Genomic DNA, 144,179 nt, shown 5'->3' on the forward strand with positions numbered 1-144,179 from the left:
TATGCTTACAAGGTAGTACACATATCAAAAGCATGATGAAATTATGAAGAAATTAAGATTAGATCACTTGTAAGTGATTAATAAGTAGTTATGAAGTGGGTTTTAGATGATGTAATGTAAATTGATGATTTACTTATGTTAACAATGTTTGGAATCATACATGTGTGTGAGTGTTTAAAGAAATTGGATAAGAAACGGTGAATTGTTGTTAGATGAAGTGGACAAAATGTGATGATAATATGTATGATGTTTAATTTTAAATACCACATGTTGATTAGTAGAAGGATTTGATGAACTATGTATGAATTTAGAAGGTTGTGCATGAATTAGTTGTACGTTATGCTTAAAAGATGGTACGCACCCCAATCGTATGATAAAATGTATGTATTGTCGTCCGTATAGTCGATTATGATGTTGCGGGTATATAATGATAAGTCGAAAGTTAAACTAAATGAACCGTTGACTTCTAAAAGTCAACCGTGTATAAGAAGGATGGTTAGGCGGGTTGTCCTAATTGTAAGATTAAGGTAAGTTATATGGAGCGCGTTTGACGAATGTGTGTTTAATGCGATGACATGATGGTTTACATGAGTTTGAAATGATATGAATTTGGTCACATGTATTATGCTTGCTAGAAGTAACTAATGAAAGTCAAATAGGAATTATGCGATCGATATGATCGTTAACATGTACAATTATGTATGCTAATAAGAATGTGATTTCGATGACATGGAAGTATAGGAATCATGTCGAGACGGAATCAAGCACGGAAGGCTAACGGGTCAAAAGTGGCGAGGAAACGAGTATGAACATGGACGCACGAGGTAAGTGATTTCTTTGTAATCACTTCTTAGTTGTTTATGGAAAGTTATGTGCGATTTAATTAAGTATGATGATCGAGGTCAAGTAGGAAAGAATTGTATGAGACCGATGAAGTATTAAACGGATCTCCGAGCGAGGTATATGTGATTAAGAACTGTAGCTAAGTAGTAGGATTGGTTACTTATGCAAGGGAGTCCTTTGTTGTTAAGGATAGAGCAAAGTTGACAAAAACGCCCTTGATGGGTAAAACGAGCAAATGGTCTTAAAAGTTGATTACAAACAAGCTATTTGATTAAATGAATGTTTTGAAAAAGCAAGAAAGCGAGAAGTATGGTTGTCGTAAGCTAAAGACCTTAAAATGCGCAAATACCCTTAACGGGTCAAAATAAGCTCTTGAGCGAAAATGGGTCAAGAGGATGCAAGGCATCCGATAACTTAATCTTGTATGATATACAATGTGGACATTATTAGGTACATAAGAAGTCTTGGTCAAACAAACTAGCTTTGTGGATGAAGGCATGAACGGGTCGAATAAATCATAAATTAATAATAAGGCGATAGCGTGTAAGATAAGAATTTCCTTAATCCGGATACGGGATTTTAAGTTTATATGATAGAATGTGAATTTACAAGCATGTAGGAAGAAACGGGAGGTCAAACGGGTAAACGGTTCAAAAGTTACGTGCGTTTTAGTGCGTACGGACGACGAAACGAACCTGCAGAAAACTGCAAAAAAAAAAAACTAGAGGGCGTCGCCGACGGGTAGGGAACCTAAAGGTGGGATCCTAAAGAATATGTAGTAATATGGTACCTAAAGGTGGGATCCTAAAGAATATGTAGTAATATGGTACCTAAAGGTGGGATCCTAAAGAATATGTAGTAATATGGTACCTAAAGGTGGGATCCTAAAGAATATGTAGTAATAAGGTACCTAAAGGTGGGATCCTAAAGAATATGTAGTAATATGGTACCTAAAGGTGGGATCCTAAAGAATATGTAGTAATAAGGTACCTAAAGGTGGGATCCTAAAGAATATGTAGTAATATGGTACCTAAAGGTGGGATCCTAAAGAATATGTAGTAATATGGTACCTAAATGTGGGATTCTAAGTTAAGAATTTCCTTTATGTATGTAGAAGCGTATTTATGTATATATGAAGATACGTATGATAGTATGTATATATGTGAAGGCGTAGATATGTATGTATGTATGCAAATGTGTATTTGTGTATGTATGCGAGTACGTGTGATCGTAGGCATGAAGGTAGAGACGTATAAATGTAGGTACATATGCAGAAGTGTATTTATGAATATATGAAGATACGTATGGGTGTAGGCATGTATGTATTGAGATATGGATGTATGCACGAGTATATGAAGTATGATTTTGGATACGTTAAGTGTTAATGATATTAATTATGTACCTGGAAAACGAAGATTTATGCAGGTACATTATTGAAGACTCACAAGGGAATGGATACGCTAATGATATGCTTAAAGTTAGAGAGAAAGCTGAATGGAAAGTGTACATGTATTGAGTCTTGTTTATGTATTGTATACTAATTTGATGGATTTATGTGGAAGAGTTATGTTAAAGTTAATTTTTAAGTAAGTCAAGGTAATTATAAGGAAAGAAATTTTATGGTACGTGTTTCCGCTGCGACTTTAGTCAATTACAAAATTAGGGTGTTACAAGTTGGTATCAGAGCCCTGGTTTGAGGGAATCAAGTACGAGAAGGTAAGTACTTGAACTCAAACTTGTGTGCTCTTGAGATAAGAAATCCGTACAATCCAAGACTCGATCAAGATCCAAAGGTAAAGGGTTGATGAAAGTATGCATTTATGTATACGTATAACAAAACTGACGGTTTTGTATGTGCAAGGTAAGCATAAGTGTTGGAAGAGGATGATCCGTGAATGCAGCCTAGAATGAATACTAAGGTAGGCAAAGAGGTAATAAGACAAGTAGGCAAATGAACCCAGGTATGTGAATTTAATGTAAGGATGTAAGCAATGGTAAAGTTCATTAAAGGAAGGAAAAGTTTTAAATGAAAGACAAGGATTGTATGTAATGAGGTACTGAAAGTGATACACGCGCCGAAACCTAAGTCTACGGACATAAGGTGACAATTACATGAAGGCACGAAACTACTATGTGGATTGCGTACCTGGCCAGTACACGAGAAACGTATGACGTTCGTGAGATTATGATAATTGTTACAGGTATGTCCGGTAGAGTTGGGTAGCAGGCGGGCGTGTGGGGGAAATGGGAATTAAGACTCTCGGGAAGTTGAGAGTACTATGTAGGAATGAAAAGTATGAGTGGTAAAAAAAAATGAAGAATGTTGAATCCGTAAGAAGGTACGGATCAACAAGATATGAATGCAATGTATGAATGAAATGTTTGAATAAGGAATGCAATGTATGAATGAAATGATTTGAATCCATGAGACGGATTCAAGGAAGGAAAGATATGAATAATATGTCTGAATCCGGGAGATGGATTCAAGGAATGAAAGTTATGAATGCAATGTTTGAATCCGTGAGACGGATTCAAGGTATGAAATGCATGAAGAGAATGTTCGAAACCGCTAGACGGATTCAAAACATAGAAATAATGAAAGGTATGGATGCTATGATTGCGTCCGAAGGACGAGTTAAAATATAGAAATGATGAAAATAGCCCACATCGCGATGTGTCAATAGTTTGACCGTGGTTGTGTCAAACGAATCATGTGAGTAAGTGTAAGGTAACTGGATGAAAGAATGATTAGGATTGGCATGCAAACCCAAATTTTTAATTTTAAAATGAAAGAAAGAAGTTTTGAAACCGGGATGAGTTAGATGTGTTAGTAATCGACTCGTGGGAGTCATAATGTAAGGCGAGCTACCACCCGGACAATAAGTTAAGTATGAATAAGAAGGGTAAGCTTGGTCACGAGTACCAGAATAATGTAATGAATGTCTTTTCAAGTAAGTATGAATGGAAAGAAGCACGAACGTGTACCTCGATGCATCTATGATAAGTAAGAGGTGTCAGTGGGACTTGAAGGGTCAAACCGCAAGGGTGACGAAATAAGTAACTAGAGTAAAAGAATTGTATGTAAGGAATGAAGTATGGAATGTGTTATAGCATGTACGTAGGAAAATTGTAGAAGAGTTATAGATGGGTAATCACCTAGTGTAATGAATGATTGAATGATATATGCTAACCGCTGATGTTGTTGGTGATAATGTTGGATTAGTGATGTGATGAAACCAATCGTATTGGTGAAAGGACGTGCACGAGCGGAAGCTCATTACACGAAGGAATGAAAGTTGGCCTAAACGGTTAGTACTCGAGGAGAAGATGATCGATCTGGGTTGCAGATCGTGGTTTAGGAAATGAAAAAGAGGTTAGTGAAATGTTTAACTCATGATTGGAGAGATATGAACTATTTATATACGTGAACTAAGTAATGCATGAAGAGAAAGTAATAGTAATGTAAAATGAACGAAATGATTTAAAGACAATATAAAAGTATGCAAGGTATACGTACTGTTGAAAACGTAGAGTAAGATTAACGTTAGAGTTAAGCACGTAGTTGTGACTATGAAATAGTAAGTTTTGTGGTGGTAACAAAACAAAAGTTGAATGTTATACAGAGTATGTAGAGAATGTAAATTTTTAGAGGTGAGATGGAGTAATTAGATCCATTAAGAATGGATCATATTAAAGGATGGAAGAGTATGTGTAATGACCAGTTATTGACAGGTCAAGTAAATGAAAATGCAAATGAAATAGGAAAGAATGATCAGGCAAGTATGGGCTAGTGGTCGTATGGATGGACTGGAAGAAAAGATAATGTGTGTTCGATGAAAGTGAGAAAGGTTTCGGGGACGAAACCTTGTTTAAGGGTGGTAGACTTGTAACGACCCAAAATCTGAATGTTAATGTTTGTTGTATGTTATTATGTGACACGTCAGGAAATAAATAACTAGGCTATTTAACCTAGTTAAGGGTATGGTCAAAAGTCTTAAATGATAAAGGTAATGTCATTTATGTTTTAAAAGTAAACCAAGGGGCTAAAATGGAACAAATGAAAGTTAAGTTATAAAATATCTAACACACACAAACACACACATACGTGTGTTCGAGAGAGAGAGAGCAGGAGGCTCCCATGGAGCCTCAAACCCTAGTTCCATCTTTATGCTCAAATCGGAAGGCAAGATGAAGCTCAAATCCATAACCGAGCATGGATTAATGATCTCCAACACGAGGGGATCATAAGGTATGTCGAAAATCTAAGATTGGTGATCATGTGTAAAATGGGTTATGTTCTAATCCGTGAGTTCAAGTGAAATTGAGCATTGGTATGTGTTATAATCATCATATAGAACATGGATTATGCATGGTTTAGGTTAATTTGATGTTTAAGGGTGAAACCCGTTTGTTATGGTGAAGATGATGACATGGATAAATCATCTATGTCTAAATTCTTGCTTAAAATTGATGTATTTTGATTTGTAAGATGGATTCTTATGAGGGGAATTGAAAGAAATGTGATACTAGTATGTTTGATGTTTATGCATGTATGATTCATGTTGATTAGAAGGAAGAAATTGATGAATTATGTATGAGATTAGAAGGATATTATGCATGAACTAGTTGTACACTATGCTTACAAGGTAGTACACATATCAAAAGCATGATGAAATTATGAAGAAATTAAGATTAGATCACTTGTAAGTGATTAATAAGTAGTTATGATGTGGGTTTTAGATGATGTAATGTAAATTGATGATTTACTTATGTTAACAATGTTTGGAATCATACATGTGTGTGAGTGTTTAAAGAAATTGGATAAGAAACGGTGAATTGTTGTTAGATGAAGTGGACAAAATGTGATGATAATATGTATGATGTTTAATTTTAAATACCACATGTTGATTAGTAGAAGGATTTGATGAACTATGTATGAATTTAGAAGGTTGTGCATGAATTAGTTGTACGTTATGCTTAAAAGATGGTACGCACCCCAATCGTATGATAAAATGTATGTATTGTCGTCCGTATAGTCGATTATGATGTTGCGGGTATATAATGATAAGTCGAAAGTTAAACTAAATGAACCGTTGACTTCTAAAAGTCAACCGTGTATAAGAAGGATGGTTAGGCGGGTTGTCCTAATTGTAAGATTAAGGTAAGTTATATGGAGCGCGTTTGACGAATGTGTGTTTAATGCGATGACATGATGGTTTACATGAGTTTGAAATGATATGAATTTGGTCACATGTATTATGCTTGCTAGAAGTAACTAATGAAAGTCAAATAGGAATTATGCGATCGATATGATCGTTAACATGTACAATTATGTATGCTAATAAGAATGTGATTTCGATGACATGGAAGTATAGGAATCATGTCGAGACGGAATCAAGCACGGAAGGCTAACGGGTCAAAAGTGGCGAGGAAACGAGTATGAACATGGACGCACGAGGTAAGTGATTTCTTTGTAATCACTTCTTAGTTGTTTATGGAAAGTTATGTGCGATTTAATTAAGTATGATGATCGAGGTCAAGTAGGAAAGAATTGTATGAGACCGATGAAGTATTAAACGGATCTCCGAGCGAGGTATATGTGATTAAGAACTGTAGCTAAGTAGTAGGATTGGTTACTTATGCAAGGGAGTCCTTTGTTGTTAAGGATAGAGCAAAGTTGACAAAAACGCCCTTGATGGGTAAAACGAGCAAATGGTCTTAAAAGTTGATTACAAACAAGCTATTTGATTAAATGAATGTTTTGAAAAAGCAAGAAAGCGAGAAGTATGGTTGTCGTAAGCTAAAGACCTTAAAATGCGCAAATACCCTTAACGGGTCAAAATAAGCTCTTGAGCGAAAATGGGTCAAGAGGATGCAAGGCATCCGATAACTTAATCTTGTATGATATACAATGTGGACATTATTAGGTACATAAGAAGTCTTGGTCAAACAAACTAGCTTTGTGGATGAAGGCATGAACGGGTCGAATAAATCATAAATTAATAATAAGGCGATAGCGTGTAAGATAAGAATTTCCTTAATCCGGATACGGGATTTTAAGTTTATATGATAGAATGTGAATTTACAAGCATGTAGGAAGAAACGGGAGGTCAAACGGGTAAACGGTTCAAAAGTTACGTGCGTTTTAGTGCGTACGGACGACGAAACGAACCTGCAGAAAACTGCAAAAAAAAAAAAAAAACTAGAGGGCGTCGCCGACGGGTAGGGAACCTAAAGGTGGGATCCTAAAGAATATGTAGTAATATGGTACCTAAAGGTGGGATCCTAAAGAATATGTAGTAATATGGTACCTAAAGGTGGGATCCTAAAGAATATGTAGTAATATGGTACCTAAAGGTGGGATCCTAAAGAATATGTAGTAATAAGGTACCTAAAGGTGGGATCCTAAAGAATATGTAGTAATATGGTACCTAAAGGTGGGATCCTAAAGAATATGTAGTAATAAGGTACCTAAAGGTGGGATCCTAAAGAATATGTAGTAATATGGTACCTAAAGGTGGGATCCTAAAGAATATGTAGTAATATGGTACCTAAATGTGGGATTCTAAGTTAAGAATTTCCTTTATGTATGTAGAAGCGTATTTATGTATATATGAAGATACGTATGATAGTATGTATATATGTGAAGGCGTAGATATGTATGTATGTATGCAAATGTGTATTTGTGTATGTATGCGAGTACGTGTGATCGTAGGCATGAAGGTAGAGACGTATAAATGTAGGTACATATGCAGAAGTGTATTTATGAATATATGAAGATACGTATGGGTGTAGGCATGTATGTATTGAGATATGGATGTATGCACGAGTATATGAAGTATGATTTTGGATACGTTAAGTGTTAATGATATTAATTATGTACCTGGAAAACGAAGATTTATGCAGGTACATTATTGAAGACTCACAAGGGAATGGATACGCTAATGATATGCTTAAAGTTAGAGAGAAAGCTGAATGGAAAGTGTACATGTATTGAGTCTTGTTTATGTATTGTATACTAATTTGATGGATTTATGTGGAAGAGTTATGTTAAAGTTAATTTTTAAGTAAGTCAAGGTAATTATAAGGAAAGAAATTTTATGGTACGTGTTTCCGCTGCGACTTTAGTCAATTACAAAATTAGGGTGTTACAAGTTGGTATCAGAGCCCTGGTTTGAGGGAATCAAGTACGAGAAGGTAAGTACTTGAACTCAAACTTGTGTGCTCTTGAGATAAGAAATCCGTACAATCCAAGACTCGATCAAGATCCAAAGGTAAAGGGTTGATGAAAGTATGCATTTATGTATACGTATAACAAAACTGACGGTTTTGTATGTGCAAGGTAAGCATAAGTGTTGGAAGAGGATGATCCGTGAATGCAGCCTAGAATGAATACTAAGGTAGGCAAAGAGGTAATAAGACAAGTAGGCAAATGAACCCAGGTATGTGAATTTAATGTAAGGATGTAAGCAATGGTAAAGTTCATTAAAGGAAGGAAAAGTTTTAAATGAAAGACAAGGATTGTATGTAATGAGGTACTGAAAGTGATACACGCGCCGAAACCTAAGTCTACGGACATAAGGTGACAATTACATGAAGGCACGAAACTACTATGTGGATTGCGTACCTGGCCAGTACACGAGAAACGTATGACGTTCGTGAGATTATGATAATTGTTACAGGTATGTCCGGTAGAGTTGGGTAGCAGGCGGGCGTGTGGGGGAAATGGGAATTAAGACTCTCGGGAAGTTGAGAGTACTATGTAGGAATGAAAAGTATGAGTGGTAAAAAAAAATGAAGAATGTTGAATCCGTAAGAAGGTACGGATCAACAAGATATGAATGCAATGTATGAATGAAATGTTTGAATAAGGAATGCAATGTATGAATGAAATGATTTGAATCCATGAGACGGATTCAAGGAAGGAAAGATATGAATAATATGTCTGAATCCGGGAGATGGATTCAAGGAATGAAAGTTATGAATGCAATGTTTGAATCCGTGAGACGGATTCAAGGTATGAAATGCATGAAGAGAATGTTCGAAACCGCTAGACGGATTCAAAACATAGAAATAATGAAAGGTATGGATGCTATGATTGCGTCCGAAGGACGAGTTAAAATATAGAAATGATGAAAATAGCCCACATCGCGATGTGTCAATAGTTTGACCGTGGTTGTGTCAAACGAATCATGTGAGTAAGTGTAAGGTAACTGGATGAAAGAATGATTAGGATTGGCATGCAAACCCAAATTTTTAATTTTAAAATGAAAGAAAGAAGTTTTGAAACCGGGATGAGTTAGATGTGTTAGTAATCGACTCGTGGGAGTCATAATGTAAGGCGAGCTACCACCCGGACAATAAGTTAAGTATGAATAAGAAGGGTAAGCTTGGTCACGAGTACCAGAATAATGTAATGAATGTCTTTTCAAGTAAGTATGAATGGAAAGAAGCACGAACGTGTACCTCGATGCATCTATGATAAGTAAGAGGTGTCAGTGGGACTTGAAGGGTCAAACCGCAAGGGTGACGAAATAAGTAACTAGAGTAAAAGAATTGTATGTAAGGAATGAAGTATGGAATGTGTTATAGCATGTACGTAGGAAAATTGTAGAAGAGTTATAGATGGGTAATCACCTAGTGTAATGAATGATTGAATGATATATGCTAACCGCTGATGTTGTTGGTGATAATGTTGGATTAGTGATGTGATGAAACCAATCGTATTGGTGAAAGGACGTGCACGAGCGGAAGCTCATTACACGAAGGAATGAAAGTTGGCCTAAACGGTTAGTACTCGAGGAGAAGATGATCGATCTGGGTTGCAGATCGTGGTTTAGGAAATGAAAAAGAGGTTAGTGAAATGTTTAACTCATGATTGGAGAGATATGAACTATTTATATACGTGAACTAAGTAATGCATGAAGAGAAAGTAATAGTAATGTAAAATGAACGAAATGATTTAAAGACAATATAAAAGTATGCAAGGTATACGTACTGTTGAAAACGTAGAGTAAGATTAACGTTAGAGTTAAGCACGTAGTTGTGACTATGAAATAGTAAGTTTTGTGGTGGTAACAAAACAAAAGTTGAATGTTATACAGAGTATGTAGAGAATGTAAATTTTTAGAGGTGAGATGGAGTAATTAGATCCATTAAGAATGGATCATATTAAAGGATGGAAGAGTATGTGTAATGACCAGTTATTGACAGGTCAAGTAAATGAAAATGCAAATGAAATAGGAAAGAATGATCAGGCAAGTATGGGCTAGTGGTCGTATGGATGGACTGGAAGAAAAGATAATGTGTGTTCGATGAAAGTGAGAAAGGTTTCGGGGACGAAACCTTGTTTAAGGGTGGTAGACTTGTAACGACCCAAAATCTGAATGTTAATGTTTGTTGTATGTTATTATGTGACACGTCAGGAAATAAATAACTAGGCTATTTAACCTAGTTAAGGGTATGGTCAAAAGTCTTAAATGATAAAGGTAATGTCATTTATGTTTTAAAAGTAAACCAAGGGGCTAAAATGGAACAAATGAAAGTTAAGTTATAAAATATCTAACACACACAAACACACACATACGTGTGTTCGAGAGAGAGAGAGCAGGAGGCTCCCATGGAGCCTCAAACCCTAGTTCCATCTTTATGCTCAAATCGGAAGGCAAGATGAAGCTCAAATCCATAACCGAGCATGGATTAATGATCTCCAACACGAGGGGATCATAAGGTATGTCGAAAATCTAAGATTGGTGATCATGTGTAAAATGGGTTATGTTCTAATCCGTGAGTTCAAGTGAAATTGAGCATTGGTATGTGTTATAATCATCATATAGAACATGGATTATGCATGGTTTAGGTTAATTTGATGTTTAAGGGTGAAACCCGTTTGTTATGGTGAAGATGATGACATGGATAAATCATCTATGTCTAAATTCTTGCTTAAAATTGATGTATTTTGATTTGTAAGATGGATTCTTATGAGGGGAATTGAAAGAAATGTGATACTAGTATGTTTGATGTTTATGCATGTATGATTCATGTTGATTAGAAGGAAGAAATTGATGAATTATGTATGAGATTAGAAGGATATTATGCATGAACTAGTTGTACACTATGCTTACAAGGTAGTACACATATCAAAAGCATGATGAAATTATGAAGAAATTAAGATTAGATCACTTGTAAGTGATTAATAAGTAGTTATGATGTGGGTTTTAGATGATGTAATGTAAATTGATGATTTACTTATGTTAACAATGTTTGGAATCATACATGTGTGTGAGTGTTTAAAGAAATTGGATAAGAAACGGTGAATTGTTGTTAGATGAAGTGGACAAAATGTGATGATAATATGTATGATGTTTAATTTTAAATACCACATGTTGATTAGTAGAAGGATTTGATGAACTATGTATGAATTTAGAAGGTTGTGCATGAATTAGTTGTACGTTATGCTTAAAAGATGGTACGCACCCCAATCGTATGATAAAATGTATGTATTGTCGTCCGTATAGTCGATTATGATGTTGCGGGTATATAATGATAAGTCGAAAGTTAAACTAAATGAACCGTTGACTTCTAAAAGTCAACCGTGTATAAGAAGGATGGTTAGGCGGGTTGTCCTAATTGTAAGATTAAGGTAAGTTATATGGAGCGCGTTTGACGAATGTGTGTTTAATGCGATGACATGATGGTTTACATGAGTTTGAAATGATATGAATTTGGTCACATGTATTATGCTTGCTAGAAGTAACTAATGAAAGTCAAATAGGAATTATGCGATCGATATGATCGTTAACATGTACAATTATGTATGCTAATAAGAATGTGATTTCGATGACATGGAAGTATAGGAATCATGTCGAGACGGAATCAAGCACGGAAGGCTAACGGGTCAAAAGTGGCGAGGAAACGAGTATGAACATGGACGCACGAGGTAAGTGATTTCTTTGTAATCACTTCTTAGTTGTTTATGGAAAGTTATGTGCGATTTAATTAAGTATGATGATCGAGGTCAAGTAGGAAAGAATTGTATGAGACCGATGAAGTATTAAACGGATCTCCGAGCGAGGTATATGTGATTAAGAACTGTAGCTAAGTAGTAGGATTGGTTACTTATGCAAGGGAGTCCTTTGTTGTTAAGGATAGAGCAAAGTTGACAAAAACGCCCTTGATGGGTAAAACGAGCAAATGGTCTTAAAAGTTGATTACAAACAAGCTATTTGATTAAATGAATGTTTTGAAAAAGCAAGAAAGCGAGAAGTATGGTTGTCGTAAGCTAAAGACCTTAAAATGCGCAAATACCCTTAACGGGTCAAAATAAGCTCTTGAGCGAAAATGGGTCAAGAGGATGCAAGGCATCCGATAACTTAATCTTGTATGATATACAATGTGGACATTATTAGGTACATAAGAAGTCTTGGTCAAACAAACTAGCTTTGTGGATGAAGGCATGAACGGGTCGAATAAATCATAAATTAATAATAAGGCGATAGCGTGTAAGATAAGAATTTCCTTAATCCGGATACGGGATTTTAAGTTTATATGATAGAATGTGAATTTACAAGCATGTAGGAAGAAACGGGAGGTCAAACGGGTAAACGGTTCAAAAGTTACGTGCGTTTTAGTGCGTACGGACGACGAAACGAACCTGCAGAAAACTGCAAAAAAAAAAAAAAAACTAGAGGGCGTCGCCGACGGGTAGGGAACCTAAAGGTGGGATCCTAAAGAATATGTAGTAATATGGTACCTAAAGGTGGGATCCTAAAGAATATGTAGTAATATGGTACCTAAAGGTGGGATCCTAAAGAATATGTAGTAATATGGTACCTAAAGGTGGGATCCTAAAGAATATGTAGTAATAAGGTACCTAAAGGTGGGATCCTAAAGAATATGTAGTAATATGGTACCTAAAGGTGGGATCCTAAAGAATATGTAGTAATAAGGTACCTAAAGGTGGGATCCTAAAGAATATGTAGTAATATGGTACCTAAAGGTGGGATCCTAAAGAATATGTAGTAATATGGTACCTAAATGTGGGATTCTAAGTTAAGAATTTCCTTTATGTATGTAGAAGCGTATTTATGTATATATGAAGATACGTATGATAGTATGTATATATGTGAAGGCGTAGATATGTATGTATGTATGCAAATGTGTATTTGTGTATGTATGCGAGTACGTGTGATCGTAGGCATGAAGGTAGAGACGTATAAATGTAGGTACATATGCAGAAGTGTATTTATGAATATATGAAGATACGTATGGGTGTAGGCATGTATGTATTGAGATATGGATGTATGCACGAGTATATGAAGTATGATTTTGGATACGTTAAGTGTTAATGATATTAATTATGTACCTGGAAAACGAAGATTTATGCAGGTACATTATTGAAGACTCACAAGGGAATGGATACGCTAATGATATGCTTAAAGTTAGAGAGAAAGCTGAATGGAAAGTGTACATGTATTGAGTCTTGTTTATGTATTGTATACTAATTTGATGGATTTATGTGGAAGAGTTATGTTAAAGTTAATTTTTAAGTAAGTCAAGGTAATTATAAGGAAAGAAATTTTATGGTACGTGTTTCCGCTGCGACTTTAGTCAATTACAAAATTAGGGTGTTACAAGTTGGTATCAGAGCCCTGGTTTGAGGGAATCAAGTACGAGAAGGTAAGTACTTGAACTCAAACTTGTGTGCTCTTGAGATAAGAAATCCGTACAATCCAAGACTCGATCAAGATCCAAAGGTAAAGGGTTGATGAAAGTATGCATTTATGTATACGTATAACAAAACTGACGGTTTTGTATGTGCAAGGTAAGCATAAGTGTTGGAAGAGGATGATCCGTGAATGCAGCCTAGAATGAATACTAAGGTAGGCAAAGAGGTAATAAGACAAGTAGGCAAATGAACCCAGGTATGTGAATTTAATGTAAGGATGTAAGCAATGGTAAAGTTCATTAAAGGAAGGAAAAGTTTTAAATGAAAGACAAGGATTGTATGTAATGAGGTACTGAAAGTGATACACGCGCCGAAACCTAAGTCTACGGACATAAGGTGACAATTACATGAAGGCACGAAACTACTATGTGGATTGCGTACCTGGCCAGTACACGAGAAACGTATGACGTTCGTGAGATTATGATAATTGTTACAGGTATGTCCGGTAGAGTTGGGTAGCAGGCGGGCGTGTGGGGGAAATGGGAATTAAGACTCTCGGGAAGTTGAGAGTACTATGTAGGAATGAAAAGTATGAGTGGTAAAAAAAATGAAGAATGTTGAATCCGTAAGAAGGTACGGATCAACAAGATATGAATGCAATGTATGAATGAAATGTTTGAATAAGGAATGCAATGTATGAATGAAATGATTTGAATCCATGAGACGGATTCAAGGAAGGAAAGATATGAATAATATGTCTGAATCCGGGAGATGGATTCAAGGAATGAAAGTTATGAATGCAATGTTTGAATCCGTGAGACGGATTCAAGGTATGAAATGCATGAAGAGAATGTTCGAAACCGCTAGACGGATTCAAAACATAGAAATAATGAAAGGTATGGATGCTATGATTGCGTCCGAAGGACGAGTTAAAATATAGAAATGATGAAAATAGCCCACATCGCGATGTGTCAATAGTTTGACCGTGGTTGTGTCAAACGAATCATGTGAGTAAGTGTAAGGTAACTGGATGAAAGAATGATTAGGATTGGCATGCAAACCCAAATTTTTAATTTTAAAATGAAAGAAAGAAGTTTTGAAACCGGGATGAGTTAGATGTGTTAGTAATCGACTCGTGGGAGTCATAATGTAAGGCGAGCTACCACCCGGACAATAAGTTAAGTATGAATAAGAAGGGTAAGCTTGGTCACGAGTACCAGAATAATGTAATGAATGTCTTTTCAAGTAAGTATGAATGGAAAGAAGCACGAACGTGTACCTCGATGCATCTATGATAAGTAAGAGGTGTCAGTGGGACTTGAAGGGTCAAACCGCAAGGGTGACGAAATAAGTAACTAGAGTAAAAGAATTGTATGTAAGGAATGAAGTATGGAATGTGTTATAGCATGTACGTAGGAAAATTGTAGAAGAGTTATAGATGGGTAATCACCTAGTGTAATGAATGATTGAATGATATATGCTAACCGCTGATGTTGTTGGTGATAATGTTGGATTAGTGATGTGATGAAACCAATCGTATTGGTGAAAGGACGTGCACGAGCGGAAGCTCATTACACGAAGGAATGAAAGTTGGCCTAAACGGTTAGTACTCGAGGAGAAGATGATCGATCTGGGTTGCAGATCGTGGTTTAGGAAATGAAAAAGAGGTTAGTGAAATGTTTAACTCATGATTGGAGAGATATGAACTATTTATATACGTGAACTAAGTAATGCATGAAGAGAAAGTAATAGTAATGTAAAATGAACGAAATGATTTAAAGACAATATAAAAGTATGCAAGGTATACGTAACTGTTGAAAACGTAGAGTAAGATTAACGTTAGAGTTAAGCACGTAGTTGTGACTATGAAATAGTAAGTTTTGTGGTGGTAACAAAACAAAAGTTGAATGTTATACAGACTATGTAGAGAATGTAAATTTTTAGAGGTGAGATGGAGTAATTAGATCCATTAAGAATGGATCATATTAAAGGATGGAAGAGTATGTGTAATGACCAGTTATTGACAGGTCAAGTAAATGAAAATGCAAATGAAATAGGAAAGAATGATCAGGCAAGTATGGGCTAGTGGTCGTATGGATGGACTGGAAGAAAAGATAATGTGTGTTCGATGAAAGTGAGAAAGGTTTCGGGGACGAAACCTTGTTTAAGGGTGGTAGACTTGTAACGACCCAAAATCTGAATGTTAATGTTTGTTGTATGTTATTATGTGACACGTCAGGAAATAAATAACTAGGCTATTTAACCTAGTTAAGGGTATGGTCAAAAGTCTTAAATGATAAAGGTAATGTCATTTATGTTTTAAAAGTAAACCAAGGGGCTAAAATGGAACAAATGAAAGTTAAGTTATAAAATATCTAACACACACAAACACACACATACGTGTGTTCGAGAGAGAGAGAGCAGGAGGCTCCCATGGAGCCTCAAACCCTAGTTCCATCTTTATGCTCAAATCGGAAGGCAAGATGAAGCTCAAATCCATAACCGAGCATGGATTAATGATCTCCAACACGAGGGGATCATAAGGTATGTCGAAAATCTAAGATTGGTGATCATGTGTAAAATGGGTTATGTTCTAATCCGTGAGTTCAAGTGAAATTGAGCATTGGTATGTGTTATAATCATCATATAGAACATGGATTATGCATGGTTTAGGTTAATTTGATGTTTAAGGGTGAAACCCGTTTGTTATGGTGAAGATGATGACATGGATAAATCATCTATGTCTAAATTCTTGCTTAAAATTGATGTATTTTGATTTGTAAGATGGATTCTTATGAGGGGAATTGAAAGAAATGTGATACTAGTATGTTTGATGTTTATGCATGTATGATTCATGTTGATTAGAAGGAAGAAATTGATGAATTATGTATGAGATTAGAAGGATATTATGCATGAACTAGTTGTACACTATGCTTACAAGGTAGTACACATATCAAAAGCATGATGAAATTATGAAGAAATTAAGATTAGATCACTTGTAAGTGATTAATAAGTAGTTATGATGTGGGTTTTAGATGATGTAATGTAAATTGATGATTTACTTATGTTAACAATGTTTGGAATCATACATGTGTGTGAGTGTTTAAAGAAATTGGATAAGAAACGGTGAATTGTTGTTAGATGAAGTGGACAAAATGTGATGATAATATATATGATGTTTAATTTTAAATACCACATGTTGATTAGTAGAAGGATTTGATGAACTATGTATGAATTTAGAAGGTTGTGCATGAATTAGTTGTACGTTATGCTTAAAAGATGGTACGCACCCCAATCGTATGATAAAATGTATGTATTGTCGTCCGTATAGTCGATTATGATGTTGCGGGTATATAATGATAAGTCGAAAGTTAAACTAAATGAACCGTTGACTTCTAAAAGTCAACCGTGTATAAGAAGGATGGTTAGGCGGGTTGTCCTAATTGTAAGATTAAGGTAAGTTATATGGAGCGCGTTTGACGAATGTGTGTTTAATGCGATGACATGATGGTTTACATGAGTTTGAAATGATATGAATTTGGTCACATGTATTATGCTTGCTAGAAGTAACTAATGAAAGTCAAATAGGAATTATGCGATCGATATGATCGTTAACATGTACAATTATGTATGCTAATAAGAATGTGATTTCGATGACATGGAAGTATAGGAATCATGTCGAGACGGAATCAAGCACGGAAGGCTAACGGGTCAAAAGTGGCGAGGAAACGAGTATGAACATGGACGCACGAGGTAAGTGATTTCTTTGTAATCACTTCTTAGTTGTTTATGGAAAGTTATGTGCGATTTAATTAAGTATGATGATCGAGGTCAAGTAGGAAAGAATTGTATGAGACCGATGAAGTATTAAACGGATCTCCGAGCGAGGTATATGTGATTAAGAACTGTAGCTAAGTAGTAGGATTGGTTACTTATGCAAGGGAGTCCTTTGTTGTTAAGGATAGAGCAAAGTTGACAAAAACGCCCTTGATGGGTAAAACGAGCAAATGGTCTTAAAAGTTGATTACAAACAAGCTATTTGATTAAATGAATGTTTTGAAAAAGCAAGAAAGCGAGAAGTATGGTTGTCGTAAGCTAAAGACCTTAAAATGCGCAAATACCCTTAACGGGTCAAAATAAGCTCTTGAGCGAAAATGGGTCAAGAGGATGCAAGGCATCCGATAACTTAATCTTGTATGATATACAATGTGGACATTATTAGGTTCATAAGAAGTCTTGGTCAAACAAACTAGTTTTGTGGATGAAGGCATGAACGGGTCGAATAAATCATAAATTAATAATAAGGCGATAGCGTGTAAGATAAGAATTTCCTTAATCCGGATATGGGATTTTAAGTTTATATGATAGAATGTGAATTTACAAGCATGTAGGAAGAAACGGGAGGTCAAACGGGTAAACGGTTCAAAAGTTACGTGCGTTTTAGTGCGTACGGACGACGAAACGAACCTGCAGAAAACTGCAAAAAAAAAACTAGAGGGCGTCGCCGACGGGTAGGGAACCTAAAGGTGGGATCCTAAAGAATATGTAGTAATATGGTACCTAAAGGTGGGATCCTAAAGAATATGTAGTAATATGGTACCTAAAGGTGGGATCCTAAAGAATATGTAGTAATATGGTACCTAAAGGTGGGATCCTAAAGAATATGTAGTAATATGGTACCTAAAGGTGGGATCCTAAAGAATATGTAGTAATAAGGTACCTAAAGGTGGGATCCTAAAGAATATGTAGTAATATGGTACCTAAAGGTGGGATCCTAAAGAATATGTAGTAATAAGGTACCTAAAGGTGGGATCCTAAAGAATATGTAGTAATATGGTACCTAAAGGTGGGATCCTAAAGAATATGTAGTAATATGGTACCTAAATGTGGGATTCTAAGTTAAGAATTTCCTTTATGTATGTAGAAGCGTATTTATGTATATATGAAGATACGTATGATAGTATGTATATATGTGAAGGCGTAGATATGTATGTATGTATGCAAATGTGTATTTGTGTATGTATGCGAGTATGTGTGATCGTAGGCATGAAGGTAGAGACGTATAAATGTAGGTACATATGCAGAAGTGTATTTATGAATATATGAAGATACGTATGGGTGTAGGCATGTATGTATTGAGATATGGATGTATGCACGAGTATATGAAGTATGATTTTGGATACGTTAAGTGTTAATGATATTAATTATGTACCTGGAAAACGAAGATTTATGCAGGTACATTATTGAAGACTCACAAGGGAATGGATACGCTAATGATATGCTTAAAGTTAGAGAGAAAGCTGAATGGAAAGTGTACATGTATTGAGTCTTGTTTATGTATTGTATACTAATTTGATGGATTTATGTGGAAGAGTTATGTTAAAGTTAATTTTTAAGTAAGTCAAGGTAATTATAAGGAAAGAAATTTTATGGTACGTGTTTCCGCTGCGACTTTAGTCAATTACAAAATTAGGGTGTTACAAGAAGGTTCAAAAAAGAAAGATTACCAGAAGGGGCAATCTTGATGCTTTCATTGCGAAACCTCCTCCAAGTGAGCATCTTCTTTGTTTCCTTTCTATGCGCATTATATGTTTTGTAATACGTATTTTGTTTCTGTAGAAAAACCAACTTCTCCTGTGCATGCGGAACCAGCATCCGCGGTTAATGAGGATCTTCCGCCTTCACCCTCTCGCGCCCCGATCAGCGAGCAACTTGAAAGTACTCAAGCCGTTGGTAAGGATGAGGCGGAGAAGACTACTGGGGCAGGAAACCCTGAGTTTGAAAAACCTGTTGAGTTTGTGGTGGAAACGGGGAAAGTTGTGGTTTCGAAGACTGCGGAAGTTGAGTCTGCTCGTATTAAGTCTCCTGAAGTAATGGCACGTGATGCGGAGAAAGGGAAATTTGTTCCTGAAGACCCGGTAATTACAATCCCTGTCTCTGCTCCCACTCTGGCGCCGGTGAATGTTGAAAAGAACCCAACTGGAGATCAGGGTGCTTCTTCTTATGATGAAGAGAATGATCCCCTTCGCCCAGATGAAACTTTGGGGGATCATTACTACAGAACTTATACGGAGAGAAAGGCATTTGAAATCCATACTCTAGTTTGGAATTTGAAGAAAGGGGATACCTTCTCAAACTGGAGGGTTTGTCATGACTGTTGTGATGTGTGTAAAATGCAACATATAAATCACATCAATTAAGGCATAAAAATAACCCTTTTTAAGTACTAATGTTGGAAAAAGAGTGTTTTTGTCTTCCTTTTGTATTTTCAGGATGAAATGAGCTCAAAATCACAAAAGAAGCAAAAAGACAACTAATTCTACCATAAATACAAGAAAAGGAACAAAAGTGGACTGCCCGGACCCTCAACGGCACCTCCCAAGGCAAAGGAGAAGAAACAGAGTCTGAACACGCCCCGTGTCCAGCGAACACGGGGGCGTGCCCAGGAAGCAGCAGAAAAGACAAACCAGTAGAAGCTTCCATTGCCCACCACGGGGCCGTGTCCAGCGGGCACGGGGGCGTGGTGAAAGTACAGCAGGCGCATTAATTGTAATTCGCAATTACAATTAATGAAGTGAGAGAATGTCAGACGGGCACGGGGCCGTGTCCAGTGGACACGGGGCCGTGTCCAGCCTTCTGTTCAGCCTATAAATAGAGGAGCTTGGCTTCATTCTCTCTGATCCCTTGGCACACCACCTCTCTCACACTTCATCCACCACCCACCACCACCATAACACCATCATCCACCACCATCATCCATTGTCCATCGTAGAGTGTGTGAGTCGTCTCGGGATCCAAGATTGATCGTAAGAGTTCTTGACAATCAAGGCCATGTTTGCCTAAGTCTCTTACATCACTTGGTGAAGACAAGTGTTTAGTATAATACTTTTTATTTTTAATCTTTTGCACTTTTTATTTGGTTTTGTATTAATGACTTTAATAACTAGTTACTTATGTTGAAGGTGATCTTTCCTTATCGTTTGTCCGTGGTGTCTTGGCATTATTTTACTGTCTATATAAAATAAAAGATTTTCACCATTCATATCTCCACGGTCTATATGGAGGTATGTTGGCTACCTGGTCGGGGGTTAAGGGAACGGTTTGGTAAGGGTCTTGCCCTTGTTCAGCGTTTAGAGGTCCTGCTTGGGACCTGGGTCAAATTTAGTAGGATCTCCTTCAATGCCCATAGGTATTGGATGGCGGGGATCCAAACTCTTTGACCCCCTCATAAGTTAACTACTATTAATACTATAACCCGGCTATTTAGGACTGTATCCCTGCTGACTCAGACTACTTAGCTGAGGGTAACGTCACCGCCAAAAGCGGGGCCTACCACAATTTGCATTAATAACTTAATTCATTATCTTTCAATAATCCGACCCTTTAGGATTGTATCCTTGCTGACTCAAACTACTGGGTTGAGGGTAACGTCGCCTTCAAAAGAGGGGCCTACTACAATAACTAAGATAATCTCTTAAACAAGTGCAAAAGTGCGAAAATAATCAAAGGTTATACTAATACACGTGTCGGATCCAAGTGATTCATCTTGTCTATCTGTTTTTATTTTATTTTTATTTTCAGCATTTAGTTAGTTTTTATTTTTCTTAGTTTAAAACATTTTTCTCACTTTTTGATTTGATTAGACGTTGAGGATAAACCGGTATTAAAAGCTCTTGTGTCCTTGGACGACCTCGGTATCTTACCAACACTATACTACGTCAACGATGGGTGCACTTGCCCATATGTGTGTTTAGTGTTAGTGAATATCGTGTTTTATAAATTTAAAACTTGGCTAAAAGTGTAAAAAGGGGCTTAAATACTCATCAAAAATATAACACACTTCAGGCACATCAAGTTTTTGGCGCCGTTGCCGGGGACACAATGATTTTAAGAAAGTTAGGAATCAACGGCCTAATCATATTTTTATTTTTCTTTAATTTTTTAGGATTTTTTCTTAGATTTTCAGCTTCTGCAGAGCTCAGCACGGGGCCGTGCCTGGTCGGACACGGGCCGTGCTCAGCATCGTTACTGGCAGTTTTTGTTTTTCAAGTTACAGAAGGCTGACCACGGGGCCGTGCCGGTGCAACACGGGGCCGTGTCCAACTTCCAGTAACTGGGATCTGAAAAACAATCACTGTAATTCCGACCACGGGGCCGTGTTCGCTCAACACGGGGCCGTGGTGAACCTTCTGACCAACATTCTTTTCTGTTTTTATTGCAGGACTTGGAACCCGACGCCATCCTCACGTAGTGTATGAGCTCCAGTTCCAATAAAGACATAAAGGAACCGCTAGAAGAACCCGAACGCTTTCTCAGAAAAAGGTTAAAAGCCAAAAACCAAGAGAAGGTTTCGGGTGATCCACCCCCAATGGCGGACCAACGTACCCTTATGGATTATCTACGGCCCACCGTAGGTAATCTAGGCGCCGCTATCAATGCTCCGAATGTCGAAGCCAATAACTTCGAACTTCGACCACATTTGATTCAAATGCTCCAAAACTCCGCAACCTTCCACGGGCTTGCGGACGAGGATCCTCATCTACATATAACTAATTTCCTAGAAATATGTGATACCTTTCGGATCAATGGAGCATCAAATGACGCCATCCGCCTCCGTATGTTTCCATTCTCACTAAAAGACCGAGCGAAAGCTTGGCTCAACACCCTCCCAGCTGGATCGGTAAACACCTGGGATGAACTAGCCCAAAAATTTCTATATAAGTATTTCCCTCCTGCTAAAACTGCTAAATTAATGGCTGAAATTAATACATACTCACAAGAGGACGGGGAATCCTTATATGAAACTTGGGAAAGGTTCAAGGAGCTATTACGCAAGTGTCCCCATCACGGCCTCGCAATATGGCAACAAGTATCCACTTTCTACAATGGATTGTTGCCACACACTAGGCAGACACTTGATTCTAGCTCCGGGGGACTTTTAGGTAATCGACGCCCACACGAAATATATAATCAGATTGAGGAAATTGCTCAAACCAATTTTCAATGGCACACTCCCCGGGGAAATAAGTCTATCGCCCCCGGCGCCCATGAGGTCGACGAAAGCACTTCTTTACAAGCCCAAATCGAGGCCCTTTCTTCAAAAATAAAAAAATTAGAAATGACAAAAACAGTCTCGGTTATGGCTTGTGAAGGGTGTGGTGGGTCACATGAAAATTGGAGTTGCATGAAAGAAACGGACGATCAACAAGAAATGGTAAACTACATTGACAATAGACCTAGGCCGTCGGGTCCTCCAACGGGAACTTACAAGCAAGGATGGCGAAACCACCCAAACCTTGGTTGGAGGGAAACCGGCAATGGTAGTAACCAACAAACCCAACGAACAAACTTTCAGCAATCAAGAAATGAGTCACAAAATTTCACTCAACAACAAGGTGGACGAGAAAGGCTCGAAGATACTATATCTCGCCTCGTCTCTGACACTGATAAGAAAAACTCGGAAAGATTTCTACAATTAGAATCTAATTTTAGGAATCAACAAGCTAGCATTCAAAACATAGAAAAACAAATAAATCAACTAGCACAAAACTTTTCCGAGAGACCGCAAGGCGCATTACCTAGCAATACCGAAACAAACCCAAAGGCGCAAGTTCACCTCATCACACTACGAAACCACACCGTAGGGCCTGCAGAAGTACCTCCACCTGCGGAAGAAACAATGCCAACACATCTGCAGGAAAAGAACTCTCCCCCATCACCAGAGCCTACCAAGGCTCCTCGAGTTCCGTACCCCGGTAGGTTAATTCGTCAAAAGACCAATGAGCAGTTCGCAAAATTCGAAAGTCTGTTAAAACAATTGCATGTCAATATTCCTTTTATCGAAGTCCTAACCCAAATGCCCAAATACTCTAAATCTATGAGGGACTTCCTTACACATAAAAAGAAAATTGAAAATTTGCAATTAGTTAATTTAGGCGAAGAATGCTCTGCCCTCGTACTCAATAAACTACCCCAAAAGAAAATCGATCCCGGAAGTTTCACGATTCCATGCTCAATAGGGGAATCACCCGTTCGCAATGCCTTGGCCGACTTAGGGGCTAGCATTAACCTCATGCCCTCATCGATGTTCAAAAGGCTTGGCTTGGGAACCACGAGCCCTACAAAAATAAGCATACAACTCGCTGATCGATCAGTCAAGTTCCCACAAGGTGTCATCGAGAATGTCTTGGTAAGGGTAAGCAGATTCGTTTATCCAGTTGACTTTTTCATACTCGACATGGAGGAAGACACCGAGGTCCCCCTTATACTAGGGAGACCCTTCCTTGCCACAGCACAACCAGTGGTAGACATGAATGACGGGACACTGACTTTGAGGTATGGGGATGATGAGGTGAAGTTCGGAGTTGGGAAGAGAATAGAGGACGACGACCCAGTCAATTACATGAAGGTTATTGATTCAAGCTTGGATGCCGCTCTCCGACGGTGTAACTTGGGAAGCAAGGCACTCCACTCAGAAGATATATAACCTGGAATCGGGTCTAGCCAAGGACCCTTATAAACGTGGCGCACCACGGAGGCATTCCGCGGATCTATCCTTAGTTTAGTTTAATCTTTTAGTTTTTGCAGAATAAAACACACTCATGGTGGTAATGGATGAAAAAAGGAACGAGAAAAATGGAACCATGCACGAAGAACAGGGCAACCCGACAAAAATCTCCATCACAGAAGGCTCAACACGGGCCGTGCCCAACCAACACGGCCCCGTGCTGAGCCCCTGCAGAAAATCACCCAGTTCAGGTAACTGGACACGGGCCGTGTTCAGCGGACACGCCCCCGTGTCCAGGCTTCTGTTTCAATTCTGTAATTTTTGTTACTGGCACTTGACCACGGGGCCGTGCCCGGTCAACACGGGGCCGTGTCCAGGATGCCAGTAACATAAATCTTTGCTTTTTAACCCATTTTTACACATTCTAATCAACCAAAAACTTTATTTTTGGACACATTGAGGACAATGTGTAATTTAAGTGTGGGGGGGTTGCTAAAACCTTGAAATTTTGCAAAATCCTAAACACAAGCCTTACACAAAACTCTATTGGAACCGCTAAACACCCCAAATTTTTTCAAAAACTTTTTCATTTTTTACTTGTCTTAGTTTAAGTTGGGAATAACAAGTTCTAAAAAGGTTATATTTTTACAAGTTTACAACCGATAGCGTCGTGATAAAAAAAGAACCAACATAAGAAAATTATGAAACGGTATAACAAGTCTAGTCAAAAATTCGATTATATATACTTGGTCACATTAAAAACCCATTCCCACAAAAGTGAGTTTTGAGCCTTTATTGAGCATAAAAATACACATATTTAGATTAAATGCTCATTTTTCGTTTCTTGTGTGAATAGCCGCTCGGTTCTTACAAATCTAGAACTTGCCACGACGATACATTCCCGGTCCTTACCAACTTAAACCCAAGTAAGTAAATGATGGAGGCATTAGGACTAACCATTTTTCTTTCAAAACCATTATTTTTCATTTTTTTTACCTACCCAAAATCCCCCTAGATAGCCCCTTTGAGCCTAAACCTTTCATTTCATTACCCCAAAACCCTTTTTACCCACCAAAAACCTTTTTATTTTTTTCACCCTTTATTTTAGTAACAAGCTCGCTTTTTCGTAAACTCACCTTTTTATGTGACGATCAAAAAAAAAAATGATGATGAAGTCAAAAACAAACAAAAGCTATAAAAGCTTGTTTGGAGAAATACTTCAAAATAAAAAGTCACTAAAAACAACGTACTTCACGAAAACCAACGCTTGTTACGATTTTCGCCCTTTTTTACTAACCACTAACCAACCACCCACCTTTAACCCAAGCCTAACCCTTCACCCCAAAAGTCCTCTTGATTTTTACAAAGGTAAAAAGTTAAAAAGGAGGAGGATTGATTGCTTGGCAAGCCTATGGAAGGCGTAAGTTCCGTGCCGCTCTCGAGTGATTCACTAAAATATACACCTTCGGCCGAGTGTTGAGTGATCTCCCGTGAGGTATGTGAACTTGTATATAAATGGAATTTTAATAAGGCATGCTATGCCCAAATAAGTAATTTATCTTATGAAACGTTCAAAATAAATCATAACGAATAGGATTGTAAATAAATAAAAATAAAACTTACAAAGACCTTGGATTCCCGACACTCTATGACAAGCCAAAAAACTTTCTCTTCTACCTATTCCATTTGGGAGTGTAAGCCACATTTAAAGAGTTTTGCTTGAGGACAAGCAAAAGTTCAAGTGTGGGGGTATTTGATGTGTGTAAAATGCAACATATAAATCACATCAATTAAGGCATAAAAATAACCCTTTTTAAGTACTAATGTTGGAAAAAGAGTGTTTTTGTCTTCCTTTTGTATTTTCAGGATGAAATGAGCTCAAAATCACAAAAGAAGCAAAAAGACAACTAATTCTACCATAAATACAAGAAAAGGAACAAAAGTGGACTGCCCGGACCCTCAACGGCACCTCCCAAGGCAAAGGAGAAGAAACAGAGTCTGAACACGCCCCGTGTCCAGCGAACACGGGGGCGTGCCCAGGAAGTAGCAGAAAAGACAAACCAGTAGAAGCTTCCATTGCCCACCACGGGGCCGTGTCCAGCGGGCACGGGGCGTGGTGAAAGTACAGCAGGCGCATTAATTGTAATTCGCAATTACAATTAATGAAGTGAGAGAATGTCAGACGGGCACGGGGCCGTGTCCAGCGGACACGGGGCCGTGTCCAGCCTTCTGTTCAGCCTATAAATATAGGAGCTTGGCTTCATTCTCTCTGATCCCTTGGCACACCACCTCTCTCACACTTCATCCACCACCCACCACCACCATAACACCATCATCCACCACCATCATCCATTGTCCATCGTAGAGTGTGTGAGTCGTCTCGGGATCCAAGATTGATCGTAAGAGTTCTTGACAATCAAGGCCATGTTTGCCTAAGTCTCTTACATCACTTGGTGAAGACAAGTGTTTAGTATAATACTTTTTATTTTTAATCTTTTGCACTTTTTATTTGGTTTTGTATTAATGACTTTAATAACTAGTTACTTATGTTGAAGGTGATCTTTCCTTATCGTTTGTCCGTGGTGTCTTGGCATTATTTTACTGTCTATATAAAATAAAAGATTTTCACCATTCATATCTCCACGGTCTATATGGAGGTATGTTGGCTACCTGGTCGGGGGTTAAGGGAACGGTTTGGTAAGGGTCTTGCCCTTGTTCAGCGTTTAGAGGTCCTGCTTGGGACCTGGGTCAAATTTAGTAGGATCTCCTTCAATGCCCATAGGTATTGGATGGCGGGCATCCAAACTCTTTGACCCCCTCATAAGTTAACTACTATTAATACTATAACCCGGCTATTTAGGACTGTATCCCTGCTGACTCAGACTACTTAGCCGAGGGTAACGTCACCGCCAAAAGCGGGGCCTACCACAATTTGCATTAATAACTTAATTCATTATCTTTCAATAATCCGACCCTTTAGGATTGTATCCTTGCTGACTCAAACTACTGGGTTGAGGGTAATGTCGCCTTCAAAAGAGGGGCCTACTACAATAACTAAGATAATCTCTTAAACAAGTGCAAAAGTGCGAAAATAATCAAAGGTTATACTAATACACGTGTCGGATCCAAGTGATTCATCTTGTCTATCTGTTTTTATTTTATTTTTATTTTCAGTATTTAGTTAGTTTTTATTTTTCTTAGTTTAAAACATTTTTCTCACTTTTTGATTTGATTAGACGTTGAGGATAAACCGGTATTAAAAGCTCTTGTGTCCTTGGACGACCTCGGTATCTTACCAACACTATACTACGTCAACGATGGGTGCACTTGCCCATATGTGTGTTTAGTGTTAGTGAATATCGTGTTTTATAAATTTAAAACTTTGCTAAAAGTGTAAAAAGGGGCTTAAATACTCATCAAAAATATAACACACTTTACGCACATCAGTTGCAAGGTACCTTTCCTCCTGCAGAGATTAAGTTTCAAGAAGATCGTGCTCAAGAACAAGCTTACCATGCTTACCTTGAGGAAGCTGTTAGGTATACGTCTACTACGCATCGTATAGTACGTGAGTGGCGTAGTATGTGCAAAGAATAGGCTGCCTTTGAGGCGTCCAAGAAAAAAATTTCTAAAGATGAGGCCCGGGTAACCTAGATGAAGGCTACGTTGGAAGCTGACCGAGCCAAGTTTGGAAGTGATCTGAAAACGGAAGAATGGTCCGTTGCTGGGTGGAGAAGAAAGGCAGAGGCTGAAGCTGCTCTCCTGTCATACCCCAACCAATGGCGGAATCATTGGGGCATGGCATTGAGCGAAACAGATTGTCCAGAAGTTTCCATAACAACCTTCATTACTATTCAGTTTAAATGATACGTCCCATACCGTATCCCAAACAATAAAACAAGTTATTACAGACAAGCATCTAGTCAAATATTCTGTTCCGACAACTCAGATTTTAAATAAAATAGAAATATTGTTCAAATGCTTCTAGAGACTCGATCTGCAAGATCTACAGACAACTATGCTCTAGACGCTTATTCCTAGCTCGCCTTCTTAGCAGATAAGCATCCTAATTGCCTGTCACATACGTTAAAATAAAGTCAACACATATAATGTAAAGGTGAGCATACAAGTTTGATAATAGCATATAGAGTTCAAAATAGTTTACGCATAACCAGCACGTATACAGAGGAAACGGAGCATGTTAATTATCGACATGGACCTATCGATACCAATGACTGCGGGTTGACCGTCCGAGACGGTTCGCAATACATGATTACCACCTTAATCCATGCAAGTAATTGTCCTTAACAACCCCCGTGTGAACGGGTGCTGAGTCCAAACTATAGTACTACGTCGTTAAGGCAGGTAGACAGCATTCCACGTGTAAACACAATCAACAAGCATTCATTTAGTCACGTAATACATGCAATTCGGTTAGCGTTCAAACAATTGAGTAGGGTGTTCGATAGTGGTTTTGATAAGTAACGTATGTAACACCCAAAAGTGCTAAAAGCAAAAAGGGATCGAGTATACTCACAACGAAAGATTGATGGATTGAAGGGAGCGCTTGGGAGTAGGGTTAGCCTGAACAGTTCGATAGCATAACGATGAATAACACGTAGAACGGAAACAAGTGTAAGTGGGTTGGACAGCCTGGTCGATCGAACAGTTGGTTCGATCAAGTGGGTTGTTCGTTCGGCTGAACAATCTGTTCGGATAGCCTGTTCGATCGGCCGGCAGGCTCGATTGGTTGGGCTATTCGAGTGGATTGTTTCTTCCTTTGTGAAGGATGTGTTTGTGTATGATGGTTTGTCCGTTTGAAGTTTTTGTTGTAGCATTTGAGAACACATAAATGCCCTTACCTTTCAGGTCGATCGATCGAATGATCCGTTCGATCGGTCGGCATAACCGATCGGTTAGGAACTCCAGTAGTAGTCCTCATCAGGATGTCACTCGATCGAACAACCTGCTCGATCGAATAGCATGCTCGATCGGGTGGCATTCCTATACGATAAACGAATTGAAAATCGACTAAGTGTTAAAGCATAGTATCTCATGATCCGAGGAGTAATGTTGACGAACAGCTGTTCGATCGAACAGTACCTCGTTCAATACCATACTTCATGAAATTGTTAAGTTGTGGAGCCATATGCTAGTCGATTGGCTGGCCCGGTCGATCGACTGGCATGTCCGATCGGTTGGGCTGTTCATTCGAGCAACCTAACCGTTCGGCCAGCATCCTGACCTGGTCGGCCTGTCCGTCTAACATTTGATTGTTCTGATTATTTGATGTTATATTGAGGTAGTTTGACAACGAGCTTAACCAGGGAACCTTCGTTCTTACTTGTTTCTCCTGCTCGGACAGGAATCACCCAAATCTGGTCAGTGAACGGTTCGGAATGGCGGTTTGACGTTAAACCCGAAGTCGGTGAACCTCGTGGGTAGGATCCGAATCTTGAACAACTGATCCACTAGAATGATTGGTGAGTTGTCTCAAGTTCCGTTTCTACCGGTTCGAAGGCATTGAGTGTAAAAGAGTTGAAAGGAAGTTGGAGTTCCTTCTTTCAATCCTTCACATCGTGTAAATGTTTAGATCTTCGGTAGATCTTAGCTTGTTTATGTGGAAATCGGTTAGATCCGAGCTATTCATGGTGGATTGAAGCCCAAACATGGTGTTCTTGAAGAACACCATGATGACATCACCCAAGAATGCCTAGATCTTGGTGATTTCACGGTTAGAAATCAAAAATTGAAAGATAGAAAGGTGTAGGAGCATGTTTTGATCAAGAAAGTACAAGATTTAGGATGGAAACTTACCGGAATCGGAAGAAATCTGAGAAAAGAAGAGGGTGCACGAGCTGGTCGGTCAGAGCTTTCCAAAAGTGGTAAAGAGTGACAATGACAGCTCTATTTATAGGCTCCAAAAGAGGAAAGGGCTGGTCGATCGGCTGGCATCCCGATCGGACAGCCTGCTCGATCAAACAGTCTGATGCTAGTCGATCGGCTGGATTGTTCGATCGGCTGACACCCTGATCGATTAGCAGCCTGGTTCTAGTGTTCGGTGCGACGATTTTCGATATTTCGATTTCGATTGAAGACGGTACGAGTACGATAGAGTTTCCTATTCAAATTACTTTCAGTCCCAACTACTATATCTAACATACAATCATCTATATTTCTCCCTATCCTTATGTTACCACTTGTCGTAATTCGATTTCGATTGCATTCAGTTTGAGTTTCGAGTTTTGATTCGAGTTTCGATTGATCACCACACAAAGCACAAAACATAAAGTAAACACGCACAGGTAACACATATGGCACACACACACGTATAACAACAACCAAAGTTCACGTAATTCGAGATTCGAGTTCGATGATAGTTAGATGGGTTTGATTACTGATTAGTTAACTTTATCGCATTGTTACTTCCTACTATTCACAGTCGTACATCGGTTCGCGTTAAAACATTCGATTACTTCGATTAATCCTGATTAACAACACTTACTCCACATAATACAAATAAACATAAAATAGACTAATTACAGTCAAAGAAAGTCAAAGTTGACTTGGACTTTGACTTTGTCATTCGAAAACACGGGGTGTTACAGCCTCCCCTTGTTTAGGGAATTTCATCCCGAAATTAGGCTCGAAGCTGCATAGCACCGTGAATTACCAATTTGACGCTTCAGACCTTCATTTAAACAACTGCGGGTACTTGGCCTTCATGTCGCTTTCGAGTTCCCAAGTGAACTCCGCGCCTCGTTTGCCTTCCCATCGGACTTTCCCGATAGGGATGCGTGAGCGTCTGAGTTGCTTGGTTTGGCGATCCATGATTTCGACAGGCTTTTCCACGAAGTGTAGTGTTTCGTTGACTTGAAGATCGTCGAGAGGTACAATCAAATCATGGTCAGCTAGGCATTTTCGGAGGTTCGACACATGGAAAGTCGGGTGGACGTTACTGAGTTTCTCCGGTAGTTCGAGTTCGACTTAAAAGGTCCAACATATCGAGGTGCTAGCTTCTCTTTCTTGCCGAATCTGACTACACCCTTCCAAGGTGATACCTTTAGGAGTACGTAGTCGCCAACGTCAAATTCAAAGGGCTTGCGTCTTCTATCGGCGTAACTTTTCTGTCTATCCCTGGCCTTTGCCAAGTTGTCGTGAATCTGGAGGATTTTGTCAGTCTCTTGTAGTAACTCGGGACCGGTTAGTTGCGAATGACCAATCTCGTGCCATACAATAGGCGATCGACATCTTCTTCCATATAAAGCCTCGAATGGTGCCATTTGTATGCTGGCATGATAGCTGTTGTTGTACAAGAATTCGACTAGCGGTAGGTATTTGTTCCAACTACCACCGAAGTCTATGACACACGCGCGGAGCATGTCTTTAAGAGTACGGATTGTTCTTTCAGTCTGTCCGTCGGTTTGGGGATGGAATGCAGTACTCAGGTTAAGCGACGTACCAAGGGCCGCTTGAAACGTTTCCCACAATCGCGAGGTAAACCGAGCGTCACGGTCTGAAATGATGTCACGAGGCGTACCATGATTACAAATAATCTCGTCGGTGTAGATTCGGGCTAGTCGTTCTACCTTGTAGTCTTCCCGTATTGGCAAAAAGTGGGTTGTTTTGGTCAGATGATCTACTATAACACAAATGCTGTCGTGACCTGATGGCGTGGGTGGAAGTTTGGTTATGAAATCCATAGCTATACTCTCCCACTTCCATATGGGAATTGGAGGTTGTTCGAGTAAGCCAGAAGGTCGTTGATGTTTAGCCTTGACTCTTGCACAAGTCAGGCAACTTCCAACATAGAGGGCGATATCCAGTTTCATACCCGGCCACCAGTACTTGTAACGAAGATCCTGGTACATTTTATCAGCACCGGGATGAATAGAGTAACGGGACTTGTGGGCTTCGTTCATTATAATCTTTCGCAAATCGGTCCGCTTAGGGATCCAAATTCGGTCCAGATAATAGAAAATCCCATCTGCTTTGCTTACAAGCTGAGCTCCATCGTGATAGATTCTCTCCTTCTTCAAGGTACGTTCGTTAAAACAGGCATGTTGGGCTTCGCGGATGAGAGCTTCGAGGTAGTGCTGGGCTTGGGTATTGCGAATACTGAGCAAATAACTCCGTCTGCTGAGTGCGTCGGCAACAACTTTTGCCTTGCCTGGGTGATAACGAATCTCAAAGTCGTAATCGTTAAGAAGTTCTACCCATCGGCGTTGACGCATGTTAAGTTCTTTCTGATTAAAGATGTGTTGTAAACTCCTATGATCGGTGAAGATCGTACACTTGGTACCATACAGGTAGTGTCGCCAAATCTTCAATGCAAAAACAACTGCGCCTAGCTCGAGATCATGGGTTGTATAGTTCTTCTCGTGGATTTTGAGCTGACGAGATGCGTAAGCTATAACCTTGTCTCGTTGCATGAGAACACAGCCAAGACCAAGGTTGGAGGCATCACAGTAGGCAATGAAATCGTCGTTTCCGTCCGGCAACGTGAGAATGGGAGCATTGCAAAGATTGCTCTTAAGGGTTTGAAAAGCAGACTCTTGTTCGGTTCCCCAAACAAAAGACCTGTCTTTATGGGTAAGAGCGGTAAGCGACACAGCGATCTTAGAGAACCCTTCGATAAATCGTCGATAATAACCCGCTAATCCAAGAAATGATCGGACTTCAGACGGGTTCTTAGGCGTAATCCAGCTTTGACTACTTCAATCTTCGCGGGATCGACATGAATACTGTAACACCCACCCCGTAACCCGGGTGATTGTGCACAATTGATACACTTACAGCGGAAACAAACTAAACTTTCATTAAAACTTATAATAGTCTGAGTATAACACTTTATTTATTTACAAACTTTTGACAACTAAGAACTCCTTGATCTTCTAAAACTCCACAACTGTCAAGTAGTTCCTACAGCTTTCCTCATGACTCACCTGAGATAAGTATACCCAAAACGACGTCAGATATACTGATGAGCTCATACTATACAATTTTTATAAAGACAGACCACAGTTTACATTATATGCATACACAATATGGGCATGTGACCACATTATAGTCAGGTTGGGCCTCATTGAACCTTATAGGTCACATTTGACTTGTCACAAACCACCGTACAAGAGACATACTGGTCCTCCAGCTGTGTCCCCCTACGGCCGTCACATAGGTATGAGTGTGTGTCGCTGGACCTTATAAGCACGAAGTGCCTGTGGGTACAACACCTTATTACCCCTCCCAGAGTGACACACCTCATTAAGCATAATAGGATCCCATATACCCCTACTGATACATGCATACTGCAGCATTCTCATTATTACCAGTTTTGGACGAGTATACTATCACAGTTTAAAAGACAAGTATGATGACTCACTTGATTAGCAATTGCTTAACAGCCGCTAGTAATACTGGGTTATGTCTCAAGGTCCTGACACAATTACATAATCCTAGGTTAGGTAATGGTACACCTAACTAGTCATTATCATGGTTGGATATTGGTTAACCCTACCTTGTTTAAGCATGGGTGATCAGTCCATGCCTAACTAAGGCTAGGCTACCCAATACCCGCCCCTGACAATAACCCTAGTACCTAAAAATAATACTAACACTACTACTACTAATATATTATTACTAATAATAAAACTAATATTAACTACTAAAAATAAATAATAAATAACTAAACATAAACTTAAACGAGAGTATACCTCAAAACTATCTACGGCACGTTGATGTAGAGTTTCCCTACTCCTGCTCCTACTCGCGCTCCAAAAACGACTATTAACAACACCCAACGGGGTATCGTATACTCAGGATTCTCTATACTAGAGCATTCCCGTTAAAAAAACTGGTACCTAAACAAACTACTGAGACTCTTATTTAAAGCAAGCAAGCAGGCACCTCAAATCCTTTTCTGGTGGATGTGGGATTCAATTGACGTGCCTACCTACCTGCTTGACCTGCTAGCTTGCTTGCTTACATATATTAATTCAGCTGCTTAACTTGTTTTTCTTGTATAACTTTTAAAATATGACGTTTTATAAAACGACGAATATGTCATTAGAACGAGCATATTTTTATCTACGTTTTAACCTAAGTTTCATTAAAAACGGAGTAAGGTAAATAAAATAATATATTTAATTATTAATATTAACGGTCTCCTATATTAGCCAAGGTTTGTCAAGATATTTCACCTTTCAGACAATCATCTTACTCGTTTAACAATATATGAAATATAAATCACATATTTCACACGTTTATAACCAGCACATTAAGATTCAGGGTATTACATCCTTCCCTCTTTACAAAAAATTCGTCCTCGAAATTTGTCATTACTTAAAAAGATGAGGGTACTTATCTTTCATTATGTTTTCTAGTTCCCATGTAAAGTTGGGTCCATGACGTGCGTTCCACTTGACTTTGACTAACGGGATTTCCTTCTTGCGTAACTTTTTAACCTTCCTATCTTCGATTTGTAGTGGTTCTTCAATGAAGTTGAGTTTTTCGTCAACCTGTACGTCTTCCAGGGGTATTTGTTGGGCTTCGTCCACTAGGCACTTCCTTAAATTTGATACATGGAAAGTATTATGTATTCCTGCCAGCTGTTCAGGAAGTTTTAGTCGATAAGCCACTGGTCCTACTTTGCTTGTTACTTCAAACGGCCTAATGTATCGGGGTTTCAACTTTCCCTTCCTTCCAAACGGAATCACTCCTTTCAGAAGTGATACCTTAAGCATTACTTTATCCCCTAGTTGGAACTCTAGGGGTTTACGCCTCTGATCTGCAAAACTCTTTTGTCGATCTTGAGCACTTTTCATCCTTTCTTTGATTTGCTGGATCTTTTCTGTGGTCTCCACAATGATTTTTGGTCCTGATAGTTGACTTTCCCCTACTTCCGTCCAACAGATAGGAGTTCGGCACCTTCTTTCGTATAAAGCTTCATAAGGTGCAGCTTTGATGCTGGTGTGATAGCTATTATTGTAGGCGAATTCGATGAGTGGTAGATGAGTGTCCCAACTTCCACCAAAATCAATTACACAAGCCCGAAGCATATCTTCTAATGTCTGAATAGTCCGTTCACTCTGCCCATCCGTTTGAGGATGATACGCAGTGCTTAGATTACGCTTGGTTCCCAACTCTTGTACGTCAGATACCACGAGTACAGATGACGTGATTTTCAGCCGTTCGCCCTACCAGACATCGGAGTTGAGGTTCAGCCTACTGATGGCATTCCTGCTGGGGATCTACCTCTTGGGTTGATCCTCGCTCCCGTTCCATTTGTTGCTTTCCCCGTGGCGGATGTGCCATTCGATGTCGTGTCTGATGACGACATTGATCTATTCGAGGAGGGTCCCCCTGAGGACGACTGTGAGGGCGGGGCCCCGATTGATGCTGATGCTATCCTTCCTATTGCTGAGGCCCCTGTAGAGGAGGTTCCTCTTGGTTCACCTATACCAGACTTGTTGGAGTCTGTGGCATCCGCGTCTTTGCACGACTAGGGTGTGCAGCATCACTCTCCTGACGCTGACCCCGACGTAGCGATGTCAGCTGCACCTGGTCCGTCACACGAGTTTGAGTTTGACCATGAGGTCGATGATGATTTTGATCCAGTTTTTCCTCCTGATTTCGATCCTGATCATGATATCGAGTTTATTCATATGGACCAGTCCTTAGAGGCGCCAGTGGCTCCTATTGATCTATTGTTTGACATCCCTGCCGACTTTGATATGGACCTTGTTGACCCTGAGCCTGTCATGGTTCCAGAGCCTGTTGTTGCTCCTGATCCTGCACCTAGGGCTGTAAACGAACCGAACGTTCAGCGAACCGTTCGTGAACCGTTCGGCGGGAAGTTCATTTATGTTCGTTTGTTTAATAAATGAACGAACACGAACAAGAAATTTCATTCGATTAGTTAAATGAATGAACATGAACAAAGGTCTCGTTCGTTCAATTGTGTTCGTGAACGTTCGGTAATGTGTTCGTGAACATACGTTCATGTTCGTTTGTTTACATTGTTCATGAGTTTTTTTGTATTTTTACTATTTTATCTAAAATTTTTATATTTTTTAACTTTTATTTATTTTATCATCCTAAAAATTTAAATAGAAAACCCGATTCCCTTCGTGCTTATGCATCGTTCCTCTATCTTTTCTCAATATTCACATTGACGAACACTATCATCCTCCGTTCTACTATTATTGCTTCAAGTTCCGGTATTCATTCATCCACCATCCACCTGCTAGACTATGTCGCTTTCATCGATTTATTTGTGTTCTGTTCGTGAACCGTTCGCGAACACGTTCATTTTCTTAATGAACGAACACGAACATAAAATCTCGTTCGGTAAGTGTTCATGAACGTTCGTGAACAAATTTATTTCCTTAACGAACGAACATGAACAAGGGCTTGTTCGTGTTCGTTCGGTTCGTTTACAGCCCTACCTGCACCGGAGCATGACCCTGTTCCTGATGATGCACCAGCCCTTGTACCACCCATTGCTGATCTTCCCGTTGTGGCACCACCATTGGTGGATGATCCTATTGTTGGTGCACCTTTACCTGATCCCATGCCGGCATTGGTTGACCGTGAACCTTTCGCCACTCACATAGATCCTCGTTATGCTGACACCCGTAACGGGTGGATCGAGGATGATGATTACCCACTGTTTGTGCTGCCTGTCACTCCTCCCGTAGCACCTGTTTCCGCACCCACTGAGTTCCCATTATTCCACCCACACACCACTGACGTCCACCGCACTGATCTTCCCATCACATTCCTCCGGGACATACCGCCACCTCGTCCTGGGAGGGTTCATCGAGGCAGCCGCCTGTTTCTGTTCCACCTGTACCGTCATCATTTCCATTCATGTCCCAGTTCCCCCATACTACACCATCGTCCATACCAGCGGGCGAGCCATTTTTGTGGACTACGCCCCATGTTATGCCATTATCTGACCCATACCACCCATTTCAAGTGGGGTACTCTACAGAGGATATACTTGCGTCGCTGCAGCTACAACAAGACGCACTGAGCCATCGTATTCAGGAGTTGGAGAGAGCTCCACGTCCGCCTTGTCACTATCTGACCCCCTTTGCAGCACCACACACTCCCCCTCCGCTTTCCCCCGATTTGGATGTTCGTTTCTTTACGTCTGAGCAGCAGATTGCATATTTGTTGTGCGTCTGTTGTGCACTTGAGGAGGACTGGTTGCACATGCGTCGCTTGCTCTTCTCTCAATTTCCTCCTCATCCTCCTCCGCCATCAGCATAGATATTTTTGGTTTGATGCAGGTAGATCATTTTGGTGAGAAAGTCGCGATTGAGCCAGCATACGAAGACTTTTGAGAGACCACACTTTTTGTATATGATATGTGTAGTTTGACTTGTATTTTGAGGGTGATGTGACCCTGTGATATCATTGGATGTATGATGTACTATTAAACATGTAAAACAATATTGTGGTCGTGATTAATGAAAGGTTCAATGGCAACGTTCTCACTATATGCTTTGTTAAATTATTTGTTTTATATATTAACATGGGATGTTATGTGATTGATGGATATTACTATATATGCATATTTATTATACTTACTATGACCTGACCAACATGATCATCTTTTAGAAGATGCCTCCACGACGCGATGCGCGCATGCCCACTACTGAGGCAGAGCTCCAAGGGATAATTGCCGCGGCTATAGCCCAGTATGCGGCCTCCCATGCAGAAACAAGCGGAAATATCTCAAACAACAACGGCAATAACAATCCACCTAATGGTAATGTTAAGTTGTTTGAGATATATTACAATACATTTGGATATTTCTAGCACGTCCGCTAATACCATTTGTAAATTCTAAACGTATGTGCAGGGTGCACCTACAAGCAATTCCTCGACTGTAAGCCCGTGAATTTCGACGGCACTCGAGGTGCTGTTGCGTTTGTCAGATGGGCTGAAAAGACAGACTATGTCCTAAGGATGAGCAAGTGTGCTCCTGAGCAACAAGTGACCTACATCTCAGGGCTGTTTCTGGATGGTGCCCTGTCGTGGTGGAATCTGCAAGTGCAAACTTTAGGAGAAGCGGCAGCTTATGCGTTATCATGGAATGAGCTGAAGGAGCTCATGAGGAGGAAGTGTTGTTCGCGTGCTGAAATACAGAAGTTAGAAACTGAGTTCTAGCACCTAAAGATGGAAGGTTCTAAGATTGCAGAATATGTTCAAAGGTTTCACGATTTGTCCCATGTAGTGCCGTACATGGTTACGCCCGAGTTTAAACAGCGCTTCATCTGGGGATTGGCACCCCAGATCATGAGCATGGTTACCACGTCCAAGCCTGCAACGATCACGGAAGCCATTGATCTCAGTGTGGCACTTACTGAGGAAGCTATTAGATTGAACAAGTTTTCAGTATCTGAACCAAAGAAGAAAGAGACTCATGTGGGGTCGTCTGGTGAAAAAAAAGGGAAGTTTTCCAACTTCAAGCAAGGTACCAGTAATGTGAACAAGAAGGGTGAGTCGAGCACACCGGCCAGAGCCACAACCAGTGTCGAAAACAAAGGAAAGGGTTACATGGGCACTCTGCCCAAGTGTGATACGTGCCAGCGCCATCATTCTGGCCCGTGCAGATCGAGGAAATGCGAGTCATGTGGAAAGAACGGCAACTCGAAGGATACGTGTTGGGCTGGAACTGGTGCTGGGCGTGGTGGTAATCGAGGTTATGGGAATGGTAATGGAAACCGCCAACAAGGAGGAAATGGCGGAAATGGAAACCGTGGGAATGTTGCAAACCAAGCTGGGAGTGAAAATCGCAACCAAAACAACACTCAAGGTGGAAATGGAAATGGTAATGGTCGGGGACCGGGATGTTTCAATTGTGGGGATGTTGGGCACTTTAAGAGGGAATGCCCAAAACTGAATCAAGCTCGTGGGAGAGTATTCAACATTGGAGCAAGGGAAGCGCGCCAGGATCCAAACGTTGTCACTGGTACGTTCCCTATAAACCAATGCTTTGCATCTGTTCTGTTTGATACTGGTGCCGACTATAGCTTTGTATCGTTAGAATTTAAGGATATGCTTGGGTTAACTGCTAGTAAGTTAGATATTCCGTATTCAATTGAACTGGCTAATGGAAAGCTAGTTGAAGCTAATGAAGTCGTCCGAGGATGCATAATTGAGCTGGGAGAATGCGAGTTCACTTTGGATCTACTACCAGTCGAGTTGGGAAGTTTCGACGTGGTAGTAGGGATGGATTGGTTGTCAAGCAACAAAGCCAAGATTGTTTGTCATGAAAAGACCATTCGCATCCCAATAGAGGATGGAGAGACGATCGTAGTCCATGGAGAAAAGCGCGATACGCCTCTGAGAATCATTAGTTGTCTGAAAGCTAGAAAGTGTTTACAGAAGGGATGTGTTGCCTTCTTGGCACACATCGTGGATAAAGAAGCTGCTGAGCCAAAGATCGAAGACATTCCAGTCGTAAAAGAATATCCTGAAGTCTTTACAAAAGACTTGTCAGGATTACCGCCCCAAAGACAAGTCGAGTTCCACATTTACTTAGTTCCAGGCGCCGCGCCTGTGGCTAAGGCACCCTACCGACTTGCGCCTTCGGAGATGCAGGAGCTGTCAACGCAACTCCAGGAGCTGTTAGATAAAGGATTTATCAGACCAAGCTTCTCACCTTGGGGAGCTCCAGTTTTGTTTGTTAAGAAGAAAGATGGTAGTTTCTGCATGTGTATCGACTACCGAGAACTGAACAAGCTGACAATCAAGAATAGATATCCTCTGCCGAGAATTGATGACCTATTTGATCAATTGCAAGGTTCAAGCTACTACTCAAAGATCGATTTGCGATCAGGATATCATCAGTTGAGAATTCAAGAGGAAAGTATTCCCAAGACTCCTTTTAGAACTCGATATGGACATTACGAGTTTCTGGTGATGCCGTTTGGGTTGACAAACGCGCCAACCGTTTTTATGGATTTGATGAACAGAGTTTGTAAGCCGTACCTCGACAAGTTCGTGATTGTGTTCATTGATGACATTTTGATCTACTCGAAGACGAAGGATGAGCACGAACATCATTTAAGAGCTATTTTGGAGCTACTTAAAAAGGAGAAGTTGTATGCCAAGTTCTCGAAGTGCGAGTTCTGGTTACGCGAAGTCCAATTTCTTGGACATGTGGTTAATGGAAATAGAATCCATGTGGATCCCACAAAGATCGAGGCGATAAAGAATTGGGAGACTCCGAAGATGCCAACCGAGATCCGACAGTTCTTAGGTTTGGCTGGTTACTATCGAAGGTTCATTGAGGATTTCTCAAAAATCGCTCAACCTTTGACTTCCCTTGCCCAGAAAGACAAGAAGTTTGATTGGGGAGACAAACAAGAAGAAGCGTTTCAGTTGTTGAAGAACAAGCTTTGTGACGCACCGATCTTATCGCTACCCGAAGGAACGGACGATTTCGTGGTATATTGTGACGCCTCGCGTCAAGGTTTGGGTTGCGTATTGATGCAACGACAGAAGGTTATAGCATATGCTTCTCGCCAGTTGAAGGTCCACGAGAAAAATTATACCACGCACGACTTGGAATTAGGTGCGGTGGTATTTGCTTTGAAGATCTGGCGACATTACTTATATGGCACGTGATGTACAATCTTCACTGATCATACGAGCCTGCAACACATATTTGACCAGAAGGAGCTTAACATGAGGCAAAGACGCTGGGTAGAACTGTTGAACGACTACGATTGTGAGATCAAGTATCATCCAGGGAAGGCGAATGTGGTCGCCGATGCCCTAAGTCGAAAGGAAAGGATCAAGCCCATAAGGGTTAGGGCTTTGGAAATGATTGTCCAGACAGACCTCTCATTGCGCATTCGTGCCGCGCAGAGAGAAGCTCTCAAAGAAAGGAATATTGAGGACGAGTATCTCCGTGGGATGGAGAAGCAGTTAGTACCAAACGAGGAAGGAACTTTATGTTTCATGAAACGAATTTGGGTTCCTCTGTTTGGTGGATTGAGAAAGGTTATTTTCGATGAAGCTCACAAGTCACGGTACTCAATTCATCCAGGAGCGGATAAAATGTACCAAGACCTTAAGGATTTCTATTGGTGGCCAAGGATGAAAGGCGATGTTGCGGTATACGTTGGCAAGTGTTTAACTTGCGCCAAAGTGAAAGCCGAGTACCAAAAGCCTTTAGGTCTTCTACAGCAACCTGGAATACCCAAATGGAAATGGGAACAGATTTCAATGGATTTCATAACAAAATTGCCAAGGACGCCCAAAGGTCACGATACGATTTAGGTAATAGTAGACTGTTTAACGAAATCTGCGCACTTCTTGCCAATCAGGGAAAAAGACAACACGAGTAAACTAGTTGAGATACATGAGAGAGATTGTTGCACGACATGGAGTGCCTCTCTCAATCATCTCAGATAGGGATGGAAGATTCGTGTCAAGGATTTGGCAATCCTTTCAAGAAGCATTTGGTTCTTAGTTGAATCTAAGTATAGCATTTCACCCGCAGACTGATGGACAGAGTGAACGAACAATTCAGACATTAGAAGACATGCTGCGAGCTTGCGTAATGGATTTAGGTGGAAGTTGGGACACTCACCTACCATTGGTCGAATTTCATACAATAACAGTTATCATGCAAGTATTCAAGCCGCACCGTTCAAAGCTCTTTATGGGCGCAAATGTCGATCACCGATTTATTGGGCTGATACGGGTGATAGACAACTAGTTGGTCCGGAATTAGTCCAGGAAACGACAGACAAGATTGCACAGATCCGAGAGCGCATCAAAGCGGCTCGCGATCGACAAAAGTGTTATGCGGACCAAAGAAGGAAACCTCTGGAATTTGAGATAGGAGATATGGTGTTATTGAAGGTTTCACCTGGAAGGGTGTGGCACACTTTGGAAAGCGTGGGAAGTTGAATCCACGTTACATTGGCCCATTCAGAATCCTGCAAAGGATTGGGCTTGTAGCATACAAATTGGACTTACCTGCTGAACTTAATGGTGTTCATGATACATTCCATGTATCAAACCTGAAAAAGAGTCCAATTCAAGAGACGGTTGTCATTCCTGCCGACGAAGTTCATGTTGACGACACACTCCACTTTATTGAAGAACCATTTGAGGTTACGGGTTGGAAAGTTAACAAGACACGCCGGAGTAGTGTCAAGCTCGTCAAATTTCGATGGAATGCAAGACACGGACCAGAATTCACATGGGAACGTGAGCATCAAATGAAGGAAAAATACCCACATTTGTTCCCCAAGACCCCTGCAACTAGAAGCAGAACCTAAAATTTTGGGACGAAATTTTCTTAACGGGGGGAGAATGTGACAACCCTCACAATTACAGGTACTGTACAATTAATCAATTTTAATTATGTGCTTAATGACTGTGCTTGATTACAACTGACAACTCAAACTGCTTTATGATTTCTGCATCATACATACATATGTATCATATTTCATATTGTCACTCCGTATATTACACACAAACTTTAGTGACATACTTGATGCACAAAGCACAGGTAGCACACTGAACGGATAATTCAGAAATATGTTGACAATGCCAGCAATAGACAGACAGTGTCTGTAAAGCCCAGTATGGGCCAGGGATAGGATATTACACTAGTATGGAGTGTAGGGAGATGAGGACCATAAAACTGCGTCACTAGGTGATAGTTACAGTGCCGGGAAGTGCCTAAAACACACTTTAAATGCAGGTTTCTGCACTCATTAATAAAATTCAGCATTTTAAAATACTAGTAAAGTGCAAAAATATGTCAGAATAGTCCTGTATACTTTCCTAAGTGCCAGGGATTAAAAGTGTTGCAAAAATATATATAAAAGTCACTTTAAGGAATAATTAAACACTTTAACGGAACGGTATCCAACCGAATAACCGGACATTACCCGGAACACAAAATTTTTGCCAAACACATTGTTTCACTATTTCTTGGCTTGTCGTGATCCTCGAACACCCTAACACCCACTAAAAATCAAAGTAACTAACATATATAAGAGTATGCTTGAGTTCTAACTAGTAGTTACTTGTTAGTTGGAAAATCTTTACCTTAACCCCCCCCCCCCAGTCCGAATTCGGTCCCCATGTGGACCCACACAATCATCCACCATGCCCTCATATATTGTGTTGGATTATATTTCATTTGTTTATTTGATTTTTACTTGTAGAAGTTACCATAATATGTGAATTAATCTATAAAAGCATGGCCCTATGATCACAACCATTACTACTCATCATCACACTCCCATCTTCACCCCAAACCCCCTCCCTCTCGGCTCACTACCACCGCCAACATCACCACCATTCCACCACCATCTCTTCCATTTTAAGCTTCATCCAAGTGCGTGTAAGGTGAATCAAGGAAGTTGCTACTTCTGGAGCTTCAAAGGAGTCTTGTTTCTTGCTTCACCATCATCTTTTCTCATCATCTTCTTCACTAGATTCTACCCTAGCCTTGTGCTAGTAGTAAATTACTTGTACACCCTTGTTCATCTTCTTGTTGTGATCAAAAGTTGTAGTATGTTTAGTATGTTCCAATCACTAAAGAAACAAGAACACTAAAAGATGAACATGAAACTTTACATGAAATCCTACATAAAAAGTTTACTTGAAGATGATAAATGCTACTAGCTTGATGTTGTCATGAGTATGTTGTTAGTTTTATGGTGATCCTTGATTATGTGGTGTTAAACACCATGTGAATCTTGTTAAATAATACGTAAAAGTATGATTTAACAAGACTAGAAAGTGGTTTGTGTCACATAAAAAGACCACTTTCTAACTAGACATGAACTTGATAAAAATGATTTTTCACAAAATATAAACTAACTAGTAAGTTGATGAGTATGTTAATCCAAGTTTTACAAAAGGTTTTTGTAAACAAACCGAGTTCAAGAAACGATCTCTAAAAGTTTATGACTTTTACATACTCTTGCATAATTTTTGTAAGTAAAATAAGTGTAAAAAGCTTTTATTTACAAGAAGAGTTCAAGAGTTAAATTTTTGTAAAAATTACTTACAAGTTGTAAACACTAAATTATTTTAAGAAAATGATATTTAAAGAAATTAATACGTTTCGGAAGGTAACTAGGTCTACTAAAAGTCTTACCAAGTTACTATGCGTTTTCAAGATATATCAACTTCATGACTAGTGTGAAACGCATATATTTTGCTCTTGGTAGTGTAAAAATGATTCAAGGATTGTTGTTAATTGATTTTGAAAAGAAAATGATATGCTTAATAGCATGGACACCTCCGTTTTTAGGGGAAACTCTGGCGAAATTTTCTAAAAGTCTCAAGACTTAGAAAATATTTTTCTAGCAAGTGCTTACGAATATATTTTTAACCTTGTTTTCAAAATAAACTTCGTCATGATTTTTATTACAAAAATACTAAGTGCCGGAGGTTGATTTTCGAAAGTAAAATTTGATAAATATATATTTAGAATATATATTTCATACTAAAACTCTCGTGTGATTATTTGTTTATTTTGAGAACGAGTTATATTACTTTTAGGGTAAAATAATATAACTTATGCATACCATGAAATTACGACTCCAAAGTAATACCAAAACTCTCGCGAAAAAAATATTTAAGTTACGCAATTATTATTGCAATACGAAATGCTTAAACGTAACTTATGTGATATTTCAGAAAAAAATACTTTTACACGTATATTTTTGGTAAAATATTATTTTAGAAAATTTATGAAGTAAAATATAATATTTTTGGGAAAAATATATATATTTTAAATTAAGATGTTTTAGACAAATTATTTAAATATATTTTGCTAAGTGGGTCTTAAAATATATTTTTCGGAATTACAAGTGTACATGTATAAACACCCCCATCCTTGGGAAGGAAATACGCGTATAAAATACTTGAGAAATTCGGATACAAAATAGTTGCCTAACTATTATTCCAAAACCCTAAAAATAAAATATAAGTTAAAATAATTATTATTATTTTAACTAGTAGTCACAAACTTGATATAATATCAAAGTAACGCAACTCAAAACATTAAACCCTAAGCCAAGACACGGCCCATCCATCTAATAGGCATTAGTACGTGTCGGTCGTCGCGCAGCAGATCGAGTTTGAGGTTGACGTTACAGGATACGCACTTCTGTGAGTTCATGTTCCCCCTTTTTACTCTTTACTCTTTTCAGTTTTATACTTTGGGGTGAAATACATGCGACAATTATTACAAACATTTATTTACATGGTATGGTTAGCGTAGGGAGGGTTTTACTACTAGATCATGTGAGGGGTGGGTACAACACTTAAGGCCATTAATCCTCGTTGTTAGGACCGAGGGACACAAGAGTGATAGATCTATTTGGGTGTAGCAAGCCCATACTCGTGAGGCCGGGGCGGCCCATAGAGGTGACTGTGTCTTACCGCCGAAGCCCGGTAACAAATTTGATAGGTTTGAGTTTTCCTGCACTTTCTCATACATACCAATGGCTTTGCAACCCATTGGTGATCTCTTTTTCCTTATTTCTACATACCAGAGACAGTTATTCATACATGAAAGGTTTATACATACTCACTTTTACATGAACTCGCTCAACTTTTGTTGATTTTTCAAACTACATGTATTTCAGGAAATTAGTGGATCTGGCAATGTGTGCAATCGTGTCAAGCTGCGTAGGGAATACTGATGTCATCCAGGTTTAGGAGGTATGACCCTTGCCTGGACGGGTTACAAGTCTTAAACCGTGCTTTTATTAAAATCTTTTGTTGTGTCATGTGAACACGTTTTAAATTCATGTCATGTTTGTAACTTGTTTTTATGTGTCGACATTTTAAACAATGATGTTGTGGTAACTTTAAACTTGATGAATGGATGACTATCATGTGTTTTATTTACATATAGCATTGTTATGATTGTTGCTATGGTGTTAAGAAGTCACACCAAATTAAACCCACGCTTCCGCAAAAGCCAGGGTGTGACATAAAGCTCATGTATGAACGTAAGGCTGGGCCTTGCGCGATGCGTGTGATCACAGACCGTTCATGAGACTTGTGCTTTGGTTACCATAATGTTTTTGCGCTTACCAAAAGGAATTGCATGCACTTTGTAATGAACATAGAAGTAATAGAACAAACTTTGTATTAACTAAGGATAGGGCTCAGCGGCCATGATTACAAAGTTTTTTGTTTAGGATAATTAATTTGAGACTTAACTTATCCATACTAATAGCTCTATGTCATGGATTGGTAGGTTAGAGAATCTAACCAACATGAAAAGAAGCTATTATATGCCTTTTGCACTTGCGCAACTTAAGTTTTCACTTTTTTTACTCGGGCTTTCATCGCCGCGAGTAATTTGTTTGATATCCTTCCGCACATTCTGGAGTAAGTGGGTGAGTTCACCACTTTTGAGTGCCTTCTCGATCTCGGTGCGGAGGCTTATACAATTGTTTGTATTGTGACCATTATCCTTGTGGTAGTCAAAATACTGATTTGGATCTTGACCCCTCTTGTTCTTCATTGGCGGAGGAGTTTTAAACTGATAGTCCTCTATGCTGAGCACCTCCGCCGGAGTTTTCGTTAGGGGAGTCCACTGTCGTTCTCTATTCTCTTGCTTTGTTTCCTTCTGCGCTACGAGTTTGTTTATGGTTGCCCGAGCGTCGTCAGACGAGTATGTTCCAGAAGTTAAGTCGCGCCAACTCTTCTTGAATTTCTTTCCACCGCTACCACTCATGTCTTGCGGACGATTGTGAGGTGGCGGTGGCCTGTTAGAGCTTAAGTTGCGCTCTGTTTGCACGTAGACCTTTGTTGCAGCCATTAGTTTCTCCCAACTCTTGGGTAAGCCCTCTGTTCCGGACAGAACCTTTATCATGTCATCACAACGCACTGCATACTTGAACTGTGCTCGAATCAAGTGTTCATAGACATCCCCAATCTCTAGCACCTCCTTGTTGTAGTGTGTTATGAAGTCTTCCAGGCTCTCATCATCACGCCTCCAAATATTCATCACATCGACCGTGCCTCTGATAGATCTTCGTTGTTGGCTAAAGTGAACCAGGAATTTTTCTTTTAGATCTACCCACGACGTCAGCTTCCCTACTGGCAAATTATCGAACCATAACCATGTTGCACCTGTTAAGGTTTGGACGAATAGGTGGCACCACATAGGTAATGTCCAACCACCTACCAGACCTACGCTGGTTAATACACGAAGGTGGTCATCCGGATCTTACATACTGTTGAATTTTCCGACGTTTGATGGTAATTTCGCTTTTTCGAGGGGAGCCAAAGTGATTTCACTAACGAACTTTGAGTTCTCAGCTGCTTCTGCCGGACGGTAGATTAAGTTGTAGTCATGTTCTGCATCCGGGTTACAAACCGCGTGGGGTCTATAATTTGCATGGTCTCGCTGTAGCCGGCTGAACACACTTGTATTATCACCCTCCTGGTATGTTCTGTCATATTCGTCGGTGTGGGTGTCCCGCTTCTGGTAGGAACGCGGGCCCAACCGAGAATGAACCCGACTGCCTTCGATGGGAATAAGATTCATCATGATAATCTCTTCGTCGAGTCTTGGAGTGAGTAGACTCATACCTTGTAGGATATCTGGAGTAAACTTCTGTCTTCCAAATGTACTCGCGATGGTGCTTCATGGTGTGATGCACGTGGTGTAGACGGTGCTCGTGCACGAGATGCGGGTCTTCGTGACTGAGTGGGAGAAGTAGTCTGTGCACAAAGTTGTGCATATACAACGTTTATTGCACCTTGGGATCTGACATACCACGAGATAGGGGTTTCACCGGGAGGTAAAATTGAACTTATCGGGATCTTGGGTTATGCTCCTGGAGTAACAGGGTCGTTTGGATGATTAACGTTGTACTGGACCTCGTTATCATCCGAAGCCTCTTCTACAATCCCTTCGACTTGGGTTTTGTGTGGGAAATTTGTTGGCCGAGGGCCGGATTGACGATTTGTCGGAGTCTCTTCCATTGAAAAACAGAGGTGGAAGAGTAAAACATAACGAGAAGATGTGAATAAAAATTGAGAAATCGGTGGGCGCCAATGAAGAAACAGTGGTTCTATCGATCGGAATCAATTGAATCAAAGGGTTTGAATCTGCATAAAAGAGTTAGGTCTTCTCGTTTGATTCGGGGGTGAATGATCTCCTTCTTCGAACAATAACTGCAAAACAAACAGCCGCTAGACTCACCACGGGGAGAATGGGGGTTCTCTCCGTGACCACCCTCTGGCGTGAGAATAAGTACAAGTTTTGATGAAGAAGAGGAAGTAATAGTAAAGTGAAGTGAGAGTAACTTGAGAAATTGTACCTGAAATATCCATATTTATAACCGAAGTTTGGGCGGGAAAATTTGTTAACGGGAGAGATGACAGAAAGTAATTTTCGTGAGCGGTTATTTTCTCCACCGTTAATCACTAACGAATGTGTGTGCACACGGATCGTGGTCATGATCAACGGCTAGGGAGATGCCACATGGAAAGTGGGCAAGTGTGGATCTTCCTTCAATTTGGTGCCATCATCATGATTTTGGGGAGTGCCAAGGATGATGCCACGTGGCCATTTGGTTATAACCGAATGGTGATGCACGATAAGGCCTTCTAGAAGGCTTACAGCTATAATCCCATGTGGCTTTGCTTCATGCAAATTCTGTTGTAACAGAAAAGTTACTTTTTGTCCAAGTCTGGGTGATATCTGCGCGGGGATGTTATTTGACTTTCCTGGCATGTGGACTTTGCGCCAGGATGTGTTTATTTCCATCTTGGAGCGCGGATGTTGATAACTGCTTTCTTTTAAGTTCTCTTCTTTAGAACCAGTGCACTGCCGCACAAGATTCTTTGAAAGAGGTTTATTTGTGGTATGGTCCAATATGCCTTCGTGAGGTATTTGGGACCATACCCCTTCATCTTTAATTTAGAAAGAGGATCTGTTGTTCATGCTGTTTTAAAGAGAACCTATTGCAAAAAAGGGTAAATTATGTTAAATGCACATGTTAAACATTCTGTTAATTATGCTAATTTAGGGTCACATTTTGTTAATTATGTAAAACAGAACATTGTACAAAAGTTGTTCATAAGTTTTGATCCGATTATCTTAATTTGTAAACTTTTTTTTTTGTAGTTAAATTTAGGGTCACTTTGACCCTACCAAAGATTATCGTTCACGTGGTTGTCACTATCTTTGATAACCCAATCTTGTACTTTCCTCTGCTAGACCTGCAAGTTGGCCCTGGAAGACATTTGCATCAAGAGTAGCCTTATATTATGTTTACTAACTTATTATGTTTATGAATTTTTTTAATTCCTGATGATCTTGATGTTAGGTAAGTAAATTTTACCAAGATCATGTTACTAATGTCTAATTGAATATCTAAGTTATTAATGTCTAATTACTCTATCTAAGTTAATATATAAGTTAGTTTTTGTGAATTTGAATGTTTCATTTAGGAAATGTTTCATTACATCCTTATTTTTGTTCATATTACATTTACTTTGGCCAATGTATGTACATTAGAATTGATAATTATGCTTAAATTGCACATTTGACTTTTGCTGGTCATTGTTAAAGGGTATTTTGACTTTCCAGGGTCAAACATTTAAGGCGGGAATGTGTTAGAGGAACGCAGGGGGTAAAACGTTTTGTGGTTTCATTAAACAGGGGGTAAGAAAAAAAGGGTATAAATGCATTTTCGCATCAAGTGTAACAGATAGGTGATGTCATTTAACAGCGTTAGGTATCAGGGTCCAAGGTCGATTAAATTGGCCATTGTCAAGGGGTATGAAGACATTATTTTTTGGAAATAGGGGGTAAGGGTGTCAACGAGCCCAAACCACAGAGGATAAAATTACAGTTTACTCTAAATGTAAATATCAATGTGTCAAATTAATTACAACATTGGTTTAAATCTGAGTGCATTCATGACCAATATTAGTTGGCCAAGTTTAATGTATATAGTAGTGTATTCATTTCATAACAGTGGTGTATTCAACTTTTTCTTTCGCTATGACTAGAGGGTAGGCCCGTGCGATGCACGGCATGACCAACAGTTAGTGTCCTTCATTTTGTGGTGCGTTCGGGAAAAATGTTTATGCATGGATAAAAGGTAATTAGCCAAAAGACAATGTAAGAGAAGCCATACAAAACGTCATAAGAGCTTGTACCATAAGCCGACCACACAAAATTTAAGAACAAACATGTATGCCAAGTCTAAAAACATACATTACAGAAAAAAAAAACTTAAAGGAGTTCATAAAGCTTCCGGTTTTATTCAATAATTCACGAAATCTTCTGCCGCTAATGCATGCCCATGTAGTCACCCTTCCCCTTAGTAGTTTCTTGTCTACAACAGGTTTAAGCAAGTAAACATAAGCAACGGCTATCAAATCAAATATCTTAACATATGTGCACGCATGACTCTCCATACATGACTAACCCATAAAAATCATTGAGAGAACTCACTACCATATGAAAACCTTAAATCATATTACAATATGCAACAATAAATTAAATAAAACCAGACTAAATTGTAACAGCCTAAAAGCTTGAAATGAATATTAAACGAACTTAAACATAGATAAATGAAGGTAAATGAACACACATAAACACATTTTTAAGTGAACGAACGTTTATGAACATATATAAACTAACGAAGCATGTGTTCATGTTTGTTCATTTAATTAATGAACAAAAAATATTGTTCATGTTCATTCGTTTATTAAGAACATCCGTATTGGTTCGCTTACAGGCCTACCCACAACTCTTTTAATGAAAGTAAGACTTATTCAAAGCATTATAGAACATACCTTCCATGTTTTTGAAGCAAAGATCTCCTAATAGCCTGAGTTGGATGAGTAGTGAACACTAAATCAACTGTTTGATTTTTCAATGAATCAAAAACCTCTTGAGGTGATTTTTTAAGCTTATTCACAAGTCTCTTAAGAGTTTCTTCATTGGATGAGTTAAAATATCATATCTTGCTGAAAAATGTCGGTGTTGGTTCATTCTTCCCCTTCAATGTATAACAGGATCGTTTCACACAAAGAACCAATCTTTTTCATTCGTTTCACACAAATTTGGATGCATACGTATGTCAATCGTACCTGCGATTGGATCTTGCTTAGAGGTTGAGAGTCGATAGCTTCTTCCACAGCTTTAGAGGTTGAGAGTCGATGACTTATGATTTTGTAATACGGCACTACCATAAAGACCAAAAACTCATACAATAATAAAGAACAAAAACATTTAAAATCGCAACAGAAAAAGATGAAAGACCTCGACATTATGTGCCTGCTCTGTTCCTTTTGATTTTGGTTCATGGAACAAAATACCTGCAATCAATCACTTCTTAGCCACCTATCTATATGTATGGGAATAAAGATAACGATAACAACCCACGCGTTGGGAGGGTTTATAAATTCTTTAAACCAATCTTACCGAATTAACTAACTGAATAGCAGCAAATGCCAACTGAAGCAACTCGTCTTTATTCAACACAGAATTTTCCGAAAGCAATGTCGACAAACTATCCAGCATATCCTCGAGCCTAGAACAGACTCCATTAAACGATCTACAATCAAAACATCAAACCGTTAAACCAAACAATCAAAAACCTCATTAATCAAATCAGTCATTATACATCTTACTTTTTCGCATCATTAACCGTTATACCCTCTAACCCGATCCGAATCACATCAATCCACTTCTCAACATCACCCCCTGCAACAGGACTATCATTGAGGGTAAACTAAAAAAATTCCCATAGTAAAACCTTTCTTTAATCTAACATAAGAGAATTCTAATCAGTCACAATTTACAAATTATCTTTCTACGCGAAAGGTGTGCTTTTTTGGTCATATTATCTATTAACTTCTTAAATAATATTATGATAAACCCTCAAAAATCTGATTGTTACAACCTCAAACACCAGAAACACATCAAAAACACTATCTTGTTAATTATCCATATCACTTTATCCCTTTCAAACCATAAATCCAAACACCCTTTACGCGCTATGCTCACAAAAAAAAAAGATAAGAAACGAAAACCAGACCCACATACACACACACACACACATATATATATATAGAGAGAGATGACCTGGGTGTTTACTGCTAACTCTCCAAACTGGAGATCGAACTCTTGCAGCTCTTGTCATCCAAATTCTCGCCTGACAAACAAAGTTGGGAAGTAACAGTAAATCAACAAACAGATATGAAACGAAAAACCAAAGAACAAAATAGAATAAAGTACATAAAGGGGTAACGGCCATGAAGTGGGAGTGGTAAATTAATGTTATCCGGTCAAACGTAACAGTAGCCGGAACAAAAATCAAGGGCCGTCGGAATACTTGTATCACCGGTTTTATGACCGGATGTTCAAGGAAGAGTAGGGATATCAAGGATCAGTTTAGGGTTAGAAATTGAAATAATAAATAATAGCTATGTCACAGAAAACCGACCTGATTAAAAGTGTGGTCGCCAGTCACCGGAGCACTAAACGCAAATACTGATTTCAAACATCAAAACACCGATTAGCGAATTTAGATACAAATTTTGATTAAATATCTACAGATTCAGATCAAATATAAGTTGTAATCATCTGTATTGAAATCACAAACAACATCAAAATACGGAATTGCTTCCGAATATACACTCAACATGGGTAAAAAAAATCAAATGGTGGTTACCTAAAGATGCGATTAGAGAGAGAGTTCTGGCTACCGATACGAAAAGGAGAGCGGGCGGCTTTGGCTTGAGAGGATGCACGCGTCGTTGCGCTACGGAGGGATGATGACCGGAAAATTGATCGGACGGCAGCCGCTGTAGTCGCCATTGTGTGTGTGGTGTACGTTGTTTTGATCCGGTTGCTATCAAGGGTTTTGAGTTTTGGGAGATATAAAGAAAGAAAGTGAAAAGGTGAATGAAATTAAGTCATCCTCTTCTACACTTGAAGTTTGACGATTGGGTTTCTGGGAATTAAACGTGGGAGGACGATTTCTCCATTTTAACCCTGAGATGTCTTAAAATTTTATAGAACTTCCTTTTTAAATGGCTTTAAACATCTTGTACATGTTGCTTTAAAATTGATACGCATGGCAAAATTGCCATCTTGTACATCACTTCTCCTTTTTAATATATTATAGATTATTTTAATCAATATTATTTTAAGTACTGCATTTAAAACATCATAAATGTTGATTTTAAAACAGAACATGTAACTAAATTTTAGATTATACTAGGGGGAACACCCGTGCGATGCACGACATGCATAATAGTTATTGTTTTTTTTTCTGGAATGACGACTGATATAGATAGTGCGTGACACGGTACGAAAGTGCGAATATAGTATAGATTTTTAAAACAAAAACCGGTTTTTTTTAAAGTTAGCCGTTTGACCATGGTTATTTTGACCAAAGTCCACTCCTCGTTCGGCGCTTTGTGGTAGCACTACCAGTCAAAAAAAGGCCCAAAACGCCCGAGGGTACAGTGTTCCCCCGCGTTTTTAAGACGCTTTGAGAGAGGTTTGCGCCCCACCACATGTGGTCTCACAAAACTTCAATTCTATGGACGTGTGGTTTCTCAACCCTCTTCAAAAGACGTCACAGTTTTCAAATTTTTTTATTTTTATTTTTTCTTTTTCATTGTTTTAGATGGTGTAAAATAGATGTTAAATATATATATTATACTACATACACATATACATATAAATTCAGTTTTGACATCTAAAAGTCAAATTGCAGGTTTTGTTCCCTTTTATAGATAAGAAAGCAGTTTATTATTTATTACTAAAATGTTGTATTAACTTTATTCTGCAACATATTCTTTATAAACTATGCTTACCTTGACATAACCTAATAGCTATATTTCCTTATTAGAAGTCTCTTATAATTGAAAATTAGTACATATTATTACCTTGCTGGTGAACACATTTACTCTATGTTTAGGGAACAATTTGATTAGGTTGCTGATATTGAATTGAATATCACACCAAATTACAATAGCAGTTTATATTGCTACTATTCACCCAAATCAAGCACCTTAAATAAGTCAGTGTTTCTCTATATTCAAAAAACGAACTATAACTGACGATTATTAAATTGCAACAGTCAATTCAATCCAAATACTGCAATAGAAACATAAAATCTACCACAATACATTGGTTAATCACGTATAGTTCTTAATCGATTAGAATCAGAAAAAAGGAAATTGACTCACCGTAACTTAAAATCAGGAAGAAGGCGAACAAAGGGGCGGAGTTTTTCGAAATCAATGACCCATGTCTTTCATTGTTATTCCTTGAATGAGGTAAGCAAGACCCCATACTACACACTACATACACATACATAAAAATTGGGTTCTATATTATTTGTATAAACACCGATTGGAAACCCTCACATTGCATTTGATGAAACCCTAATCAATATAAACACACACACTAACACTCACGAATCGAATCGAATTTATAAAAGGAAAAATTCGGGCTGTTTTTACCTCTTGCTGCTCCAAATCTTCATTACCATACATTATCTTTATCTTAGAGATATAGATATTGCACTTAAAGGTCTCAACCATCAAAATACGATCCAAGGGCTAAAAAGTGGTTCCTAATTATGCAATGGTTATCATTTGAACCTTATTCCATGAGACTTGAGGTAAGATGCAAAGAGCATTCTTTTGAGTTTTAAACCATCTGTAATTAAGTTCATTATTTAATCATTATTGTTGCAATTATTAGGTATTATAGATAATAATACCCCATGAAATTACCTTTTAGTAATTTTCGTTTCTAATTGGTTAGCATCTTTTAAGTTTTAAAAGCATTTATAGTTATAATTAAATTCATAATAACGTTGATTAAGTTTTCTTATATTTAATTATTATTATTATTATTATTTATTTTTATTTTTATTTCATATGATGTTCATCAACTATCTGATAAAATTGCAAAAAAGGTTGTAACCTTATTTGTATGATGTTTAGCAATTACTAAACCAAATAATAATGACTTAATTATAAAATTCAATCAAGTAATCGGTTATGGAGAACTTGAAATGGAAAAGCAATGTAAATATGAGGAAGATGATGATGTTCAACTAAGTCAAATGATTTAATTCTTTATCAAGTATTTAACAATACTTAATTTATAAAGTTATCAATTTAATTGTATTTATCAATTTATACTCATGTAGAAAGACTAATTCCATTTACTAACTTCATTGAGTTGTTGTACTATAAGCATAATATGTTGCAATTATTTAAATTTGGTTGGAACCCTTGTGAAATGCTTTATACGATAGTATAGATAAACGCAATCAATTTAAATCTTTTGCGCGGGTTGAAAACATCCGAGCCCTTAAAGTTTGCTGCCCAATCCTGTCAAACAATACCTCCTCAAATATTTCCTCTGCATCTATATTGCCTATATATAGTATCAATTAAATCACACAAAAGCATCATATGTTTAAAAAAAATAGTAAAGTAGAAATTAAAAAAGGAAATACCAATAGGCCAAATAAATGTCTAATCTCAAAATGAATAACTTTTCTCGTACCCACCCTTTTACACCTCCATATACATGAAGCTGCAAAAAGGAAAAAGACTATAAATTTATGAACAATTAAACAATACATTGGTAAATGGTTCCAGATACAATAGTCATGCAAGGGTACCTTGATGAAGTATGAAGTGTCTGTCTTTTTGTATCCAATAACCTGTGTGTATACTTTATATGTAATATAAAATCATAATTTGAAAAAAAAACCACTAAATCACCAAAAACATAATAAAACATCAATATAAACTCATAGATTATGTAAAAGAAAACTGTTATCCCATTTGAATATTTTAAGAAACAAACCAAAGTTTTTTCGAATAAATGTTGAAATGGGTATAAAAGAACACACCTTTCCACCAAGATAAATAAATTTCATATCAACTTATCTCTTTCTTATCTCTTTCTTTTCGACTCTAACTCGCACAATAGTAGACAAAGGAGTTGATGTTGAGTGAAATGGTGAATTTATAGCAATGATAGGGGATTCCTTAATCGGTCAAATTTATTACATATTGATTGAAATTGGACCTTTGGAGTGCTTTTGCGGTTTATCCAAATAGGTTTCGTTTATTAATTGAATTTAAGAACCGAACTTATTATTGTATTATTATAATTAATTGTGATTATATTCTCATTTAATTATTTTTTTATTTTTTAATATTAATGTAGAAAGACCATTTCACCCCTTACTAACATCATTAAGTTGTTGTACCATAAGTATAAAAGATTGTAATTACTTAAATTTGGTTGGTATCCTTATGAAATGCTTTATAATATAGTATAGATAGATAGATATAGATATAGATAATTATTTTTTTTATTTTTTAATATTAATGTAGAAAGATCATTTCACCCCTTACTAACATCATTAAGTTGTTGTACCATAAGTATAAAAGATTGTAATTACTTAAATTTGGTTGGTATCCTTATGAAATGCTTTATAATATAGTATAGATTAGGTTCTAGCATTAATGTACTGTACTACATGTTAATATGGTGTTTCATGCATTGCTTTGTTGCAAATTGTGTTGTTTTATTTGTAAATTATTATTATTATTTATAATAATCTAATTAATTTAGCCAAAATCTTGTTAATAATATATTAGAATATATATATATATATATATAGTTATTTTAATACTTTTATTATTTTAATATTATAATAATAATTCCTTTTTTTTACTGTTTAACTTTAATTTAATGATTTTTTAGTATCACGGGGTGGGATAAGCTTGGTGTCAACCGGTACTGGTATCGAAAATACCGGTACGGTCTTGTTTGGTATCGGTACAAATAGTAATTTTAATATTTTAATAATATATATAGTTTTTTATATATTTTTATTATTTTAATATTATAATAATAATTCTTTTCTTTACTTTTTAACTTTAATTTAATGATATTTTTATGATACTTATGATGTTTCGGTTTAAATTTTATCTTAATCAATTAAATTCTGATACTAATATCATGGATAAGTTCTTAATATTTGATATCATTTGGATCCCTTTACCTATTTTTTTTATTATATGTTTTCTTTGAAAATATATTGTTGTGTTTTTATTACGAATTATATTTGAGCTACTTTTAATATATTAGTTACTTCGAAATTTAAATTTATGGTTACCTTGTCAAAGATCATTTTATAGAATAATCATAAGTTTGGAATAATTATCTTTAAACCAATTATTAAAACAAATTAAGATCAAAGTTAACTTTAAACTAATCTACCTTTATCTATAATATATTATTTAGTATAATGTGTTATTGATGATATTAATTTTAATGATTATTGATATATAATTATTTTATTTTATTTTTATCTTATCTTTTATTTATTTAATATAAATTAAATGCAATTAATAGGATTTTTATAGGATGATGCATTTAATACAACCATAAATTTTGGTTTTAAAATAGAACATATAACTAAACTTTAGAATATATATAGATTCACTGTGGTAATTAGTGTTAATTAATGGTAGACCCATAATTTTTTAAATATCAATTTTTTTGAGGCTTGGATATCTATCAACTTAACGTCAAGAGTAACATTGTAAAATACAATGTAGTTAAATACTTGAATATATATGATGTAAAGACCTAACGAAGACGTACTCATGCAATGATTGTTAATTATTCCATACATTTTAAGAAATCCTCTTGGAAAATAGCTTTTTATTTTTTTATTTGAGTAAAATGTCATTTCTGTCCATGAAGTTTGGCCAATTTTACGACTTTCGTCTAAAAGGTTTTTTTTCCGCATCTAGTGGCCAAACCTCATGGACGAGACATTTTATTTAGAGTAAACTGCAATTTTACCCCTGGGGTTTAAGCCAATTGGCACTCTGACCCCCTCCATAGCAATAATTGCAATTTTACCCCCCAACGTTGTTGTTATGTCGCAATATTACCCCCTGCCGTCAAATAAGTTAACAGATCTGTTAACTAGAATGTGAAATGACTATAATGCCCTTTCATATTACTCCCTATGGTTTGTTCTACTCTGTAATATTACCCCTGGTGTAAAATGACTAAATTGTCTTTTCTTATTACCCCCTATAGTTTGTTGTACTCAGCAATATTACCCCTCGGTGTTAAACAGTTCTTGCAAACCTTACCCCCACCACCATCAGCCGCCACCACCCATCTCCACCACCATCTTCCACTTATCCTCATTTTATCAATGGTTCATCAAGAACTGAACAATGGTTCATCAAGAACTCAAACAACCATCTCTCTCATGTCTCTCTCTCTCATCCACCACAATAATCACCACCGGGCACCACTACTGCCACCGCCATTCACCACCACAACCACCACCAACCCCACCGATTCACAACGCCATAGTTATAACAAGGAATCTCAAATTACTAACCAAATTATCAACTCTTCCACTTAGATTACGAAATGAAGCACAAGATGAACCAACATAATTTTACAGTATACAAACAAACTAACAATTTTCATTTCATATTTTCAAAGGAAAATCACAGAGAGTTCAAAACAAATAGTCAACCAAAAGCCATCATTCTCACTTAATCAGAAGTCACAAAATACAAGAAAATCAAGGATGAAGACAACTTCATATTTTAACCAATGATCCAAATATACAAGATAACTCACATGTTGATCGAACTCCTGCCTTCGCTGCTTAGTCGTCGTCTGCCACCACTATCATCGTCGCAGCAGAACCCCAACACCATCGTCGTCGCCGTGCTCCGCCGTGACCCGCCGCCGCTGCGGCTCTGGTTTGTCGCCGTCGGTCGTCATCACCAGCTCACTCTTTCTTTCTCTCTGTGTCGTTTCTCCGTCTGGTCGCCGCCATCGCCGCCGTGGTGGCGGCGTTGTTGCTGCTGTTGTTCTCTGCTGCCACTGAGAGTCTCACCGGAGACGAAACCGGGTGGGAATGGTGTAAGGGGGAGCATGAGGTGTTGTGGGTGTGCGGTTGCCGGTGAACAAGAGGGCGGAGCTAGATGAAGATGATGTTCTTGAATTCTGGTGTATGGATCTTGAATTTTGGGGAAAATTGAATATGGAATAATGGAATATGATGATGGATCTGGGTTATTTGAAGATGATGATGATGATAATTTGATTTTATAAATAATGATAATAATAATAATAATAATAATAATAATAATAATAATAATAAATATGGGGTAAGATTACCAAAATACCCTTACCTATAACAGTCAAATAACTGTTGACTGACGGCAGGGGGTAAAATTGCGACAGAACAGCAACGTTGGGGGGGGCAAATTGCAATTATTTCCATGGAGAGGGTCAGAGTGCCAATTGGCTTAAACCCCAGGGGGTAAAATTGCATTTACTCTTTTATTTATTTATTTTATATTTTACAAAACAAGAATGAAATCCATGTATTTTTACCTTTAAGTTCGTTAAAATTATTTAAAACGATTTAAATAGATGTTAATTTTCATGGCACCGAGTAAGAGAAAAAAAATACAATCTCTTAAAAAAGGTTTGAAACTTGGTTAAGGAGAACAATGAAAAAAAAAATGCTGGAAAACCCTGACAAGGGATAAGGAAAAAAAAACATGAAAACTGCAAAGAAGGTTTGTTTGAACCCTGGTCAATTGATTATTGTTTACTTAAGCAACACAACAAATTCTCTGGGGTAATCATTAAAAAACTTGGGAATTCCCCTATATATTAAAAACTCAAAGCTTTGAACAGTAACGAAGGGTATTTTAGGGATTTCCAACGCTTCCTGTCATTTTTTTGCTGTATGAACACATAGACTAGGATTAGAGAGAAGAGTAAGAGAGAGACAGGTTAGAGGTGGAGAGAAAGGCAGAGTCGTCGTCCGGCTGGCCACCCTCTTGGCAGTGATGTTGGTTGGGTGGTTTTGACGCGGCAAACGGTAGAGAAAGCAGCGATGGACAGAGAGAGAGAGAGAGGGGAGCGGCGGTGATGGAAAAACCGGCCACGTCTCCGACCGGCCACCCATGGTGGTGGTGACGGCGACCGTGACGGTTGTGGTTTCTAGGTTTCGACATTCTGGTGGATTCCCAAGCCTAAAAGACCAGTGTGAGTCACAGAACCCCGAATATGGCCAGCCAGAGGCGTTGAGAGAGGAGATGGAGGAGTTGCCGGCGGGAGATTGGGAATTACAGAAATGCCTATGGTGACCGTCCGTCGCTTTCTTTGTAAGGTTCGATTTTTTTCGTTTTGGTATTAGAATTTGTGCTTTAGTAGTTTTTGTGCTCCTGGTATTTGACCAAATGTGACATGCGTTGTCTGATCTGTAGGGGGCGGTGGTAGAAAACCACCAAACCCTTCAAACATCAATCTCGTCGGTATCATATCAGAGAAAGAGAGAGCGCAATAGAAGAATGCACAGAGAGAACCTTTTCCACGGTGGGTTGCGACGGTGTTTCATGGCAGTGGTTCTGCCGCCGGTGATGGCGATAGTTTGTCGAAGAAGACGCCGTTGCATCCGGTGGTCCGGCGCGACAGCGCACAACGGAGGTTCACACATAGAAAACTGCTTATTGGGCTTCTAAAAAATGGTATGTATAGTTTCTTTTTTTGAATTTCGTCGAACAGTTCATCTGCATCTTTACGTCGCTGCTAAAAACTGTTTATGTAATCTCTGTATGTTCATAGTCGGTTACCTCCACACTAATGGCGGAGACATCAAGTGCGAAATCATGCGTGATGAAGTGCTTAACGCATCAGAGGTTAGTTATATAGGGCTTATCTGATGGCGATGATAGTGGTAAAGAGCTATTGGTTATGGTATGTATCTAGCCATCATTGGTGATAGGGGTCGGAAACGCCGGTGACAAACACTAAAATGGTGATTGTGGATGGAGTGTAGTCGCCTAGAACGATTGTTGGCAGACATGTTTATTTCTTTTACTGATGGGTTTATCATATACTAAAGTGTAGCTGGCTTGACATATATATAGTCATTGTATGCTGAAAGAATTAGGGCTTTTGAAATCTGAATTTGATTGACCCACTTCTTTCTTCTGTTGGTCGACTTGGTATGCTGATATGCATTCTAAGATTGTGTACATCGTGTTATGTTTTCTACTTTTAATCTGTGTCTTATGTTTTTTTTTAAGTGCGTGACATGTATTAGTTGTTTGTCGTTTCAAAGAATTCGATTGATCTACTTTAAAATTGAATTTAGTTGACCCATTTTTAAGCTTTGCAAATCTGCTTGGTAAATTAAATGCAGTCTATTGTAGTCTAAATAGTATTATGTTTAGTAATTTTTCCGTTGTGGTCATTAGGATGACATCTTAAATCGGTGATGATAAATGTTGAGTTATGCATCAAATTGTTAATATTGATATGTGTTTAGGAATGTAAGAAAATTTACCATTTACCAGCTCTAGAGGAACCTACATGTGATATTAAGTGTACACCAAATGTATGGAAACTTTGAAACCTTTACATACTAACTCATGGGTTCTAAAGAAAAGTAATAAGCGAAATCAAGTGGGGTTGTTGGGTTTGCGGTTAAAGAAGACGAATATGCGTTAGTATATCTAACACCGAATTCACCCGCGCAACGCGCGAGATGAAAATCACTAGTTAATAAAAAACGGTAGTCTACCTTACATATAAAATAAAATAAAAGGTTATTGGGTGGTGGGTTCACCCTGGACCCTATAGAGTAGGTTCGTATGTGGTTTTGATGAACATGTTTATAACAACATGTACAACCCATTATAACGGTGCATCCAACTTCACATATTTGACAGGCCATTGTATAATTAGTTCTTATACGAAAGTTTATGATGATGCGTCAAACTCGTTACAATGTGTCAAACTTTTCAAAGGTCGAAGGAAAAGTTTGGTGCACAACTTCAAATCATTTGTCAATCCATATAACAATTCATTCTATTTTTTAGATGATTATACAGACATATCAAAGGAAATTCGTCAGGTATGTTGATGTATGGAGTTCGACTCGTGTATAAGCTTATGGTATTGTTTAACGTTCGGTGCAGTGGCGAAACTTGAGATTTCCAACCGGGGAGGGGGGGTCGAAAACGTATACACCCAAAAATTTCTATACGAAAATCACATACATTACACTACTGAGCGAAAAGTTCGCCCCCCCCCCCCCCCGCGCAGGGCCCCTTAATAGCTGTGCCCTTGGTTCGGTGGGGACAACAAAGATCTTAATATGTACGTTAGAAATAGTCATGTCACCGTCTTCCCTCATTACAAAACTAACATTTTCAAATCATTTGTTCATAGCTAAGTTATTATATGATGTTCATTATCCATCACATATGGGATCCAGTAACTGGTATTAGAAATATCACACATGTCATCCAATAAGTGGTATCATAGTATAGTAATACATCACCTATGGGACCCAACATATGTTTATCTATTAATTCCCCTTTACCATGTTCATCTTTAGCTTTAAAGACACCAATAATGATTTCAAAATCTCTAATTCCCCTCTATTCCATCTGTAAAGTACGGTGGAGAGGGAGACTGTTGGTGAATACGATTTGGGCCCATATATGAGCTGGTGAGAGGGAGGTTAGAAGTCGATGAGGGAGCTAGGTCCGACAAATTTGTTTGGGAGATGAAGAAAAAGAAACATACGAAGGTGTGTGGGGTGCTTGAGTTCTCTTTATGTCTTTAAAAGTAAAAAGGAAAAAATATTCGTTTTATATACATTTAGCATACTTTTAGCATCTGTTAATGAAAAAGATCAAACGTATTACTCATTGATAAACAATACTGATCAAATCCTTAATTTATAAAATAAGCAACGTGTATAACATAAAACCATCCATATATTTAAGATTCTTAAACAAACGAATATTTGTTTAAGATTCGGATTAAACCCATAAAGTGTGGGCCTTGCAATATTGGTGGGTTTAAATGGATTAGAATAAGATGGGTCATATCTCCACCTTTTTATCCCTCTCATCTCTTTTTTTTAATTTGGTGTAATAATTTATCCCTCTCATTTCTTTTTTTAATTTATACTAATTTTAACATTATTTTATTAATTTTGTGAAAATAACGTTAAAAGCGGCGGACAGTTAATCATGCATAATGTAGTGGTGTTAATAGCTGAAAAACAAGGGGGTATATGCATCAATCAGTCTTTGTCCCGATTGCTAAGTGTTATGTGTCTTTTGTCTAAGTCTTCATACAAAACTACTATCGAGCCAGGAGTCTTACTGGAAGCAGCTTCTCTATTCCAACAGGGTAGAGGCAAGTTTTCTAAATTTTATCTTCCTCATACTCTATTGATGAGATTTACTGAGTATTATGATATATATATTTTTTTTAATTTGGAGTAACAATAATAATTTCAAATCCTTAACAAATATATCAACTTTAACACCTTAGAGTAATAATCATAATAATAATTTCAAATCCTTAACAAACATATAAACTTGAACACCTAACACTAATCAAATGTAGTCCGTGATTAAAATTAAAAATAATAAAATAAGGAATTCAATAAATAGTAATATCAATACAAGCTTCATGCCGAAAATACACAAAGAAAACATAAACAAAATGTGAAGAGAAAAAAACATTTTCAAGCAATAGAAACACAAACTATATCTTCCGCCCGATACCACCACCATCAACCACCGCCACCACCATCACCACCAGCATACCCGCCGCCACCATGACCGCCATGAGAGCTTCCACATCCACTCCCACCCATGTCAGCCACATGTGTTGCGCCAGCCACTACAACCGCTGCGCCTGCCGCATCATGACCACCGGTATTGCCACCACTGTTCTCAGCATGGTTGCCACCACCACCGCCACCGACACCGCCACGGCCTACCGATGATCTATCCAGTGTGACCGATTCCTCGGCCTTCTTCTTCCCACCACAAAAGTTGAAACAAAAACACATAGTTTCACACTTAGATGTGAGTGTCACATATGTGAATGTGAAACCAACCTTTTTATAATATGAAATTACGATTTTTCTTTTAATTATTAAGAATTAGAAAAACAATTACAGCTCAACAGAGTCCAACCGGACAAATTTGGTTAATTGTTTGCATAAAAGCATGTGTGGTACAAAAGCTTTGCTATGATTAAAGATAAAGCAAGATGCTAATTCAATGAATTATTGATTACTCGTTAATTCAATAAAACATTTAGAACTGTTCTCTTTTTTTTTAATTATGTTTCGTAACATTCATAGATTAAGTCCTAGGAATAAAAATGAAATTTGTCGATAAAAAGAAAAGTTAATCATCTGAATTATCATATATTGTATAAAGATAATTTACCATCATACAACATCTGTCAACATATCTAAGGAATTATGGAAATAAATATTAGATTATTCATTCGCGTTAAAATATTCACATTATTTCTATTCCCGAAAAATATTGGAGTAAATAACAAGAATTCGTATAACATGTTGTATTTAATTACGTTAACTATATTTGAAAATGTAAACCCTATAAACAAATTGAATTATATTAGAAAGAAAAAAAACAAGCAAATTACGGGGACTGGGTGGATCGGGATGAGTGACTTGTGATCTGATCCGGCAATGACCCGAGGCCAAGGGCCTGTATGTTTCCATTTTCATGTGTGGCCCTGTATTTTGTTAGGGTGTAAGGAGTGCTCACCTAAGGCCATGTGTAGTCATAAAGCCCTTTTGGGGGCGTTATGCGACATGTGGCGCGCCACGTGTGCGGGTGGGCGTTATGGGGCGTTATGCATTTAAGCCCGTAGTCATAAAGCCCCTACCCATCAATACCTAATTATTAATTTTCGTTTTTATTAAATAATTATAAAAACATTAACCTTTTTTTGATTGGTCCAACCTTAATCATCTTCCTCCCTCACGCCGCGAAGATAATAGCGCCTCCCCCAAATTTCTGAAACATGGCGCCCTTGGGGGCGGTGTTTCCGGCGCTATAAGGGCGCGAACTCCATTTTGGGCGGTATATCAAGCCCCACTACGTTCAACCTAAGAGGTGAGTCCCCTCTCTTACACATAACCAACCAAATAGTGCCACGTCAACTCCCCTCTAATACTCCCCTAATACCCCTTTTTGATGGCGGCACTCCCCTCTTCGTTGCCCGCGTCTTCATCCACATTATATTCATCGTCCTCGTCCTCGTCGCCCAAATTTTGAGTTTCGGGCACTACCTCATCGTCCTCGTCGTCGTAAACAGGTAGAGGACGTTCGACATTTCCTCGTGTAGATGGAACTTGTGGGGAACGAAAACCATATGGGTCGAAGGCGGGGGATTGAGGAGAAGCGTCCATTGATAACAAATTTTGAAAATAGCCGAAATTGGGTTGTTGGGTGTTGTAAAACGAGGGGTGTGAAGGTTGTTGGAAAAAAACGGGGGTTGTGAAGTGTATCCGAAAGGGGGTTGTGGTTGAGCATTTGCACCGCTCGAACCATCACGAGACGGTTTCGAGACCCGTCCCTTAGTTTTTTTCTTGGCCTCGCGGGGTTGGTTCTCCATTGCTCGGTGTGAAGGGGGTGTGGTTTGAGAGTATAAAAAATAAAAAGTGAAGTGGGTGTGGTTGGAGAGTATAAAAAATGTGTGAGAATGATATGGTTTGAGTATAAAAAAATGGAGCTACAAGCTTTTAGGGAAAAAATGACTTTTTTAACCTTTAAAGATAATGAACATTTTAATGAACAAACTTTTTAAATTTTTAGAAGGAGCTACAAGCTTTTAGGGAAAAAATGACTTTTTTAACCTTTAAAGATAATGAACATTTTAATGAACAAACTTTTTAAATTTTTAGTTATGTCCATTTTGGTCATTTTATACATTTTATTAAAAGCTCCAGCTACTCTTCCAAACACTAAATATATCTAAAAAGCTACAGCTACTAGCTACCAGTTAACAGCTTCCAGCCACCAGCCAACAACTACTTTTGCTAAACATACCCTATGTTTGTTTATTGATATGCGCCAAGTCACTAATCCATTACACGCTAAAACATTTGGGCTTTTGAATTTAATTGACAAAAACAATTGGGTTTCGAAAGAGTTGGGCTTCTAAACAGTTGGACTTTAACGTTTTTGGCTAATAAATCCAGGCCCTTTAAGTATTTTTTTTAAACATGCCCTTTAAGTATTTTTTACAGGTAGAGGATCCTGTAAAAAAAGCCTAAAGTGTGAGAAAGAATCTCAGCCATTAGATCATTCCATATTAATTTCATTAGATCAAGGTTATATTAGTAATTTTACCAATAAAACTAATTAAGGATCAAATCTGTGTAACCGATTTTTCTGAGTTTTTTTAGGGAATTCGATTTTTGAATATATTATCAGATTCATCTAAATCTTTAAATTATCTCGATCTCTTCTTAATCATTCAGATTCATCTAAATCTTTACCTTATCTCAATCTCTTCTTAATCTTTATATAATCGCTTTCAGTTTATTATTTGATCACGTATAGAGTTTGCATACGCATACAATTGTTAATTTGATTCATACTTCTTTCTTTCTTCATGGAGAACGACGATCAAGGTAATTCTGTATGTTTGATTCGCAGCTTATTATGTAATTGTAATGAATATGCAAGAACATTGTTCATTTAATTGTAATTGTCAATTTTTCAATCATCTGTTATTTTTATTGGAATTTTCATGAACACCGGTTATAACTCAGTATGGTGTTTTTTTTTTTTTTTTTGCACTGGTGTTTTTGCATATTTGTTGTGGTGTTTTTACTTTGGTACTCTGTATGGTGTTTTTTCCATGTGTGTTACTTTACTATACGAAATTTTTGTGATGATTCCATGTGTAACCCGCTCAGGGTGTTTTTTATATGTGCATGGTGTTTTTAAGTATGTTATCGAAGTTGAAGCTGGTATGTGTTTTTTATATCAGTTGATGATGAGTCATGGTGTTTTTTTGCATGTGTTGTTCCTTACAGGGTTTTCATACGTTCATGGTGTTTTTTCATCTAAATAGAGGATGTTTTTTTATAACAGTTTTTTTGTGGTGTTATTTTATGCATATTATGTTTTATTGTTTTTTTATGTAGAATCAATCAATTTAATTATTTTCGCAGGATTTGAAACCTATCAACCGCTTGGGAAACTACATCTGTCTCCAAACTCCGGTAAGAAGACTTATTTACCGGAGGTAGATGAATCGCTTAAACCGAAGGATAAGATGACCTTTGATACGGTGAACAACGCATTCCTCTTTTATCAGAAGTATGCAATGGCTTCAGGCTTCACTGCCAGGAAGTCTTCTCAATACACGCATCATGGTGTTATAAAATCTAAATGGTTCGTTTGCTCAAAGGAGGGGACTAAACCTTTGAAGGCGATCGATACATCTAAAAAGATTGACACCTCAAATAATGGGTCAAAGAGGAAATCTGTTCGCCGTGTTCCTTCTATAAGGACGGGGTGCGAAGCACGTATGTGTGTAAAGTTAATGCCTTCGAATCTATACGAGGTATATTCTTTCAATGAGGCACATAATCACTTTTTTGTTGCTGAGGGAGATAGGCATTTACTCCCCGCTAACCGAGGTATGAACTATATGCAAGAGCAAGCCGTTAACGCGTTGAGTGCCTTGAACATTGGACCTGTCAAAGCGTTTAATATCATGAGGACATTGTATGGTGGGTTTGACAAGGTTGGGGCAACCAAAAACGATTTTAAAAATTTCAAGCGAGACCTGAATAAGTATATATCTGAGTTTGACGCTGATATGATGATTAAACGGCTTATGAGGAAGAAAGAATACATGCCAAACTTTTCAATGGAGTATATAACAGACGAAGGTGGGGTTTTAAGGGGTTTGTTTTGGGCAGATGAAGATGCCAAAAGGAATTTTTCGGTGTTTGGTGACGTTGTTTCATTTGATGCCACATATCGTCGTAACAAGTAAGTTTGGTAATTATTATATTTATTTTGATTTTTACAGCTTATTTTCTTCAGTATATGTCATTCAGTTTTATGGTGTTTTTATTCCGTATTTGTTTTTAGGTACAACATGATGTTTGTTCCATTTACCGGTATCGACAATCACAATCGCAACGTTACTCTTGGTGCCGCTATAATAGGAAACGAAACTGCTGAAACTTACAGTTGGTTGCTAAATGTGTTTCGTCAAGCATTTGGCCGTGCCCCTCCGGTGATTGTCAACGACCAAGACCCAGCCATGAAGAAGGCTATTGAAGATACATGGCCTGAGAGTAGACATCGGCTATGCATGTGGCACATCATGGACAAGCTTTCTGCTAAGGTGTTTAGTTGTTCGTCCTTTTAACCTTTCTTTATACTTTTTACATACATTTTGGTGATTATGGTGTTATATGTTATTCAATGGTGTTTTAGGTTGGTGCTACAATCTGCAATAATACAGATTTCAAAAAGAGGCTGTGTGCCATTGTGTGGACTGATTCAATTCTACCTGCTAAGTTTGAAAGTGAGTGGGATACCATAAAGAACGATTTTAACTTGGTTGATCATGAGTGGCTGCAGTCACTTTATCAAATCAGGGATACTTGGATACCGGCTTATTATCGTGAGGAGGTCATGTCCGGGCTTATGCGTACCTCTTCTCGTTCAGAGAGTGAGAACCATTTCTTTGGACAGTTCTGTAACCCGGGTTGCACACTTGTCGAATTTCTCGGGTATTTTGATTCTGCTATTGAAGCTCAGAGACATGAGCACAGGAAGAATGACCATGACACCAGAAATACCAACGCTGAAATATGGGCTGAAGACTTTGTTTTGGAGGATCAAGCTTCCAGGATATTCACACGCACTATATTTTTGACCAGCAGTTGGAGATACAAAATGGTATACACAGATGTGCTATCGGAAAGTGGGAAAACGTGGCTGACTTCGTTAATTTTTTGTGAAGGACTGGGAACAACCGTGCACTACTTTCTTCGAGGTATACACATGATGTTTTGTAGTGCTATTTTTGAAAATTGTATAGCTTTTGCCTATTTCCAGTTGCATATGGTGTTTTGTAGTGTTATTTATGAAAACTTCTAAATTTCTAATGGTGTTTTATAGGTTATGATGCGGGAGGACGACATGACTGTGTATTGTACATGCAAAAGATTCGAACAGTTTGGGTTGTTGTGCTCGCACATCTTTTGTGTGCTAAGGATGCTTGACATTAGGGAGTTTCCCCAACGCTATATATTACGACGTTGGACACGGGAGGCTATTCCAAATAGTGCCCCTGGTGCTATTCTAGGTATCAATGAGACCGAGGATCGTTATAATGAAGTTAACCGTGTTGTACGTGAGATCACATATTCTACAGAGTCCGTTATTAACAAGCTTGTCACCAACTTTGATGCGCTATGCTCGTTCAGGGATCATGTTGTTAATTATTTCAAAACTGCGGATGAGTTGGTCGTCAATGCTCCACCTAAGAGCCGTCGTGAAAGGTTTGCCGAAATTACTGGTAACACAAAACCATCTGATGCAATTGTTCGTGTTCCCATTGGAACAAGATTCAAAGGTATGGGTAAACCTAAACGGATGAAGTCCAAATGTGAAATTGCATTAAGTTAGTTGGGTAAAAAGAGCCGTCAGTGTCAAAACTGTTTTAGATACAGGCATAACAGACGTACTTGCAAAAACCCTACCAGTACTAAAGAACAAGCTATGGCTGAGGATGACGGTGAAGAAGCTGACGAAGCTGACGAGGAGGAAGATGAATGGGTGGAAGTTGAAGAAAATATGGGTGAACAAGATGTGGATGCATTAGACGAGGAGGATGAGGAAGAGGAGTAAGTTATTTAGAGATGTCTAAAAATTTCGTTATTTTTAACGTACTTTCTTCTTGTTTGGTACATTGTTTGGTTTTTTATTGTTTTTCGGATTTGCATACACTCATGGTCTTATTTTGTTTGCTTTTGTTCGAATTTAATATTACCGGTGACAATGTTTTATATATTGTTTCTGTTAAATATGTTTATTTTTGTTAACCAATGGTGTTATTTTTTGTTCAGGGTGTTTTTATTATGTACGTTGCAATTTGAATAGTGTTATTTGTCCTCCCTCAGAAATTCATTGTTATCCAGTGGTATTATTTCTTGTTCAGGGTGTTATTTGTTGTTAATGGTGTTATTTATCTATACAGAAATTATTTATTTTATTCTCCAAACCTGTGGTGTTATTTTTAGTTCTGGGTGTTATTCATGGTGTTCATATGTTCATGTTGTTTATTTATGTATGTGTAGCTTTATTGTGTTATTTACTTGCCTATAGTGTCTTAATTTGCAAAGGAGTTGGTATGTTTTTTTTATACATCATTATCATGAAGATCATTTACTTTGTAAAAAACCATCTGCTCAATACGCGTTCTTTTTTGTGGGAAATCGCAATATAAATTCATTAAAACACCTGAATAAAAAGGTGTAAAACAGAAACAACTTACGATTGTAATCAGGCTTGACATAGTCAAATTACACCATAATCACAACTTAGCCAAAACGCTAACACATCATGTAATCTATATGACCCAAAATGTTTGTATATTAACAAAAAGTTTAACTATGTTCCGTTGTCCACCTACACGCCAGATCCCAACCTTTCAGCAATCCGATCAATTGCATTGTCTTCCATTCTCACCCTATCATCCTCGTCCAAAAGTGCGTATTCTTGTACTTCTCGTTCCACTTAGCCTCGTTCCGTGTTCACGTCGCTTAGGAGCATTTTTGATAGGTACTTCTTACGCAGATCCTCGATTTCGCGTGCTTGATCAGGCAACACCTCGCCAGTAACGCCCCTCTCATTCGATAAACCACACATCCAATGTCCAACGTGTGTTCCTATTCAATACCAAACCATCAGAATTGTTCATATTTCGGCAACATGTATTTTAATTATTTTTTTTTACTAAACAGAAATTTAAACGCGATTACCAGTGTAAGTTTCCATATGTCGCATAAGGAAAATACCACAGTCGATGCCATTGTAAAGTGTTTGCCATGGCAATTCCAGTCGAACTGGTTGTGTTTTCCTTATCTGTGAGGCGACTTTAGGATGCACCGGTTTTAGATACCGACAAAATGTACTTATCTGCAGTTAGACATTTTTGATGTTAAGAAATAATTTTTTTGTTACGGCAGCCACATAAATATAAACATTCAAAAACTTACCATCTTCTCCACATTTCCGTGGTATCTTTCTAAGCCCGCATCACCTTCTACGTTGTCGATAATAAAGACATCTCTTGTTCTCAAGTTGAAAAACAACAGATAGTAATGTTGCCCGGTCAACATAGGTATAAACACCATCTCGAAGTTGCCTTTAAATACTTTTGGTTCTGTTGAAGCCAGCACAACATTCATGTTTGTCGTAAATTCTGCTAATCGGACATCATCAGACTTAGCGAAATCTTTTTCCAGCTGTGGTGTTTTTCATGTAAACAAAATAACAAATTATGGTGTTAAGTTAAGAATTCACAAGCATATTTATGGTGTTATTTAAGTAATACACAATTAAGCAATAGTGTTTTTATTTCCAGTCCTATGGTGTTATTTAAGCAGTCATAAATAATACATGGTGTCATTAACTATGCTCACATGATACGGTATGCTTTTCGAGCTGTAGTGTTTTTTCAGGTAAACATAAACCAAATTGTGAAGGTTTTCAGTAATCAAACTATGGTGTTATTTTAGCAGACATAATTAAACAATGATATTATAGTTTACATACCTATGGTGTTATTTATGCAGACACAAAATATACATGGTGATATTTACTATGCTCACATAATACGGTGTGTTTTCACTTAATAATATCTAGAAATTAAACTTACCAACATTCCTGCGTTGCAGAATAATCTTGGGGTTGTCCCAATCCTCCTCTTTTTTTCTTCATAGTTCAACAATGCGGCCCAGGCATTGATGACATTCACGTGCACAGTTACACCAGGCATCATCGACTCAAAAGGCCCCCTCATCACAGACACATTATCGTTTTCGCTGAACACAATATCCCTACAAACCGAAACACCATCGACAAGAATGTATAATTCAATATACGTTCAAAACTTATAACGTATAATACACTACAAAAACACATTTTTTAAGGTCCAATTCAGATTCTTACCATACGTTTCCTACTGCAGAAAATATCCATCGGGTCAGTGCGTCTTCAGTCTTATCACAAACGGTTCTCAACATGACAGCCCGCTCGATGTACGGTGACCGCAGTGCTTCTGGAAGCTCGATTGTTCGTTTCGGCCTTGGCGATCCCTGACGCTGAACAAGCTGCGTTACTTCCTTACGTTTTTCATCCGTTGATGCGTCTGCCAGTCTTGTTGACAAGTTAACCGCTTCAATTCCTGAAACGTTGAATTTTGTCGCTGGTGTAATTTCACTTTGAACCCTTTCAACAACTTTGTCCAGTTCTGCGACAAACGAAGACGTCATTGGTGAAAAGGGAGAAGTGTGTTGTGTTATGTGATCTTTATTTCGCTCGTTCGTAGGAGTGTTATATCCGTCTAATGATACACTACCTTTTTGCGGATCAATTGGTTCAGCAGCCTCGGACACATCATCCTTTTTTGCGTCAACGTTTTGATCTCCCTTTTCCACTTCATCTCCATCCTTTTTTTTTCTCATCATCAACAAAAAGGTGCATTTCATTATATCCTTCCACTCCAATGCTTTCTATTTCAGCAGATCACTCTCCGGGAACGTCAGACACGATTCTGTTATGGTGTTATTAATCTTGTTAACGCATATCTCAAATTCGTTAAACAAGTTATCCAACAAATTCGACCCAACCTGTACGAAACCCCGGCTTAATAACATATCATGAGAAATAACATATACTTTCAAGTCTAGTATGACTCATAAGATGTTTACCAGCACAAAATTGTCCTGAACTGATGTTCCTGATGCTGATGGAGTGTCACCATACTGTGAGACCATCGGAATGCGCACTTCGCCATCCGAACCTACAAATAATGCACATGTTTGGGTGTCAGTTTGTGACAGGAGGTAATCTGCACAGTGTCTGTATATACCCAAGTGCGCATCATAATCTTTGATCTCGATCTCTTCATTTCCTTCATCAATCGGATTCTCCTTTTCCATTCCTTTTTCCTATCTTTGTTTTTGCTTCTTGATTTTTTTTCCACCACGCTCATCCCCTTCTGCTCGTTTGGGTTTTTTTTATCTTCCCTCGTCTTTCTCTTCTTATTTTGTTCAGAATGCATAGTTTCCATATCATATTCGAGATTGTTCAGAAGATCATCATCTACAAGTTCAGTAATATTTGAACTGTGTGATGAAGGTATCTTCTCCAACACAATTCCGTAAGCAACCTGCACTAATATTTTGCAATAAGTTTTATTCCCAGCATAATTGTCAAAATAATTGTAAACAAGATAACAACAGTGATGTTACTGTTATTAAGTTAAATAGGGTGTTATGCAGGTATATAGTGTTATTAAACCATTTGTGGTGTCATTTACATATATAAATTGTTATTATGTAAACTAGGGTGTTATGTAATTATATAGTGTTATTAATCCATAGTGTTATTAAGTAAAAAAGGGTGTTATGCAGTTATATAGTGTTATTTAAACATATGTGGTGTCATTGAGATATACAAATATTCATTATGTCACTTATGGTTTTACTCAGCTAGCCAAGGTGTTATTTAATTTACACATGGTCTAATTTACTGATACGTGGCTGCATATCAGTTATTTTAACTAACGATGCTACACAATAATATTTTAATCCTAAAAGTTAAATACTTACCGCAAGTAACAACATCGGCCCTCGAAAAGCATCATCACCACCATGCCACGCTGTTTTCGTTCTTTTGAGACACGTGACCATGTACGCACACCAATTGAAGCTTTTGATATCCACGTCCAGCTAAATATTTGAAATGAATCGCATGTTGACGGAATTGTTCGCCATGGTTTCTCCTAGGAGTGAAAAGTAAAGAATCAAGAAGTTCAGTACAAACAGTCTTCCGTCATCAGCCTGCCAATCCAATATGTAATTCATCAGCTGAACCGGCGACAAGCGAGTGATATCCATATGCTTAATTGATCTCTGAATTCTTGGATAACAACATCCTTCCTTTTGCTCGCCTTTTTCTTCTCAGCAAGATCTGTTGGTCCCATAGGCAGCCCGAAAACACTCTTAACAAGCTCCGACGTTATGTTTACAGTGCGCCCGCCGCACACGTTTAAAACACCATTGTCTGCGTCGTAATTTGTGACCAACCAGTTTGCCAAAGCAGTAGGCACACCTGTCACCGTATAACCAAATATCGACCCGAAGCCAATTTCTTCCACTTTCTTACGTTGTTCCTCATTTAGGCCGTTTGCTAGTGTTAAAAAATTGTCGATACCTACTTTTGGCCTGACCCGTGCACCCGTGAATGGCTTATGTGGCTGTCTCACTGGTTGATACATCCACGAGATGGTGCTCTTTTGGCAGCCGATTTCCGTCGCTTACCCGGTGGTGGGGTGTCGTCAAAATCGTCATCCGGGTCTTGCAGCCGATCTACAACAATTTTTAATATTTGTTTTAGTAAACAAGTAATTCAAAATATAAACACTTCAACATAGTACCTTTTGTTGATGTTATATGGACGGATGGGTGTACGACAAGTTGACTATCAGTAACATCCTGGTCTGCAAATAAAAATAAATTTTGATCATATCTTATATGCAAACCTATTATAATCACAACATCATTTATTTCAAAACGTACCTTGTGTGTTTTTTATCGACGGTGGAACATATTCTCTTGTTTTTGCATTACCAGCATCATTCATCCCATCTTGACCATCTGTTTTATTCAAAGCAAACATCGTCAAAAACAACTCTCAACAACAAACATAAACACATATGGCTACTAATAAAACTTTATTGTTTTTTGTTTCTTTATACTTTAAATTACATTTGGATTACCTTTGTCGTCGTTATTTGACGTTTCTGAGTCACTACATACCAATGGTCTGTCAATTGTGTTTTTGAAACGTGATTTGTACATTTTGCCCCTAAGCCGATGGCTTGACCTGACTATAGAAGAAATTAAAAAGTATATTTAAAATACTTCATCACCTACTTCATCTAATACATCTTATCCTAAAACTAGATAAATAACCTACCAGGATAAATAACACTCTTCATCAAAATCAACATGAAAATTAACACCCTTTTCCATATAAGCCCAGTATAAATAACACCCTAGATAACACCATATTTTTGCAAAGACCAGAATAAATAACACCCTACATGGTAGTGCAGGATAAATAAAACCATTCAGATGCGCAGGATAAAAAACCCCCTACATGATAGTGCATGATAAATAACACCATTCATATGCAGATCACTATAAATAACACCATATATATCTAGATGTTTATAACACCATTTAAAAAGCACCATTAAAAACTCCATAAAACACCAAATAAAACTATAAAACAGGTTTATAACACCATTTAAAAAAAACACCCTGCACGAATACAAAAAACTACCCACACTAAACACTTTAAACCGATATAACACCAAATAACACCCTTTAAAACTAAACATGAACTACATAACACCATTATAACACACTTAATCAATTAAACACTACTTTTAACACCATGATAAATAACACCATACATATCATTATGTTTAAAAACACCATAAACTACAATATTATGTATAAAAACACCATAAAACACCAAATAGAAATAAACATCAGGTTAATAACACCATTTGAAAAAAAAACCCCTGAACGAATACCAAAACAAACCAAACTAAAGACCTTAAACTGATATAACACCCAAATCAAACTAAACATGAACAACAAAACACCATGGAAAAAAACCCTTATTCAATGAAACCCTAGTTATAACACCATTCGACAATCGATCAGTGCCTTTTAGGTCTTGGTTAACATAAACTATCTTACACTATAAAAAACACCATTAATCTTCAAAAGTATCAAAGAAGACAGACGAACCTTTTTTAAAATCAGGTGATGTTTTGTTGATTTTTGGTAGTGTAAGCCGCCGGTTTGTAGTGTCTTTTACAGTTGAGTCATCCATCTTCTTCTTCGTCCTTCGTTCCATTGTCTCAGACGTCGATCTTCTCCTCTTTCGCTTGTATACGATTTCAATTTTTGGGCTCATTGTATCTGATTATGCTTATAATCTTTGGTGGGAAAGAAACACCCTGTTTTTTCGAGCGGAAGAATCATAATGGAGAGAGAAATCAGGTACAATAGATACCGTTATTGATTTTGAAAGGATATGAACGCCCTATTTTACCCCTATTAAATCAAATCAGTATTTAAAAAACACTATTTTAATTATAATATTGCCATTCTAATCTTAACCATTAGATCAATGATCTAATGGTTTATATTCTTTCCTACCTTTCTCACAAAAACTATCTTTTTTACAATAACCTTACCCTATATATATATATATATATATATATATATATATATATATATATATATATATATATATATATTATAATTTTTTTCAGGCCCTATCTCGATTTGGGCCCGGAGCGACCCGGCACTTGCTCTGGACCGGCCCTGATAGTATATATATTACAATTAGCAAAGTTTGTGAATAGTATGTGTTTTGACTTTCAGATTTTTTTTGGTATTTTTTTTGTTTTTGTATGCTTTTACTCTTAAATTTTAGTATCGACACTTATAACCCCTTAATTTTTTAAAGATTTTGTAATCGAGTTTTACGTGTTTATTTTTATGTACGTGTGAGTATACATTTATGTTGACTTACATTTCGACGTTAATTTGTCCGAAAATAAGTCCTGTTAAATATAATACGTTCCCGTGCTTATTTTTATATATATTTTCAGTTGGTGTACGATTTAACGTAAAAAAAATTTACAAAACACCGTGACAACGCGCGGGGCAATTTACTAGTTATATACAATATATAATTAACAATTCAATTACCTATATGATCAAAACAATTAATTATACATATCAATATATTATTAACGAAATTTAAGGGAGGTAAAATTGTCAAAATAAAAAATACAATTGGTATAAGTTAAGCTTTGATTAGCTTCTTTTGAAAATCAAAAGCTAAAACCGTGAAAACAAATATTTAAATGTGCGTGCTAAATATGTACACATCCTGTAATAATATATAAACACATAGCATGCATGCTGCAGAAATGATCATAATACTGCGATAGTATGATATGTTGTTAATTTGATGGATCAGAATTACAATATGGCAACATGCAAATCACCTTGTAAAATACCAAGTACTACAATCCATAGAATTCTGTTAATTAATAACGCAAGAACATGCTAATTGTGTATGGAATCTAGAAGATGAAAAGTGAGATAAGCCTAATTATGCTGATGCTAGGTCCGCAATTGTTACGATTATGGATTAGTAGGGTGGCGGTGGATGATCATAATAGTACGGTGATGGTGGTGGCTGATCATAATAATACGGTGATGGTGGTGGTGGAGTAGCAGATGGTGGCGTGTGGGGTGGGAATGGTGAGAGGGGAGTATGAGGTGGTGGTGGTGGAGTTTGAGGGGTTGGGGGAGGCGTTCTTATAGGAGGCGGTGGAGGTTGGCGTGGTGGAGGTTGCCTGCAAGGTGGTGAATGTGGTGTTTTTGGTGGTGGTGAAGTTTGTGGCGTTGGAGGAGGAGTTTGTGATGGTGGTGGTGGTGGAGTTTGAGGGGTTGGGGGAGGAGTTCTTATAGGAGGTGGTGGAGGTTGGCGTGGTGGAGGTTGCCTGCAAGGTGGTGAATGTGGTGTTTTTGGTGGTGGTGGTGGTGGTGGTGGAGTTTGTGGCGTTGGAGGAGGAGTTTGTGGTGGTGGTGGTGGTGGTGGAGTTTGAGGGGTTGGGGGAGGAGTTCTTATAGGAGGTGGTGGAGGTTGCCTGCAAGGTGGTGAATGTGGTGTTCTTGGTGGTGGTGGTGGTGGTGGTTGAGTTTGTGGTGTTGGAGGAGGAGTTTGTGGTGGTGGTGGTGGAGTTTGAGGGGTTGGGGGAGGAGTTCTTATAGGAGGTGGTGGAGGTTGGCGTGGTGGAGGTTGCCTGCAAGGTGGTGAATGTGGTGTTTTTGGTGGTGGTGGTGGTGGAGTTTGAGGGGTTGGGGGAGGAGTTCTTATAGGAGGTGGTGGAGGTTGGCGTGGTGGAGGTTGCCTGCAAGGTGGTGAATGTGGTGTTTTTGGTGGTGGTGGAGTTTGAGGCGTTGGAGGAGGAGTTTGTGGTGGTGGCGGATTATTTGTAGGAGGTTGTGATGGTGGCGGATTACACGTAGGAGGTGGGATTGGTGGAGTATGCCTACAAGGCGTCGGCGGTGGTGAATGTGGTATTTCTGGTGGACTTTGTTGTGGTGGTGGTGGTGGTGAATAGTAACCGTATTGATCCATCACTGCTCCGGCAAGCGGTGGGGTAGGAGCAGCAACCATTGGTATTGCTATGATGAAGAGGAGAAATAGGGGCTTGTGAAGCTCCATTTTTTGTTGAATAGCTTCTTTCTTGGACATAGGAGTTATATAGAAAACAATGCACGTGATCTGCACATGCAGCTACAGAAGCATTGAGTTTTGTAAGATAAATATTACACACACATTAGATTATATTATAGGAGTGAATGGTCAAGTCCAGTTTGATACTAGATGGTTTTAAGTTGACCCATAAACTATATCATTAACCAAAAAAGATGATGTATAAATGTTTTCAACAACCAAATTCTTGACCCAACAAGTAATATATCACTCTCAGCACCTACAAAGAGCAACCTGCTTAATACAGTTACTATTCATTGCACATACACACATATATCATATATGCAAGTGAAGTTTGGTAGCAACATTAAATGCAAGAAATAAAATCAACCTTAGTATCAACAAACTACACTCCAAATGAAGCAATGTCTTAAAACCCCTCTGCAGCTTCAACACCTACCCACTCAAAACAGGCAAAAAGCTTAGGACCAGAAACACACAGAATATAAGATTTAAGAGCGACGACACATGCAATTGTGAGATGTCAACAGTAATAATACATTACAGCGTCAAACGATTTACAAAGCCAAATGTATTTACAATGTCATCATAAATCGAACGCCAATATCTTAAAATAAAGACTTTTTTCCAACAACGATAACGGAATTAACTAGCAGGCTCCAAGGCAGCCTTTAAAATACCAAAATACAAATCTTCTTAATTGATATCCAATCTTTATGGATGTTCTCCTGCCTCTTTCATAGCCAATGGATTCTGCAGGTTGAATCAGTTAGGAGTGCGTGGACAACAATATGTAATCAGTTAGGTGTGCACAGTTCGGTTCGGTTTTTGGGCAAAATCGAAACCGAAATGTCGGTTTTCGGTTTTTGAAAACCGTTCGGTTTCGGTTTTTACACCGGTTCGGTTTTTCGGTTATTTCAGTTTTTGAAACAAAAGTATGTAAGATTCAAAAATACAAAAGTATAATTTAAAATTTAAGAATCTTTCTTATATGTTTACATTTAAGTTATTATACTTAACCTTTTTAACTAATAATGTTCACATAAACCTAACCTTCTAATCTATTTTTTTATGTTTCTTCAAAGTTTTTATTAGGACATTTTCTTTTATAATACATTGAAGATTATTTTACTTTTATATTAATATTTGTAATTTGTTCTAGGCAATAAATAAATCATCTGAATTATAAATAAACATGTTAATGTTTTTATTATAAATACTTAATACTTAATATTTAAGAATAAAAATTAATAAATTCTAACAGCATGGGTTAAACACTTGAATATAAAAATATATGTTTTTTCGTTTCGGTTCGGCTTTATTCGATTATTGAAAATGGTTATCCGAAAACCGAACCAAAATTTTCAGTTATTAAAAATCCGAAAACCAAATCACCGGTTTTTGTTTCGGTTCGGTTTTGTCGGTTATTTCGGTTATGCTTTGGTTATTTCGGTTTTCTGCTCACCCCTAAATTTGGGATGTTTGAATATCCAAACGTACCAGGGATAAGAGACTAATGATACTGACCTAAAAATCGAAGGGTCCCCACATTAAATCATGTCTTGATAGCATCACAAAAATCTAGGTTTTCTATCAGCTGGCTTCAAGATTTGAAAAGAACACATTAAGCTTTCATCAACACTCATCATCGTACCAGCGTTATCAAATTCACCGCAGTAATTTGGGGCTGAGAATATAGTAACAAGCTGTCTATCAGCAAAGAACTCGTATCCATCTTCAACAACCTACACAAAGTAACATTCAAGATTATAATAATGAGACAAATTACAGACCGCAGCTTCCACCCATTAGTTTATGAACTGGTCCGTCAGTCTGACTCGAGTTTTATCTCTAATAGGTCAAAAACGGTAAGACACAAAAATTAGGTTAGAAGTCACCCAAATTGTATTTTTAATGGCATCATTTATTCAAATAATAAGGTTTTGAAATAAGATAATTTTGTTAATCGTATATGACACACTAGTTATATATGTAAAAAACTATGCAGTTAATGCGGTAAAATATCGGATATCGGTCAAGGACCGATATTTGAAATATAGGTTGTCTCAGTGAGATATCGGTGGGATATCGGCAATTTTAATATAATGCAAAATTTATATATATATATATAGCAATTTAACACCAATAATTCAGTGATATATCAGTGATATATCGGTTATATCGGTCAAATATCGGTGATATATCGGTTATATTGGTCAAATATCGGTCAATATCGCCGATAATATCGGTACCGATATTTGACACCGATATTTTACTAAGGGACCGATATAACCGATATATCACAGATATTAACTGCATAGGAACTAAAAAATAAAATAACGTTTACAAATTGTGTTTCAGGTCAACGTTGCACAACCGGAAGAAATATTCCTGTTTCTACCTAGGGGTGTAAATGAGCCAAGCCGCTCGTCAGCTACTCAAGATCGGCTCGCTAAAAGCTCAAATTAAGCCGAGCTTAAATGAGCTCGTAGCTCGACCCGAAAAATAAGCTCGTTTCAAAAACGAGCCCGGCCCAAGCGTCACTTATTGAGACCGAGAGCCAAAACGAGCCCTATTATTTATATAGAAATAATGATAAATGTAAAAAAAAAAAGTAAACTAATAGATAATTAAAAAATAATATATGAGCCGAGCTCGAGCTCTCTCACGTTAAACGAGCTCGAGCTCAACTCGGCTCGTTTACACCCGAACCCATAACTCAACTTGGCCCACCGACCCATTGCCACCTGTAGAACTACAAAAATGTGAGAACCTGATGAGCACGACAAACAAGGTCCATATCATGCTGCATTAAGAACTCAGCCACCTTATCAGCACCAAAAGTGTAGGACACGCCCCTATCATTCATCCCCCACCCCTTAACATCCCTACTAGGATCCGACCAAAGTAAATCACAAAGCAAACCAGAATCCGGAACATCCGTCGGGCGGGTCAAGTTTCTTATCTGATCTAGGTTCGTTAGATCAGGAGAAAGACCACCATGCATACATAGTATTTTGTCATCTATAAGAGCAGCCACAGGAAGACAGTTGAAACACTCGGTAAACGTTTTCCAAAGTCGAACATTGAAACGGCGTTTACATTCATCATAGAATCCGTATATCCTGTTGATTGAAGCACATTCATGGTTTCCTCTTAGAAGGAAGAAGTTTTCGGGGTATTTGATTTTGTAGGCGAGTAAAAGACATATGGTTTCCAGACTTTGCTTGCCACGGTCCACGTAATCACCCAGGAATAGATAATTTGATTCGGGAGGAAATCCTCCGTATTCAAATAACCTTAACAGATCCCCGTATTGTCCATGAATGTCGCCTGAAATTGAGAATAGAGAAAATCATATATGCAGGATAATAATATACATTTTTTCAAAGCGATTAAAGAAATTTTAAGCATTTGAAAACACTTTGGATGACTTTCAACCGACTTGACCTGGTCAACTGATTTGACCTGTTTTATTTTAGCTAACAAACTTGTCATATTTAGCACTTCTTGCTGTCTACTGTTTTTACAGCTCTAATAAAACTAGATAGCAACATAGTTATCGATAGCGAACAGCGGTCAATAGCGACAAACGACCTATATGCTACGAAGCGATAGCGACGAAATAGCGCCCGCTATTTTGTGTATAGCGATAAGGTAGTAGAAAATTTTAGAAATAAAAATATAGCTATTTATAATTATATACATATATTATAATGTTAATTTTATACTTTATATTTATAGATTTGTAAGTTTAATAACCAGAGGATGGTTCAAATGAAAACCACTTTTATTGTGAAAACTCGAAAACTAACTAAAAAAGCCTAAAAAAACCTAAAAAACATACAAATTTTTTTTTTACAATTTTTTTTAGAAAAATCGCTACTTTTTATATATGGAAAAAAAATTTCAAAAAAAAAAAAAATTTTTTTTGGTTGTACTGCACATGTGCACTAATACGGAAAGCCTAAACCACTTAACCCACCCCCCACCGACACCCCCCAAAAACCTAAACCCCCCCCAAAAAAAAAAAAAAAACCTAAATTCACCCTCTCACCAAAAGCCTAACCCCCCCCCCCCCAAACCTAAACCCCCCACCCCCACCCTCCCGAAAACCTAAAACTAAACCCTAAACATAAACCCGAAAAAAACCTAACCCCCCACCCCCACCCCCCAAAAACCTAAACCCCCCTCCCCCCCACACCCAAAAACCTAATCCTAATCCTAAACCTCCAAAAAAACTAACCCTAAAAGCTAAACTAGACTCAAAAAGCTAATTTTAAGCATGTAATGCACATTGTAGTACATGTTATATTGCACATGTGCACTACTATAATAATAGTATTGAAAACAAGACGACACCATAAATCTTTTTTTATGTCATAAAAAATATGCTCGAATATACTTGAATGAAAGATAAGAAGATTTGTGATCTTATGGTGCCATTTTTGTTTTAAAATGATAACGTATGGAGAAATGGAAAATGTTTGAAAAGTTATATATTTTTTGTTCCAATTTTACCCCTCCTTCATTAAAAGTCTTCCCCCCTCCTTTTTAGTGGGTTTTAGTTAGTTTTCTAGTTTTCACAATAACTAGTGGTTTTCATTTGAACCTTCCCCTTAATAACCAAATGTAGACTAGTAAAGATAGAGGGGGGTAAATGTTAAAATGCACAAACTAATTTCACTCTTTTTATGTAAAACTACAAACTAATTTAAACCTCAAATAGCTAGATCGTCACCCCAATTGTAACCTCCGTCGTCCAGAACTCGAGATCTGTATAGATCTGTATACGACGGCCATGAAATTACAAAAAAAGCACTGGAAAAACTATTATGAACGCCATCAAAACAAGGTATCGCTTCTTTCTTTCCTATCAATTTGAGCCTTCGGTTTCCTTCTTCCTCGTTTCCGACAGAAGTTGCAGCACCGGCGCCGGAATTCGCTGCCGGACGTCGCTATTTGATCGATATGTGGTCGCATAGTACCTTGTAGCGGCATATTCGCGATTGCGTCCGCTATGGACGCTATTGATAACTATGGATAGCGATAAAAAGTTCATATACGCTCAGAAACTTAATTGATTTACTACTTCCCTCAGAATCAACATTGAAGCCTCCTGTGGCATAAGCTTAACACTTCACCTCATTCACAACTTCTATCTCACCAACTCCGCAAAAAACATCACCTACCATGGAGACATTGCATGGTTTGTGTGTCTTAACATCCAAAACAAACTCAAGCACAAAAAAGAAGACTATAACCTTCTCTGTTAACCATATCTAAAAAGCTAGCTAACACGGTATAAACAGAAATAGCAATGTTAGGTCCATAAATCATACACAGAGTTGCCGCATTCATCACTCCCATAGTCACAACTCAAGCAAATAAACATCAAAATATTCATTAACCGTCTACATTACGTTTCATCACAAACATGTAATTATACGCTAATCCCTTAACAACCGAAAGGCGAAAACTTACCAAAAACAGTCATGAATAATAGCACATAATTCAAGTAAACAAATGCATCCCAAATTCCATATACCCAATCAAACAGCACTCACAATATTCACAACCATGAAAACTTGCTACTCAAAAATCCATCAACATGTAAAAATGCCCCCCACAAAAAAAAAAAAAAAAAAAAAAAAAAAAAAAAAAAACCCACAAAGCACAAACAAAATATCAAACAGAAAGAAGCCAAAAATCTTGTTTTGGATCCTATACAAGAAAACCCATAAACCAATCTACAACAAAAAACATAAAAATGAAAACTTTTTCATACCACAGATCTTAATCGGAGCTTCGAGCTCCAAAAGATTGGGCTGTTGGAGAAAGATTTCACGAGAAGTGGTACAAAGCAACCGGATCTCAGCCTCCGAGAGCTGAACCTGGCGAGCGGTTCTCGCTTGACGAAACTCCAACAACCGGTTGATGATATCATCGAGTAAAGCAGGGTTCATCCCCTCTCCATTTTGAGCCATTGAAACCCTAGAATTCACAATACCTTTTGCTCCTTCCTTCTTTGGAATTATTATATAATAATATAAATTTGGGGATATATGCGCCTCAATAAGTGGTGATAGCGATGAATTGTGATTATAATAATAATAATAATATTAATAATTAGGTTAAATTAGAGGGAGAAAATGGTGGTTTGTGGGGGAGGAAGAACTCCGATGCGGCGGAGATGCCGTTGTTGTTCGATGTTTCCCAGATTAAGAATATAACCTGGGAGCATACGGAAGCTCTAATTTGTTAAAACTGTCATTATATATATTTGTTTCTTTACCATTTTCTATTTTTCTTCATCAATGTCTAAAAAGATATTTGTTTCTTTACCATTTTCTATTTTTCTTCATGAATGTCTAAAAAGCTACTGTCTTATGATTTAGCTCCAAAAACTCGTTCGATATGACTAGGTTTGTAACAAGCGGGAATGGCTCGGTTTGGCTCGTTGTTAAGTTGGCCTAGTTTGGTTCGAATTATTTTACTTTTGATATATTAGATTTGTATATATATAACGTGTTATAGAAATTTGTTTATTATTTACGGTATTTAGGTGTACAGTTGGATATTTATGACATATTTGAGGGTTGATTAATCAACTTATACTGTATTTCGTTAGAATTTGCAACTTATATTGGCTTGTAGTGTATTAAGTTGAAATTATTTTGGATATGTTTATTTGAACTGTTGAACGATATTTTATACTAGGGATGATCGTGATTCTGGTACCGTATCGAACCGGTAATGGTACTGAAAATCGTCAAAACTCGGTACCGGTACCGAGATGTTCATATGGTACGGTACCGGTATTTGAAAGTAAAAATCGTATTTTATCGGTACTGATACCGAAAATGTCAAAAAGTTGGTACTGGTACCAAAAGAATTCGGTATTGGTACCAAAAGAATTCGGTACTGGTACCCAGTACCAAATTTTCATCCGTATTTTACCTTTGAAAATCTAAAGCTATATATTAAGATTTCTTTTTGAATTCGAGCCTAACCAAGACGCGCTCAAGCTTAGATTTTTATTAGGGGTGGCAAAATGGGTGGGTTGGGCAGGTTTGGGTAATGGGTTAGGATGCATATGGGTTAGAATGAGTTTGGGTTAGGATGAGTTTATTAAGAAATGAGTTAGGATGGGTTTAGGTCAAGATGAGTTTTTATCAAGATGGATTTGGGCATGATAGACTAAAAATATAAATAAATAAAAAAAATTTAATAAATCAAAAAGTCAAAAAATTAAAAAAATAAAAAAAAATAAAAAATAATTAAAAAAAAGCTCCCTACTGCACAACAGTCACGATGAACTTCATTTGTTTTCTCTATCTTGCGTTTTTTTTATTGCTGCTGGAGTGCTGCTGCTGGCATGGAGTTTAATGCTTTCTTCTCTACAACAGCCCCTGATGCGGAAATTATTATTATTATATCATTTGGTCAATAATCAAGAAAGCTGAGAGCAAAATGCACATACCATCATCATCATTAATGAGGACACTTGCATTCTGAGTAGTAGCCATTTTTAGTTTGATTTACTACTCCAAGTGCAGGCAAACAACAAGCCATTCTATTAAGAATCTGATTTTGCATTTGACGATTTCAACAAAATACCACAGGCATTTAATCAATCATATAATATACCATAATGTAAGCAAATACTTTTAATAGAGTTGTTAAAAGAATTATAATACATATTAAAAAGAGCTCCCACTACACAAAAAAAGACATAATTTCAAAAGCTTTCTTAACCCCATTTTGTCCAAGTGGTATTTTCTCAAAATAATTCAAACTATTGAATGGTCTTTACTCGAACTGAATGAACTAACTTCATCTTCAAACTCGGGATTAGTCGACATAATTTGTCTCCCACAAATAAATAAACACATATACTCTATTAATCATTCTCCATAGAATCAATGATAATCGACTAATTCTAAAAGTCAACTTAACAAAATGACGATAACAAAACAAGATTAACATCAAATTAAACTCCAACAAACGAACAATTAATTCACTAGTCAACGATAATTCATCAAACTCCAACAAACAAACAATTAACTCACTAGTCAACTACAATTCATCAATTTACAATCAAACAAACTGTCTCTGAAACCCATATTCTTTCGTACTTTTTTCTCTTTACCACGCGATAGGTCAGCGAAGCGTGAGCGGGGACCCACCATAGCCTGCCTTATAGAAGGCTGATGAGCCACCCGCTTCTATAACTGGCTATTCCTTATCGGCATTTCAAGACAAAATCTTTCATGATCCATCCCGGGGTACCAAAAGTCAACTTAACAAAATGACGATAAGAGAACAAAAATTCTTCGAATTAAACTCTAACAAATGAACCATTAACTCACGGAAAGCCTCAATCAGATCGTGAATTGTAGAGATCAAATTAAGGGGTTTGGTGGCTGTAATCACTGGTTTGAAATCAAATCGTGAATTGCAGAGATCGTGATGAGGAGGTTTGAAATCGACGATGATGGTGAGTTAGGGTTGAATCCACGAAGGGGATTCAAAAGCGACACAAGTCACACACCATTCCCATGAAGTCTGATGCGTGTTTTAGGGTTAAAGAGTTAAAAAGCCATCCTGACCCATGTTAAAATTTAGATAGGTATTTTAAAACTCATCCTAACCCATCTTGACTAAATCCCTAGCCCATTCTGACTTGTTTCTTTTTTAAAGAGGCCCAAAATAACCCAAAATATCATGGTTGGGTTTTCGTTGCCACCCCTAATTTTTATCTCACTTTAAAATCCAAGCCGAGCTGAGTTGGCTTGGTTTCTAATATGAGCTTCATCTTATCCTCAACCTCAGGAACTCCAGCTTGTGTAAGCACGGGCTATAGATTATATAAGTTTGATCTGATTCAAACTTGACATCTCAAATCTCAAATAGCAATACCCGTTTTATTTTTTTTGATGCACGGTCATAGTTTGTTATTTTACTATTTTATAAGATTTAGTATCAGATGATATCTAAATGCAGGTTTTGATAAATTCTTTAAACAAATGAAAATTATGATATGAATTGAGACTTTAAAGATAAAACACAATAAAATTCATAGAAATTACACATTTAGTCTTGTGTTTAGCGGGGTAGGGTTTGATATTGAGAAATGGGTAGCGGCGTAGCTTGTTAACCGTCTACCTGCCATTAGTCTGTAATCGTCTCTGTTTTAATGAAAATGACCTATCCATTAAGGGTGTGGGCTCTACACACAAAAAAAAAAAAGTTCAACACTTCCATCAAGATTGATATATCATCTTTAATGACATCAGGATATTATCAATATATAAGATGGGATAGAAATAATCACAACCATGAGAATAGAGTAGAAGTAAAGAACATGTTCCCTACCTCTAAAACCCAATGGAAGTTGTAGGACCAAACACTTTATTGGGAGATGATGTTGTTTGTGGTGTACTATTGTCTGTTGGATGTTGATGTACTTGATGTGGCTTGGTGAACCAACTTGGTGGTAAAGTACAATCAAACTATATTGGGAGGCCGTTTAGGTCCAAAGCAAAGGCTTTTAATCTTCAAATTTTATAATACCTCAATCTTTAGAAAATTTGTTTTTTTTTTTCACATATCATATGTTATTGGGTTTAGTTTGAATTGTTGGGTTAATGTATACTGGATAGTAAGAATGAAAACAGGTAGAAGAAAAAAAGCACCTGCTCTTTTGATTTAGGCTTGATCGGTTGGTGAATATACCCGGTAGGGTAGGGTTCGGTTCGGTACCGATATTTGAGGGTAAATACTTGATGCGGGTCCAAGTGTAGAGGAGCGGGTCATCTTGTATTTGGAGGCCCTAGATCGTGTAATAAAAGGGGCTTCACTAAAATGGCTCTAACTTGGGCTACGGGGGTCCGTTTTGGGCGTGCGACCAGGCGAAACGAACGTGAGAACGAGCTCCATCTTGCTGCAAACCACCTGGTCATCGTCCGGGCCAAAAAACGCTTATTTCTATTAGTTATTTACGTTTTTATGTTTTTTGAAGTGTTTTGGGCATTTTGTTTTTGAGCTTGTGTTTGGCCTATTGTCTTTTTGAGGCCCATTTCGAATTTCTGTTTCTATTTATATGTTCCTCTAGTAATGTGAAAGATCAGACATCATTTTGAAATTACTCATTTTTCACTTCAAATTCTGTACCCTTTGGGTGGAATTTTGGGGGTTTGGGGAAGATCTACACGGGTATTTACAGAATCAACGTGTTTGCTCTTCATTATCATATCACGTGCTACATCAATACTGGTACCGAAAACATCAAAAGTCGGTACTAAATCGGTACCATTTGCTCATCCATAATATGGAGTTATACAAAATAACTTTGTAACTTTGTTAGAGTTTGGAGACCCCAATTCTTGTGTGGGCCATAAGCAATGGCTTAGTTTCCTTAAACAATAGGATCAGACCTACATAACTGATATAGCTTAACAACGGAAGAATACATAACTTTTATTTAAAACTGTAACATCCACTTATCCACGAGTAGATCTCTATACTAATAGATAAAAATAAAGCACACATTGATTGTTTTAAGGCTTCTTTCTTTGATTTTTATCACTTATCAATTTACTTGTACTATTTTTGTCACATGTCATGTTCTGAGTATCCTCACATTTTACTAACCCTTTTAGTTATTCTTGGATAGTTGGATGATTGATTAATTTTAAATTTATAGTAATAAATATTTTTTCTTCTTGAAAATTTAGGTATTTTTTTTAGACCGGTCAACATTTAGATTTAATTAACGAATTTACTGCAAATAAATTATAAATAAGTCGTAGTTAATATATAATTATTTGAAATTCTATTATGCATAACTTTAAATGTGTATCTCAAGATATCTCATGGTATTATGATATTATGATGCATGCAAGAATTGTATTAAGACTGAGAGTAGAAAAAAATCATTACAATCTTGACCATTGGGGTTGATGATCTAGTGACAAGGCAGTTCCTTTTAAAATATTAAAATGTGAGATTTTGGGTTCAAGTCTCACAAAAAGCAAAAAATTTGTTGTTAAAAAAACAATCAATATATGCCAAATGTAGATTTTTTTTTCTTCCCAAATGGGTGTAGTGGTGTCCCATAATTTGACAAGGAAGAAGATGGGATGGTTAGGAGATTTTTCAAGAACTTTATTTTTTTTTATAAAAGAACCTATTTTAGTAAATACTATTAAAACAATCCGTTTTGGTAAATAACTTTCTAACTACACCCATTTGGAGAAAAAAAGAACTAGCCAAATGTACACCGAAAGGCGAGAGTAGCATAGATTAACTCGGTAATACTACATGAGTTACATCTTTGACATTATTTGATTGTGAGACTAACAAAATAATTCAAAAAAAAAAAAATTCCAAATGAGTTGCTTGAAAAATATGTAGAAGTATATTTTTATATATATATTTTTTAAATGTTCATTTAATTGTTTCGAAAAGATATATTTTTAGAAACATCCTTTAAAAATAAAAAAATTACACGGTGATTATAAGAGACAGTTTCTTGATGTGTTTGATGAATTGACCAACTATATATTGCATTTTATATAAATAGGTATTTAAATTTTATGATATATTGTTATACATTTTCTTTTACCATGATTACATGTAATAATATGTAATCTTTTTCCATTTAGTAAATGTGTCTTAATCTGTTATCTAAGGGTTTTTTTTTTCTTGTAGCATGATCATCTAACTTTTTTGATTGAAAAGACAAAAGAAAACCAAGGTGGAAAAAGTTAACACATGTTACAAATTATTTCAATATTTTCTTTTGATATTTGAATTTGTTTTTTTTTAATATTAAATTAATTAATAACAGATTGCTTTGTTTGTTTTCATATTTTTTTTTCGATGATGACATTGGTTTGTTACATTCTACGAAAGGTTTAGTCATTAAAAATTTTCTTTTTGAGGGTCTCATTTATATTTATATTTATAATTTATATTTATATTTATATTTATATTTATAAATATAACAATTGATGAAGGCCCTTAAGAATAGTATAGGATTCCAGGTGAATATGACCGCCATCTGCCGTTCTCTTCTCACCTTTGCAAAACGTCTCATCTACCCTACCACACCGCTTCACCCTTCCAGTTCTCATCCACCCTGCCATACCACCTGATGCTTCGAACACTCTTCTACCAGATAACCCCGTTCACGCCGGCGACACAAGCAACTATTACCGTCGATTCTTAGGAACAGTTTCCTCATCTCAGCCGCTGCTTTCTGATCCAACGTCCACTATGTGTTCGCCTCTTCTTCCTGGCCGGCAGGTGTTAAAGCTTCTGTGGCAATCGAAAAGGATTCAGGTACCTCACGCTAGGGTTTAGTGTTGCTGCTTTTACCCACCCGCCACAATCGACCTCTTAGGTTTGCCTCTGTAAATCGCAGGTGGAGATGGTGTTGGGTTAGGTTAGGGTTTCGCAGGTGGCGAGCGATGGTGATTGTGGAATGCCCGTCTGCATCTTCCACCTCCACCGTCAACATCCGCCTCCACACTCACACCTTTGATAAGGTACTGGATGTTAGATCGGAGGTTTGCATAGCTTCGCCACTGACGGTAATCAAGCGCCTAAGGTTCCGATCAAGTTCTGACAGCTTTCTGGTAAGCCCTTTTTTCTCTTGCATGTTCGCTATTTGGTTAGATCGGCTGTTCGTGAACCTTAACCCAACGGGTCAGATGCTCTTGGTAGGCCAATATAAGCTTAAAACTCAATTAAGGACTGTGGATTTGTGCGAGATAGTTCCTTTGATGTTTTTTAATGAAGTAGCAAATCTTATTTCTTTTAATCAACCAAGTCTGGAGCTTTTCATGTTTTCGTCATCTATGTGGTGCCTATATATTTTAAATTTCATGTATCACTATAATGGATTCTATTTTTTCTTACTATTATTGTCGAAGTTTGCTTCAGCATATCACATTGTTCTTTTAGCGTGTATATCCAGAATTTACCAACTATAGAAGCAAATGTAATGGTGTTTGCAAAGGAAATACCCAAGAAGTGCTATTGGTGTAAATTTACCATTTTTTTGTACTTCACTTTCAATGAGCATTTTTTATGGTCTAGGATTGTATAAGAAAGGGATAATTGAAGTTGAATTTACCATTTTAAGTTAAATTTGATGATAGAGATATTATTTAAATGAAGTTAGGCTTCACTGTAAGAAGGCAATCATCTGAGTTTCGTCTGCTCCTGCCCAGCCTGTACAAGAGGAGAACTTAAACAAGTTTGAAACAGATGTGTGATTTAGAACTTTAAATAGTGATGTCGTTGTCACTTTTAGTACTATTGTGATATGATAATCTGTTTGTTTTCGTGATTCAGGAGCAAGTTATTTATGATCTTAAAGGGGATGTGATTATGTGTGACCCTGAAGACGAGATGAATGTTTTCAATGGTGAAAAGATGTCAAAAAGTCAACAACCTTACTTGATGTGGGAGCTTCTTCCAGTGATGACAAAGACAACCAAGAAAAGATCATCGAGTTGGATACCAAAGCTAAAAACACAGGTATAAGATGGCAAAATTGGTGATATTTTTTGGTATAGGTGTTCCCAGGTAGCAGGGGCCGACCTAGGTGAAGCCCAGGGTGGGCGGGTGCACCCCTTGAAAAAAAAAATTTAGTGTATTTTTTAAGCAAAAAACTCGACCACACTCCTTGAAAATATGCTTGAACCACTCATCCGCACCCCCAGCAAATAATTTCTAGGTCCGCCACTGCTAGGCACGGTCGGGATATCCTAGGCAGTCAAAAAGGTTCAAAAAAAGGGATACTAAACAGAAAAAATCAATAAATAGCATAAAAAAACTAAAACAATAGATTATTTTTACAAAAATAATGAACATACTAAATAGCACAAAACAACAGTGATGAAGATGGCCTTGCGTGTGTTTTGAGGCACCTAGCCTTGCCCCTGTATGCCTCTTGCACCTATATCTGTAAACACACATGTTCTGCATATTTGATGTTTACTAACCCTCAAAATAATTTTAGGTTTGTTTACAAAAACTTGAATGTTGGGACGTGAGGTATAGTTATATGTTTATGGATAATGTTTTCACTAACCATGTACAACCTGTATTGTGTGTAGGTATGGCTCGCGTGCAATAGCGTTCGAATGAAGATCTCGGATCAGAAGAATAAAACTTTCTTTTGTCATACCATCCCCGGTTAGAGCCCTCTTTAAATAGAGTGGTAACTAAATTGTGCTCATGTTATTTGATAGTTTTGTCGGCAACAAACTCGAATACATGTTTGTTATTATGTTTTGTCGGCAACAAACCCATCCCGGGTTGGTTCCCTGCCGCAACGCGCGGGTGGGAACAACCTAGTTTGGTATAATGGAGCGACAACCTGCAAAACGGTGAATATGTGAAGACATAGTATGACTTTTGTATGTTTTCTAGGTTTTTAAGAATGGAATTAAAAGAAACTACAAAGAATGCTTCAGGTTTGATTGAACGCTCAACGGATCAAGAAGATGATGGTGATTTTGATTTTGATAATTTTAGCCATCACTCAGATGTTGGTGAAAAATACATTATGTAAGTTTATACAAAAAAAGCCCCCAAAAAGCTAACGTGATATGTAATTTAAAAAAAATTATAATTAAAAAGATATTATTATTAACTATCTTAAAAGTGAACGTCAGAGGATTTTTCACCAACATCCCTTAAAATTTTATCATATTGCATTTTAAGTCCCTTGAATTTGTACACTGAAAGTTTCCCAAAATGACATCTTCCACCAAACTTTCTTCATAGTGCAGTATAAATTTCTTAAATTTGCTACACTTCAAGTTTTACAAAATGACAAATTTATCTTTAGACTACTACTATATATTAGGTTTTACAAATTTATCTTTAAGTTTCTAATGTTCCAGTTTTACGATGCCATATATAATATATGTTTTTAACCTATTATTTTCTTCAGTAATTTTCGTTCGCTAATTTCTTTTTTAAAGCACTAATTTGTCGTTGACCTCCTTGAGTTTCTAAAGTTTCGAGATTATCCCTTTCTTTCCTTTACTTTAAAAAAACTAACCTTTTACGTGCGTATTTTATGTATGCGTCGGTATAAATTCGAGTTGGTTTACGTTTAGACGTTGATTTTTTCTTAGAAAACGAGTCCGCTCAAATATAATACGTTTCCGTGCTTATTTTATGTACGATTTCAGTTGATCTAGGTTTTCGATGTAAATTTTATATCAAACCGAGTGTGGTTAATTATAATGCATTTTCGTTCGACGGTATAAATTTGAGTTACTCTATGTTTCGACCCTTATCAACGCAAGACGGGTGAAATTACAATTATATTATTATTATTATTATTATTATTATATATCTATTCTAAAAACTATCGTCCTTGATGTTTACATCTCCCGACTTTGGTCCATTCACTTTGCAAAACACTCATGGTTGTCCCTTCATGTTAATGTGTTTTCTTTTTCCTTTTGTGGTTTCTATTTTTTAAAACTATAATCTAATTACACATGTCAGTTATTTCACTATACATGCTTTATGTTTTTTTTGGTACGTTAGGTTATAAATGTACATAAATGCGATTTATTTTACATTTTTAAATAACCGCAATGTTTATATAGATTACAATGAGGTGAACCGAGTACGTCGAAACATGCATTTTCACATGGTTAATGCATGACATCACGCTTGGACTAACCCATTCAATGTTTGCAACGGCACGCGGCGCAACGCACGCGGGTCATATTACTAGTTAGTTATATAACTGTTGTTGTTCAACCCGTGTTTACCAATGTCAATATAATTTTTGTTGTTCAACCCGTGTTTAGCAATGTCAAATTGAATCCGAACTTATGAATCTGATTAAGCATATAGTGTATCTATACAGAACATATAAATTTAACAAAAAATAACTTCCCCAATTATAAACTTTTTAGTTTATATTTGCTGGTCGCAAGCCCGTAAAGGAGGGGGGTTTGGTAAGGTTATTGTAGAAAAGACCAAAATTGTGAGAAATGTAAGAAAGAATCTCAGCCATTAGATCAAAATTAATTGAAAAGGGTAAACAAGTAATTTTATCATTAATTCAATTAATTAAAAACTTCCCATAACCGCCACCTTAATTATAGGAAGTATATAACACCATTCAGCAAGTATATAACACCATTCAGTAAGTATATAACATCATTCAGCAAGTATATAACACCATTCAGCAAGTATATAACACCATTCAGCATTCAACACGTATATAACACCATTCAGCAAGTATATAACACCGTTCATTGACTAAACATCTGATCGAAACATATTTTTTTCTCTATATAAGTATAGCAATATGGTACTCATATTAAAGATAAAAAAACGCTCGTTATTATGGTGTAATTTTTTTTTTAAAAAAAAGTTACGTATAAAAAGTTATTGACGTTTAAAAAAGATGGGGGAAGTTACATGTGCATTACCTAATTTCTAGTGGGTTTAAAAGACTATATTGCCCCTAGATATTTCAAATCAGTCCAAATTAATGAAAATATTTTACAATTTGGTCTCTATTGATCTCAACCATTAGATCAAAAGATTTAATGGCTGAGATTTTTTCTTACCATTCTCACACTTTAGGCCTTTTTTACAGGATCCTCTACCGGGGTTTTGATACTAAATATGTTGAAAAAGGATAATTTTGCAAAAGGGTCTCCATTTCGTATTTTGCTTAGGGTCTCTAAAAACGTAGGAACGACCCTCTTTATAAAGAAACAATTGGGAGCTATTTTCCGCTACAAAGTTTATAAAAACCTAAACCATTGGTCCATATCAAAAGGGCGTTACACATCAAAGCAATTACTTCATGCCATAATCGCTTCTGTTCATCGATGTTACACATTAAAAGTAATCAGTTCATGAGCCAATGAAGTACAATTTTTAATGAAACTAATTAAAATTTCAATTGTTTGTCGAGCCAAAGTGCCAAACAAGGATGTATCTATATAAAACCATACAAACAAACAGTTAATACTCAGAAGCGTTGAGAAAGTTAGCTTTTGATCCGTTCTATATAGTCCAGAAGGTCAGGGTGGTAGTTACATATGAAAGCTTCCATGTCTCTTAATTGAATAAAAAAAATGGACGTGGGTGCCATTTACTAGTCAAACCAATAGTCAAACCATTGGTCAGTTATGGCACCACAGGAGGCCACTTGGAGAAGCTTCCTCATTTGAACAAGTAAGAATATTAATAGGAACAACAATATATAAACTTAACTATAGTTTATGGAATCAATAATGTATAAAACATATATTATATAGTATAGATTATAGTTGCAATTATATTCTATTTTCTCTCTCAGACGTTCATCTTCTTTCACCAAATTCTTTCCAGATCTTGCACAGGGTTTTTGTCAGTTTCACCAGATCATATTTAAGGTAAGTCAACCATAATTTGTGTATAGATTTCATTTGTGAGAAATGTTAATAGTTATATTCAACGTGACAATCTGTTAAAAGCCCTTTAAGATATAGAAGAATTCCAAACACCTCTTACACTTGTAACTTGTTTCAGTTCTGGTAGAACACTATTCTTATACGCATATCGCGACCGAATACTTATTATTTCAAGTGTTTTATGTATCTAAACAATTTCTAATTCTAGCTTGCATCCTGAAAGCTTGTGTAACTGATTCCCAAAATGAATTATAGATGAATTTTTATATTAATCTTCCAACAATCACGGTTAAAAGTAATAAAACTTACAAGATCAAAGGTAATTCTATAACCATCATAATTTCTAATGCAGATGGAACGTCATCATCGTCATGATCATCATGATCATGAAGTTTTGATTTCTATAGCAGAGCACCGTCTCGTAGAAGTGGAGATGCCAAAGGCTTATGAAGGAAAAGATGTTATAGCCAAGCTGTCAAAACCGTCTTGTGACCGTTGTTGCTATTTCTCCAAACATGAACAAGATGTTTGTGATTCGGACCAACGGTCCAAATCTACGACCAAGCTTTGGGGACTCATGTCCTTTTACCTAATCGTTATGGCCGTGGAGATTGTTGGAGGGATTAAAGCCAATAGTCTAGCGGTTCTTACGGATGCAGCCCATTTACTCACTGACATTGGTGGATTCTCAATCTCTTTGTTCACTGTGTGGGTTTCGGGATGGAATACGACTCCACATCAATCGTTTGGATTCAGTCGGATAGAAGTTTTGGGGGCGCTTTTGTCTATACAACTGATTTGGATTGTTTCTGGGTACTTAATATTTGAAGCTATTGAAAGAATGCTTCATAAACAATCAGAGGTAAATGGTGCATTAATGTTCCCCATTGCAGCTTTCGGTTTCGTTATCAACTTCATGATGGTCATGTGGCTTGGTCATGGTCATGAACATGGCCATGCTCATGGTCACAGTCACGGTCATGAACACGGGCATTCTCATGATACTTGCATTGCGAAACATCAAGATATAAACGAAGAAGAGGGTGCGAATTTGGTGGTAACAACTTCTAAACACAAAAATGGGGCAATGAACATAAACATTAAAGGGGCTTACTTACATGTAATGGCGGACATGATTCAGTCGGTTGGGGTGATGGTTGCAGGATTGGTGGTATGGATACGACCCGAATGGTTGATAGTTGATCTGGTTTGTACTCTGATCTTCTCGGTTTTGGTTCTATGTACGACTCTACCAATGCTCAAAAGTATATTTTCTATATTAATGGAGAGCACACCAAGTGAAGTTGATGTTGTCGGCTTGAAAACCGATCTAGATAGCATCAAGGGAGTGCATGATGTTCATGATTTACATGTATGGGCAATAACACAAGGGAAAACTGCATTGGCTTGTCATATAATAGTCGAGTCAAATGTGAATTCAAATGAAATACTTCACAAAGTTAAATCTTTATGTGAAAGTAAGTATGAAATTCATCATGTAACTGCACAGATTGAACCTTTATGTTTATAACCTTGAAGTATTTCCCTCTCCTGCCCTGCAGTGTCCCAAATTTGAGCCTTTATTGTTTATCTCTCAACCCGTGTTCAAATCAATGGGCCAATATTAAGGAAAAGATATGAGATTTAAGATTGCATTATAATGGTTTACAATGACAAAATTCCAAATACTCAAATACAAATAAAAGAGATAACATGTTCACTATGCATGGTTTCTAAGGTGTGAATCAGTGATATAATAATGATGTACAGAGGTAAAAGTACCGATGGGTTGGTGTGTGAAGGCAAAAATTTGGCAAAGTTGAAGTCCGGTAATTTAAAGTGTGGATGAGTTGTGGTGCGCGCGTATTTACATAGGTATTTACAGTGAATTTTACACACGAACTCGGTTTTATTATTTATAAAAATGATTATACCTTAACATTAAAACACATGTAGGTCCGGCTAGGGGAGGATCTAGTCGCCTAATCCTTGTTGTCAAACACACCCGGTTGTGCGGAATCCAACCGGAGATGCAAACCGAGATAGAAATCGACAAGAACGCGAGATACAAGACACGTATACCGTTTAACACAACCGTATATTCAAACCGACAGAGTTTTGTTACAAGATCATACAATATCCGGTTAACACACTAAAACTCTCTCTCGGTTCTCTCGGGTTCTCGCTTGTGTCTCACACTCTTACCGAAAACACTGATTTCGGTATGTATATATATGTTGTTCACTTGTGCGATTGGACTTGGGATCGGCCCATGTGTAGTTCTGGCCCATGTGAAGTTGATTGGCCCAAACTCATGTCATATGCACGTACATATAACATTAATTCATGAATTTGTATTTAGTCAAAATGTGACATCATCATGACATCATCATGATGATGTCATGGTGATGTGGCGCCACGGGAATGCTCACGGCTCTCTGTGCTTCGAGTGTCGAACTCTGGGACGCACGACGGAGGAATGTCGTGACATCGGGCTTGAGCCGAAGCTAACCGGGTCGAACTGAACCGAGTTGAACCGAGCCAAGTCGCGTCCACATAATATGTATCAACAAACTCCCCCTTGGACGCTACTCGTGAGGTTCAATTTCCATATCTTCCATGTCGGAGGATCTTCAAAGTCTTCACGCGTCGTAAGTAGAAAGTGTATCAACAAACTCCCTTTTCATTTAGGTAGTGTGTCAATAAACTCCCCCTTTGATTATGCTTGTGAATCTTTTGACTTCAATTCTTGAGATCCTTGTGGTGTTGGTGATGGTCAGCGGCAACTCGATCATCTTTATCATTTGAGTGCCTTCACGTCATGTCTTCATTCCAATGCTTGTCATCGAATATGTTCTCCTTGCCTTTAGAATCCGCACATACAAGAAATCTAAACGCGTAATGAGAACAACTGCTTGGAATATAGTTAACATAAGCAAACGACACACATGTGACCATATTTCAATCAACTACCGTCCGACAGTTTGAAAGTTTAAAGGATTTATCAATTCTAGTTTTAACTTTCAAAACTTGCAAATTTCGACCGTTTATGAAGATTTAGTCGTTTTGGTTTTCATTCAGATTTCAGGCAACGAAGACTCGAGATCCAACATCGTACAATCGAAAATAAGATAGAAATAAAATCTTTTTGGCTTTTATAAAGTTTATATTAAAACACACCTAAAATCTTTTTGATTTTTTTTTTAATATTTCAAATGTAAAGACAGAAAGCAGTAAATAAATATATACTAAGATGCAGAAACTGAAAGCATTAAATAAATATTTACAGGCATTCTTTTTGTGAGTTTCAAGGGTAAAAGAATCATATCAGTGTACGGTCACGCCAAACACTCTTGTTGTTCAATTAGTTAACATTTAGATAAGCATCCTATAACAATTATCGGTATTGTTGTCCACTTAAGCTCAACTTATCAAATGTAATCATGGCGGGGGGATACGATTAGGGTATGATTTATACTTACCGACCGGTGTTCATCCACATCACGACACATTCCCGTATCAAGGTATGCACGAGAATTCATCTTACCGGTGATTATACCGATTATCATCTGTTTGACCGTATATGATGTGAGATTCTCACTTATTTTGATTGAAAACAAGCCCTATGTGATAGAATCACTTATTGATGAGGAACTTGATTTTCAGATGCATGAGGGCACAGGAGCAAGTCCATGAACAGGTCAGTACTTTCGTACACCAGAGAGACGAACTTGACTCCCGGATAAATGTGATATATTATCACTTATTTTGAGGGACATGTGATTGTTGATCACTTATTGAGGTCGTATGTAGTATGTACACGTATGTATAGTATCATGGAAGATCTAGACTTGCGTCACCGTTATTTTTCGGTAAAAGATACAACCATGATACCCAGATGATAAGCAGCATAAAGACCGAATATCTCAGAACCTCGGCAATCTATCAAACGAAATTTCGGTACTAAGACCATATGCCAATGAATGGTTCCCACCTGGTCTTCAGTCAGTTTAAAATTTATATCACCCTGCACACTTTAAAATGATTGTGAGCCTACCGATACATCTTATATAGAGCTGCTTATCGTTTTTCATTTAATGGTTTAAAGAGGTTTGGATAGACCACTGATGTGCTATCATTTCCTCTTTTGCGCCCCAGGAAAACTCATTTTTGATTTTCTATTGTTTTTGTGTTTTTGAAATTTTTCGATGTTTTTGGATTTTCAAATTTTGGATTTACTCCCCCTAAAATCAACAAACTAAGATAAATTTAAAACACAAAGGTATTTACAAAAATGATTTTCCGATGTTGGTTTTACTCTTGCTTGACCTTAATGCCGTTTACCAATAGTAAAAAGTCAAATCTTGATTTGTCAAATGCTTTGGTAAAAAGGTCGGCACGTTGGTCATTGGTGTGGACCTTAACAACATCGATTAGCCTTTTATCAAAGCAATCACGTATGAAGTGATATTTGATTTCGATGTGTTTGGTCTTTGAATGCTGCACAGGATTTCTAGTGATCTGTAAAGCAGCAGAATTATCAACGTAAATAGGAGTAGTTAGGAATTCAAAACCGTAGTCGCGTAATTGTTGCTGGATCCAAAGAACTTGGGAGCAACAACTTGAGGCAGCAATGTATTCAGCTTCACATGTTGATGTAGCGACACACGTCTGCTTCTTGCACTGCCATGTGACTAAGCGATTTCCCAAAAACTGACATCCAGCCGTTGTGGATTTGCTGTCGATTTTGCATCCACCAAAATCAGAATCACTGAAAGCTATCAAGTCAAAGTTATTATCCCTAGGGTACCATAGACCGGTGTCAGGGCAACCCTTCAAATAACGAAAAATCTTTTTTACAGCTGCAAGATGTGAGGCCTTCGGGTTCACTTGATATCTGGCAAGCAGGCACATTGGGTACATTATATCTGGTCTTGATGCTGTGAGGTACATAAGAGATCCGATCATCGCGCGGTAGTATGAGGGGCTAACAGCTTCACCCTTCAAGTCTGGAGTGATTCCGTGATTTTGTTGCAGTGGGGTACCAATGGGCGTTGCATCAGACATCTGGAACCGGCTCAAGATGTCACCAACATATTTAGTCTGATGGATGAATATTCCAGACTCCGTTTGTTGTACTTGTAGGCCCAAGAAGAAGGTCATTTCCCCCATAGCACTCATCTCGAATTTATCCTGCATAATGCGCTCGAAATTCCTACACAAGACATCATTAGTAGAACCAAAAATAATATCATCAACGTATACCTGTACCAGAAGAAGATCTCCATCTTGTTCTTTGATGAAAAGAGTACAGTCGATAAGACCTCTGCGAAAAACATTCTCCAACAGATAATTAGATAAGGTTGCGTACCAAGCTCGCGGTGCTTGATGTAGACCATAAAGAGCTTTGTTGAGCAACCAAACCCGATCGGGATGGATAGGATCTTCAAAACCTGGAGGCTGTTCAACGTACACCTCTTCTTCCAACACACCATGTAAGAATGCACTTTTGACGTCCATCTGGTAAACCTTGAATCCTTTGAATGAGGCATAAGCCAGAAAGATCCGAATTGCTTCCAGACGTGCAACAGGTGCATAGACTTCGTTGTAGTCGATCCCTTCAATCTGATGAAAACCTTGAACGACTAATCTTGCTTTGTTTCGGATAACAACTCCACGGTCATCCTTTTTGCATTTGAACACCCAACGGGTACCAATCTTCTTGTAACCAGCAGGTTTCTCTACGAGCTTCCAGACACCTAGCTTCTGGAATTGTTGCAGTTCTTCCTGCATTGCTTCCACCCATGAGTTATCTTTCATAGCTTCTTTCCAAGTTCTTGGTTCTTCCTGTGAGACATAACACGCGAAAGACCAATCATTTTGTTGCCCGGATTCTCGAATCTCTGCATACAAGCCTGCATTGTTGTTGTTCCGCAACATGTTTCTCGTTTGAATGCCACTTTGCACATTTCCGATGATGTTTTGTTGAGGATGGGTATTATGAATCCTTGTTTCAGGATTATCTCGAACTGGAATGTTTATACCCAGGTTGTTGAGATTGAGGTCAACAACTAAATCAATGCCCGGAATTGACGAAGAGGATGATGCAGTAGCTTCAGCTGTTCTAGGGGCATCCACTGGAGGAGTACCCTCTGAAGTACCATGAACTGCTGTTGTTGGAGCTTCTTGATCTGCATCCAGAAATTCATCATCCTCTGAAGATTCGTTCAATTCGGTTGCATCGTGAAAATCCTCATTGTTGAGGGCATTGTTGTTCACTGAAGATGGTTCTTGATTGACAAGAATCGGATGTTGGGTCAAAATGGAGAATGATGTTATCAATTACGCCAACGTTATTTAGTATCTTTATTGTTTTGTAAATATGGGCGTCTTTATTTGTAATAGTCGGATATTTTAGGGACTTTAGTAGGTTCTCCAAGCAAGAGGCGGCTTGCTTGGAGGACAAGGCTCAAGGGTCTATAAATAGTGAATTAAACCTCACTTGTGAGGGGTGCATTTGTGAGCCACCACCCCGGGGGAGCTCACCCGGGGTGGATCATTATCTTTTGTATTTTGTTATCACATTCCACAAAATATCTATGTTCCAATCTTTTGTTCATCTATTTTATCATTGTTCTTGGTTCACCAAATCACCCGTCTCGTATTATTTACCGAATTGAAGCTGAAATCGGATCGTTACGGGACTATCATTTGGTATCAGAGCCTCGGTGGCTCGTTTCAGTTTCGGTTTGGTCGGTTCTTCACCAGAAAACCCGCTGGAGACGTAAAAATAATTCAGATATGATGTGATGATGTGTTTCCAGATCTAGCGACTTTAAATAGTCATTCAGCAATTTTTTATTAAAAAAAAACATCGTTGTTCATGTCACACCCCCAAAATCCACACGCGGAGTACCACCGCTTGGGAGCGTGACGTGACCAGGATCAAGCCATCAATCATATCAAACATAGCATTTAATAGTAAAAGTCATTAAAGTAATTCATCAAGACATGATCGATGTTTCAAAACCAAGCATTGTTTAAGTAGCGGAAGCATTGTTATAAACCCAAGTTAAAATACTGAAATGTCATAAGTGTCTAATCAAAGCAATACGATCCTCGTCCACAACGACCGGCTCCTCTTTGTGCAAGCTCCAAGTACCTAATGATCTGCAAGGCATGTAACAGAATGATCAACAACTAGTTGAGCGAGTTCACAGTAAGTAAATGCGTAACAGTAAATAACGGGTGGCTCTACTGGGCCGATAGTAAGTTATACAGGTGGGGGCTTCCCATGTTATATGACCACTAGACTATTCGTATCAACTATTCGTATCATCCCTGTTCTTCTTCCGAGAACAGTAGCGCGTATGGGGTGTACGTAGGTCTTACGTACGTATCCTTCATAACCGAGGATAGGAGACGCGGGGGTGTACGTGGGTTTCACGTACGTATCCTTTGTACCGAGGATAGAAGTAAGTAATGCGTACACGTAGGTTTTACGTGCGTGCCTGACATCCGAGGCAGTAATGGCATATGACCACGTAGGTGTTATCCTAACCTACGGAACCGTCCTGACATCCGAGGATCATGGTAGGTGATAGTCTAGGAAAGCATACGTACGTTCTTAGTCATTTGTAACCTTTATCCCATTCCCACGACCCGGGAATCCCATGCCTTAGTAGGAGTGTGAACTCACCTGGGTTTGCTCGGCAGACAGTATAATGCTCAAGTATACAAGTAAGGAATCAACCACATCCTATCATGGTTACTATGCAAGTTAGGTTCGTATGTAGCACGTTTGTATCACGTATGGTATCAAGTATGATCATGGCAATTCACATAAACGTATCAGCAGTTCATATCAAGTAACGAGTCCAAGTAGTCAGCCCAATTGACATAAGCAGTCCAAATAGCATCTAAGTAAACAAGTCCAATAACATAACAGTCATAAGGTTGGGCCAGTGACAGTGTAGGCCCAAACAGTGTACGTGCAAAGGAGGTCTCGAGTCGCAACCAGCGATCTCGAGTCGCAACCGGTGGTCTCGGTTCATCATGGCCCGGTTACGAGTCACAGCCGGAGATTACGAGTCGCAACAGGAGGTTGCGAGTCGCAACTGGTGATCTCGACTCATCATGGTCTGGTTACGAGTCGCAACGGGACTCGCAACCATGGTCTCGGCTTGTGCTGTTGTGGTCTCGAGTGGGGTTCCGACTCGCAATGAGTGGTTCCGAGTCGCAACCGCGTGTGTAACTGGTTTCCATAATTCCTGCATTGACTTATCCGTGATTCTAGCAAACATCTAAGGCAGTTTTGAAATCAGATCAATCACAGAAATTTATCAACAGTTTCATATCAACAATAGATCATGTTCATAGCAATTTCATATTATTCAGAACAGTAACAATCCATTCAAACCACATGCAATCGGAAACACCACACAAACCTTATACCGAATTCTTTACTATAATGCATCCTAGCCGGTTAACAACATATCCGAACTAATCTTCATAAAGCCAAACATACATAGCCGATTACAATCATATAATCACCTATATCCGATTCATGAGCAAGCCAATTTTATGAACACTAACTATCATCGATCAAATCTTAAAATTATCATGCAAACCTAAACACTTCACAACCGGTAATCATACATCAATCAAGCAAACATACTAACCGATTACAAGTGAAGAAGGGTGATCCGAACAAGAGGAGGATCGGATGATCTTGTGCCGTCGGGTTCCAAGTAAAACGAGAGAGCTTGTGTGTGTGTTGCTTTGTAGTTGCAAAAGTTGTAAAACTAAAACCCTAAGATGTGCATGTGTATATATATGCGTACAAGGAATGTGGGCCGAAACCCCACATGGGTTTTCTCAAGGTCTCGAGTCCACTAAATGGACCGAGTGGGTTTGTGTTCGGTTGGGCATTCGGTTCAAGTAGTAACATACACATTCTTATGAAATTATATAGCACATAACATTCGATCACACAACTTAATCACATAATTCACATTAGTTCAATGGTTACACGTAATGTACGAGACGGTAAAGTACGAGTTGTCACATTATCCCCAACTAATTGGAAATTTCGTCCCGAAATTTGGTATGCACTCACTGAGGAAGCTAGGTAAGTTATAGTATTCACTGGTGTTCCTGGGGTGTCACAGTTCATATCTTCGTTTTATTCATGGGTTATGCTTCTGTAACAGTGGATCGATGGTTTGTGTGTGGTTTCATTAAAAAAAAAAGGAAATGAGAGAAACAGAAGGTAGAAAATGAAGTGGCGGCTAGGGTTTTTTTAATTCTTGGTGACATCGATGAGGTGCACCCATGAAAAGCATTCCGGTTCCTCCTTTACATTTTGAAGAAGCACACTTGTCTGGCTCAGGCTCTCGGATTGTAATAGTGAGCTTGTCGGTTCCACTGACACCAAAATAGACGCTGCCATTTGGACCAACAAGAACGCTAGACAGGTCCTCCTCAAAATCAGAATCAACATCATCTCCTTCGCTCTCTAATAATTTTCTTGAGCTTCACGACGAATGAATTTTTCGAGGCTTTCAATCAGCAGCTACTCTAATATTTGTTGGTTCTCTTTACGAACGTCTTTGTATCCATACCTGGCGATGCAACGGAATATGTGGTTGGTGATGGTGTAATGAATTTAACGGTGAGTACAACATCATTTTCCAGCGAAACGAAACAGAGGGATTGAGGTTGTCTGGGTCACTGGCGAAACGAAGCAGGTATGTTTTTACGGTGCAAATTGTTTATTGATTCTCCTGGTTCGTTTGAACTTTATCTCTAGGGTCGAAGTAGTATAACAGTGACGGCGGAGATACTCTCCGGCGCTGGTTAGTGTTCGGTGTTCCGATGGGGCGTTAATGGTGGTGTCGGCTGGTATACATGGTAGTTTTGGGTTGTATAAACGGCAAGGTAGCAAGGAAGGTAAAGTAGATGGTGATTGTGAACACATTGTCGCTGTTGATGGGTGATTCCGGTGGAATACAAGGTGGCGACAGAAGGTGGGGTGATAGCTGGACGTTCTCCGGCGATGGTGAACAGACTACCGTCGCCGGTGTGGGTGATGGTTGTTTCATTCAAAGTGTAAATGGGAATGATGTCGATGGTTTTTGAGTATTTGATATGTAGTTACCGGCGTTTACGGTGGTTCTGGGTGGTTTCTGATGATGAACACAAGGTGGAATTATTGTTGTGTGATGACGGCTGCAGAGGATGTCACATCAGGGAATTCAAAAATTAAAAGAAAAAAACCTAGTAAGTGTGAACCGTAGGATGTAATGAATGATCAACGGTCAGAGATTAAAAAGAATTCAGTGCAACAGTGTTTGGGACATGATGTGGAGCAGTGTGTGGGGATGTGGAGCTAGAAGCTTCTAAGGCTAATGGTTTTAGTCTGAGCCCAATAGAGAGGAGCCCAGTGTGTTAGAAATTGAAAGTTAATGGGCTATTTTCTATTTGCAATGGGTTCAATAATGGGTTGTAGATGAAGTTAAAATGTTTGGAAGGTTTATTCTTGGAACCCACCTACTTATCATATGATGATTTCTATAATCCGATTTTATATGGGCCGGGAGTACAAGATTAATTTTATGGGCCAATGATAGTTGAAAGGAATTTGGCGACTTTAGCGGTGGATCCGGAGCTGAACGCAATCTGACAAAATTGAAGATTCTCACAAGGAAGCTAATTATTTAATTTTTATCATTGAAGTTCTAACCCTATCATATGCCTATTACAGTATTATCTTTAATAAGATACGGGGCTTTGATTGACAAGATATAGGAGGGTCTACATTTGCGGGGGAAAACGACAATGAAGATTTTGGGTATTTAGCCGATTTGTGAAGATTCGAAGACGACGTCAGCTTTCTTTTTGAAGATCATTTGAAGAATTGATAGCATCATTCTCGGGGGAATATTGTTGGGTCAAAATGGAGAATGATGTTATCAATTACGCCAACGTTATTTAGTATCTTTATTGTTTTGTAAATATGTGCGTCTTTATTTGTAATAGTCGGATATTTTAGGGACTTTAGTAGGTTCTCCAAGCAAGAGGCGGCTTGCTTGGAGGACAAGGCTCAAGGGTCTATAAATAGTGAATTAAACCTCACTTGTGAGGGGTGCATTTGTGAGCCACCACCCCGGGGGAGCTCACCCGGGGTGGATCATTATCTTTTGTATTTTGTTATCACATTCCACAAAATATCTATGTTCCAATCTTTTGTTCATCTATTTTATCATTGTTCTTGGTTCACCAAATCACCCGTCTCGTATTATTTACCGAATTGAAGCTGAAATCGGATCGTTACGGGACTATCATCGGACGAACCACCGGTGAAACTGTTGCGTTGTCACTCTCGAAAAACATCCTTGCCGCAGCATTTTCTTCAACGGCTTCAACATTGATCGAATTGAAAAAGTCATCGTACTCAAACATCCAAGGCTGACCTGGACATTTGACTGGCAATGTGTGCCTTTGTACTCTGACCTCAGACCATTCCTCGACCCTTTTAGTCTCTAGATTCCAGACTCTTAAGTTCGGGGTGGCATAACCAAGAAAGTATCCCTCAATTGCTTTTGCCCCAAACTTTCCATTAGGATCGATAATTGTGCATGGAGCTCCAAACGGTTCAAGATATGACAAATCTGGTTTCCATTTTTGAAGAAGCTTATAACAGGTCTTGTTGTGCCTTTTGACTGTAAGGACTCGGTTCAACGTGTAACATGCAGAGGCCACAGCTTCAGTCCAGAATGGAATGGGCAACTGCGACTCTACCAACATAGTCCTAGCAGTCTCGATCAATGTGCGGTTTTTACGTTCAGCGACACCATTCTGTTGAGGAGTATAAGCTGCACTAAACTCATGAAGAATACCTTTTGAAGTGCAAAACTCCGCCATGGCATGATTTTTAAATTCAGTACCATTGTCGCTACGTATCCGCCTAACCTTCAGCTTATACAAGTTCTCAATCTGAATGATCAAGTTTTTGATAATACCAAAGGTTTCACTCTTGTGTGCCATGAACGCTACCCAAGAAAATCTTGAATAATCATCAGTTATCACGAGGCAGTATTGATCATTCCGAATACTTTTGTGCTTGACAGGACCGAACAAATCCATGTGCAAACGTTCAAGAGGAACAGCCACCGTGTTGATCTTCTTAGTAGGGTGTCGCTTCTTTGTTTGTTTTTCTTTCTGGCACGAAACACAGACGTCTTGAAGATGGAAATTTTTAAGAGGAACACCATTCACCAATTCATTTGACACCAAATGATTCATTTTGCGTAAGTGAATGTGAACCATTCGTCTGTGCCAAGAGATTGAGTCTTTTTCTGTGGCTTTGGAAACGAAACATGTTGCTTGTGCAGACGTTGTGATAGCTTGGCTCATATCAAGGACATACAAATCGTTTATCCTTGGAGCAGATAAGAGAATCCATTCTTTTGGGATCTTGAAGCCGGGTTTCAGCACATAACAACCATTAGCATCAAAGTGAACTGAGAACTGCTTGTCACAGATTTGAGAAACGCTAAGAAGATTGTGATCAAGTTGTTGAACAAAGTTGATCTTATCAAAGCTGACAATCCCGTTGGATATCATTCCTTCACCCGTAATATATCCGCCCTTATCTCCAGCAAAAGCAACATAACCTCCTCTAATAGATTTTACGTCGTAGAGAAGCTTCATGTCGCCTGTCATGTGCCTGGATGCCCCACTATCAACAATCCAATGACTACTGATAGTTCCTCCTGGAACACCCTGCACATGAACTCACTTGATTAGTTGGAGATGGGGACCCAAGCCATTGTGGTCTTGGGTCTTCTATTTTCATCTACAACAATAACTTCCACTTTTTGATGATTCGGAAATTGTGATGGTCTCTCTGAACTTGTGGTCAATTTAGGTTTCCATGTCTGTTGAGTTTTACCAGTTTGATTGTGTGACAATTTAACTTCGTGATTGTTTGAAGTTTTTGAAAATTTTGAATTTTCTGGTTTAACTGAAACAGATTGTTTTTTAACCGCATCAGTTTTAAATGCCTTTTCAATCACCTTGACTTGTTGGCGTTTCTGTTTCTTTTCCCTTTCTCTTACAAGTCGGGGATCTTGTTTTATAGAAACAGATAGCTTTTGGTGATTGCGTTCACGAGGATCATCAACCTTTGCTTTCAACTTATGAAGATATGGAAAATTTCGAATTATATGTCCAATTTCACCACATTCAAAACATGATCTTCGTTCAACAAACCCCGAAGTATCATGTGATCGTCTTGCCGATGATGAACTTTGTGATCTCGAGGTACTAGGTTTTGTACTGTTTGGATCATTTCTTTTCAACACGTTTGCTTGTTTAACAAAATCTAAGTTAGATTTGTTCTCAAAAGTTTCAATTTTGTCCGTTCCCTTTGATTTCACAAAGTCCACCTTCTTGCTCTTCTTTTGGGTTTGTGATTGTCCTTTTGGTTTGGTATGATTTGGCTGCCTCTTCTCTGTTGGTAATTTCTGATTGCCATATTGTTTTCGAATTTCGGCCTTTGGAATAGAAGGGCACTGTGTAACTGTAACATGTGATCCTGTCTTTCCCAAAAACTTACTTGTCGAATTTTCAAAGACTTTACTGATTAAAGACTGATTAACATTCTTAATAGGAAAATCTTTGTCAGAATATATTTTATCATCACCAACAAGAGTGTACAGCAAATTCACACTCTCCGACTCTTTCGCAGACGAGGAGTCGATTGCAACAGTCTTAGCGGGTTTTGCAGGAGGATCACATAAAATATGATTCTCAAGAGGTATGTCCTCTTCTTTGATTTTCGCCTCAGACTTTGCTGGTACAGTATCATCGGATTCATCATCAGAAGAATCAACATCCTCAATAACAACCGGAGGATCCTGATTCGGTTCAGCAGAAGACACACATGTATCTGCTGATACATTTGAATCTGATGATACTTCTTTCTTGTATCCGAGTCCTGTAGCAAATTCCTTAACATCTAGAGGAACAGATGGTTCAAAGAAAGTTCTATCCTCCTCGTCAGGCATTGCATCATAATTGTGTCTCACAGGTGGTGGACATTTCTTGTAACCTATGCATGTGACATCCCGTTTCTCTTTCTGAACGTCAATGATGTGATCCAACACATAGCTAGAGCTCAAATAACTATCTAGCTTAAGTTGGATCGCCTCACTTTCGGTTTTCACACAAGCCATTTCCTTTTGCATAATCTCAAGGCGAGTTATATACAAATTAATGTCAGTTTGTTTTCTTGAAACCATTTTAGTTAACTCGGTTTTATCTTTCTTTAGTTTCTCAATTACCGATTTAAACTCTTTCTCATGGTTTTCATAAAACATGTTGGCTTCAGTGCACTTTGAAAGATCCACGGTTAACTTTTGATTGTGGATGAATGTCACATCATATTTCTCTTGCAAAGCCTCGTGTTTGCTTTGCAACTCACACCACTTATCATTCAATGAAACATGTTTGTCTTGCAAGTCAAACAAGCTAGCTTGTAAAGCATCATGTTTGGCTTGCAACTCAGACATGTTTGCCTCTAAATTAGCACAGTTAACATGCAATCTATCACAATTATCACAAATAACAACAGTGGGTTCATCGACACATACCTGACTTGATGAACTGTCGACATTAGCCATAAAGGCTGAATGGAGAGAAGACGAAGAATATGCAGCTTGATCCACCAAAATAGATCTCCTATGAGTTCCTGCTGTAGCTTCTTCCAATAGATCATCAATGTCTGCATCGACTGACGCACTTGATGTGTCATCCACATGATCATCGCCTGTACTCGAGGATTCTTCATCTGAGCTTCTACTGTAGCCAGAACTGTCTTCGTCTTCAGAAGACTCATCACCATTGGTGGAAGATTCTCCACCACTGGCGTGCTTAAGATCCTTGACAACCTTAGCAAAACAAGCTGTTCCATCCGGAGCATCATTTCCCAACTGAATTGACCAATCACAACCCTCATCTACTTGAACCACAAGAGCCTGGTTGGCGTTTGATGGTCCTGCTTGACTTGGGTTGTTGACCGGTATCAACGTACGCTCATTGTTCCTGTTCTGATTCTGTTGGTTGCCTTGATTTCTGAACGGATTCTGGTTCCCATGCTGAGCTGCCTTTGTGCATTCTCGTTTAAAATGAACCCGTTCACCACAATTGAAGCACTTTACTGCCTGTTTATCGAACCCATACTTGGTGTCTTTCTTGCTCTCCAAGCTGGTTCTGCCAGTTCTTTCCATGAAATCCTTTGCCCTCCTCACAGCACTAGCAAAGGCCCACTTGATGTCCATCAAGTCCATCTCTTCCTTGTCAATCTGCTGATAGTCTTCTTGTGTCAGATTAATATTGCCAATCTAACCTTCCACTAACCCACAGTACGCGCTCACTAAAGTGTTAAGCAACTCCATTTGTTCCTTCGCTACTTCCACACTGACCTTTGAAAAGCTTGAAGTGTCGAGACGAACTGTATTTGGCTTTGATTGCTGACCAGCAGATGACGTGTTTCCATAACACGCTTGTTGTTGAGCAGGAAGTGGATTCCCATACAGATCAGTTGCTACGGTAGATGGCCGATAGGTTTGCTGTTGAGGAACTGGCTGTAGAGGATTTCCATACAAGTCTGTTGTCGGAGCTGGCTTGACAGGAACCTGTATCGGATTGCCATAAAGATCTGTGCTCGTGACAAATGCCGCCTGAAGAGGAGCATGAGACACTGGTCTTGCAGAAGAGGTGCTAGAGGTTCCATAATACATCTCTGGATTCTGTGGAACTGAAACCTTCTTTGCCTTTAAAGTTTCTTCATGATCCTTGTTCTCCAAAAGCTGCACGAAGTCATTGATGTTTGTTGTAGCCAAAACCCCGTTGTATTTCAAAATCTCCAAGAAACTATTCCACTGGGGTGGCAATGTATCAGCAAACTTCTTTACCACCTCTACGGGAGTTGTCACTACCCCAAAGTTTCCTAACTCAGTAAGCAAATGATAGAACCGACTTGTCATATCTCCCAACGATTCCTTATCTATACACGTGAAGCCATCAAATTCTTTCTTGAGTAGATCGTGTCGCAATTGACGTGTTGCTTCATTTCCTACCCCTCTGGTCTTCAACGCATCCCATAATTTCTTTGTCGTCTTGAAACTGACAAATTGATGGTAGATATCTTTGCTTAATGCCTGAGTAAGAATGGCATATGCTTTCTTTTCTAGATCATACGTCTTTTTCTGATCTTCTGGAAGATCGGCAAATGTAGCAGCAGATGAAGCGGCAACCTCTATCGTTTGATCAAAATCTGTGGTGAAACGTAGCCATAATTCTGTATTTTTCCCAAGCACATATGTGTAGAACCTATCAACCCATCCCGGATACTCATTTAAATGCATCAACTTTGGAGGCCGATTCAAACTTCCGGTTTCGCTTTCGCTCAATAAAATGCTTTGAATACTAGGCGTCTGATTTGATACGAAAGCCCACTGACCGGTTGATATAGCGTTTGTTTGCGAAGAAACCGGTGCAGGAAACTCGGCCCACGAAGGAGACAAACCCGTACTTCTATATTTTCCTTCATCTATAGACGGAGTACCCCACCAACTTGGATTCATTTTGAATGTTTGATGATGAATACCTGATCAACACACTTGAAACAAACAATTAAACCACTTATAAAAAAAATATTTTTTTATTAAAAATATCTTGACAAAATAAAATCCCACGGAACAAAGATCCTTGAAGTCGACGGAACAACTTAAAAGTCGAAACAGATGTTGAATGTCGATGAAACAGGAGCCCAAATCTATGTTGTGCGAGCCCAGTTTTCTTGTGCGACTATCAGATCTTGTGCGAGTGAATATGTTGTGCAACTAAGTCATCTTGTGCGTGCAAGAAATCTTGTGCGACTGATACAAATCTTATGCGACTAATCAGAAGCCCAAATATAATTTAAATGATGGTCCGATATAATCAGACGCCCAAATAGAAGCCCAGTTCTTGTGCGAGCCCACTATCTTGTGCGACTTTCAGATCTTGTGCGATCCTATCTCATGTGCGACTGATTATTCTTGTGTGATTCAACTATCTTGTGCGACTATCAAGTCTGACTTTCTATCATCTGACACAAAGTACACCCATTTTCGGCTACACCATTTCCAATTCTACCAACCAGTAAGGCATACAAATATTTTAATCCAATCACAATTTCCAAAAACAATAACAACTTTCACAAATGATTTTCAAAGATCAAAAAGTGTAAAACTTTGAAGAATACTTGAATATGTTAAGAGCACAATGGTTTATCCGGTGAAACTATGAGTTTTCCGGTGAACCCACAAACTTCCGAAACGCGGTTTTGCTCGAAACTACACTAAAAACCAACTTTTAACATGTGAAAATGAAAAATAACAAGGTTTTTATGTGAACTTCCTGCAAAATATGAAGATATTTGAAGATTTAACCAGATTTTTCAAGAAAAATAAAAACTTCAAACACCCGGAAAAACACCCGAAAACACTCGAAAACACTCGGTTTTAACAAGGAGAAGAGCCAAGGCTCTGATACCACTTGTAGGTCCGGCTAGGGGAGGATCTAGTCGCCTAATCCTTGTTGTCAAACACACCCGGTTGTGCGGAATCCAACCGGAGATGCAAACCGAGATAGAAATCGACAAGAACGCGAGATACAAGACACGTATACCGTTTAACACAACCGTATATTCAAACCGACAGAGTTTTGTTAGAAGATCATACAATATCCGGTTAACACACTAAAACTCTCTCTCGGTTCTCTCGGGTTCTCGCTTGTGTCTCACACTCTTACCGAAAACACTGATTTCGGTATGTATATATATGTTGTTCACTTGTGCGTTTGGACTTGGGATCGGCCCATGTGTAGTTCTGGCCCATGTGAAGTTGATTGGCCCAAACTCATGTCATATGCACGTACATATAACATTAATTCATGAATTTGTGTTTAGTCAAAATGTGACATCATCATGACATCATCATGATGATGTCATGGTGATGTGGCGCCTCGGGAATGCTCACGGCTCTCTGTGCTTCGAGTGTCGAACTCTGGGACGCACGACGGAGGAATGTCGTGACGTCGGGCTTGAGCCGAAGCTAACCGGGTTGAACCGAACCGAGTTGAACCGAGCCAAGTCGCGTCCACATAATATGTATCAACAACACACACAAAAGGACAAGTGTATCTTGTCATATATGTAGCAAAGTATTGGTAAGAACCAAATATCGATCCATGGAACATGAGCGGAGTTGAGTACTAAATCTTTGTCATTGATTTACCGGTAAAAGGACAAGTGAATGAGTGTTTAACTAAAATTATCTAAAACTATATTTAAGACATAATAGACTCCAAATATGAAAAATATAATATTATCTTGTTTCGCAAACAACCTAAATATAACAACCCTCCTAAGACCCCTAAACGTGACCCTAAACGTCTTAAAATATACCCCGTATGCGAGAAACAGCCCTAGAATACCCTAATATTTATAAAAATCAAATAAAAACAAATATTTGCATCGGTCGCGGGCCGCGACCCAGCCCTTTAAGTCTGTCGCGGGGTGCGACGGCCCTTACTTGCCCGGCACACAATGTAGCCACGTGTCATAGCTCGTGGCAGGTCTACCCCCTTGACTCACCAAGCCTACAGCCGCCTTTATGGCTCTCGCGGGGCGTGAGGGACCCCTCGGCCAGCCTATAAAAGGGGCCTCAGGCCTCAGTTTGCAAATCGTTCAAAATCTGATTCTCTCTCAACTTCTGATAGTCTAAATACTCGGGATATTATACCCCTAAAAAGCGAAGCTCTGCCTCGTTGTAAGTATTATAACCCCTGATCACATATCAGTTACCCTAACCGATTGATCTAGGGCTCCGTAACGCATGTCAAGGCTCTGCCTGACTCAGTCGTTGGAGTTCTGTTTCGTGTTACACCCGATTGACCTAGGACTCCGTAATGCATGTCAAGGCTCTGCCTGACTCAGTCATTGGAGTTCTGTTTCGAGTGTACGGTTAATGTGATTTGGGTTATCTTACTAACACGTGTGCATTGTTTAATTTTAATAGATAATAACCAGGAAAATCACCAGGAAGCTATAGTAGTATCACCTAAATCAACAATGTGAGTCATTCGCCTTTTATAAATTCTTTTGTGAATACATCTTATTTTGTCACGTTTCTATGAGTCAAATATTTTACAAAACCCTGAATGTTTATCACGGCACTTACAGTGATTAAGTTTTTGTAATTCTACAATTATCATCAGTATGTGGGCTTTTGTATACATTACTTAACACTCGTTACTATTGCGAATAGTAGCATGACCGCAAGCACGAGGGACAAAGGTTGCCCAATAGCAATACTGTATTGAATAATTTGATAGATATAAACATTGTAAACCTTAATACTGTAAAGTTGTAAAAATTTATTTTGATTAAACCGGGATGCACTCACCAGTATTTCTTGCTGATAAAACCTTTTTAAAACGCGTTTCAGGTAACTTAATATGAAGCTAATAGAAGCCAGCTGGAGAGCATTGAAGGCTTAAAGTTGTGGCTATGAAAGTTACTAAATAAGAAACGGAGTTTATGTTTTCAATAATTAGGGTTTATCCCCACACTTGTATTATCAAATGAAACTTGGGTTTTATCCCATTTATTATTATAAAAGTTTGGTGTTTAACTCTGATAAAAATATTTCCTAACTACGGTCCTGATGTATGAATTCCGCTGCCAAATTAATAAACACCGATACCATCTGACTAGTTCGCGGCACCCGCTCCCGGGGCAGGGGTCGGGGGTTGCGACAGAAGGTGGTATCAGAGCTACAGCCATTGGTTTAAGCCAACGAGGTATTCCGCTGATATCTAAATTTTAGATAAACTGTGTTAGGAAATAATTTACATGATTATGTGTAAATAGGTATATTATTGTTTTGTGTTAGTTGACAATTTGTTAGTTACAGTATGAGTGAGCAAGGTACATCCGACGCTTATCGTCAATTAGCTAGTTCCTCAAAAGATGAAGGAACCTCATCTCAGACAAACCCCTCAGGATACTCAGTAGATACCGAGGAAGGAATATTTATTTTTAAGGCACCGTCTGAGGAGCTATTCCCTCCTAAAAAGAGAGGATGGTTTAGTAGAGGAGCACATGAAAGGAGGAAGAGGATGACGAAATTACAACAACAGAGAGCATTAGTCAGAGCTAATAGGGAAGTGAACGCACAAACCCAGGAAGCAGTCAATAGGCCACTGTGGGAAGAGGAACTTGATAGACAGTTAGCAGATTTCCATATGTTAGCCACCACAGGAGCATACCCTAATTTGAACCAAAGAGCCGAACCACCACTGTTACGCTTATTTCCAGACCAACAAATGTTAGAACCCAACCAGGAAAACCAATTCGCAATACCTGCATTTGATCTCAATGAGTTACCTAGAATCCCAACCCCAATCCCTTCAGAATATGATCCATGGTTAGATGACAATAGGTCATATTCGGCACTATATACTCCTGAAGAACCAGTTCCAGCACCACCGTTAAACCTACCAATGAGTCGAGAATATGTGCAGGAACTCCGTTAGTATGGCGAAAATTTAGTGGATGAAGGGAATAGAATTCGACAGATAGGATAGAAGTTAGTTTGGAAATATGATGAGAATGAGATGCAGTATTGGATGAACGACACCTTAGAAACAATTCATAGATATATGTGTAATTTTGTATGTTGATATATATATATATATATATATATATAGTGGGGATCCTACGGAAAGTGTGTTTTTCCTAGAAAGTGTAGGAAGCGATCTGGGCCATCAGATGAGTGTGTTTAATGGTTGAGATCATTTTGGTGGCATTTTGGTAATATACGTGTCTCTAAAATAGGCTAATTTAATTGATTGGGGGTAAATGTGTCATTTAAGTTGTTTTAAATAAGGAAATAACTACCAATCATAAAACCACCTCAAAAAATGTCGCAATTTTTTTTTCTCTCTCTCTCTCTAATCCCTCACATTTGAAAACACCAAATCATACAAAAAATAACGATATATCAGATCTGGATGTGTTCATAGTAGTGTGTTTTAGCGATAAAACACAATGTGACAAACTAGTGACTGACTGCTAAAACACAACATCAAGAATGCCAAAATCATATCAACCGATAACTGATAAAACACATTGTGATGAAACCAGTAACTGATAAAACACAACATCAAAAATGCCAAAATCACATCAACCAGTAATAGATAAAACACATTGTGATGAAATAGTAGATAAAATAAAAAGAACATGCCATTCATGAATCATTACTGGTATAACATATTGTGATGAAACCGGTAATTGATAAAACACAACATCAAGAATGCCAAAAATCATATCAACCAGTAACTGATAAAACACATTGGGATGAAACAGTCTTCTAAAACACATTGTTATGAAACCAGTAACTGATAAAACACATTGTGATGAAATCAGTAACTGATAAAACACAACGTGAACCAGTAACTGATAAAACACAACATCAAGAATGCCAAAAATCATATCAACCAGTGACTGACAAAACACATTGTGATGAAACAGTAACTGAAACCAGTAACTGTTAAAACACATTGTGATAAACCCAATAACTGATAAAACGCAACGTGAAGAAATTGTTAATGATTTGAACTTCGTAATTTAAAGTAACTGCCCTTTTGAAATCGTAATAATTTGAAATTGTCAAAGAGATATACGTTTCCATAAATATCTGGATAGTTAGTTTAAGAAATATAATATTCCAAAATTAAATTAATAATCAAATTACCATCATGCCCTTTGGAATAAAAAAACTAAAAGCCACATGCCACCTCCCTGCTTCCTAGACTTTCTAGGAAACTTAGGCTTTCTAGCCAACTCTCACTATATATATATATAAACGGGATCAGGAGAAAACGCCCAAAAGTGTGAGAACGCATCCTGGCCCAACACGTGTTACGCGACATAGAGAAGGGCGGATGGGCTTTTTGTCCTTTTATATTCTTTTTTTAAATGCCTGTCACATCAGCTTTCTATTTTTTGGCGTTTAACAAATACGCGGCATTTTTATTGTTTTTAGATCAGGATTATAGTAAATATTTTGGCGTTTTAACTAAGTATGGCTTTGATTGTTGTGCCAAGTAAGATGCATGCCTATAATGTAAAAAAACATCAGTAATTTTCTTGATGTTTATTTTTTTTCTATCAAGTATTGTGCCATGTAGGATGCAGGCCTATAACGTGACAGACAATTATGGCGTTTTGAAAAGATAAACAAATTCAATTTTCCATGTAGTGGCTTTTAATATAATAAATGTTTGGCAATAATGTTACCGTCTCTTCATTTTACTGTTTTGCAATTATTGTTTCGTTCAATTTCATCTGTCAATTGGTGTTGCTTTTTCCACTAATACTTTGTTTGGCATTTTTGGCGTTTTATATAGCAACAACGTGCTTTGCTAGCATCCGTTCTCACAGTTTTCACACTATCCGGCGTTTTGGTGTTTGTAGTTTTTGGCGTTTTATACTCAATTTTTTTATTAGTAGAGAATTAGATAATAAACAACAGAGAATTAGATAATAAACAACAGAGAATTAGATAACAAACAATAGAAAATGAAAAAAAAAAGATTAAAAATTCTAATCTAATTTCTCATCCAAATCTTCACTGTCATCAGCCTCTTCTACTTTAACCTTTTTGGCGTTTTGAACTTGTGTTGAATACTTTATGTAGATCCTTCTTTTCCTTCATAACGCTCGTCTTTACAAGATGCTTTTTTTTTGGCATCCTGTATTGTGGTTTGATATATACTTGTTTAGTGACATGTTGAAGATCAACGCCTGCTCGAATGTATTGATCCCTTCATGCGATCCATATATCCATCAAAAACAAAGTGACATGATGACATATCAGTGTCATCAGTCTTTTATTCATGAATATTTGTCCATCTCATTCAGCAAAAGCTTATAGAGATACCCACCTCAGATAAGAATCCATTCAGTGAAACTTCATTCAGAACAATACTGAATATAGAAGAAACGAGGTTCCCCATCTGTGGCTTTTTTAACTATTTTTTTGGCGTTTTAAAGTGAATGGTTTCTAGGAAACATGGCGTTGTTTTTGGTGTGTGATAAGTTGATTGTGCAGAGACATCTCTCTTATAAGATGTTTTTGGCGTGTAGATTAGGCGGGATTTTATTTATAATAATTTATATTAATAAAGTAGCCGTCTTTTCAGTTACTGTGTGTATTTTTACTATTTTTGTTTTGCTTTTTATGAGTTTTTAGGGTGATAGACGTTCTATCTTCCAAGTTTGTCGTTTTTTAATGGCTTTAAGTAGTTTTTGGCGTTTTTTTTCATTTTTAGCTTTTAATAATACTTCTCCAAATTACTTTTATTATAGTTTGAGAGTTTTTGGCGTTTTACTGTATTATGGCATTTCACAATCATTATGACTGTTTGGTGTTTTATTAATATAATGTATTTTTTTTGTTCTTAGCTGAAAAAATACATAACAAACAACAGAAAAAGAAAATTAAAAAAATAAAAATAGAAACAATTCATCTTCCAAATCTTCACTGTCATCAGTCTCTTTCTTCTTCGAAACATGTTCACTGGCGGTTTGACTTTATCATGCTTGAGTTTTTGTGGCCATTTGGAAAGACAACATGACGTGAGTTTTTTGTTTGAATATGTATCTTCAAATCACTCATCAGTGTCATTCGTCTCTTCATGCCATTATAATATTCATCAATAACAAAACATAAAAAATGACATAAGTCTGACACCAGCATCTTTTTGTTTATGATTTGTCCATCTCATGGAGCAAAATGTTATTGAGTCACAGCACCTCAGGGAAGAATGCATTCTGCCAAACTTCGTGTAGAACAATATTGAATATACAAGAAACGATCTTTGCCATTTTTGGCGTTTTACTGAGGAAATCGTGTATCTGAAAGAAACGTCGATTTTTTGGAATCTTTGATGTTTGAGTGTTTTGGCGTTTTCTAAGATGATTGGTATATAGTAAAATATGGCGTTTTTGAGTAGATGTGTTTGATGTTTGGGGTTTTTGGCGTTTGTAGATGAATGGTTTATAGTAGAAAATATGATGTTTTAGGTTCGGGGGGGGGGGGGGTGTTTTTATGTCTGAGATGTTTTGTTTATATAGGGATGTGTTTTGGCCCGTAATAGCGTTTTATTCATTAGTTTGGCATTTTGGTAGAGAAGTGTAAAGACCCTTTTAACCTTAATGAAGTGTGTCCACTTAATAGAATTCGTGTTATTTACGAAAACGCCATCGCGCCAATCTAGTCCATAGATTGTTTTGATCGGACGATCCATAAGCGTTCTCATCGTTCTCACACTTTCCACTGTTTTCTCTTAATCCTTACCCTATATATATATATATATATATATATATATATATATATATATATATATATATATATATATATAGGGTAAGTGTAGGATACAAATCCCCTAATTGTACATTACGTACACGATCCCCACAGCCATACACGTGTCCCTGATTCAATTTAATTAGATAAGGGTATATCAGACATTCTGTTGAATCATCTGAGGGCTAATTAGGGAATTCTGTCAACAAGGAAGCAGATTACGAGTTCGATTCAAAACCATCTATCTAATTATTGTTCGTATCAATTCGATTTGTAGGTTTTTTTGGTTGATTCCTATACCGAACATACATTCGCGATACCGAAAACGCTCGATTCGTCATTTATGATGTTTATTTTGGGTTTTTCATCATAGGGTTTCGTTTGAGGTATGGGTTTTATTTGATTTTGAAGGTGTTTTCATGTTATTAGATTGTAACGAGATTGAAGATAAAATCTTTCTGGGTTTATTTGGTAATTTTAACATATCGCATGTGTTGTTTTTAACATATAGCAGGTATATGTTGTTGGATCATATGAATAATTTCGCATGTTTAAGTTGGACATTTCGCACACAATAAAGATTTAATATGTAATTTCGCATGTTTATGTTGGTCATTTCGCATATTATAAAGTATTTAACATGTTGAGCTCTATATTTCGCACGCTTTAAAAGTATAATTATATGTAATTTCGCACAGTGTGTTTTATAATTCAGTTCAATAATTCAAATCAAATAATTCAGTTCAATAATTGATATCAATAATTCATATCAATAATTTTACAGTGCCTTTTTCTTTTATTATAAAGTTTATCTTTTTATCACTATTTCAAACCACTTATATCTTATATTATTAAAAAATGACAAACGTCCCAACATCCTCTTCTGAATCAAGTATCAAACAGTCTTTGAGAAAAAGGATTCAGGAACAAATTCAAGAGGATCGATCATGTCAAGAGATGCTGGAAACCAATATTTCTCATGTAACAGAAAACATGAAGAGAAGACAAGAAATTGTGAACTTGCTATTTCAGATGCAAGTGAGTAGTCTTCAAGAAATTGCTGTTATGTTCATGGTTGATCTGGGTGAGAGGGATGAGAAGCAGTTGAAAGAGTTGGCAGATGCAATAACTATCTTAAGATGCTCGATGGAGATGAAAATGAAGTTCCTTTCATCTTTTGAATGAACCTGTTTATTTTAGTGCTTTATTTAATAAATCATACAAGTGTTTTATGTTCCATATAATTCACATGTTATGTTATGTCATTGGATTTTGATTTCGCATGTTTATTTTCCATATTTTGCATTTTATAACCAATTCGATATCAAACATGCGATTTTATACATAAAACATGCGAAATTAAAAACATTAATGTAATTTAACAAGTCTAAATGTGCAACAGAAATTCAGCATCAGACAAGTCTATTTGTCCTTTCCAATAAATGCCTTCAACCTATCTGGGATTATTTTGTCCAAATCTTTGAAATACTTTTCTCTGTCCGGCCTTTTATCGTAAGCATTTGTCCGTTTAATTATTTTTTGATGCTTCAGATTGTATTCGGATAGAATGATTTTACTTAGATATCTGTGCCTCAGGAGATGAAGTTGTGAATTCTGTCTGTTGTTTACTTCATCTTCTTTCACAAACCCAGTCACCCATGGTGTTTTCTCTCCTTTGTATGTTTCCATATGACGCATCGTAAACACTCCACAGTCTACACCATTATTCTCCGTCCTCCATTCCATCACTTTTCTTTCTATCACTGATGTTTCAAGTGCTTTTATAGCTGGTGTTGGTTTTAAGGCCTTTTGTAGGTATAAAACCAATACCCTTCTCTATAACATAGCAACATTGTGTCAGTAGCTTTTACATAAATATAACATGTATATGAAGAAGTTTTTGTATTTCTAGTGTGTCTGGAAGCCCCTTGTATCTATCCTTAAACTCTTGTTCAGCTGTTGAATTGTCAATCAGCTCAATTTTGCCAGTTTTCAAGTGGAAGCACAAGACATAGAAGTGGTCACCTTGAAGTACCGGAATAAACACCAAGTCAACCGAATCAAGTTTTTTTACCTCATATTTCAGTATTATGTCTTCTAAATTTGAGGTAAATACGTTTAGACGTTGGTTGTCTGTGTAAGTCTCCTCGTTGTACATGATGTCCAGCTGTATGTTATGTAATTAGAATCAAGGTTAAGTAATGTATTACAGGGTATTTTGTACATGTGAATTTAGTACATGCAAAATAATGTGTGAAAATTTTTCACATGCGAATTGTATATGTACTGTATGCGAAATTACAATAGTATGCGAAATGTTGTTTTTGTTTTCATAGGAAAACTATCTACTATTCTACATGCGATTTAACTATAATTAGTATGCGAAATCATTGAATACGCATTTTCTGTTTTAATTTCAAGTGCCAAAATGTTTAGAAAAACATACCATCATTGTGGTAAACAAGAAGAGTCTGTATGGTGATGATTTTCTATCCCTCTTCTTCTCTTCAAGGTTGAGAACATCCACAAATGCATCTATTCTGTTTGATGCTACGTACTGACCCATGTAGAAGCTTTCAAAGATACCTTTCAATGTGTAAACCCCAGTTTTTGATCGGTAAAATATATCCCTGCCAGGCAAAAATTAAATAATTAAATATTTTGAGTGTATATATATAGATGTTTGTTAGTTGATATATTTGTTTTACTTACTCTATGTCTGCAAATGTAGAAAATGTGTATCGGATCACACTCAATTCTTGATTCAAGAGTGCTTCGTGCATGTTTACTACTCTGTTGCAGAAAAGGGAACAAAATGCTTCTCCAAGGTCTGCACATCTTTTCTCATTTCGAATTTTGGCGGCTTCTATTGTCTTATAAAGGAGTTCATTTAACCCCTTTTGTATAACTTGTTTTGGAACTTGATTTGGTTTTGAGTTTTTTCTCCCCCTACCTGGTTTTTTCCCTTTTTTTCATCCAGGCTGGGTCTCAGGCTCAAAAGTGACTCAACTGATTGCAATTCCTCAGCCATCACCTGAGGGCATTCCACTTCTGGTTCCTTCTCAACTTCGATACGTGAATTGGTTTGTTGAGGGTCCTTCTGTGTAGTTTCTCCTAAAGAAACTGCTTCCACTTCTAGCTCATTTTCTTGAACTTTTTCTTGAATGTTTTGTGTAGATTCGGCTAAGTTCACTGTTTCTTCAATACCAGTGTCGTTTTCACCACTTTCTGCAGGCCAAGGTAAGTTAAAAAATATAATATTTTGTTCTTTTATTTTTTTCTAATATAAAGTGTTTTTTTTACCTTTGACAGGTGGTTTGTAAGCGTATACACCCGTTTCGACAGTTTGAATGTTTGCAATAAGGGTGTTTGTCACTCCTCCATCATCTTTATTTGTTAATCCTTCATCATCTGGCTGCAATACCCGTATAGATACAAATTATTGAATTTTAATACATCAGAATCAAAATCGCATGTTATACATGACATTGCATGCGAAATCAAATGTCAAGTGTATGCATGAAATCGCATGTGTATTTTTAAGGTATCGCATGTGTATATGAAACTCAATGTTTACACAAAATCGCATGTGTTAATTTGAAATCGCATGTGTATAGGAAATTCAATGTTTCACATAAAATCGCATGTGTTAATTTGAAATCGCATGTTTACCTTCTGATTCCATTTGTTCCAAAACATTGGATATTACTTGTTGAGCTTCTTCATTCTGTCTACTTTCTTCGTTTGTAGTATCTTCATGATGAACGTCAGAAGCTGCATTTGCAGGCTGTTGATGAACATCAGAGGGTGCATTTTCAAGCTCTTGAACCGAATCAGGCGGCACACAAATGGGATTATTCCGAAGCGTCTCGTCCCACTGCTTACAGGCCTCCATAATCCCTGGATCCCAAAAACACTTGGTTTTTGCTTCTGAAACTAAGTTGTTCATCCCTTGAACAACTTGAACCATTTTAATGTATTTTTTGACATTGGCTTTCATTTTTTTCAACAGGTTCTATAATATTTTTCGTGTTAAAATACTATCAATCCAGATGTTAAAAATAAATGGATTAAGTGAAATTAATATTTTTTGGGCTTACCTTTTTGTTGATGTTCGAAGCCTCTCGATCTCGTTGATGGGTTGAATCGTAGACTACTGATGGTGAACGTGGAACAGGAGTGTTGCAATAGTCCATCATTTTCTGTGTCTATGTCCCAACTCCCATCACAAGGTTCAACTAAGATATGTCATGGAGTTCAAAACTGAAATCCATCATATCATCAATGTTCTCCTTATCGTTAGGGTCTTCCTCGGTTTCTACGTTTTCTACTGCACGTGTAGTCTTTCTTCTGTAGCTTATTGTGGTGTCAACAGGTACTAGTATATACTCAACAGGTACTAGTATATACTCCTCCGTTGAACGACCATCTTCTTTTTCATTTTCACTCTCATTTGCTGTCCACACAGGTTCGTTATCCGAAATATGCTACTCGACTTTATCAATCTCCGTAGATGTGATATAACGAATAACCGGTATCTCCACGACTTTCTCAAACAGTTTAAGCCTCTTGTTGTACTCATGCGTGTATAGAAGCTATATAAATATAAAAAGGAGTTGATATTTACTTAAAATGTGTATTTATTTTATATTCAAAGTCATCATCATACTCTATTTCTACAAAATCGCATGCTATTAGACAAAAACCGTATAAAATCGCATGTATTCTTTAACCATTTACCAAAACCACTAATCTGATAAAATCGCATGAATTAGTTATGATTTCGCATGTATCAGTTAACCATCACTAAAACTATCTAATCTTATAAATCGCATGCTCAAACAAAATATTTTTAAAATCGCATGTATCATTTAATTATATAACAAAACAAACTAGTCTTGTAAATATGTTATCAAATGTAGTAAGGCATACCGTAAGAAAGGCAACAGGTCCCACGAACTGTATTTTAAAGTTCTTTCAGGCCGGTCGTGCACGACGCAAAGTGTCCAGTAGATATGAGCGCCAATCTAGATGCGGTATGTCCTCAACAGCCTCTACACCAAGCAAACATCTATCATTTGCAGTTGTGGCCTTTATAATCTCCGAAAAAAACGTCATCCAGTACACCAGGAAACTTAATCTAAACAGGCTCCCCCATCTCTTTGATTATCTATTGCAGTTGCAATTAAGCCATGGGTAATTCTCGCGTTCCCTCCCCCCCCATTAACTGATGAATGTATCCATGACAGTATTTCCTGATTCTTTACTCTTTTCAATTTTCTCCACTTTTTTAACTTTTCTTTTATCGACTATTATTTCAATTGGCTTTGGCCCCTTTGGTTTTCCAAATACCTCATAAACTGTGTCGATGTAATTTTTATTTGGTGTTTACCTACGTTTAGCGTACCGAACATCTCATCAAAGTTTCTGGCTAGCCAATATGCCAAACGTGTCGAAATATGGTTGATATTCATATCTAGAATAGCCCCAAATCCCATATTCTTCACCTCATCAACCTGTCTTTTTGAAAAAATTTTCACAGTATCCATATACGAGTTAGGTTGACATCTCAACAGTATTGCTTCGTTGCTGTATTCGAAGAAAGCCCTAGGTTCTGTTCTAGGTGGTTCCAGCTGGCTTGGTTTTCTTCCCTGTTCCACATTTTTTGAAGGTTTTTTTGTTTGTATCTTAGATTTCTTGTCATCTTTCTTCTTTTTCAGCAGTGGCTCAACAAAGTCATCATCCTCAGAACTTTCTTCCACGACCCTTCTTTTTCTATGTTTGTTTACTTTTTTCAATGTTGATATGGGCTCTTCAAAGTCATCATTAGAATCTATTTCTACAAAATCGCATGCTATAAGACAAAAACCTTATAAAATCGCATGTATCAGTTAACCATTTACCAAAACTCATTAAGTTGATAAAATCACATGAACGAGTTATCAATTCGCATGTATCAGTTAAGCATTACCAAAACTAGCTAATCTTATAAATCGCATGCTTCAGACAAAAAACATTTATAAAATCGCATGTATCATTTAATCATATACCAAAACTAACTAATCATATAAAATCGCATGGAGTTTTTTTTATAAATTTGCATGCACAAGCTAACCATTACCAAAACTACATAATAATATAAAATCGGATGCCCTAGATAAAAATAACTTTTATGAAATCGCATGCCTAAGACCTCAACAAACAAAACTTAACATATAAAATCGCATTTGTCATACAAAACCCTCACAAAACCCTCTATAATATCGCACATGTATCAGCTAACCATTAACAAACCTACATAATCATACAAAACCTAATAAAAAAACATACCAGACATAAACCTAACAAAATCGTAGTTATCAACAATAAGTAATCTTATAAAACTGTAGGTTTCAGACAAAAACCTTACTAAACAAACAAAATCGCATATGTCATTCAAAGCCCCTGTAAATCCCATTATAAAATCGCATATGTCATTCGATACCTGGATTCATCTTCTTTGCCTGTGGTCTGTCGTTGTTGGCCTTGCTCCGTTTCTCAAAACTCATTAATCTTCCTTGATTCGCAACGGTAAGTAGAACGGAACTTGGGGGAAGAAGAATGCAATGTTTAGAATTTGGGTTTACGGTATGATTGTGAGGTTTTGGTTGCTGATTATCAGGGGTTTTGATTTCGCAATGGACGATTTTAACCTTCGCGGTTTCATATATATATATATATATATATATATATATATATATATATATATATATATATATATATATATATATATATATATATATATATATATATATATATATATATATATATATATATATATATATATATATATATATATATATATTAATTCGATTAATTTAATAGTTAAGCATGAGGTTTAAATGAGATGATCTGACGGTTGTGGTTGTAGCGTACTTAATGTAAGATTAGGCATATTGTACGATAACCGGCCTCTCTCTCTCTCTCTCTATATATATATATATATAGGCTAATGCTAGAAAACAACCCTAAAAATTTTAGGAAACTCTGGAAACTCAAAGCTCCCGACTTTTTTTTTTTGAAAAAAATAACACATGTAATATACATGTTTTTAAGAGTTTTGGGCAAAAAAAAAAAAAAAAAACAAAGCAGTGCCGAGTACTTTTTAAAAAAAAAATAAACAAGTTACAGAAACTTCGGTAACTAACATTTGTTAGACAAAAAATGCTGAAAGTTGCTGAAATTTGTTTTTTTTTTTAAAAAACCCTTCGGCGCTTTTTTGATTTTTTAGGCCCAAAACTCTTAAAAACATGTATATTACATGTGTTATTTTTTTCAAAAAAAAAAAAGTCGGGAGCTTTGAGTTTCCCGGGTTTCTTAAATTTTTAGGGTTTTCTATATAGCCCAACCCTATATATATATATATATATATATATATATATATATATATATATATATAATCAACTAAAATAAATAAGACTAAAATACATAGGGATGCATAACTACTAGTATATTTTATTTCCAGTTGTAGTATGTAACTGATGCATATATATATATAAAAAGAGTAAAGTCGCAATGTTCGACGTTTTTGATCAACCTGCTTGTGTGATTGTGTATAAATATCTGTATTAAATTTTATTTTGTAATATTAATACCTGATAAATGTTTATAATTCAGATGTCAAACGAATTAAATCAGGAAAACCAGAATAATGATAATAACGAGAACCAAGTGAATAATAGTGCCATTGAACATATAGTCGCACAAGGAATTATAGATGCTATGCCTTATATTATCAAGACGGTTAAAGAAGCAGAAAATAATAAATCTGTAACTGGAAGTAAACGTCAACCCACCGAACCAAGTCATAGTGTAAACGAAAATCACCAACCCCTGATCCAAGCTCCAATTCCAAAAAGAAGAACCATTTCTTATTGTTGTTCTTATAAAGAATTCTTGGTCTGCAAACCAATAGAATTCTCAGGCAATGAAGGAGCCATTGCAGCCTTACGTTGGATAGAAAAGACAGAAGTTGTCATAAAAATAAGAAAATGCGCAGATGAAGATAAGATTATGTTTGCTTCTAAGCGTTTTAAGAATGCAGCCTCAGAATGGTGGAATACTATTCTTCAGTCTAGAGGAAGTGACAGAGTTTATAATATGGAATGGACAAACTTTAAGGAAATGGTTGAAAGAAAATTCTGTCCTCCCAATGAAAGGGAGCAAATTGCCAATAAGTTCCTAAACCATAAAATGACTGGAATTTATTGCAAAGGTTACACTACCATATTCTTTGAATATTCTAGGATAGTATCAACTTTAGCCTCACCTGAGCTAGTGTTAATCTCTCATTATATTTGGGGATTAATTAGTGAGATTAGACATGTAGTCAAGACAGCTAGACCTCACACCATAGAAGAAGCAATAGAACTAGCCAACACCTTGACTGATGAATTAGTACGCAGACAAGAGGAAAACCAGAGAAAGAACCTAGCTCAAAAGCTTACCCAGGAATTTCACTATGGTAATTCCAACCGTGGGAAAAGTACAGGTTCTTCCTCTGCACCTTACTACAAGACTTGTAAAAAGAAACACTATGGAAAATGTGCAAGATATTGTAATTTCTACAAAAAACCTGGACATAAGGAAGAAGAATGTCAAACGAAAGCTAGCAATAGGCTATGCTTCAATTGTTGAGAAGCTGGTCACATCAAACCGAACTGTCCGAAACTAGATCTAGCAACAACCAGCAAAGCTAAGACAACTGAAGGACCTAAGAAGAATACCAAAGCATTCGTTTTGACAGCTGAGGAAGTCAAGATGATTTCGGACGTGATTGCCGGTACGTTTTTAGTTAATGATATATTTGCCAATGTTTTATTTGACTCTGGTGCAAACCAAAGTTTTATCAATACTTCTTTCTACCAACTTCTCAACCACCCATTAACTAAAGTCCAACAAGGACTGTCTGGTGGAGACAGCAAATGGAGATTCCATTAAGATAAGTGAAATCTTGCAGGGAGTAAGAATAGAAATTTTGAACCATAACTTTTCTGCTAATCTTTACCCAATGAATCTAGCCAGATTCGATGTTATACTAGGAATGGATTGGTTGGTAGCCAATCATGCCAGCATTTTATGTGATCAAAAGTCAGTACAAGTAAGTACACCAACGGGTGAAAAGATCACAATTAAAGTAGATAAGCCAACCAGAACGACAAAATTCATCTCTGTTATGAAAGCTGAAAGTTATGAAAGGAAAGGAGGAATAGTGTATATGATTTCTATAATCATCAATACAAAAGGAAAAGAATTAAAAGATATTCCTGTAATATCTAAATTCTTAGATGTTTTTCTAGAAGAGTTACCTGGATTGCCACCAGATAGAGAGGTTGGATTTAGAATTCACCTAATACCAGAAACGACGCCGATTGCCAAGGCACCATACCGTTTAGCACCGACAGAAATGTGGGGAGCACCAGTACTGTTTGTCAAGAAGAAAGACGGATCGATGCGTATGTGCATTGACTACCGCGAATTGAACAAGGTTACAATTAAAAATCGGTACCCACTACCGAGAATCGATGATCTGTTCTATCAACTTCAAGGAGCTCGATTATTTTCTAAGATCGATTTAGGTTCAGGATATCATCAACTGAAAGTACAGGAATAGGACATTCCTAAAACTGCTTTCAGAACAAGGTACGATCATTATGAATTTACCGTCATGCCATTTGGTCTAACCAATGCCCCAGCCGCATTTATGGACATGATGAACAGGATATGTAAACCACACCTGGATAAATTCATAATTGTCTTATAGATGATATTCTAATTTACTCTAAGAGTAAAGAGAATCCAGCAGAGCATATGTATACACTTCTGACATTATTGAGAAAAAAGATGCTTTATGCTAAATTCTCGAAACGTGAATTTTGGTTACAAGAAGTGCAACTCCTTAGACATTTAGTTAATCATGAAGGAATTCATGTGGATCCCACAAAGATCGAGGCGATTACTAATTGGAAAATCCCTAAATCACTAACAGAAGTAAGAAGTTTTCTTGGACTAGCAAGATATTATAGACGGTTTATCCAAGATTTCTCTAAGATAGCCATTCCATTAACCAAACTGACCTGCAAATCAGTTAAGTTTGAATGGGGACCGAAACAGGAAGAAGCCTTTAGGATTCTTAAGCAAAGATTAACCAACGCACCCATACTCGCATTACCAGAAGGCACTGAAGACTTTATCGTCTATTGTGATGCGTCTAAGTTAGGATATGGATGTGTGTTGATGCAACGTCATAAGGTTATAGCCTATGCCTCTAGACAACTCAAGAAACATGAAGAGAATTACATAACCCATGATCTAGAGTTAGGAGCCATAGTTTTTGCCCTTAAGATTTGGAGACACTATCTTTATAGTAATAAGTTTGTTGTCTTCACAGATCATAAGAGTTTAAGATATATTTTTGGACAAAAAGAATTAAATATGAGACAGAGAAGATGGATGGAAATTCTTAATGATTATGAGTGTGATATCCAGTACCATGCAGGAAAAGCTAATGTAGTAACTGATGCTTTAAGTCGAAAGTATCATGAAAAACTAAAACGAGTACGCTCTCTTAGATTAAATCTACAGGTAGATTTAAATGTGCAAATTAGAGAAGTATAGGAAACAGCAATCAAGGACGATGCTGAAAGTTTAAAAGGAATGATTAAAGAGTTAGAAAAAGGAACATATGGAATTTGGAGATTCCATAAGAAAATAATCTGGATGCCTAAACAAGGAAACCTACGCCACCGAATTCTAGAAGAAACTCATAAGTCTAAATATACGATACATCCCGGAAGTGATAAGATGTATCAAGATCTAAGAAAGGATTTATGGTGGATAGGAATGAAAAAGGATATAGCAAACTACGTTGCTAAATGTCTAACCTGTTCACAGGTTAAAGCTGAGCATCAGAAACCTTCAGGGTTATTGCAACAATTGGAGATGCCAATATGGAAATGAGAATTAATAACAATGGACTTTGTTACCAAATTACCCAAGACACGAAAAGGTAATGATACAATCTGGGTGATTGTAGATAGATTGACCAAATCTGCTCATTTCTTACCAATGAAGGAAACTTTCAGTATGGAATAGTTAGCCAAGTTATACGTAAATGAAATAGTTTCATTACATGGAATTCCTCTATCTATTGTGTCTGATAGAGATAGCCGTTTTACTTCTCATTTTTGGACTAGTTTCCAAAAAGCAATGGGAACCAGGTTAAATCTCAGCACAGCTTATCATCCCCAAACGGACGGACAAAGCGAAAGGACAATTCAGACAATGGAAGATATGCTTAGGGCTTGTGTAATTGATTTTCGAGGAAATCGGGACGATCGTTTACCATTAATAGAATTTTCCTACAATAACAGCTATTATACTAGCATTAATGCTGCACCGTTTGAAGCACTTTATGGACGAAAGTCCCGAACTCCCGTCTGTTGGGCAGAGATTGGAGAAAAGAAACTATCTGGACCAGAGATAGTACAAGAAACAACAGATAAGGTTATTCAAGTCAAGGAAAGACTAACAATAGCACGAGATCATCAAAAGAGTTATGCAGATAACCGACGAAAACCTTTGGAATTTCAAGTTGGAGATAAGGTATTATTAAAAGTTTCTCCATGGAAATGAGTAGTCAGATTCATTAAAAGGGGAAAGCTAAGCCCCAGGTATGTTGGACCTTTTGACATTATTAGAAGAATAGGACCTGTAGCTTATCAACTACAACTGCCAGAGGAAATGGCAGGAATACATGATGTGTTTCATGTATGTAATCTCAAAAAGTGCTTAGCAGACGAATCATTAGTGATAGCTCTTAAGGACATAGAGGTAAATGAGAAACTTAAGTTTATAGAGAACCCCTTTCAGATTGAGGATAGAAAGATCAAAAATCTCAAACACAAGAGATTAGTTCTGGTCAAAGTGAAATGGGATTGCAAGAGAGGACCAGAATACACTTCGGAGCTCGAGTCAGAAATGCAAAGGAATATCCACACCTGTTCCAGTAGATCTCGAGGACGAGATTTAAATAAAGGTGGGGAGGATATAACAACCCTCCTAAAACCCCTTAACATCACCCTAAACATTCCTATTATACCCCGAATACTCGTTAACGGACCTAAAATAGCTTAATATTTATAAAAAAACAAATAAAACAAATAAATAGGGTGTCTCGCGGCCCGCGACGGGTGAGACCTAGTGTCTCGCGAGGCGCGACAGCCCTTACTTGGCCGGTACACAATTTCGCCACGTGTCAACACGTGGCAAGGCTATACTCGCTGATTCACCAAGCCTAGCCCTAGCTATGGCGGCTGGCGGCCCACGACGGGCAGGCCATGGGGCGTCGCGGGGCGCGACGGAGTGGCTGATCAGCCTATAAAAGGAGTCGAGAGCCTCAGTTGTTCTCGTTCAATTTCTTTTCTTTCCTCTGATCTATAATAGCTATATTACTCGAGAATTAATACCCCTAAAAAGCGAGAAGCTCTGCCTCGTTGTAAGTATTATAACTCCCGATCAGATATATGTTACCCTACCCGATCGATCTAGGGCTCCATAACGCATGTCAAGGCTCTGCCTGACTCAGTCGTTGGAGTTCTGTCTCGTGTTACACCCGATTGATCTAGGACTCCGTAATGCATGTCAAGGCTCTGCCTGACTCAGTCATTGGAGTTCTGTCTCGAGTTGTACGGTTAATGTGATTTGAGTTATCTTACTAACACGTGTGCATTGTTTAATTTTAATAGATAATAATCAGGAGAAATCACCCGGAAGCTATAGTAGTATCACCTAAATAAAAAATGTGAGTCATTCTCTTTTTGTAAATCTTTTTATAAAAACCTCAATTGTTTTCAATTATAATTAACAGTAATTGAGTCTATGTATTCTACAATTACTGCTGGTATATTGGGGTTTTGTATACATTATTTGGAATCCGTTACTATTGGACAAAGAGTTAACCAATAAGTAACATGACCCACAAGTCAGGATTGACAGTACTGAATGAGTAACTGTGTAGATATAAACATTGTAATCGCTCTTAATACTGTGAAGTTATAAAAGCTGTTTTGATTAAACTGGGATGCACTCGCCAGTGTTTCTTGCTGATAAAACCTTTTTAAAACGCGTTTAAGGTAACTTAATGTGAAGCCAATAGAAGCTAGCTGGATAGCACTGAAAGCTTAAAGTTTTGGCTATAAAGGTTACCAAATAAAGAAAAAGTAGTTTATGTTTTCAATAATTAGCATTTACCCCTACATAAGTATTGTCAAATGAAACTTGGGTTTTATCCCATTTGTTATTATAAAAGTTTGGTGTTTAACTCTAATAAAAATATTTCCTAACTACGGTCCTGATGTATAAATTCCGCTGCCAAATTAATAAACACCGATACCGTCTAACTGGTTCGCGGCTCCCGCACCCGGGGTGGGGTCGGGGGCTGCGACACACGTAGCCCCAAACAGGGCTACCGTAAAAAGAGTTGTTCCAACTAGGAATACATGCTTTTGGAAAATTATTGTGAACTCACCTTAGTTTGCTCAATTGTAAAGTTGAAAGGTAATTAGAAAGTTAATCTCTTCCTGATATGTTTACTGTTTCAATTAGTTTAATTTATAAATTCCTACACGTAGTTTAACACACAGTCACCGAATCACGTTGTAATGTAATTACACATTTAGGTAAGTTAGAGTGGGTGATCTTCTAATTAGGTATAACACATTCATAGACTCCCGTTAACATTTCTAATAACATATAACACTTTGTTGCTACATATAAGCATATTTAAAACGTTCACAAATACTTTTAGCTCATTACAGTTTCATGTCGGTTTTTAGGCAGTTTTCCGGAATTTATTTAAAATACTAAACGAATTCAGAAAATTACGATATTTTAACATAACATGTTATTCAATCCCCGAACACCGTTATATTTTTCTCATGACCTGAATCTTTACATAAAAATCACTAAAAATAGTTCTTTACACCTAAGTCTGATTTATAACTTTCTGATGATTGCTTATGCCAAAAATTATTTAAAAAACCTCCTCATTTATTCTTTTTACGAAATTCCAGTTGGAGGTTATCCGGTACCTCCTGGAAGTACTTATAGTAAAAATTTAAATCATAACTAAATGCCTACATTGAGTTGACATTCGTAATGGGCTGACCGAAAATGTAGCCTAGACCTTTGAAACGAAATAAATCATTTAAAATACCAAACGGCATCGAAAAAATGCAATTTGTATCACAAAGTAATTCATTCAACACCAAATTGGCACTAACCACCAGGTTAAGCCCATAAACCACACCGAGAGACATACCCGGACCCGTGATTCACACATAATACATCACGATGAGATTTCTACTAACTCTATGTCATATGTAATTATCATAACGACAATTATCACAATCATAACAGAAAACGCAGCCATAACACATAATATTATTTCACGAATCAAAACCCTTATGATTCATATCAAGTCCCCGAGATCAAATAACTCACCGCAAACGATTATCTAACAACCCACTCAACAATAACACCACATATATCGACCATCATCTATGAAACATAAAACTCAGCCTTGATCACAGAATTTTAACCATATAAATCATGTATAATCACTTTTATCTACAACAAGAAGCATAAAACTAGTTACCTAGCGAAGAAGGAGATCGAATAATCTAGAAATCGACTTACTCTTGCGTCCTTGGGCCTGCCTCTCGTTCACGGCAGTAGGGAGAATGAGGGAGAGCAGATGTCACAGGTTTACTTTTATGTGTGTGTTAGGGTTTTTGGAAAATATGAGGGTCATGCACTATACGTAAACTAATAAACATGAGGGTGAGTGTGGTGGAATTATAGTGGGCCGAGAACCATCAAAACTGTTACAGACTGGGCTGCTTTCTTGGGCCGCACCTCACAAAAGAACACCACAGCTGGTGGTAGTTTGAGTTTGGGAAGTTGTAATCCTATAATATGCACTTCACGTAAATAGAGAATTAAGTGAGGGTGTGGACTTCACGTAAATAGAGAATTAAGTGAGGGTGTGGGGCGGTTTGGAGGAAGTGGGCCGCAAACAAAGAAAAGAAAGGTGACATAGTGAATTGGGCCGAAAGTGTTAAAGGTCTTAGGGTGCAGGATGTTTATTTCTTTTACAAGGGGCAGAACCTGATGAAGCTTGGCTGTCGCAAGGAAAGGATTGCTTACATGGGTGATTTGGCCCCGGGTCATAAACTTGGGCCAAATACAAGGAGTGGAGTGTGAACCGCAGATTAGTGGTTTCGGGTTGGGTGCACACACGTTTCAGGTTTCCGTTACACTTGTACTTATCTATACATATAATAAAAGAAATATGTTAGGGACACATGGCGTTCTATGAGACAGTCTTAATTATTTTTCTAAATATTTATTATGAAAAGTCAAATATTGATAATATTAAATTTAAAATTTGTAAAAGAGATTTTAATGATAAAGACAAATATAACTGATAATAATATATTAATTATTATAATCATATATTAATTAATAAAATCTGAAAAAATATATTAGCGTTTTAAATATTTATAAAGATAAAGATTTTATTTAATTGGTAGTTTTAATTGATAAAAAAAACTCACATACATTTCATCCTTAGTAATATTCATTATTCTTTTATTCAACTTATTTCGAGTATTATACCAAAGGTTCAACAGTGGCATTTTTCTAAACTACCTTTTATTACCCTTCTTTAAATTAATTAAAATTTTATTGTATTAAGATGGAAATTCAAATCTATACATACTATAAAATTTTTTTGTTTATCTAATATTAACTAAATAAATAATAAATTAGTATTAAATCTTCTCATACTTTAATAAAATATTATCCTTAAATCTAAATTGTTAATTTAATATATTTTTAAAACAAAAACTTCTATTTCCTACTAATCTTATATTAAATTTATAAATAATAAATTAATATAAATAATAAATCAATATAAATAATTCATCCCGTGTAATACACGGAGTTCTAACCTAGTATAAATATATTCACTAGTTAAAGAGTTCAGACGTTTAATTAATATATAACAAACTAGGTTATAACCCCGTGTATTACACGGGTTAAGTAAATAAAAAATCAAATAGTTAATAACGAAGATTTAACAATTATAAAACGACATTTTTAAGACGCTTTTCTGATATCCAAACAAAATTTTGGTCATGTATGATCAAAACTTGCTATATTTGTCAAGTTTATAAATATGAAAGCATTTGAACCATCGATTAGAGGATATGCTGTACCATCGACTTTTTCACGAGTTTTAAAAATCATGTGAACATACATTTAATAACCCAACTTTTATTTAAATAATAGTGGTCTTAATGTATTAGTTCTAAAGAAATGTTGAAATGTCCAGATTAGTCATATAACAATTATCCAATTAGACAAACTTATATCAAAAAATAATGTTTCAATTTAAATTAATTAGACAAGTATAAATTATCGTTAATTATTAAATTATATAACTTTAAAATTTAAATATCTGGACGTGAGTTGCATCTTAAAAGAATGGTTGTTTTTTTGATAAATTTATTAGTATGATAAATGTAATTATTATTCTTATTGCATTTTAAACATATATTAAATTTAAGAGTAAAATGCACGGATAGTCCCTGTGGTTTTGTAAAATAACACATACAGTCTCCAACTTTTGTAAAATGCACGAAGAAGGCATGTATTGATGAGGGAGTTGCAGGTGTGAGGGTGGGGTGGGGTGGGGCCACTTGAGTTAACTTTATCTTTTAATATTTTTTTAATACACTAAGGGCATTAATGTCATTTCACATCCATTTAACTGAGAAAACTAACCCACATCCACTCCAGGGACTATCCGAGTAACAAACTGTCATTACCACAGGGAGTACCAGTGTAATTTCCAAAAGTTGGGGACTATAGATGTTATTTTACAAAACCACAGGGACTATCCGTGCATTTTACTCTAAATTTAATAATTTAAATTAAATAATAATTATCTGCAATTAAGGAATTAAGATATAATTTTTAACTTAGTAATAATATAAATAAATATTAAGATATTATATGGAACTTTATCCGTAATTTCTTAAATGTTTGAAACATTAATATAAATAAATAATAAGATATTATATGGAACTTTATCCGTAATTTCTTAAATGTTTGAAACATATTAAATTTAATAATTTAAATTAAATAATAATTATATATAATTAATGATGGTCTAGAATAATGACAAGTGTCCCTTAATTGGTTTCTTTTATTATATAGTATAGATTACTATAACTCGTGTGGTATAAAGAACATAAACGAGGAAGCAAAGTTAGCCATTTAACCTCGTAAAATGTAGGTTATCACAATAAAGAATATATGTCTTTAACCCAGTAGTTTTATTTTCTTTTTATAACTTTCGTTCGTTAGTTTTTTAGAAGGAACAAATAATTGTTATTTTTTATAATTTTCGTTCCTTAGCTTTTTTAGAGGCACCAAATAAGTGTTTTTTTAAACGACGTAACACCATGTGCCCACCACCATTTTTTCATTCATTCAGGCCGCTACACCACGTCATAGGTACCAAACCGCGATTTTTCTTCTATTTGTAATATTTTATTTATTTTTTTTGTTGTTTTATGTATTTATATTTACATTGTGCAGCTTCGTAGTGGTCTTTAATGTTTGGTTCGTACCAAGATTCTCCGCCGCAACTCACGTGAGAAACCCTAGTTATATTATAAATAACATTACATTAGCTACAGGAAGTTTTTTCTTTTTATTTTTGAAACTATAAGCTTTTCTTTTTCTATTTTAACAACATAAAATCTAGATATTTTTTAAGCTAAAGTACAAACAAAATCCTTTACTTCAAATTTATTTACATCAATGTCATCAAGTACAAACAAGTTATTTTTGTTTAGTAAAAGGTAAAAATGTCCTAGAAAACTTTAAATAGAAACAAAGCCTTCACTTTTAATTCATTTTTGCGAATGGCATTAAAATTTATGATGGCATCCAAACGATTTGTGTGTACATGTTGTTTTCATAACCAATAGATAATATTTATAGCATGTAAATTTACGTTAGCTGCATATATTTAATTATTAACATATTTGCAAAGAAAATGTAATATGTAATTCATAAATATATAAAAATGTTAGTAGCTTTTGTTTTTAATTTTATTATTTTTTCGTTATAATTACTTTTGAACATATTCTAACTTCCGTTAATGGTTTTTAAGATAAGATATTTTATAAAATTGCGAGTATGTCATTATCACGTGTTTATTTTTTCTGTGCATAGATATAAATTTTACTCAAAACAGAGCTATGAATAGTAAAATATAATTGATCAAAACATAACTATACATGTCATCAAAGCTACATCATGGTTTAGTCTTTTTTTTTTAAATGAGGCGTTTACCTTTTTCGTTATTTTAGTAAAAAAATATTGCATCTTATACATTTCGAATATAACGTTTTGACATGCTTATTTTATTTATGATAACCATTAAATATAGATGATTTTTTGTATTTTGCCAATAGAAACGAAGTTATATTATGCCAAGAACATTAGCATCCGATATCGCAATTTTGTGGTATCTAGACATGACGTATTTAAGTAATATAATATAAGGTATTATAATATCTAATATAACATTACGATTCAAATACCATAATCATTTTGATGGTTGCAGTATATAAGCTAAAGCGATTACCGATACGATAACGGTAAATAACGAAACGAATACGAATTCTACGCTGCAATACGCAATGGGAAAAATTCTAGTTATATATTAAAACATAACTCCTTGCTATAATAGAGACAAAGGCCTTCAATAAAAGGTTTATGTTATATATTAAAACATAACTCCTTGCTACAATAGAGAAAAAGATGTGGTCATACACTTAGGGGTAAAATGAAAATTACTAGGTAGAAGTTGTCTTTTTGTTACTAATCAAAACATCCAATATTGGCCTATACTCCTCTTCATTTATAGCAATTCAATTTTCATTTGTTTTTCCTTTTTTAATAACAAGAATAAAACTAAATTATTATTTGTTTTTTTAATTATCATTAAAGACGTACAATATTTTTGTTTTTTCTTAATTGTTTTTAGGTCTTTCTTTTTTTGTGTTTTTTAAAGTTTCATTGCAACGATATATTTTAGATAATTTGTTGATATAAAAACGTGACAAAAGATTAAATAAAAATATCTTCAACGTAGAAAATGTACGAATCGAAGGTTTTGCTAAAAAAACGTAACGGTATTTTCGTAATTATCAAAATTACTTTACAAATGATCTTCTCGGGTAATTTTGATATTGTAGGGTAATTTTGTAAAACTATCTTGTAGGGTAATTTTGATCTTTTTTAGGGTAATTTTGTAGAGTGTCATAATTACTCTACAAATGATCTTGTAAGCTAATTTTGATCTTGTAAGGTGATTTTGTAGAGTATCATAATTACTCTACAAATGATCTTGTAAGCGAATTTTGAATTGTATGTTGTTTGATAAACTAGTAAAGTAATTTTGATTCACTTGTAGAGTAATTTTGATAATTACCCTCAAACACATTTTACAAAATTACCCTACAAGATTATTTAGTAATTATGATGATTACCCTACGAGCAAATAATTACGAAAATACTAACACATTTTTTTATGCTTTTTTCATACATTTTGTACGTTTTGTACGATAAGTCACTTTATACGTGAACTTAACTCATAAAAACATACCTACTATATTGACTTTTGAGGTATAACTTTTAAGAGAAGAATGACTTTTGTGGTATAACTTTTAAGAGAAGAATGACACAAATTATCTGAAGTTTTAAAATAATTTATTATAGAAAATTACAACAAATCAGTAAAGAACGTGGTAGTTAAAAAAAGCTATTTTCTTTTACAAATGCAACAAATATTTTGAATTTCAAACAAAATCGATATGAATTTTGCAATCGAAACAGGCGTATTATTAACATATGACTCTGTAGGATCATATGATATTTGCAATGTTGTCGTATGTTATGTCATTAGCTAAATTTATGACAAGCTTATTTGTAGCAAATTGGCCTTTGCTACAAATTTGCGACAAAAAAATTCTGTGTGAAATAAACTAAAATTATATCGATGACTCTATACGATCATATGATATTTGCAGTGTTTGTCATATGTTGTATCTTAAGCATGTTGGTCCATCACATAATACAATCAAGTCATCAAATATCATATTAAAATTATAAAGATGTAGAATAATATTGACAATCTAAATAGAAGAACATTTATAAGGAAATACCATTTGAGCTCGATTGAGCTAACGATAAACAACATCATTAATCAACATGTACAATTGTTGTGGTCCTATATATTGTGCAAGTAACGTGTGATGAGCTCGATTGAGCTAACGATAAACAACATCATTTTCTAGCTAACACTCATTACTTTTACCTTGAACAACACCACACTAGATTAGTTATATTTTGTCACAACTTTTAAATTCGATTTTCTCATTTTGTTCTAACCGGATTTTCCCAAATAAAATAACATGTCATGCTCAAATAAAATAACATGTCACACTCAACTCTATGGGAAGAACATTTTTTAATGGATGAGTAGTCAACATGTGGGTTATTTTATTAAGTTAAAGTTGATATTTTTAAAATTAAGGCCCCAGTCACCAAAAAAAAAAAAAAAACAATCGCATTAATTCTCACAAGCATTGCATGTATTTTACGAATTAGAACTTGCAACTTAATACAATTATATTATACGCTCAATATGATATATAGATTTTTCCAAACCATAAAGTGGGATATGATTTGGAATCATATTATATATATTAAACTCCACCTCACATATATGACAAGTTCATATGCTGTAGTATTATGTCATTGGATTGACTAGTAATGATAATACATGAGATTTTGTGACATCTGGACGATGACCATGTCCGTCTGCTTCATGGTACATGAATTGTGCCATTCGACCCAAGTTTGTTCCACATTCGATAACCTCCTTTAAAAACTGAGAGTTAATTACACTCGATCTTTCTTTGTTAAGTTTCTTCCATGTGTTAAGTATTAACGTTTTCACATACATTCTAGCTTCCTCTTCACTTGCACCAGTCTCATTCATGTAACACTGAACTGATTTTGGCGTATCACCTCTTTTCATTTCGTCCTTCAATTAGAAATAAGTCACTGGTTAACCACATTTTATATTTTTTTTGTTGAAGAAAACTAATGTTAATTCGTATTGCTATACCATTGCCTTTTTTGTGTGCAACTTTTTAAAAAATCCAATAAGGAGTGCAACTTTTAAATAACCAATACGCTGGATGAAATAATTACCGTGTATGTCCCCAAGTCATCAGCAAGCCGAAGGATTATCGCTGAGTAGCGAATGCTGTTCTCCGCTCTTTCCATGGAATGCAGGAGTTCTTCGGTTGGAGTAACTGATGTTACAAGACTAATATGCTTGAGCATTAAAGGAAGTGATATTGACATATAAGCATTTTCCAAGTACTCTTCAAGTGTTGGCTTGTATCCACTGTGGTACCACTGAGCTTCTTTTAGGTATGCCTTGCACAATCCTTCCCACTGCAATGTTTTAAATATGATAATCTAGATTGGAGAATTAGAACATTAGTTAATGAAGAGGATTTAGTTACCGCTCTTGTTAAGTGCGGAAGGTTGAAGAACCCTGTTTCTGTCAATGTATAATATGCGATCTCGTTTATTGAGTTATACAATCCAACAAAACATATCTTCATATACTCGGGGAGCTCTTCAATAGAGTTGATATCCCATCTACACATTGGAAGATCTCAAGACATTATATTTGTGCAACACTAATTAATAAATGTGACATTCGACAGGGTTTACCTGCCGACAGCCGCAGTAAATTGCTCAACTTCTTCCAAAGTACCATACACATCGTAGACGTCATCGATAGAAGTAATCATAGCGAAAACCTGTGCTAGCATTCTCCTTAGAGGACTAAACTGTGGTAGGGAGTTGGTACCAATCGTCCAGAGGAAATTCTCCACCAACCGGTCTCGAAGAAAGGGCAGCTTTGAATCCCAGCTTGTTTTTTTCCACCATCTGTAGAAATATGAAGAACCCATGAGGATTTGTGTATAATAGATCAACTATATATTAGAATACAATAAGGATAATTAAATAGAAAAAGTAATCAAATCATATCTACTAGTTATAAAAGAGTAAATTACAATAAACTCTAATTATTATTCTATTGAATTAGAGTAAATATATATCGCTAACACCATCTACATATTCTTATCGGCTATATCATGATCAGTTTATGCAAATGCACTCATGTCATGATTAGTTTAATTTGTTGATATAAAATTTGCATATGTACCTTGACGTGTGTTTTAAATCTTCTAGGTGAATCGCTTGCAACATATTAAAGTCCAGTTTGGCAAGCTCGAGCAATGTTGGGTTCATGTCAGTTCGTTTTTCATACGCTTCAATAAACCACTTTGCCTCCACTCGTGGAACCATCCATTGAAGTGGAATATCTAACGCGTGACTTATTAACGATGACAAATGTTCATCAGCAATGTTTTTTAAACTTTCTTTCAAATGTTTAGTCGTGAAATCTCGAGCATCGTCTAATATATCTTCATCCTCTACTGAAACATAAGAAGCTTCATACAAGTTTAGCATACCGATGATATCCTTTTGCAAGTGTCCCTTGAAGTTACCGGTATCATCCAGAATGTCTTCAAATATCTCTATTCGACACAATCAAAAACAATACTAATGTTCAATATTTCAAAATTGTAAATCAAAATACGAGATAAATTAAGACATTACCTTGAGGGACATGATATCCATGTTGTCTCAAGACTCTAAACCCAAGGGATTTAAGATTTAAATCCAATTTAGTCCACTTTTCAGGAGTTTCATAGAAGTTGTAGTATATATTTCTTAAGACATTGCTTATTTCATTCTCAAAATGATAAGATATGCCGAGTCTCTGCAAATCATCAACCAGGTTGAGCAACTTCAGCGGATTCTCCTCCTTTTCATTATCTTTATAAATCATGGTCCTCACTGCTTCTTTTAGTGTCTGCAATCTTGGCATGTGCTTCTCTCCCTACACATAATTAACAACAATTATGCATATTATATATTGTTTGGTTCGTACCAAGATTCTCCTCCTTTTCATTATCGCTATATAGTCGTACATTATTTTTTAAAAAATTCCTTGTAATCTCGTATGTTAATTTTTTTAACAGGGATTATATCTACTCTTAATTTTATAATATTGTCAAGCATCACACGACTCCAACCCCCAACTACATAGGAAGGGACACTATATTACACACACTTTGATACCGCTAGGGCAAAGGCCCCTTTGGTCCTTGTATGTTGACGTAGTTGTTTTCTCAACAGATTATTAATACATGAAAGTTAAAAAATAAAATGGCTAAAAGGTTAACAAGCATACTGTATATTTGCTAGTGAGGGACTGAATATGATCATATGACCATATTGAAGGAGGATAACTTCCTGATCTTCTAACTGAGGTTGCCGTGGTAGGCACATCCATAACTTTGTTTTTATGAATTAATAGCTTTTCACAGGCAACAATATTT

General features: G+C 37.1%; 7 protein-coding genes, 2 long non-coding RNA genes and 1 other non-coding gene across 10 annotated transcripts in view; 4 read left to right on the forward strand and 6 right to left on the reverse strand.

The window, feature by feature from the left end:
• Nucleotides 1–22,256: 22,256 nt before the first annotated feature.
• Nucleotides 22,257–22,363, reverse strand: LOC118492851. The gene has a single exon (XR_004894852.1). It is a non-coding gene; the product is annotated as a small nucleolar RNA R71 (small nucleolar RNA).
• Nucleotides 22,364–55,140: 32,777 nt separating this feature from the next.
• LOC118492529 lies at nt 55,141–56,424 on the reverse strand. Its single transcript, XR_004894174.1, has 3 exons — nt 55,718–56,424; nt 55,550–55,629; nt 55,141–55,467 (listed from the first exon to the last, which is right to left on the reverse strand). It is a non-coding gene; the product is annotated as an uncharacterized LOC118492529 (long non-coding RNA).
• A 2,116-nt stretch (nt 56,425–58,540) lies between these two features.
• On the forward strand, nt 58,541–61,148 carry LOC110940070. Its single transcript, XR_002592793.2, has 3 exons — nt 58,541–60,280; nt 60,378–60,638; nt 60,736–61,148. It is a non-coding gene; the product is annotated as an uncharacterized LOC110940070 (long non-coding RNA).
• A 2,561-nt stretch (nt 61,149–63,709) lies between these two features.
• On the reverse strand, nt 63,710–63,991 carry LOC110942737 (glycine-rich protein 2-like). The gene has a single exon (XM_022184502.1). The coding sequence runs from the start codon at nt 63,989–63,991 to the stop codon at nt 63,710–63,712; it is 282 nt and encodes a 93-aa protein (XP_022040194.1).
• A 2,588-nt stretch (nt 63,992–66,579) lies between these two features.
• LOC110942739 (protein FAR1-RELATED SEQUENCE 5-like) lies at nt 66,580–69,626 on the forward strand. The gene is made up of 5 exons (XM_022184503.1): nt 66,580–66,598; nt 67,118–67,973; nt 68,076–68,334; nt 68,427–68,894; nt 69,117–69,626. The coding sequence occupies exons 1-5, from the start codon at nt 66,580–66,582 to the stop codon at nt 69,624–69,626; spliced, it is 2,112 nt and encodes a 703-aa protein (XP_022040195.1).
• A 7,845-nt stretch (nt 69,627–77,471) lies between these two features.
• Nucleotides 77,472–78,584, reverse strand: LOC110942740 (leucine-rich repeat extensin-like protein 3). Its single transcript, XM_022184504.1, has one exon. It carries the CDS (start codon nt 78,582–78,584, stop codon nt 77,472–77,474), a length of 1,113 nt encoding a protein of 370 aa, XP_022040196.1.
• A 467-nt stretch (nt 78,585–79,051) lies between these two features.
• LOC110940071 (serine/threonine-protein phosphatase PP1 isozyme 2) lies at nt 79,052–84,830 on the reverse strand. Its single transcript, XM_022181628.2, has 4 exons — nt 84,355–84,830; nt 81,340–81,899; nt 80,094–80,311; nt 79,052–79,319 (listed from the first exon to the last, which is right to left on the reverse strand). The coding sequence occupies exons 1-3, from the start codon at nt 84,551–84,553 to the stop codon at nt 80,138–80,140; spliced, it is 933 nt and encodes a 310-aa protein (XP_022037320.1). The 5' UTR covers nt 84,554–84,830; the 3' UTR covers nt 79,052–79,319; nt 80,094–80,137.
• A 5,775-nt stretch (nt 84,831–90,605) lies between these two features.
• On the forward strand, nt 90,606–93,069 carry LOC110940072. Its single transcript, XM_022181629.2, has 4 exons — nt 90,606–90,914; nt 90,997–91,210; nt 91,932–92,117; nt 92,699–93,069. The coding sequence occupies exons 2-4, from the start codon at nt 91,043–91,045 to the stop codon at nt 92,780–92,782; spliced, it is 438 nt and encodes a 145-aa protein (XP_022037321.1). The 5' UTR covers nt 90,606–90,914; nt 90,997–91,042; the 3' UTR covers nt 92,783–93,069.
• Nucleotides 93,070–95,878: 2,809 nt separating this feature from the next.
• On the forward strand, nt 95,879–97,620 carry LOC110940073 (metal tolerance protein B). Its single transcript, XM_022181630.2, has 2 exons — nt 95,879–96,004; nt 96,375–97,620. The coding sequence occupies exon 2, from the start codon at nt 96,375–96,377 to the stop codon at nt 97,551–97,553; it is 1,179 nt and encodes a 392-aa protein (XP_022037322.1). The 5' UTR covers nt 95,879–96,004; the 3' UTR covers nt 97,554–97,620.
• Nucleotides 97,621–141,388: 43,768 nt separating this feature from the next.
• Nucleotides 141,389–144,179, reverse strand: part of LOC110940074 ((-)-beta-pinene synthase, chloroplastic) — a 2,892-nt gene continuing 101 nt past the window's right edge. Inside the window, exons 1-7 of the mRNA XM_022181631.2 lie at nt 144,032–144,179; nt 143,395–143,677; nt 142,937–143,312; nt 142,438–142,656; nt 142,224–142,362; nt 141,904–142,152; nt 141,389–141,733 (exon numbers count right to left, since the gene is read on the reverse strand). The exon at nt 144,032–144,179 is cut by the window's right edge and continues 101 nt beyond it. Of these exons, the coding sequence (XP_022037323.1) occupies nt 141,437–141,733; nt 141,904–142,152; nt 142,224–142,362; nt 142,438–142,656; nt 142,937–143,312; nt 143,395–143,677; nt 144,032–144,179 (1,711 nt within the window). The 3' untranslated portion in view covers nt 141,389–141,436. The remainder of the gene's footprint in view (nt 141,734–141,903; nt 142,153–142,223; nt 142,363–142,437; nt 142,657–142,936; nt 143,313–143,394; nt 143,678–144,031) is intronic.

Source organism: Helianthus annuus, chromosome 5, assembly GCF_002127325.2.
Source record: "Helianthus annuus cultivar XRQ/B chromosome 5, HanXRQr2.0-SUNRISE, whole genome shotgun sequence".
NCBI classification, from domain to species: domain Eukaryota; kingdom Viridiplantae; phylum Streptophyta; class Magnoliopsida; order Asterales; family Asteraceae; genus Helianthus; species Helianthus annuus.

Bases quoted from the DNA above. Each gene is read 5' to 3' on its own strand.
- LOC110940072 (XM_022181629.2), top strand. From the start codon at position 91,043: ATGGTGATTGTGGAATGCCCGTCTGCATCTTCCACCTCCACCGTCAAC. The intron at 91,211-91,931 runs GTAAGCCCTTTT...TTCGTGATTCAG, and splicing joins CAAGTTCTGACAGCTTTCTG to GAGCAAGTTATTTATGATCT. The intron at 92,118-92,698 runs GTATAAGATGGC...TATTGTGTGTAG, and splicing joins TACCAAAGCTAAAAACACAG to GTATGGCTCGCGTGCAATAG.
- LOC110942740 (XM_022184504.1), bottom strand. From the start codon at position 78,584: ATGTCCAAGAAAGAAGCTATTCAACAAAAAATGGAGCTTCACAAGCCC.
- LOC110942739 (XM_022184503.1), top strand. The intron at 67,974-68,075 runs GTAAGTTTGGTA...ATTTGTTTTTAG, and splicing joins GCCACATATCGTCGTAACAA to GTACAACATGATGTTTGTTC. The intron at 68,335-68,426 runs GTGTTTAGTTGT...ATGGTGTTTTAG, and splicing joins TGGACAAGCTTTCTGCTAAG to GTTGGTGCTACAATCTGCAA.
- LOC110940073 (XM_022181630.2), top strand. From the start codon at position 96,375: ATGGAACGTCATCATCGTCATGATCATCATGATCATGAAGTTTTGATT.
- LOC110940071 (XM_022181628.2), bottom strand. From the start codon at position 84,553: ATGGCTCAAAATGGAGAGGGGATGAACCCTGCTTTACTCGATGATATC. The intron at 81,900-84,354 runs GTATGAAAAAGT...TCTCAATTTCAG, and splicing joins AGCTCCGATTAAGATCTGTG to GCGACATTCATGGACAATAC. The intron at 80,312-81,339 runs GTTCTCACATTT...TACTTTGTGTAG, and splicing joins TTGTTTGTCGTGCTCATCAG to GTTGTTGAAGATGGATACGA.
- LOC110942737 (XM_022184502.1), bottom strand. From the start codon at position 63,991: ATGTGTTTTTGTTTCAACTTTTGTGGTGGGAAGAAGAAGGCCGAGGAA.